Source organism: Halichoerus grypus, chromosome 1, assembly GCF_964656455.1.
Source record: "Halichoerus grypus chromosome 1, mHalGry1.hap1.1, whole genome shotgun sequence".
In the NCBI taxonomy this organism is placed as follows: domain Eukaryota; kingdom Metazoa; phylum Chordata; class Mammalia; order Carnivora; family Phocidae; genus Halichoerus; species Halichoerus grypus.
Window position 1 is genome coordinate 111,977,990 of NC_135712.1, and position 144,179 is coordinate 112,122,168.

The window sequence follows — 144,179 nt, forward strand, 5'->3', positions numbered from 1 at the left end:
ATGATATTAAAGGTGCTGACTGCACTTCATTTTAGGAGAGAAGCCTAATGTATTAGCTTGGCTGCCATAACAAAATCTCATAGACTGGGTGGCTTAAACAACAGAAATTTATTTCTCACAAGTTGTGGAGGCTAGGAGCCTCAGATTAGAGTGCCGGCATGCTTGGGTTCCGGTGAGAGCTCTCTGTCTGGCTTGCCGCTTTCTCACCGTGCCCTCATGTGACAGGCAGAGAGAAGGAACCAGCTCTCTAGTGCCTTCTTATAAGAGCACATTATGGCATGGGGTCCACTCTGCCTGTCAGCGGGTAGGCAGGTAAGGGGCAATGGCAGACGTGAGGTTTACTTTGAGTTGTGGGCATTCTTTATATAGAATCACTTGCTTTGGTGCTGCCAGCAGCTGAGGTCATCATCAGACGTTTTCTGTGATTCCTTAAACCTTCTGATCTCTGAAAGCCAGTGGTGGTTTTCCCTTACCTTGGCTCCCCCAGAGCTTCCCATAATTTTGTAAGCACTTGTCATATTTTATTGAATTTAAGATGCCATCAATTGTGTCACTGAGAAAGGAAAAAGAGCTACTAATTAGATTAAAATTTTTTTATCCCTAAGATTTTTGTTCCATACTTTTAGAAAAGGCTATTTTAGACTTAATTAGATAGGTTTTAAAACACCTGCACATACAATTGTACATACATAAAAATGTAAATATGAGCACAATAAATCCACTGTTATTCCTGAAATCACTTCATATTCAGAATTTTGCTCTTCTGAATCATTTTTTCCACTTAAGAGTTCTCAGTGTGAGTTTCTCCACTCATCAGGAGGCATTGGGAGCATTGGTAATGGGTCATTTCTTAAAAGAGTACTCCATCATTACCTACTGTCTTTTCTTCCAAGCTGCTAACAAACATTCTGCCAGTTTGGCTCGAGTTGTCTTAATTTTATGTCAATTCCTATTCAATTCACAAAGAGTACTTAAATAGTTTGTGGATTCAGTGTGTAAGGATTTACTGTGGTTGAGTCGTGCCAGTGGGAATGACCATGAGGTTCTGCACTTCTCTATGAGCTTATTCTTTATTCTTCTTGATACACATTTCTGTGATGCATCCAGAATTGATCAGTGGGTTGTGTTAGGGCTCCTAGGTATCTATTCTGAAGACTTTTAGCTGGCTCAGTGGGTATCTATCTGTTTTCTGAGTACATACTATGATATTTTGGGGGGAAGATCTCATTTTTGTATACCATTTTGCAATTTAAAATTAAATCTAAACCCCATGGAATGTACAACAGCAAGAGTGAAAGTTAATGTGTATATGGACTTTGAGTGATAGAGATGTGTCAGTGTTGATTCATTGATTGCAATAAATATACCACCATGGTGTGAGATATTGGTGGGGGAGGCTGTGCATGTGTGGGGCAAGGGGTATGTGGGCACTCTCTTTTCTGCTCAGTTTTGCTGTGAACCTAAAATCATTCTAAAAAATCTAAAAAAGTCTATTAAAATATTAAATATAAAAATAATCTTGTTATTGGTAATTATTCATAGCTTTACAGAGTTAGGCTACTTTTTATCACCTGTGTCATGATGGTGTTATCTTTAGCATCTTTAGCAGTGACAGTATTGGCACTGGAGTTTCTTTAGCATTTTCTATTTGACCAAACAAATGGTTTTATTAATTTACTCAATTGAGTCACAGGTTACTGGCAATTAAGTAACTTCTATTCATAGTCAGCAAAAAGTTTCTGACAAATTGATACTTAGGGCCTTAAGGATAATCTTGGATGGTACATAAATTATTCATAAAAACCTCTTTTTCAGCTCTTCTGGATGACTTGGCAATTTCTCCTGTCTTGATTGCCCTCTTAGTTTGGTTTCCTCTAAAAGCAGAGCCTGAGATAAGGATGTGGGTACATGCATATTTAAAAAGTGCTCTCTGGGGGAGCCTAGGTGGCTCAGTCGGTTAAGTGTCCAACTCTTAATTTTGACTTAGGTCATGATCTCAGGGTCATGATCTCAGGGTCATGAGATCAAGTCCCACTTCGGGCTCTGAGCTCAGCGGGGAGTTTGCTGGAGATTCTCTCTCTCCCTCTCCCTCTGCCCCTCCCCCTGTTTGCTCTCTCTCTAAAATAAATAAATAAATCTTAAAAAAAAAGGGGTGCCTGGGTGGCTTAGTCAGTTAAGCATCTGACTCTTGGTTTCAGCTCAGGTCATGATCTCAGGGTTGTGAGATCGAGCCCTGCATCTTGGGCTCAGCGCGGAGTCTGCTTGAGCTTCTCTCTCTTTCTCCCTCTCTCTTTGCCCCTCCCCATTCTCATGTGTGCACTTTCTCTCGCTCTCAAATAAAATAAATAAATAAAATCTTAAAAAAAAGGGAAGTGCTCTCTGAAAGCACTTGACCCTCTAGGGCCATTAACTTCACCCTTGGGCCATTTACTGCCCCCACACCCCAATTGCCAGGCTTCTCTGAGATAGAAGAGCAGAGACACCTTACTGTTTTGAGTAAAGGGAAAGAGCAGTGATGAAAACTGAGAGTTGGCTACTGGGAAGCATATGCTAGTTTTGTTTTTTCCGTATTACTTGCTAGTTCAAAATGCATAAAGTTGAGACATAGCGTGATCTTATGACATTTATTCTCCCAGCCTGTTTGCATTTCTGCCTCTTTAACAGCTGCTTGGGATGGATGCTGTGTACCCCAAGTGTATCTACTGTGCTTTCTCTGTTTCCTTCCAAACCCCTATCAGCCCACGGTAGATGAATATGTTGGCAATCTTATTTGGAAGTCAGACCCTAGTGTATCTGTTGACATGTGTTCATTTAACAGAGCTTGTTTACTCCTCATCACATTTCTGTACATCAGATTCTGCACTGTGGTCACTCCACCTAGGCGTTGCCATCCCAGGGGGCCCTGCTGAAGCAGCCTGCCAGGACTGGTTTTATCCTTTACTATGTCATAGATGTGTTAGGTGCTGTGGGGAATAAATAAGAAGTCCATGCAATAGTGGCTGATTCTGGGGAGTATAGATGCATGCTCAGAATCGCCCTCCACAGGGGGAAGTTTACCAAGGTGGTAACTCAGACTCGAAGGAGTTGAGACAGAGAAGAGCTTGTGTGGACTGCAACCTTTTGGAAAGGCCCCACGAGGGGGCCAGGTCTGAGTAATAAATTTGAATTGGGGGGGCAATTTTGATAAGGGCTCTTAGGACATGTTCTTTTTGGAGGCTGGACTCCCCAAGCAAATGTCATTTTATTTTTTTATTTTTTATTTTTTTTAAATGTTTTTATTATGTTAATCCCCATGCATTACATCATTAGTTTTAGATGTAGTGTTCCATGATTCATTGTTTGTGCATAACACCCAGTGCTCCATGCAGAACGTGCCCTCCTCAATACCCATCACCAGGCTAACCCATCCTCCAACCCCCTCCCCTCTAGAACCCTCAGTTTGTTTTTCAGAGTCCATCGTCTCTCATGGTTCATCTACCCCTCCGATTTCCCCCCTTCATTCTTCCCCTCCCGCTATCTTCTTTTTTTTTTTTCTTAACATATATTGCATTATTTGTTTCAGAGGTACAGATCTGAGATTCAACAGTCTTGCACAATTCACAGCGCTTACCAGAGCACATATCCTCCCCAGTGTCTATCACCCAGTCACCCCATCCCTCCCACCCCACCCCCCACTCCAGCAACCCTCAGTTTGTTTCCTGAGATTAAGAATTCCTCATATCAGTGAGGTCATATGATACATGTCTTTCTCTGTTTGACTTATTTCGCTCAGCATAATACCCTCCAGTTCCATCCACGTCGTTGCAAATGGCAAGATCTTATTCCTTCTGATGGCTGCATAATATTCCATTGTATATATATACACCACATCTTCTTTATCCATTCATCTGTCGATGGACATCTTGGCTCTTTCCACAGTTTGGCTATTGTGGACATTGCTGCTATAAACATCGGGGTGCATGTACCCTTTCGGGTCCCTACTTTTGTATCTTTGGGGTAAATACCCAGTAGTGCAATTGCTGGATCGTATGGTAGCTCTATTTTCAACTTTTTGAGGAACCTCCATACTGTTTTCCAGAGTGGCTGCACCAGCTTGCATTCCCACCAACAGTGTAGGAGGGTTCCCCTTTCTCCACATCCCCGCCAACATCTGTCATTTCCTGACTTGTTAATTTTAGCCATTCTGACTGGTGTGAGGTGGTATCTCATTGAGGTTTTGATTTGGATTTCCCTGATGCCAAGCGATGTTGAGCACTTTTTCATGTGTCTGTTGGCCATTTGGATGTCTTCTTTGGAAAAATGTCTGTTCATGTCTTCTGCCCATTTCTTGATTGGATTCTTTGTTCTTTGGGTGTTGAGTTTGATAAGTTCTTTATAGATTTTGGATACTAGCCCTTTATCTGATATGTCATTTGCAAGTATCTTCTCCCATTCTGTCGGTTGTCTTTTGGTTTTGTTGACTGTTTCCTTTGCTTTGCAAAAGCTTTTTATCTTGATGAAGTCCCAATAGTTCATTTTTGCCCTTGCTTCCCTTGCCTTTGGCAATGTTTCTAGGAAGAAGTTGCTGCAGCTGAGGTCGAAGAGGTTGCTGCCTGTGTTCTTCTTTAGGATTTTGATGGACTGCTGTCTCACATTTAGGTCTTTCAACCATTTGGAGTCTATTTTTGTGTGTGGTGTAAGGAGATGGTCCAGTTTCATTCTTCTGCATGTGGCTGTCCAATTTTCCCAACACCATTTATTGAAGAGACTGTCTTTTTTCCATTGGACATTCTTTCCCGCTTTGTCGAAGATTAGTTGACCATAGAGTTGAGGGTCCATTTCTGGGCTCTCTATTCTGTTCCATTGATCTATGTGTCTGTTTTTGTGCCAGTTCCATACTGTCTTGATGATGACAGCTTTGTAATAGAGCTGGAAGTCCGGAATTGTGATGCCACCAGCTTTGCTTTTCTTTTTCAACATTCCTCTGGCTATTCAGGGTCTTTTCTGGTTCCATACAAATTTTAGGATTATTTGTTCCATTTCTTCAAAAAAAGTTGATGGTATTTTGATAGGGATTGCTCTGAGTGTGTATATTGCTCTAGGTAGCATTGACATCTTCACAATACTTGTTCTTCCAATCCATGAGCATGGAATGTTTTTCCATTTCTTTGTGACTTCCTCAATTTCTTTCATGAGTATTTTATAGTTTTCTGAGTACAGATCCTTTGCCTCTGTGGTTAGATTTATTCCTAGGTATCTTATGGTTTTGGGTGCAATTGTAAATGGGATCGACTCCTTAATTTCTCTTTCTTCTGTCTTGTTGTTGGTGTATAGGAATGCCACTGACTTCTGTGCATTGATTTTATATCCTGCCACTTTACTGAATTTCTGTATGAGTTCTAGCAGTTTTGGGGTGGAGTCTTTTGGGTTTTCCACATAAAGTATCATATCATCTGCAAAGAGTGAGAGTTTGACTTCTTCTTTGCCGATTTGGATGCCTTTGATTTCTTTTTTTTGTCTGATTGCTGTGGCTAGGACTTCTAATACTATGTTGAATAGCAGTGGTGATAGTGGACATCCCTGCCGCGTTCCTGACCTTAGGGGGAAAGCTCTCAGTTTTTCCCCATTGAGAATGATATTTGCTGTAGGTTTTTCATAGATGGCTTTTATGATATTGAGGTATGTACCCTCTATGCCTATACTCTGAAGAGTTTTTTTTTTTTAATTTTTTTATTGTTATGTTAATCCCCATACATTACATCATTAGTTTTTGATGTAGTGTTCCATGATTCATTGTTTGTGCATAACACCCAGTGCTCCATGCAGAACGTGCCCTCCTCAATACCCATCACCAGGCTAACCCATCCTCCCACCCCCCTCCCCTCTAGAACCCTCAGTTTGTTTTTCAGCATCCATCGTCTCTCATGGTTCTTCTCCCCCTCCGATTTCCCCCCCTTCATTCTTCCCCTCCTGCTACATTCTTCTTCTTCTTTTTTTCTTTCTTAACATATATTGCATTATTTGTTTCAGAGGTACAGATCTGAGATTCAAGTCTTGCACAATTCACAGCGCTTACCAGAACACATACCCTCCCCAGTGTCCATCACCCAGTCACCCCATCCTTCCCACCCCACCCCCCACTCCAGCAACCCTCAGTTTGTTTCCTGAGATTAAGAATTCCTCATATCAGTGAGGTCATATGATACATGTCTTTCTCTGTTTGACTTATTTCGCTCAGCATAATACCCTCCAGTTCCATCCACGTCGTTGCAAATGGCAAGATCTCATTCCTTTTGATGGCTGCATAATATTCCATTGTATATATATACCACATCTTCTTTATCCATTCATCTGTTGATGGACATCTTGGCTCTTTCCACAGTTTGGCTATTGTGGACATTGCTGCTATAAACATCGGGGTGCACGTACCCTTTCGGGTCCCTGCTTTTGTATCTTTGGGGTAAATACCCAGGAGTGCAATTGCTGGATCATATGGTAGCTCTATTTTCAACTTTTTGAGGAACCTCCATACTGTTTTCCAGAGTGGCTGCACCAGCTTGCATTCCCACCAACAGTGTAGGAGGGTTCCCCTTTCTCCACATCCCCGCCAACATCTGTCATTTCCTGACTTGTTAATTTTAGCCATTCTAACTGGTGTGAGGTGGTATCTCATTGAGGTTTTGATTTGGATTTCCCTGATGCCGAGCGATATTGAACACTTTTTCATGTGTCTGTTGGCCGTTTGGATGTCTTCTTTGGAAAAATGTCTGTTCATGTCTTCTGCCCGTTTCTTGATTGGATTCTTTGTTCTTTTGGTGTTGAGTTTGATGAGTTCTTTATAGATTTTGGATACTAGCCCTTTATCTGATATGTCATTTGCAAATATCTTCTCCCATTCTGTCGGTTGTCTTTTGGTTTTGTTGACTGTTTCCTTTGCTTTGCAAAAGCTTTTTATCTTGATGAAGTCCCACTAGTTCATTTTTGCCCTTGCTTCCCTTGCCTTTGGCGATGTTTCTAGGAAGAAGTTGCTGCGGCTGAGGTCGAAGAGGTTGCTGCCTGTGTTCTCCTTTAGGATTTTGATGGACTCCTGTCTCACATTGAGGTCTTTCAACCATTTGGAGTCTATTTTTGTGTGTGGTGTAAGGAAATGGTCCAGTTTCATTCTTCTGCATGTGGCTGTCCAATTTTCCCAACACCATTTGTTGAAGAGACTGTCTTTTTTCCACTGGACATTCTTTCCTGCTTTGTCAAAGATTAGTTGACCATAGAGTTGAGGGTCCATTTCTGGGCTCTCTATTCTGTTCCATTGATCTATGTGTCTGTTTTTGTGCCAGTACCATACTGTCTTGATGATGACAGCTTTGTAGTAGAGCTGGAAGTCCGGAATTGTGATGCTGCCAGCTTTGCTTTTCTTTTTCAACATTCCTCTGGCTATGCGGGGTCTTTCCTGGTTCCATACAGATTTTAGGATTATTTGTTCCATTTCTTTGAAGAAAGTGGATGGTATTTTGATGGGGATTGCATTGAATGTGTAGATTGCTCTAGGTAGGATTGACATCTTCACAATCTTTGTTCTTCCAATCCATGAGCATGGAACGTTTTTCCATTTCTTTGTGTCTTCCTCAATTTCTTTCATGAGTATTTTATAGTTTTCTGAGTACAGATCCTTTGCCTCTTTGGTTAGATTTATTCCTAGGTATCTTATGGTTTTGGGTGCAATTGTAAATGGGATCGACTCCTTAATTTCTCTTTCTTCTGACTTGTTGTTGGTATATAGGAATGCCACTGACTTCTGTGCATTGATTTTATATCCTGCCACTTTACTGAATTTCTGTATGAGTTCTAGCAGTTTTGGGGTGGAGTCTTTGGGATTTTCCACATAAAGTATCATATCATCTGCAAAGAGTGAGAGTTTGACTTCTTCTTTGCCGATTTGGATGCCTTTGATTTCTTTTTGTTGTCTGATTGCTGTGGCTAGGACTTCCAATACTATGTTGAATAGCAGTGGTGATAGTGGACATCCCTGCCGCGTTCCTGACCTTAGGGGGAAAGCTCTCAGTTTTTCCCCATTGAGAATGATATTCGCTGTAGGTTTTTCATAGATGGCTTTTATGATATTGAGGTATGTACCCTCTATCCCTATACTCTGAAGAGTTTTGATCAAGAAAGGATGCTGTACTTTGTCAAATGCTTTTTCTGCATCTATTGAGAGGATCCTATGATTCTTGTTCTTTCTTTTGTTAATGTATTGTATCACGTTGATTGATTTGCGGATGTTGAACCAACCTTGCAGCCCAGGGATAAATCCCACTTGGTCGTGGTGAATGATCCTTTTAATGTACTGTTGGATCCTATTGGCTAGTATTTTGGTGAGAATTTTTGCATCCATGTTCATCAGGGATATCGGTCTGTAATTCTCATTTTTGATGGGGTCTTTGTCTGGTTTTGGGATCAAGGTAATGGTGGCCTCATAAAATGAGTTTGGAAGTTTTCCTTCCATTTCTATTTTTTGGAACAGTTTCAGAAGAATAGGTATTAATTCTTCTTTAAATGTTTGGTAGAATTCCCCTGGGAAGCCATCTGGCCCTGGGCTTTTGTTTTTTGGGAGATTTTTGATGACTGCTTCAATTTCCTTAGTGGTTATAGGTCTTTTCAGGTTTTCTATTTCTTCCTGGTTCAGTTTTGGTAGTTGATACATCTCTAGGAATGCATCCATTTCTTCCAGGTTATCTAATTTGCTGGCATAGAGTTGCTCATAATATGTTCTTATAATTGTTTGTATTTCTTTGGTGTTGGTTGTGATCTCTCCTCTTTCATTCATGATTTTGTTGATTTGGGTCCTTTCTCTTTTCTTTTTGATGAGTCTGGCCAGGGGTTTATCAATCTTGTTAATTCTTTCAAAGAACCAGCTCCTAGTTTTGTTGATCTGTTCTACTGTTCTTTTAGTTTCTATTTCATTGATTTCTGCTCTGATCTTTATTATTTCTGTTCTCCTGCTGGGTTTAGGCTTTCTTTGCTGTTCTTTCTCCAGCTCCTTTAGCTACGTGTAGGGTTAGGTTGTGTACTTGAGACCTTTCTTGTTTCTTGAGAAAGGCTTGTATTGCTATATACTTTCCTCTTAGGACTGCCTTTGCTGCATCCCAAAGATTTTGAACAGTTGTGTTTTCATTTTCATTGGTTTCCATGAATTTTTTAAATTCTTCTTTAATTTCCTGGTTGACCCATTCATTCTTTAGTAGGATGCTCTTTAGCCTCCATGTATTTGAGTTCTTTCCGACTTTCCTCTTGTGATTGAGTTCTAGTTTCAAAGCATTGTGGTCTGAAAATAGGCAGGGAATGATCCCAATCTTTTGGTACTGGTTGAGACCTGATTTATGACCTAGCATGTGATCGATTCTGGAGAATGTTCCATGGGCACTAGAGAAGAATGTGTATTCTTTTGCTTTGGGATGGAATGTTCTGAATATGTCTGTGAAGTCCATTTGGTCCAGTGTGTCATTTAAAGTCTTTATTTCCTTGTTGATCTTTTGCTTAGACGATCTGTCCATTTCAGTGAGGGGGTTGTTAAAGTCCCCCACTATTATTGTATTGTTGTCGATGTGTTTCTTTGCTTTTGTTATTAATTGCCTTATATAATTGGCTGCTCCCATGTTAGGGGCATAGATATTTACAATTGTTAGTTCTTCTTGTTGGATAGACCCTTTAAGTAGGATATAGTGTCCTTCCTCATCTCTTATTACAGTCTTTGGTTTAAAATCTAATTTGTCTGATATAAGGATTGCTACCCCAGCTTTCTTTTGGTGTCCATTAGCATGGTAAATGGTTTTCCACCCCCTCACTTTCAATCTGGGGGTGTCTTTGGGTCTAAAATGAGTCTCTTGCAGACAGCATATCGATGGGTCTTGTTTTTTAATCCAATCTGATAGCCTGTGTCTTTTGATTGGGGCATTTAGCCCATTTACATTCAGGGTAACTATTGAAAGATATGAATTTAGTGCCATTGTATTGCCTGTAAAGTGACTGTTACTGTCTATTGTCTGTGTTCCTTTCTGGTCTATGTTGCTTTTAGGGTCTCTCTTTGCTTAGAGGACCTCTTTCAAGATTTCTTGTAGGGCTGGTTTCGTGTTTGCAAATTCCTTTAGTTTTAGTTTGTCCTGGAAGCTCTTTATCTCTCCTTCTATTTTCATTGACAGCCTAGCTGGATATAGTATTCTTGGCTGCATATTTTTCTCGTTTAGTGCTCTGAATATATCATGCCAGTCCTTTCTGGCCTGCCAGGTCTCTGTGGATAGGTCTGTTGTCAATCTAATGTTTCTACTGTTGTAGGTTACATATCTCTTCTCCCGAGCTGCTTTCAGGATTTTCTCTTTGTCTCTGAGACTCGTAAGTTTTACTATTAGATGTCGGGCTGTTGACCTATTTTTATTGATTTTGAGAGGGGTTCTCTGTGCTTCCTGGATTTTGATGCCTGTTTCCTTTCCCAAATTAGGGAAGTTCTCTGCTATAATTTGCTCCATTATACCTTCTGCCCCTCTCTCTATTTCTTCTTCTTCTGGGATCCCAATTATTCTAATGTTGTTTCGTCTTATGGTATTGCTTATCTCTCGAATTCTGCCCTCATGATCCAGTAGTTGTTTATCTCTCTTTTTCTCAGCGTCTTTATTTTCCATCATTTGGTCTTCTATATCACCGATTCTCTCTTCTGCCTCATTTATCCTAGCAGTTAGCGCCCCCATTTTTGATTGCACCTCATTAATAGCCTTTTTGATTTCGACTTGGTTAGATTTTAGTTCTTTTATTTCTCCAGAAAGGGTTTCTCTAATAACTTCCATGCTTTTTTCAAGCCCATCTAGTATCTTTAAAGTGATGATTCTGAACTCTAGATCTGACATCATACTAATGTCTGTATTGAGTAGGTCCCTGGCAGTCGGTACTACCTCTTGTTCTTTTTGTTGAGGTGATTTTTTCCGTCTTGTCATTTTGTCCAGAGGAGAATAGATTAGTGAGAGAACAAAATGCTAACAGGGTAACAACGTCCCCAGAAAATATACTCTAAACAAATCAGAAAAGACCTGAAGCAGTGGGAAAAGAAAGGGAAAGAGAGGAAAAGAAAAAGAAAAAAAAAAAAGAAAAAGGAAAAGATAAAAGCAAACAAAAACAGAAGAAAACAAAAAAAAAAACGGAATATGATCAAATATGCTCAGGCTGGTATATAGATCAGTGCCACACACTAGATTTTGGGTGTATTTTGGTCTGTTAGAAGAAAGTGCCTCCCAAAATTTTAAAGAAAGAAAAACTTATATATGTACAAAAATAAGGGTTGATATGATGAAGGGATGGAATATGACTGTAAAGATGGAAATTATAAAAAATTTTATAAAAGGAATTGATAAGAAGTTGTTTGAAAAAAGAAAGAAGAGGATTTAAAAAAAAAGAAAAAAAAAAGGGAGAGAATGTGATCAGGCAGGGGAGTAGAAAAAAACCATACACTAGAGATTTAGGGTATATTTTGATCTGTTAGAAGAAACTATCTCAAAATTTTAAAGAGAGAACAACTTATATATATATGCCAAAAATATGGGTAACTACTATGAAGGGATAGAATATGAATCTAAAAATGAAAAATAAAAATGTTTTTTTAAAAAAGGGATTGATAAGATGTTGGTTGAAAAAGGGAAAAAGAAAAATTCAAAAAAAAAAGTTAAAAAAATTAACTTTGAAAGACTACAGAATCATGGTAAAAAAGCCATGGATTCTATGTGCAGTATTCCCCTAGCGCTGGAGTTCTGCCATTCTCATTGATCGGTAAACTTGGTCTTGGCTGGCTGTTCTCGCTGATCTTCTAGGGGAGGGGCCTGTTGCCGTGGTTCCCAAATGTCTTTGCCGGAGGTGGAATTGCTCTGCCCTTGCCGGTCCGGGCTAAGTAATCTGCTCGGGTTTGCTCTCGGGAGCTTTTGTTCCCTGCAAGCTTTCTGTACAGCTTTGGAGGCCGAGAGTGAAAATGGCGGCCTCCCAATCTCCGCCCCGTAGAAGCCGAGAACTCGGGGCCCACTCCTCAGTGAGCCCCCAGAGAAAAGCAGTCACTCACTCCCGTCTCCCCGGTCTCCGGCCACACTCCGTGCTCACTCGGCCTGTGACTGGGCATTTCTATCTCTGACACCCGAACCCGTCTGGAGTCTCCAAACCCAGCAGATCCCTGCGGTGCGCTCCCATGCTGCTCCTCCTGGGGGAAGAAGGTGAGTCTCCCGGGATCTGCCGCTTGTTGGGTCCCTGCTGGAGGAGCAGTGGCCTGACTGTGCCGCAGATCACGGTTTATGACAACCCCGAGCTGAGAGCCCATGCCTGGGCTCCGTCTCTGCAGCCGGCTTCCCAGCTCCGATCCCTGGGAGCTCTGCCGCACTCAGGCACCCCCGGTCTTTCTGTGACCCCAAGGGTCCTGAGACCACACTGTCCCGCGAGGGTTCCACCCCCCCGCTTAGCCACCGGAGCGACGTCCCACAGCGGAGCAGACTTTTAAAAGTTCTGATTTTGTGCTCCACGGCTCTATCACTTGCCAGAAGTGGCCGACGGGGGCTCCTCCCCCGCCGTCTATCCTCCCGAATATCGCCTCGGATTCACTTCTCCACACGTCCTACCTTCCAGAAAGTGGTCGCTTTTCTGTTCAGAGAGTTGTTGCTATTCTTTTCTTCGATCTCCTGTTGAGTTCGTAGGTGTTCAGAATGGTTTGATCCTTATCCAGCTGAATTCCTGAGACCAGACGAAATCCAGGTCTCCTACTCCTCCACCATCTTGCTCCGCCCCCCCGCAAATGTCATTTTAAAATGTGATCTTATTCCTCTTTGATCACCAAATGTCTGAGAAGTTGGTTGAAATCTATGAACCTTAAAAGAGGCAACTTGATTGTGGGATTGAGGTTGAATGTAGGTTCAAATGCTATGTTTGCCAAAGAGGTGGGTGACTGACATTTAGCAGTGTCCTTGAAGAGGCTTGCTGGCTTACTTGTGTATGGAAAGGACAGTTTCTGAAATGCCTAGCACCTCTGCATAAGAGCCACAGATGCAGTGGAATCCATAAAGAGGAAAACCTCATGGCTTGCTCTTTGGGGCATCCAGACATACTTAGGTCCATGCACTTGGGTCCAAGCCATTGTATCATCTGTGCTGGGGAATTGCTGGGGGGAGATTGCTATCCCTGGCTTGTTGGATGATGCTGGCCGACTCCTAGGAGGACTTGCACTTTGAAGAACCATTGCACACCTCCCCTAACACCTTTCATCACTAGGGAAGACTTGTGCCATTTACTTTGGTTACATTTTACCATGGGCTATGGTGGCTTGGAGATAGGGGTCTAAGGTGGCTGTGTGGAATATTAAATCTTCCTTGTTTTTTCATTCCTTGTGAGTCTATGCTGTCCCTAAACTGTCACGTGTTAGATAGGAAACAGTTTACTTTCAGCTCTAGAGGGCTTGGATGATGTACCACCAGGACTTATGGTGGCCTTTGGGAGGCATTGTGCTTGAGTCTCAGACCTGGGTTCAAATCCTGATGCAGCCCCTCTGGTGAAAACCATGGGTGATTCTCTTAGATTCTTTGAGTCTTGGTTTCCTCCTTTATATGGTGGTTAATTATACTTGTTGCATAGCATCATTGGGAGATTAAATAAAATAATGATGAAAGTTCCTGGCATGGAGCTTTAGAAATGTAGTTTCCTTCTAATATAGCCTAATATGTCAGTTGTGATACCTGAAGCTAAAGCCTTAAGGAATTAATTTAAATTTAATGAAAAAATAATATATGCATTTTTTTAAAAAAAGTGAGAAAAATCTTTAGATTTAAACTGAGGGATTTTGAAGGTAGAATTATGGTCTTATTTCCTAAATGCATTTGTTTCCAGTGACTATTTTATTCACTTTATATGGAAAAAATTATTTCATATAGAAGAGATAGCCTTGGTATAAAGGCATCTGATGAAATGCAGCTAATTAAACACATAATTTGGTACAGACTGTGTACCCAACATATTTTGGCACATAAAATATTTACTCTGATAGACTGAAGCTGTTATTTTGAACTGGGTCTCAGTTGTTATTGAGACTGAGTGTTTTTAATCTAGCAAATGATAATGACTTCATCACTTCTGACTTTGTGTGTCTGGTTTCAGCCAGGAATGAGATTTTATTGCTGTGCTTTTAGCTTTCGGTAAGAGTGCTTGATAGACTATCACTGCTAAGATCTTGTTTTTGAAAAGAACATTAAATACTTGTTAATTTATATTTATATTCAAAACTCTAAATCTGTGCTAAACATAAGTAAGTCTTCTAATTATGAATTTCCCTCCTATTTTCAGTTTTATGTGAAATCCAGGAACTTGAACAGCACAAAAAGTAGATCAGCTCAAAGTTTCTTTCAAAATGCTTTGATATTTTGGTTTCTGCCCTTCCTGCTTTGTGATGCATTTGTATTAGAAAAAAGGGATAGTCTTGGTCGTGTTCTAAGCTGGTAAATTTTGAAGAAAACCCCCTAAACCTGTGCTTTAAGAAAGCACTGTTTGAGTTTCAGTTTCAAATTTACTTAGTGTGTTTAAATTTACTTCTAGAGATGCAAGTTCTACTTTAGTTCAACTTTAGTTTCCTTCACTAAGTGTCAGGTGATGCTGAGGTTGCTGGTCTGAGTACCACACTGAGTAGAAAGAGCTGTGTGCACATTTGAAAATCTGACTGCTTGGGTTTGAATGCCTGCTCTACTCTTTATTACCCCTATGACCTTGTTGTGTAGGACCTTTAGCTGCTCTGTGTCTCTGTTTTGGCGTCTGTCAACATGGGAATGATTAAAATGGTATTTGGCTCTAAGAGTTCATTTAAAGAAAAACTGATATAACCCACATGAAGTATTTAACACCTAACAGCAAAGTGATAACTACTAATAAATTTTAATATATATTTTATCTGGTGATAATGGCTTTCAGAAAATTGGAAGGGGAGAGGGGGAGTCCTAATATTCATTTATTTTTGCTTGAGAAACATTTTAGTGCAACTCAGTGACCAATTGTCCCAGTTTTCCCAGGACTGGGTTTTTCAGTGGTTTTAGTCCTGAAAGTCTCTTGTCCTGGGAAACCCCTCATTTCTGAGCAAACCAGAAGAGTTGGTCACCCTTATATTTAAGGACTTAGGGTCTTTTTAAGTCTTCACAGTAATCTTATGACATGGGTATCATTAACTGAATTTCCCAGATAGGCCATGGCTAGTAAGTGGTGAAGCCTCTATTCAACTCTGCCTTTGAGTGGCTTCATAGTCCTTGGATGCTCCATTACATCTGTTGTACAATCAAATGTTATTGCTGTATTCTTATGTAGTCTTTCAAAATGCATATCAGAAGCATATTTGGTTTAGATTAAGATAAAATAATACAAGATATTCAACCCCCATAAAGTTCATAAAAAATAGGTAAATAGGAATATACTGGACATGCAAGAATCATGAGGCTGCCCTGGTCTAAGGTCTGAGGAAAGGTGACTCATCTAGAAGACTTGCTGTCTCATCTCAGAGTCTGCTTTTTGTAGACTAAATGAAGTGGACAGATTAAGATGAAGCTTAGTGGCAGAATATTTATATAATTCTAGTAGAGGATGAGAGTTTGTGGAAGGGGCTAGGGAAAATCTGATTTTATTACTTTTTTCTTCTCGACCCTTTTCTTTCTAGTCTTCTGCCAGAACAACCAGACAGGTGTTCCTTACCTTTCTTCATTTCTCTGCCTTTGTAAAAAATTAGTTGGTGTGGACACAAGTGAACTTTGTCAAGTGGCAACATCAAGGGATGCCTGAACATAAGAAAGTCCTCATATTATCCCATTACCCTGTCTAAGCTTTTTATGTGACAGCCAGAGAACCATATCAGCTGGAATCCTTCCTTTAGTCTTCATGAAACAAATGCTCTTAGCTCCAAAAATACTTCTACAAATACTTCTCACAGAATTTGCTCAGCTCAGTTTTACTATTAAGAAAGCTACTGCTTATTGCCAAAGGAATACTTAACAGTGGTTTCCAAACCAGAGTTTCCTTAGTTGGATGTAGCCCTAGTGAACCTGGGCCTCAGGGGAAGTCACATTTTTTTTTTGTTGTTGTTCTAAAAATGGACTTGGATATGACATTTAACATAAAAACTGAAAACATTTAAAAATTCAATACATTGATATAAAATATAAATATAAATAATACAAAATAAATCAATGCTAGTTATCTTAAAATCTGTAGAATCAACAAAATTTTAAAGTAGGGACCCTTTATTATACTTATTTATTTATGTATATATTGTAAAACTGCATTTTAATGTGTAATGGATTTGAAATGTGTAAGTGTATTCAAATGCTTGATTTTGCTATTTACAAACATTTTTATAGAAGATAAGAATTGAAATGGAAATATCCCAATTTCATCAGTTTGGTTTGCCTACAATTTTATTTATTTATTTATTTATTAATTAAAATTTTATTTTATTATGTTATGTTAGTCACCATTCATTACATCATTAGTTTTTGATTTAGTGTTCCATGATTCATTGTTTGCATATATCACCCAGTGCTCCATTTAATACGTGCCCTCCTTAATACCCATCACCGGGCTAACCCATCCCCCCACCCCCCTGATTTGCCTACAATTTTAATTGAAGATAAAACCCATGAGTAAATTACTTTTGCAAATAAACTGCACAGTTCAATAAAGATCACTAAAATTATTGAAAAAAATCTCAATCATTGAAAAATAGAAGGAAAATTTAGAATTATTCTTTATCAGTTTCTCAAAGTGTGGCTTCTGGACCAGCAATATCAGCATTACTTGAGAACTTGCTAAAAATGAAAATTGTTCTCTTCCACTCCAAACCTATTGTTTCAGAAACTCTGGTGGAGGGGCCCAGCAGTCTATACTTTAATCTTCCTTAGGTGATTCCTGTGCACGTTCAAGTGTGAGAATCTCTGGTCCAGACCATCCAGAAGAGTGTCCAGTGGGTCATTAGGATGATATACCTTTAGCAGAGTTTGAGAATTAGAACCTAAATTGATGACTCAGAAATTAGATAACCTCTTTTTCTCTTTGCCTTTGAGAGAAGTGATGACCATTGGACAGTGTGGTGTAATGAAAAGAATTTGAATTTTGAAGTGTGAAGATCTGGTTTCAGTTTGCAACTTTATATATGCAAATCACTTAAGTACTTTGAGCCATGGTTTCTAATATATAAAATGGGGATAATGATAGCCTCAGTCTCATAGAGTTGCTGTGATCGAATGCAGACATGCTTGTGAGGGCAATTTTTAAATTATCCAGTGCTGTGCAAATGTTACTTTTCATACGATCATTACTGCCCGTATGATTGCAGTTCTCAGAACTTACCCTTCTCACTTCCCCTGTCTTTGCCCCATTACAATTTAATTGCCTCTTGAAATTTAAGTTTTGCAAAGCAGAGATTTAAAAAAAAAGAAATTGGAGACTTTTTAAACAAGAAAGAAAACCAGAGTTCTTGCAATTTCTTTTATATATGAAATGATACATATGGATTTTTTCCTTTGTTTCACGAATAGTCTTTTAAGCTTTTAATCCACAATGTAAAATGAATCAATAGCACATTTCAGTGATACCACAGCAATAATAATGCATTTGGAACATTAAGTGTCAAATTTCCCTCACATATTTCAAAAATTGTTTTACATTTTTTTCTGGTTTAACCTCTCTTGACACCAGTGAACTTAAGGCTTGTAATTGAAGGATCAGTGAGCAAAAAAGCAGTTCAAGTGATAATATATCCATTTCAATTCCTATTTTCTGGACGGAGACCTTTTATGCTAAGTTCATGTGAGAATAAATTTTTATGACAAAATTATAACCCTCAGATCGATGTTACTCAGGCAGGCTGAGATCTGTCCTGATATAATGGATTTTGTGACAATGAAATGCAAGAGAGTCTCCCAAAAGCTTTGCCTAAGGAATTTCTGACAGTAGCCTATATACTACCAAAATTTTCAAGATGCTATTATGACTCATTTCTACTCATTACAGAAAAATGGCTTGGTATTTTAATCATGAAAATGCAGTTGTGTCGAAGAGGAGAAAGAAGTGTAAAGACATAATCTTTGAAATATTGCCATGTATTCATATTAGCTGCACCATTTAGTAAATGTTGTTGCTTTTATTGTGGTTTTTATTTTTAAAAAAGATTTATTTATTTGAGAGAGAGAGAGAGAGAGAAGGAATGAACAGAGGAAGGGGCAGAAGAAGAGGGAGAGAGTGTTTTAAGCATACTCCATGCAGATTGTGGAGCCCAATGTGGGGCTCAATCTCATGACCCTGAGATCGCGACCTGAGTCATAACCAAGAGTGGGATGCTTAACCGACTGCACCACCCAAGTCCCCTTGCTGTGGTTTTTAATTTGGAAGGTTGCATATATTTGTTACGCCTAATTTGACTTCTAATCATAATTTTCTGCATGTCGCTAGTTGAATGAAAAGAGGTGTCTTCTGTAATTAGAGGTAATCTGAACTTCATATAATTTCCTGTAAGTTCTTTCCTCCCTAAGCGATATTGCTTCTTCTCCCATTTCAGTGGGTTCATTTTTTTCAGGGAGAATATGTAAAGATGCCTCAAAATATTGTAACACTGCAGTTGAAAATATCACAGCATCTATAAGGGCCTCATAGTTTTTTTCTTTTTTTCCCCCTCAGTTTTATTCAGTTGTAATAACATAAACATTGTGTAAGTTTAAGGCGTACACCCTGCTGATTTGATACATGTATATATTGTGAAATGATTACAATAGAGTTAGTTAACACCTCTATCACCTCACCTAATTACCTTTTTTTTTTTTGGTGGTGAGAACATTTAAGATTTACTCTCTTAGCAACTTTCAAGTATATGAAACAGTGTTGTTAACTACTGTCATCATGTTCTATATTAGATCCCCAGAATTTATTCATCTTTCAGCTGGAAGTTTGTACCTTTTGACCAACATCTCCCCATCTCCCCCACCCTGAGCCTGGCAGCAACTATTCTGCTGTTTCTGTGAGTTTGGCTTTTTTAGATTCCACATGTAAGTAATATCGTACAGTGTTTGTCTCTCTCTGTCTGACTTATTTCACTTAGCGTAATGCCCTCAAGGTCACCTGTGTTGTCACAAATAGTGATTGCCTTTTTTCTCAAGGCTGAATGATATCCCAGTGTATATGTATGTTTGTATGTACGTATGTATGTGAATATCATTCCAATGATGTTCATGTGTTACATGCATATATACACATACCTATATACATGTATGTTACACACACATATGTATATTATACACACACCCACATTATATGTATCTCACGTCTTCTTTATCTGTTCATCCATAGATGGACACTTAGGTTGTATCCATGTCTTAGCTATTGTGAATAATGCTGCAGTGAACATGGGACTACAGATATTTCTTTGAGATCTTGGTTTCATTTCCTTTGGATATATACCAAGAAGTGGGATTACTGGATTATGTGGTAGCTCTATTTTATTTTTTTGAGGCCTCTATACTATTCTCCATAGTGGCTGCACCAATTTCCATGAGTAGTGCCCAAGGATTCCCCGTTTTCCATATCCTTGCCAACCCTTGTTATCTTTTGTCTTTTTGATAGTAGACATTGTAATAGGTGTAATAGGTGTGAACTAATATGTCACTGTGGTTTCAGTTTGCATTTCCCTGATGATTGGTGATCCTGAACATCTTTTCATTTAGTAGTTAGCCATTTGTATGTCTTTGGAAAATGTCTATTCAGGTTCTCAGTCTAATTGGATTGCTTTCTTCCTCTCTTGCTGTTTTCCTGTGCAAATTCATGATTTTCCATAGTGGTGTGCCTTGATTCTCTTTATCTCTCGTGTATACTGAAGGATTTTGCTTTGTGGTTACCAGGAAGATTACATAAAATATCTTATAAATATAACAGTCTCTTTTACAGTGATAATAATGTAAATTCAATAGCATACAAAAGCTCTACTTCCTTTCTCCATCTTATATGTTTTTGATGTCACAATTTGCCTTTTTATATTGTATATTCATTAACAAATAACTGTAGCTGTAATTGTTTTTAATACTTTTGTCTTTAACCTTTTTTATTTTTTATTTAAAAAAATTTTTTTTTTTTAAGATTTTATTCATTTATTTGACAGAGAGAGACACAGCGAGAGAGAGAGCACAAGCAAGGGGAGTGGGAGAGGGAGAAGCAGGCTTCCTGCTGAGCAGGGAGCCCGATGTGGGGCTCGATCCCAAGACTCTGGGATCATGACCTGAGCCGAAGGCAGACGCTTAACGACTGAGCCACCCAGGCGCCCCTTTAACCTTTTTTTAAAAACCAGAGTTAAGTGGTTAATATAACACCATATTAGAGTATTATGAATTTGATTATATACTTACTTTTACCAGTCTGTTGTATATTTTTTTATGTTTTCATATTACTGATAGAGTCCTTTCATGTCACCTTCAAGAATCCTTTCAGCATTTCTTATAAGGCAGATCTAGTGGTGATGAATTCCCTCAGCTTTTGTTTTTCTGGGGAAATTTTTATCTCTTCTTCATTTCTGAAGGAAAACTTAATTGGATAAATTTGGTTGGCAGTTTTTTCTTTCAGCATTTTGAATATATCATCCTATTCTCTCCTGGCCTGTAAGTTTTCTGTAGATAAATCTGCTGATAGACTTAGGGGGATTCCCTTATAAATGATAAGCTTCTTTCCTCTTGCTACTTTTTAGATTCCATGTTTGTCTTTGATTTCTGCCAGTTTTATTATAATGTGTCTTGGAGAAGATCTTTAGAGTTGAATTTATTTGGGGACCTATGAGCTGACCATGAACTTGGATGGGTAAATCTCTCCCCAGATTTGGGATGTTCTGAGGCATTATTTCTTTAAATAAGCTTTCTGCCTCTTTCTCCATTTCTTCTTCTGTGACTCCAGTAATTTGCAAATTGCTTCTCTTGATGGTATCCCGTAATTCACATTGGCTTTCTTCACTCTTTTCATTCATTAAAAAATCTTTTTCCTCTGCCTAGATAATTTCAAAGTTCTTGTCTTTTATTTTATGGATTTTTCCTTCTGCTTGATCCATTCTATTGATGCTGTCTATTGCATTTTTCATTTCATTCATTGTTTTCTTCAGCTCCAGAATTTCTGTTAGGTTCTGTTTTTATGATTTCTATCTCTTTGTTAAACTTCTCATTTTGTTCATGTAGTGTTTTCCTGTTTTTTTTTTAAATTTTTTTTGGTGGGGGGAAATTATCTTCCTGCATTTCCTAATAGCTCATTGAGCTTCCTTAAAATAGCTATTTTGAATTATCGAGTAAATTGCAGGTCTCCATGTCTTTGGGATCAGCTACTGGAAAATTATTGTTACCCTTTGGTAATGTCATGTTTGTTTGATTTTTCATGTTTCTTGAAGTCTTATGTTTCTGTCTTCACATCTGAAGTAGCAATCACTTCCTCCAGTCTCTATTGACTGACTTTGGGGAAGAAATACCTTCTTTCAGTCCTGCTGGAGATTCTGAGGTTTTCAGACCTTCTGTGGATATGCTTGTTCCACACTTCTTGCTCCCTCTTGTGGCAGAATTCTTAAGCTTGTATGCCTTGTGTTGATCTTGCAATGCACCAGGCTGGGTGCTGTTAGCCTCCCTTTTACTTTTCCAAGGGCAGAGCTAAATGTTCAAGTTTGTGGTTTCTCCTTGGCCAGCAGATTCAGGCCAGCTTTTGGCACATGTTCACTATCTGTCTGCCAAAGCTTGTTCTCACTGCTTTTGGGAGCACACACGGGGAGCCGGCCATGGGGTGTGGGTGTTTGTGTGTGATGAGCATTTAGCACTGTGGTGCTTGTGGCTAGATAGGAGATATGCGGGTGAGGTGTCTCAATGACTCATCGGTGGGCCTTATGATGGAGTTCCTGATAAGGTTAGTAGCATCCATGTCCCTTAGATATGTTCCAAACCCTGGCCGCTATCCTCCCAACTGCTGATTGCTTTCCAGTCATGCAGCTTATGACTCAGTACTCTGGAGGCAAGAGATAAATTGGCCTCTTCGGCAGCATCCCACACAGCTGTGGAAGTCAGGTGCTCATACACAATCTCTCCCTTTCCTCTGTGGGAAAGAATTACAGGCCAAGAGAGCCCTGTTGGGTTGAGCTGTGCCACCTTGCAGGAGAGGTGATGTGGGTAAAGTAAAATTGTTCCTCTTACCCTCTCCAATGTGTCCAGACTCAAATATTTTTGCTCCAGTGGTGTTCTGGAACTTCTCCACTAGACTCCTGGACTTCCCCATAACAAATAAACTGGCAAGCTTTAATAATTTTGTTAAATTTTAGCATATTTAATTTTCTTGGTTTTGGTAATTAGAAATGTAATAGATATTTTATATATTTTTTCTGAATATTGCTAAGCAAACAGAAAAAAAATCCATAGTAACAAACAACAACAAAAAGAAGCAAATTACTACACAAACTCTGACTTCCCTGAGTTGGAGTTAATACTTACTTTGATGTATGCAAGTATTTTTGCAAATTATGTTGGATTTTGTTTTCTATTGTTCTTAAACATTTGAGGATCAGTGACCCTTAGACTGTAAAAATTTGTTGAAAGCTTTGCATACAGGAAAATGCACATATGCACAGGCGCATGTCACTTTGCTTCCCATCATAGCAGAGCCTTGGGGAAGAACCATGCTCGAGAGCAGCAGTTGTGCCATTGTTTTTGTGCCACCCAACGCCTACCTCAATTAGAAACCACCTGACCCAGTTCTCTTTAAGATAAGTGTGCTTTGTCCCAAAAAGAAACAAAATGGAAATTAGTGGCTTACCTTGGTGAGCATTTATTATTTCAGATACTAACAAAAATCTAGAAGATAAGCAGGTCAGACAAGGGTGATTGTGTCTTACTGGATATCAGTTGGTGGTAGATTCAGGATTCTAACCCAAACTCTTTCTGATTTCTAGTCCTGTAATTTTATATAACACATTACTCTCCAAGGATTTCCACCCAGGACACATCTGGAACTGCTATGCTAATAGTCATGAGCATAGGCTTCTACTATCATATTTTTTTCCTTCAGTTCTTGAGAGCATTTTATGGTTCAAGATGATTGCTTAGCATCAGTTATCACAATTCTATTTCAGTCTGAAAGAAAGAGGGATGGAGAAGAAGGACCAAAGTGAATATGCCACAGGTCTTTGAAGTTAGCTGCCTAGACTTTGCCGCATGATGTTTGTTCTTCCAACTCACTGGCCAGAACAGTTCAAGAGCCACCTTGTTTTGAAAGGGAAGTTTTGAATTTGAGACTTTGAATGGCCATGTACCAGTTCAGAATTAGGAGACCTATTACTAGGGAAGGAGGAAGAATAGATTTTAGAGGACAACTAGAAGTTTTTAAAGTCAGGCACAGTTTCTGAACCCCATTGTTTCTTATAGATGCTCAAATAAATGAGTGTTCAACTAAGATTGCTTACTGCTACTGCTTTGTATTATTTGTATCTTGGGAAACCAACATCAGTTTAATACTACCACGTTTCATTGCAGATTTTTGGAACCAATACATATTCTTTTTTAGAAAAACTCCCATTTACCTTTTCTATATTAATGGTAAAAGATTAGTTTATAGTACCGAGAGAACCATGTGGTGGAATCAAGAAGAGTTCTCTGTCCATGATCTTTTCCCATGTCCAGGAAATCCCAACATTTTTTTTTATAAGAGGCAATGTAATCTCATAACCACTGTTTTGCCTTTTACTTTCTTGACTCTGTCACCTTCCCCCCCATACCTGTAAAGCAATTTTGTTAGTTTATATTGGTTTCCTCTAGACAATTTTGCATGGGAAACTTTTACCTACCTCATAACTATCAGAAATACTCATCACCTTGTAGATTTGATGGCATTCTTTCTTTTATGGACCCCTAAAGGATTAATGAGGAATGTCCCAGATTATTTGTTTTCCTGGTTTCTCAGGATCTTTGAGGATCTTCAAAAATTTTGTCCAGTGTTATGAGAAGTCAGTTTATAGGAAGTCAAGGAACTCTTTACTTGTCCCTCAAATTCTGGTCAGGCATCTGTGTTCTGGATTTCTAGAATGTAGGCACTCCTGTAGTCACATGATGAGGCATTGAAAAATCATGGTGCTGGGGGCAGGGTGAGGGGACATATTTTGTAACTCTATCTTAAGCAATAGGATTATAAGCAGTATAAAAGTTTAAGTTACTCTGTCCTTGGTCAACATGACTTTCTCTCTTACACTTGTACTACATTTCCAGACTTTTTCCCCCATCTATTATGAAGGCAGGGCTCACATCTGACCAGACTGTCTTGGCTGTGTCAGTAACTACCAAGAGATGTTTTGACAGGTAGTTTCCTTGGGTTATGGCATGTTAAATTAAACTATTTTGAATTTAATGTATGTTATGTTGATGAGAACTAGATTGATTGTTTGAAGCACTGAGATTCATCTCTGTATGAACCACTTTATTTCCTGCTAGGACATCCTTTTGCTATTGTGAAGATATAAACAATGTCTGCTTCTATTAAAAATAAATATATATGCAGGCAAAATATGTTTTTGAATTGAAGATATTATTTCTTATTAACCGACTGCATGAGACACATTAATGCTTGATTATTAACGCTAATAGAGAAATGTAGAGAGTATAGTTTATAAAAAAACAGAAGATGCATTTTAGAATACAATTTATTTTATTATATTATTACATGAAATGCTGAAGCCACATGGAAAATCTGATTCTGGAGAAGGTTCTCATTTCTTTTCTGTGACCCACTGTATATCATGTTTCAGAATACTCCAAATATACTTTTTGCTGGATTCGAACTTTATTTGGAGCAAAGAAAGATAGTTGAAAGCTTTCACTTAAAGCTATTTGTTAAGGTGCTATTAAGAGTAAATAAAAGCAAAAAGAATTAACGTAGGACTTAAGTGAGCAGGAGAGGGACCTATTCAAGTAATGTGGAAGTTATATCTCGGGATAATTGAAGATTGACTTTCTGGTAAAAGGCACAAAGAAGGATTAATTGGCTTATTCCAAACTGAGGCCACTTCTTTAGGAAGTATGCTTGAGGATATACTTGGCAATAAACTTAACAGCTAGCAAGGTCTCTTTACAGGTTGGCTTTATCAGAGATTCTGGAAGGAGAAAACCAAATTTGCCTTTATCTCGGAGTTCAAAGGCAAATGTGTGTTTGATGCCCAGGTTGTAAGCCCAGTCTAAAGAAGAACCTGATGTTGGGTCTGTAAAACACAAACAATAAATATTTAATTAGAAACAAATGCTAATGTTTTTCTTGAAATGGAAATTCACTGGTGTAAAATTAGCAGTAAAACATAATTATGTGTACAGTTAATTGCAGTAATTAATGGCAGTAGTGGTCTACATAGTATAGAGTGTAGAGTACAACATAATCATGGTTTTGGGATCCACCACATATTTTAAATATGTGCTGCATTTTCAAAATTACATTTTGCTTGGGTCAGTACTCTAAATTGATTTTGTTTCCTGGGCACACAGTGTTGCAGATGGAGGTGGTCTGGGCAAGTGCAAGCAGCTGTGGAAACCAACTGAGGAGGGGCCTCTGGTCACTGAAAACTCGACAAAAAAATCATGCATACAGGCTAGGCAAAAGTACGTTCTTTCTAATAGTTCGAGTCTCTTTCTATTCACATTGCTTGGTTAAACGATTTTTATAGTTAAAAGACCAAGAAAGCTTAAATAAGTTATTTTAAGGATGTATTTAGACCTTTAATCCAACTTTTCAATGTCAATTTTTATGAGATTTTACTAAGAATGTTTTTTGAAAATCTAAACAGAATCTATAAATTATGTACATATAAGGTTTATACAAGTACATATATATATATACTATAAATGCATTTATGTATATTCTGCTTTGCATAATAAGAAACCTACTTTCTTGTACATAGAATCATTTATGTTCTAGGACAGGTAATGAGTTTAACTAATATTAATGTTTTAGGTTTGAATGATGAAAATTCAAAGCTGTGATGAAGAAAGAGGGAAGAAATATTTTGGTAGAAGGAGGGTTGGCTTTTAAACTATTCAACAAACTATAGAAATGATCCCTGAAAGTATAGTCTACAAATATTTATTAAAGCTTTTATATGCACAGTGCACTTTACTTGGCACTGTGGAGGGTGGCTGTGCAGGGTACAAAGATAAAGATGATATTGGTGTCTTTGGGAACTTACTGTTTAGGGGAGAGAATTCAAAGACACAAATCAATAGAGACAGGGTAGAATATGTAAGCACCATAAGAAAGGTACATTCTCTTATGAAGATTTAAAAAAAACATTATGTATGTCTGGTGAGGATGATGACATTTCATGCTCAATGCCTACTAAATACCACCTTCATGATGTAGAGCCTTGAAAGGTATTTTTCCAGATGGACATGGAAGAAGGGCATTCTGGTCAGTGAGCTACAAAGATGGAAAAGCATGGAGGCCTTTTTAGGGACCAGTGAGATCCAGCTAGACTGGAACAAATGGAGCAGTGAGAGTTTGTGGGCAAAGCTCAGAAAACCTGATAAATCAGGACAGGTATTTTGTTTGGGAGGCAATAATAATTATTTTAGTGTTGCACTTAGGACAGTTAACCTGAACTGGAATGAGTAGAGACCAGTGAGGAGGTATTGTGAGATGAAAGCCTGAACTTGTGTAGGGTCACCACACTGGGAATATCTTTGGGGGCTTTATGTCAAAAACACTGGAATGGAAGAGTCACAAAATCTGATAAAAATGATTGAGATTTCAGTCTGGGTAGCTGAAAACAATCCACACATTATTAACAGAAACAGGGACTCAGAGAGGATAGTGATGGTGAAAAGAAGGGCTAAAGGAGGGAAGACAAAAGGATGTTTAGCATCAGCCACATTTAGGAAGGAGCTTGTGAAAATGAATTTTGAAGGTATTGGCAGAAATATTATAGGCGAAATTGGCTTGCGCACATTCAGGATCATTATATTTTCTTGGTGGATTGATCCTTTTATCTTTATTAATGTCCCTCTTTGTTTCTAGCAAATTTCTTTGGTCTGAAATTTACTTTATCTGATATTTAATATGACCACTTCTCCTTGATTAACATTTGCATGGTATATCTCTTTCAGGCCTTTCCATTTCAACCCGTCTTATATTTAAAATGAGTTTATTGCAGACAGTGTATTATTCAGTTGTATTTTTTAAAATCCACTCTGCCAATCTGTCTTTATTTAATATCTTTAGGTAAATTATTGATATGACTTAAATCTGCCATCTTATTGTTTGATTTTTATTTGTTCCATCTGTTTTTCATTCTTCTATTTCTCTTTTATTTACTTTTTCTGGTTAAATGAACGTTTTAAGGATTCCATTTTGATGTATTGATTTATTTTTATTTTATTTTATTTTTTAAAAGATTTTATTTATTTATTTGACAGAGAGAGAGCACAAGCAGGGGGAGCTGCAGAGGGAGAGGGAGAAGCAGGCTCCCCACTGAGCAGGGAGCTGGACATGGGGCTTGATCCCAGGACCCTGGGATCATGACTTGAGCCAAAGGCAGATGCTTAACCGACTGAGCCACCCAGGTGCCCCAGTTTTGATGTATTTATAAGAACATTTTTGAGTCTATCACTTTGTGTAGTTTTCTTAGTGGTTGCTCCAGATATTACAATATACATATATAATTTACCATCACCTGCTGATATCAGTGTTTTACCATGTCAAGTGACATATAGAAATCTTACTTGCATTTAGGTTCTTTTTATCTTCCTACTTTTTAAATGTAATTGTCTTGAGTACTTCTGTACGTGCATTGAGGATCACATCAAATGGAGTTATATTTTGTAACTCCACCATCTTGAAGAGATAGTTGTTTATTCACTCACTCATTCATTCATTCATTACCTAATCCATTGTTCTTGCTTCCTTTCTACAGTTTTAAGGCTTCTCCTGTTATATTTCTTTCTTATTTGGAGAGCCTCCTTTAGCCATTTTTAAAGGGTAGATCTTTGGGTGATGAATTCTCTTAAAGTTTTCCATTGTCTGAGAAGGTCTTCATTTCCTCTTCACTTCTGAAGGATATTTTTGCTGAATATAGAATTTAGGGTTGATAGTTGTTTTCTTTTAGCACTTGAAAAATATTCTCATTTCCTTTTGGTTTTCCATGGTTTCAATAAGAAATCTGTCCTTTGAATTGTTTTTCCCCTCTAGATTGTTTCTCTCTGGTTGCTTTCAAGAGTTTTTTCTTTGTCTTTAGTTTTCAGAATTTTAATTATGAGGTACTCGATGTGAATTTCTTTGAGTTTATCCTGTTTGGCATTCACTTAGCTCTTTGGTATGTGGGTTTATGTTTTTAGGAAATTTTATAAATTTCAGTCTTTATTTTTTCATATATTTTTTCCATTCTCACTCTCCTTCTCCTCTTCTGAGACTTTGATGATATGAATGTTGGATCTTTTGTTACTACACCTCAGGTCCCTGAAGCTTTGCTTATCTTTTTTTCAATTTGTTTTCTCTCTTCAGATTGACTGAATTCTTATTCTGTCTTTAAGTTAATTGATTCTTCTCTCCATCATATTCATTCTGCTATTGAGCCCTTCCAGTGAGTTTTTAAGAATTCAAGTTATTGTATTTTCTAGTTCTGTGATTTCCATTTGGTTCCTTTTATATCTTGCATTTTTTTGGTGAAATTTTCTGTGTTTTCATTTGTTTCAAGGCTATCTAATTACTTGTTGAAGCATTTTTTATGATGGTGACTTCAAAATTCTTATCAGATAATTCCAACATGTAAATCATCTCAGTGTTGGTATCTGTTGATTGTCTTTTCTCATTCATGCTGTGATTTTCCTCATTTTTGTTGTGACAAGGGCTTTTCCTTTTATCCTGGACATTTTGTCCATTATGTTAAATTTTAAATCTTAACTGAAATCTACTTTAGCAGTCATTCATCCTGTTTAGATTTAGCATGCAGGCCCTGATCTTCTTTTGTGACTTATGGTTCCAGTGACAATATGGTTTTCAAAATCTTTGCATGGCTGTTTTGGTCTGGTTGGTTCCCCTAGTGCGGCTGGTTTCCCATTGATTGCTGCAGGTAACTATTGCGTGGGTGGAAGGTGATCCCCCTAGCTTGGCCACCTGGTGCCCCTAGGTGGCAAATGAGGGCTCTAGCCTGCAGGATAGGGAGTGCTTCCCTGATGAGGAAGAAGCAGAAAGAGGAGGAGGGAACTGAAGAGAGAACTCTGTGTGGTATGTGTGTAGTGTACCTGTGTTTTTTGAAAATGTCTACTTTTAGAGGCAGTCAGCAGAGACAGAGTAGAAAAGAAGAAGGAGGTGGCAATCCAAGAGTTCATTGTTAAGGAAGGCAAAGGAATGGCAAGAAGAAGGGATATCAACAGGGTCCAGTGTTGTAGGGAGTTTGTGGAGCCTGTGAGCTGAGGTAAGTGTATTGGCTTTAGTGATCAAGAAGGCTGTCATTTTTAGTTAGAGTTGGGTTTAAGTTCATTAGAAAAAGGCACATAAAGTAAGAGTTTGGTAGCAATAGAGGTAGGGTAAGTAGGAATTATGTCTTATATGGTGATTTAGAGTGTACTAGGCATTTTAATAAACTTGGCCAATTTCTAGCTGTACTAGCTCCCCATTTGCAGTTAAGTAAACTATTGTGATTTAAAAGAGTTAAAGAGTGTGGCTATTTCACTTTGACAAATTTGCTTTATGTGAAATTTCTCATTAAGATTAATAGTGGTTATTGAGAATATATACAATTTGTGGTTCTTCATAATTGTGTGATGTTATTGAGTGTAATACATTTTCTTTCTTTTTTTTTTTTTAAAGATTTTATTTATTTATTTATTTGACAGAGAGAGAGACACAGCAAGAGAGGGAACACAAGCAGGGGGAGTGGGAGAGGGAGAAGTAGGTTTCCCCCTGAGCAAGGAGCCAGATGCGGGACTCGATCCCAGGACCCCGGGATCATGACCTGAGCTGAAGGCAGATGCTTAACCATCTGAGCCACCCAGGTGCCCCTACATTTTCTTTTTTGATACCACTTTTTGTATCTTCAAAACCTTAACTTTGCAAACAAAAACTATATAAGGCATAAAATAAATGCAACGCTGAAAGCTTTTTACTTGTAAGAATACATGTTTATAGAACTTAATATTTTGAACATGATACTTAGCCTTCTATTTATCTACATCTAAACCTACTAAAATATGTGTATATATTTATAAAATATAACCACTTGCTAAATACCAGGTACCCTTTTAAGTGCTTCATGTATGTTAACTCATTTCATAAATTCCTATCACGACCTTAGGATTTAAGCACCAATTGCTGTTTTACAGAAGAGGAAATTTAGGCCCAGAGGGATTGAACAGTTTGCTCAAAGACACTAGCTAGTACATGGTTGAGTCAGGCATCAAACCCAAGCTGCATGTCTTTAGAGTTTGTGTTATTAACCATTGTACTATACTACCTACTGTATGTCAATCTATAGTCCTCCCAGTGAAAAGTCTTCTTTGAGTTCTACAAGATAATTTTTTGTTGTCGACAACATTTTCTTAATATATTGTCATTAAAAAAAATTCTACACCTTTCAAGGCACATTAGGTGCAAGGAACTTACTGTAATACAATCAAAACAAGTCAAAATAAAACTGAACCAAACTGGGAATCTGGTTTCAGCCCACAGGAATCTACATAACATAATGCTGGTGGCTTAACGTGTTTTTCTTTTTTTTTTTTTTTTTTAAAGATTTTATTTATTTATTTGAGAGAGAGAGAATGAGAGACAGAGAGCATGAGAGGGAGGAGGGTCAGAGGGAGAAGCAGACTCCCTGCCGAGCAGGGAGCCCGATGCGGGACTCGATCCCGGGACTCCAGGATCATGACCTGAGCCGAAGGCAGTTGCTTAACCAACTGAGCCACCCAGGCGCCCTTAACGTGTTTTTCAAAAAAAGCATTATTGACGTGCATTAAACATAATGATCGGCACTTTTATGTCAATACTAAGTGAAAGTTTTATTTGAAGCAAGAGCTAAGCTAGAGGTGTGTGGGCATAAATTGAAATATTTTCTCTGTATTTTTGTTGCGCCTTAATATAATCTCAGCTCGAATGTCTTAGTAGATAGAGATTGAGTGTCGTGAGCTACAAATGTGAGGTCTTGATTTTCTGTTTTTCAAAATGCAGAAGTGGTACAGAGTGTGGAAAAGAGTACTGGGTTGAGATACAGGAGCAGATCTAGCAATTTGGTGTGTGGGGAAGGCAACAAGAAAGGCACTTTGAAAGTAACTTTTCCCCCCCCTTCATTTTTCCCTTCCTGCTATCTTTTTTTTTTTTTTTTTTTAACATATAATGTATTATTTGTTTCAGAGGGAGTAATTGTAGGGGGAGACGAACCATGAGAGACGATGGACTCTGAGGAACAAACTGAGGGTTCTAGAGGGGAGGGGGTGGGGGGATGGGTTAGCCTGGTGATGGGTATTAAAGAGGGCACGTACTGCACGGAGCACTGGGTGTTATACGCAAACAATGAATCATGGAACACTACATCAAAAACTAATGATGTAGTGTATGGTGATTAACATAACATAATAAAAAAAATAAATAAAAAAAGCAAAAAAAAGTAGCTTTTTAATTTATGATGTGACTCACAGAGGGATGATATTAATGATGGAAGCAATCTGTTCCTATCAATTCAGTGAAGTGTTCTTACTAACTAGATACTATATTCAGTTATTTCTAAGATGATAAGGATTGGATAGGTCATCAATATACAAATGTAAACATTTCACAATCTTTTACATCAGTTTCTGTGCCATCTAAATATTGCTGCTTTGTGACAAAGTAGTTGGTGTACCATTTGATTCTGGTCTGGAACGCTGATCTTTGTTCCTGTTTTTCTCCAAATTGATAAAATCTTTCTGTATCTTATTTTTGTAGTCTATAAATGAGGGATTAAGCTTAGACCAGTGGTTCTCAAACCTAGTTTCATCTTTGAATTACTTTGGGTACTTTAAAAAAATGCAAGTGACTGACCCCCACCACAAACTAATGAAATCAGAATTTCTGTGGGTGGGGCTTAATCATCCACATATTTTAAAAGCTCAGATGATTCTGATGGGAAGTCAGGCTTGAGCACCATGAATTAGATCATCTCCTAGATTTCCTCCTGGTTTCAAATTTTATGATTTTTATTTATTTGCTATATTTGCTTCTTAGGTTCAAATTGCATACTTGTTTTTTCTGGAGGTCAGAGCTCTCTCCATAATTTGGGTTTAAAAATGTTCCCTCAGCCTTTTCTTTGGTCTCCATCAAATCAAAGGGAGAAAACCACTAGCAAATGCTATAGATGCTTTCCCTGCGTCCTGGGACTTGTTAAGTGACAACCAGGGTGTTGGAATGACTAAACTTTAATTGTGGGGTGCCCTTACTTTCTGTTCTTACCAAGTCAGCAACACTTTGTTACCCCCTGCTTCTCATGAGTGTTTGATTCAATCAGATGTTTTATTAAAGCAGTCACTCCTAAAAATTTTAAACATCTATCAAGCTGCCGCAACCCTTTCTGGAAGAGGCAATTCTTTCTAAATCTGCATTTCTTTAAAAAAATCTTTTAATATAATTTAAGAAATTTAAGATACTGCTACAAAGTTGTACAGAATAGTAATTCCTCTTCACCCTATCCTCCCACTTTGAAAGTGATACATGATGGCTTCCAGCCATGGTATTTTTGGCTATCTCTTTCTCCCAGTTAGAATGTAACTTCTTGAGAGCAGTTATTATGTCTTAATTCTTCTAACCTACCTCTCAAAACTCCAAAGTTCTGGGCTATGATGGAGGCATTCCATAAATTCTTGCTCATTAAATTGACTGTGATACAATGCCAGGCATAGCTTTAGTGTGCTCATAATTTGCATATATATGTAAATATACATTGCATATATATGTGTGGAAAGTGTGAGAACAATAATCCTTTGATGTTCTAGTTGCCATTTGCAAAGTGTGTTCCTGTTTGGAACCCTTTGTTCTTTGCTGCCAAGAATATCTAGCTTGTCTGGTCCTGCAATTTCTCAATATCCACTAAGTAGGCTGCCATTTTAAACTGCTGTTCTAGTCTGTCCTCTCGTTCTTTGCTCACTTTTGGTCCACTTACATAGTTGAGTATATCATCTTTTTAGAAAGCTCATTTTCATCCACTTTGTGTAATGAATCTCTAGCATGGCTATGTTGCAGCAAGAGATCTGTTTGGATACACGATTGTGTCACTATACTTTCTCTTCAGCCTTTTAACAAAGACTGGTTGATAGGTGATTGCTGATGAATGTTCTCTGGGAATGGGACTTGTCTGGTTTTTTGGTCATTTTTCTAATTCCACCAAAGGAGCTTCCAATAAGTTGGCTCTGGAAGTTGTATGTGATGATTTTGGCATTTTTGAATTCCATAGCAATTAGCAATTATTGAGGGTATAGACTTTAGTTCCAAGTTTATACTTTTAGCTTGGGTTGAGGAAGTAGTTTATAAGGTGTGGCCAGGTAGAATTATTGCAAGGAATCCGTGGATTCACACATACATATTTCTTTTTTTCAATCCACAAATTTAAAAAGCATAATGGAAATAAGTATATGTGTTTGGTGGTGGTGGGTTGTTCATCAGAAGTTTAAAGGTTAGGGGCGCCTGGGTGGCTCGGTCAGTTAAGTGTCTGCCTTTGGCTCAGGTCATGATCCTAGAGTCCTGGGATTGAGCCCCACATCAGGCTCCCTGCTCAGCAGGGAGTCTGCTTCTCCCCCTGTCCCTCACCCCACTCGTGCTCTCTCTCTCTCACTCTCTATCTCAAATAAATAAATAAAATCTTTAAACAAATGTTTAAAAATATTGGATGTCATGGCTCTAGAGAGTGATGCAGGCTAGGTCAAGTCTAGTCTTGTGTTTTCAATCCATATTCACTGTTTTTGGATCAGTCACGGTGCTATTTTAATTGAGCACGTTTATGGGAATTAATTCTGCTGTTGTTCCATGCCCTGCACTGGGCTATATATTTTGTGGTCTGAGAAGAGATCTGAAGTGTAATCCATGCTTTTGAGGAATTAAGTTTTGTTAGAAGTTAAAGTTTTGTAAGCAGTTCATTGGGAATTTTCCATTCTTCAATTCTAGGAATTGAAGCAATTTGGAGAAAAGGCAATTTTTAGTGAAGTATTTCTAAACTATCATCAGTGGGATCTTGCTATAAGGGAAAAAATGATTTCACTTCCCAAGATCTGAATTAATGGTCTTTGGTGAAAAATCAAATGAATTTCTTTTCATTGCTTAAAAATAGAAAAGCCTGGTTATTTTAGCTACAGAAACCAAATGAGAAAGCATTATGTACAGTGGTCAAGATCATGGGTTTTGGTTTTGTTGAACTAAATCCCAGGTTAGCCAGTTACAAGTACAGCCTACCTCATAGGATGTTGTGATGATTAATTGAGATTGTGAAATCAAGGGCCAAGCACAGTGCCTGACTTGTCAGAAATCTGTCAGTAATTAAAAAAATGCACAAAAAGTCTAAAAATAGTGAAGAGTAAGAAGTGGTATTTAGACACTAAAACAAAAGCAACAGAACTAGAACCTTTACATCCTCTTTCTTAATCTGCCACACACATTTTAGTTTAACACAATAGGAAGGGGCTGGTGAGAAGGACATGAAACTGGTTTTACATGACCTAAGTGGCTGAAACTTTTGGCCTGCCCATTTTCCTACCAGGAGCTAGGGAAAACTGTCCAATTCAACACCACCACCACCACCAACAAAAACTGTTGAGTTTGCTCCAACTAATTCTTGTTAGTTCCCGTGAGGATAAATGTTGGTGGGGAACAGGAAGGTGGATGAATTAAACCAAAACTTCATCTTGATTCAACAATTTCTACTGACCTTGTAACCTTGTATAATTTGTTTCTAGAAAAATCTTATCCCCTAAAAGGGCAAAATGTATCCCCTAGATTCACATGTAATTCAGAATCATCCATTAAAACTGAAGTTTAAGTTAGCAATTCTACATGTTCTAATCCTAATTTACAAATCCTGAAATTTCTTTAATACTTATAAAAAGAATTAGGGAAAATAACACATTAAATACTAGGAAAAACTTACAGATTGTTGATGCTATTGGGCCATAGATGTAGCGGGTTTCATATCGAGTTGCTAGAACATCAGTGCCGATCTTTGCAACTTTGGCCTGGAAAAAAAGGGAAATTAGAGTTGGAATGATATGAAACTGTGTAAATGTTATTAATTTGTTGGGAATCAAAAAAAGGAAATTTTACTGGTTATTTGACAACTGAAGATCAAAATAAAATCAGTGGTTAAATGAGAAATTTATTTTTGGTAAGATATATTGTCATTGTGAAGAATTCTAAATGTGAAATCAGTTATAAATAGTAATGCCATATCTCGTTTTGGATTCTATTCTTTCTTTTCTCTCTCTTCTTTCTTCCTCCCTCATTTTTCTCCCCGCCCCACCCACTTCCCTGCTTTCTTCCTTTTGTCCTTCCTTCTAAAAAACATATTCTTTCTACTTCCTCTCATATACTTTTTGGCTGCAGATACTTGTCTCTTCCAAAATCAGTTTCTTCCATGTTCCTGCTTCCTTTGTTTTATGGGCGCCATATTGCCAAAGAACTTTTTCCACATTGGATTTTAGCATGCTGAGGGAAGAAATGTGGTTGACTCTTCTTTAAAATAGTTGTTAAATTAGAGTTTATCTTCCAGGGTGAATGCATTTCATGACCTTTAATACACATTAGTGTTTCATGCTATGAGAATGATTATTGGAATGAATTTTAATGGAATATAGTCACTAACATATTTGTTCCCTCGATGAAGATTTTTAGTTTGTACGTGTAATGTATATAACAAAAAGATAACTTTTTTCTTAATTAATTTAGTTGCTGTGTAAGAACTCTTTACTCAGAATGGTTTGTTGTGTGTATTTGTATTTTTAATCCGTAATACCATTTTCCTAAGGGCAGACTGAAATTGCATTGCTGTAGCTTTTCATGAACTAATCAAACTCATGGGTTCAGAGTCTTAGCTATATTGGCTAAATAAATGACTGTGGGCCACATATTGCTTGTATATTTTCTTTGTTGTATATATACAGATTTTTTTTTTTTAAAGATTTTATTTATTTATTTGACAGAGAGATAGAGAGAGAACAAGTAAGCAGAGGCCGAGCAGGGAGCCCAATGTGGGGCTCGATCCCAGGACCCTGGGATCATGACCTGAGCCAAAGGCAGCTGCTTAACCAACTGAGCCACCCAGGCGCCCCTACAGATGGTTTTAATGACTGGTTCACATCTCTGCTGCAACTGAAATTAAATGCTGTCATGCTGAATACAATGGATGGAAATCAAAATGACAATTGTGACTTCTTTTTAAAAAATTATTTTTAAAAATAAGAGGCAGTACTGGGACCATAGCTTTTACTGAATGTGTTGTATTTATCAGCCCCTCATGGGATCTGGGACACTGAACTTTATCTGCTTTATTTCTTGTGTTTTACAACAATTAAAAATATCCCTTTTTAATGGATATTCACACTGCGGGTTCTTGTGATGCACTGGAACCCATATGCAGAGGTTTTGTTTGTTTATTTTAATCCAACATGATCAAATTAGTTTTCATACAAAGGAAAAAGGATGCATAGTGGATCTTAGTTCTTGAAAGACAGTGTGTTCTCAGTGAGGAAGCTTCATAAACATTCATAATGTTCTTTCTTTGGATAGTAACAGAATTAGTATTACTTCCAAATTGATGAGGAGGATAAAAATACTGTGGATCTTCCTAAAAATGGTGTTTTAGGGACAGAAATAGATATCTTTGCTGTTCTATTAGACTTTTGCTGCATGTGGTTTTACAGGTATGTCTATGGTAAATGTTGATATAACAATCTGTGTAGTAATGGAATTTTAGTCTGGATGGCCTAGATACTGTTTCCTACTGGCTTTATCTTAGAATCACATTGAAAGATTTTATCTCTTTTTATCACATGAAAAATTAATCTAGGAATTATGACTTTTAGCTCTAAGATAAACTTTAAGGTAAACTTTATTAGTTCTTTCCTTTGGTATTAAAATGTGAAATTCTTTGAACATTATGCAGCTGTTCATAAAGAACAGTTGTTCGTGAAAGTCAATGGCGCAGTCAGTGCATAACTGTAGGTTTTTTTCTACATACCAGGTTCTCATGGTTCCGTGGCAGTTTTGATGTATATCCATAGGGAAACAGTAGCATCTGGGAATAGGAGTGGAAGGTGATATAGGCCTTGATTGATTTCAGGTGGCTTCTAATGAAGTCAGTGACAGCTTTGGTCTCTTTCTCGGACTCTGGTTCTGGGCCCTGATAGGTATCTGCACATGGATTCTTGGTGTTTGGAAAAGCTGCAGTGGACATGGATGGATGAGATCATAGTCTGCTCCGCATCAGAAAAGCTCCTGCCTCTTCTGACATGGACTCACAAAATGTTTTAAACATTTTCATCTCCCAGGTTTACAGTGCTGCCTCAGTGTTTCTGGTGTCAAAGTCATTGCAGACCAACTTTGTACACACAACTCAGAATGTGACAGACCCAGCCCACTAGAATATTCTTAGCTTTGTTTATTTTGCCTCTTTCCCAGGATTACAGGAATAATACACCAGAAGCAGCCCAGGGCCTGGAGCCAGATAGACCCCAGTTCTAGTTCAGCTCCACTCCAACTTGTTGGGGACTGGTGTGAATTACCCTTTTTGAGTTTGAGTTTCTTCAACCCATTTCATCAGGCAGCTCTCACTTAGGAGTAGCTGATATTATCATAATTACTATGGTAGAATAAAATTAAAAGCTGAGGTGGTATTTTCAACCAAGTTAAGTAAAGAAAAAATTTATGAATTGGGATAGTGGTAATTTCTCCTTGAATGTATGTAATGATGAAGTCAAATTTGTGTAGCAACTACAGTGTCATCTGATGTAGCAGGCCTCTGCCTATCATTGCATTTCCATTAAACCTTTTCACTTTCTTTGCCCCAGCTGTTTCTTTTCACTAAACATCTGAGGAACTATCTGTATGCTGGTTTTAACCACTGGTATTTCTCAGCTTTTATCAGACCAGGAAGAGGAGGGACCTGAGACCTCTCTTCAGATTATCTGAATTTTTGTACATCTGGATTATGCCTGAGTTTTAGCAAGCTAGATATATTAAGTAAGAGATGGTTTGATAAACAACCCCACTTCCTCCCATATAACAAAACATTCATAATATTTCTAAGTAGGGATGATTATCTTTTATTTTTTAGATTAGAAAATTAACACTCAGGAGATACATATTTTTACTGAAATAAGTCAGTGGTTTAATCTGAACACTCTTTTATAGCTATTTTCCTTGAGATCAAGTGTACTACTCACAGTTCCACGAGACATTAAAATTCCTGTTGAGGTCAGTGCCGATGCATTTGGAGTTTTGGTTCTTGGAACGATTTTTTCTCCACATGCGGTTCTGCAGGATTGAATGATGGAAGTGTTTACACCAGATCAGTTTGCATTTTTCAATTTGATCATTTCAGACCCTCTCTGCAGTGTCTACAGCTTTATTTGAAATCTACCTAGTTAACCTGAGGCTCCTTTTTATAAAGAAAAATATATTGTTTTCCTAGAACTTGTAATATTTTCAGAAATATTGTTTTTTACATTAATAGTCTAAGGCCTTGATAAAATAATTTAGTTAGCTTTAAAAACTGTTGATTAGTTCTCGGTACTGGAAAATGATCAATAATGTTCTGAAATTACCTATAATTTAAATTATAACTTCATTACATCCTTCACCATTTATAGATTTCAGATATAAAACAGGCCAAATTGTGACTGTTGGAGCATAATTTTCAGAAAAGAACTGAATGTGATAGTATCTGTCTGAAAGTTCAGTATTAATCTTATTTAGCAACAATGGGTCAGTAATGCATCCAGTTAAAGGACAGATAGACAGGTAACTGTCACTCTTTTATTTATTTATTTTTTGATACATTTATTCCACATCAAATTCTATTACAGATAGATTGGAATATAGTGCCTTTTGCTTTGACATCAGTATTCAGAATGTCTTTAATTGACTTTTATTTTTGGTAGAATGTGTTTTTGCCATACTATATAACATACATTTCTTTTATAATTATTGCTCTATTTCATTTTTTTCATTACTAGCTTCAGCAGCAGAAATTTCATATTATTTCAAGGACACCTGCGCAACCAGGAAATCATGCTTGCCTTAGTTTGAAATTGAGATTCTTAAAATTACATTTTTCTGAATTAGAATTAACTGGTTACTCAAACCTTAAACTTAATGCATAACAATCAATGTGCATTAAAGTCAGTAAATACTGTATTGTCCAAATGCAAACAAGAGACTATGGTCTCTTACCCGTGTCCATGACCAAATATATCCATCAACATTGAATACAGGAAGAACATAAAAATTCATTCGGTCCAGGAGTTTGGTCATAATTTTATTTTTTCCATAAGTTTTGGCTGCCTGTAGGAGTAGGAAAAAATTAAGCTATTGGTGTAAAGTTCATCACCATGTGGCAAGCTGTGGCTATAATGGTAATAACTACCATTCCTTTGGTCATTTGCCCAAGATCACATGATTTCAAAATATTTCCCCTAAATAGCATAAAAATAAGTGACCCATATAAAAGTCACTTTTTCAGACTAGTGAAATTTATTGAACTGACCATTCTTTAAAGGATCATTTAATTGTCAAGACTGTAGCATTCCACATATAGCATGCAAGATATGTTTTATAGGAAGAATGGAGGCCAAGTGAAAAATTAGCAGTACACGTTGCTTTAAATGGGTTCGTTCCCTCACATCCTTTAGGTAAATATAGATAGGAATATGTAAATATTGGAGAGGATTCATAAATTAATTATAAATAAGATTAAAGAAAAATGCTCTATTATTAAAAAACTCAAGCATTAGATTGACCAATCAACTCCTTTTCTCCCATCAGATTGAATTTTCTGTAATTATCTATACTTCCTATGGCTACCTAAAATCTCTCTCATTCTTGGAAAATCTCTTCCAGGTACATCTGTTCCAGAGCCAAGGGATTTCTTGTAGCCCTGTCACATGTATTCCTTTATAGGTTGAGTAAGGGGAGCTCTTGGCCCTCAGCTGGAAGAGCTAAAACAATTGCAGGGATAAATCAGTTCTACTGGCAGATTCATTCCTAGTTAAAGCATCCATGACCAGAAAGGCATTGTCATGCATATTACATCAGCATGTTGTATGCAAAAGCTGCCAGAAAAGAGAAAGTTAAAAGATGGTAGGAGTCAGAATAGGATAGAATGAGAGGAACAACAACTTATAAGCTGGATTTACCTTTAAAAAAACTGAGTTATTTTTCCCTTGGAAAAGAAATGAAGTATGAAAATCCAAGTGCATCATCGGCCAATTAAAGATCTAAACAGGAACTCAAGGTCTGTGCTTTGGGCTCACTGAAGAAAGGCCAAGATTATAGGTTGTAATATGAAGATAGTTTCAGATTGTCCATACTTCACTATAGGAGAAACCATATCATAGCCCCCAAAAATTCTTTTAGTTTTATAAACTGTCAGCTGGAATTCAAGAAGTTTGAAGGAAGGTATCAATTTTATAAAAACCCCAATGATGAGTAAAATCCAGAGCATTTATTTCCTGACAGCACCAAATGTGGGCCCTTCTAGTTAAGTGGAACTGCACTCATTTGGAAAGGGGTGTTGCCACTCAGTTAAGTGCTGGAGATTTGACAATCAAAGGAGAATTGTATGAGTGTTCCGATTCACTTACCTGATAGACAAACCACTGGCAGAATGCTGGGGAGATCCATTCTCGTGCATGAATGCCACAATCCATAAAAATAGCCTTTCTTCTTTCATCCCTTTTCCCAATCTATTTAAAAATAAACTTGAGATATTATTTTGCATGAGCTCACACATTGATCCTTTGTTGTCCAATAACTCATTCCTATGCTAAAGGCAATACTTACCCTGTCCTCTGTTGAATAACTGCATATGCACATATTGTTCTCAGGGAGGACCATGGTACATATCCTTAAATGTCTATACATAATTCATAATCTATTACATAGTCTATTTTTAAAAAAAATTTTCCTAGTGTCAGAGTTGCTTTTAGGGTTTTTTTAAAAAAATCACAATATATTGTTTTTCTTTTTTTTTTTTTTTAAAGATTTTATTTATTTATTTGACAGAGAGAGACATAGCGAGAGAGGGAACACAAGCAGGGGGAGTGGGAGAGGGAGAAGCAGGCTCCCCGCAGAGCAGGGAGCCCGATGTGGGACTCGATCCCAGGACCCTGGGATCATGACCTGAGCCGAAGGCAGTCGCTTAACCAACTGAGCCACCCAGGCGCCCTATATTGTTTTTCTTATTTTATTGTTAACATCCTTTGGTCTGAGAAATAGATTATATGTTGTTTCTGTTTCTGCCATTTCCTTCTGTTTTTCTGGCTTCATATATGGTATGTTTAGCTTCAGGTGGAAAAGATTTTGTAGTTGTGTTTGCAGTGGGGAGGAGGAACAGTGGCTGGATATTTGAAGGGCTGTCATTTTGAAGAGAATTTAGATTTGTTTTGGGTAGTTGGAGAGAATGAATGGATGGGAATTCAGGGTAAGGAAGGACTTCCCAGTTATTAAGGGCATGCTTTAGGGAACAATGTATTTGGATGTAGAAAAATCCAGCAGCAGCTGAACGGTAATTGTCAGGTCCATTATAGAAGGGAATTCCCCATCAACATAGGGTTGAAATGCTTCATGTACTGTTCCAGGATCCTATGATTCTGTGATACTTAAACTTCTCTTTTCTTCATGACATTTAGTCACCAGCTTCCCTGAATTTTAATGGGTGGAAAACTGTTTTATACACCAGGGACTTCATAAACTCTTCAAATAAAGATATGGGATAAGATATTTGTCTGAGTTTGTCCACTGTGTCCCACAAACGGTTAGTTCAGGGACTTTCTTGGTTCCACCTAAAACCACCTGTCACTTCTATTTTTGAACGGACATTTGGAGCTTATATGTTCTTCAAAAAAATTATAAGATTTTTATTGTCTCAAAATTCACTAGTTGTGTCACAAAGTAACTTTTAAATTCATATTTTTCCAAAATAATAACAATTAGTAGTTCTTGAATTATTATTACCTTGAGAACATATAGTGGATTATCTTCAACAGTGGTTCCAATTTTAATACGAGAGACCATTTTGGGATGCTTATGCACCATTTTTTCAGTCCAAGCAACAATCTTAAGAACAAAACCAATTTTGAGGAATTAGAATAAAAGAAACTAAATGAGAACAAATGTTAAGGGTTATAGTTTTTTTTTTGAAGTACAGGCACTTCATACTGTACCTTGTCCCAGTTGTTGTATTTTGCATAGCTGTGCCTGCCTGGGATATCTTCTTTAACATCAAACTGTTTCTCAATCTCTTCTTGTAGATCATGAATCAAGATTCTATTTGACAGGGGAATGATAAAATACACATTTACTGGAGGAAAAAACCCCACAGTTGTCTTTCATTTACAGAAATTTTCTTTTCTTCTCTATCTTAGATCAAGTTTGCCCTGTATCATCGTTATTCTCCAACCATCTCTTTTAGAAATGTCATGTGTCTGGCTTCAAATCTTCCCATTTATCTAGAGCTGTGCTGTTCAGTATGGTAGTCCAGCCACACATGGCTATAGAGCATTTAAAATAGGGGCTGTCCAAAAAAGAGGTTGCTGTTAAGTATACACTACATTATGAAGACTTTGTATAAAAAATTATGTAGAACATCTCACTAATGAGTTTTATATTGACTACATGTTGAAATAATATTTTGAAGTCATAGTATTGGGTTAAATAAAATATATTGCTAAAATTAATTTGCCTGTTGCTTTTTAACTTTTTTAATGTGGCTACTAGAATTTTTAAAATTTCGCATGGGGCTTGCTGTTATACTACTGTTGGTAGTATTACATTATACTACTGTTGGTCAACATTGATCTATAGTCATTCTCTAACTTTCTTCAAACACACACACATTCACATACACACAACACAGGCAATAGTGGATATTCTTACGCACAAATTTACTGACCATCCCATATCACTTCATACTTTGAGAGCTGGGAGAAACTTGAATAACAGTAATAGTAAGCACTTACTTAGTACTCACCATGTCCTGGTCATTGATCTAAACCACCTTATGTACATTAACTCATTTAATCTTCACATGAAATTATTATCCTCATTTTATAGATGAGAAAACTGAGACACAAAGTGTTTAAATAACTTGTCTGTAGTTACAGAGCTAGAAAATGCTTAGGCTGATTTGGAGAGGGTGAAATAACAGGCAGGAAGAATTGTTAGGAGGCTAATTGGGGACCCAGAGCTCTTACGCCTCTACCCTCTTCTCTATTCTCATCTCTATTCCTGAGTTACCACATCTCATCTCATTGAATTCCATGGCTCTAATGGTTGCCCACATTTGTATTTCCAGTTCTGTACTCTCCCCTGAACTTCCCACGGCCCTAGCTCTTCCCTTACTTCTCCCATGGCTTGTTCATCCAGCTGCCTACCTGACATTGTCACTTGAACATCCATTTGTTTCATGTGGGCCAGGTCCTGCTTTACATACCTTTTTATTTTTATCTTGTTAATATTATCACCATTTTACAGATGGGGACATTGTTGCTTAGAAAGCTTGAATAGCCATAATTAGTGTGTGTTGGGGTTGGGAGTTGGAATGCAACCTTGCTTGACTTTAATTAAGATTTATGTTTCGGAAATGCCATTGTCATCTTATACGTACTCAAATATTTTTGTATATTTTGTCTGTTTGGGGATTTTCTGTTGTGCTCCACTGATCTGTTTTCCTACTCTTGTGTAAGAAGCAAACCGTATTTAATTATAGTTTTAATATTTAATGTACTGTCTCCTTATTCTTGCTTCCAAATTTTTGAGTAATTTTACCTGTTCTTAATAAATGTTTGGTCAGAATCATTTTTAGAAATTATGAGAATTATTAAAAAAATATAGGCTTTTCATTAGAATTGTACTAAATTAGGAAAAATTTGAGAAGAACCTTATTAATAATGGACCATAATAAAGCTTTTTGATTCTTCAGTAAAATTTTGTGTATTTTGTTTATTCATATATTTTTATTAGTATTGTGAGTGGCTTTTTTTCTCACTGGACATTTGAACTGGTTATTCATATATTAAGAAAATTTATTGCTTTGGTTACACTTATCTATTAGCCATCTTATTAGTTAAAAAATGATCTTTTCACATCTAAGAATTTTTTAGTTATGCCTTTAGGGTTTTTTTTTTTTCAGGTTTTAGGGTAGTTATTTCTTCTGTAAAAAATTATACTTTCTACTTTTTTTCCAATAACTATTTTTTTCCCCTTGCTTTATTGCATTGGTTAAACTCTCTGAACAATGGAAAATAATAGTGTTGAAAGAGGGCATTCTATTTTTTTTCTGCTTTTAATAAGAAAACCTGTCTTTCACCACTACATATAATGTTGATTGTCATTTGAGATTAATATGGTGGTATCTATCGATATGATCAAATTATTATTGTCCATTGGTGTCTAGTTGCATTGAATTTTATTTATAGATTCCTTAATATGTTAAATATAATGTTGCAGCCATCGGAGATTAACAAACACCCTCACAAAAAGCTTCATTCATCATAAGGAATACATTGGACATAGGTAAAATGACTTGTAAAAAAGCAAGCATGCTATCAGTAGGTGGTAGCTAACAGCAAAAAAAAAGGAAAATAAACTACATTGACAGAAGGATTTAGCAAACACAGGGGTCATGTGACCCAGCATATTTTAATAATGTGAATAGCCCTGAAGGATATCATTCTTTTATAGCACAGTGTGAAAATTCGTGTTGGTAATGGTAATTCCTCAACCAAATTAAACTATAGTACTCATTATACTTTATTTTTCAGGATAGAGATCAATGGCTTATAATAGAAATATTTCAGTGAAATATTTAAAATCAAGAATTGTTTGAAGTTGTATTTGAATAGTTTCCTTATTCGGATTATCATAGTTCCAACTGACTTCTTATTAAAAAAGGCATTACTATCATTGATTAAATGCATATGTATTTTCCTTCTGTTAGCAGTAAGTCCTATGTAGGAAGATGCTGTCTATTTTTTATCATGCATTCTAATCATTTAGGACAGTATCATGCACTCTTTCACCTCCATGAACCCAATCATAAAAGGAAGTAGTGACCTGGTGGGAAGAGACTCTGTGGCCATTCTTGGATTCCAACCCCATTTTGTCTTAATACTTTATGTGATCTTGGATGGGTTAACTGTCTCTCTGAGCCTCAGTTTACTCACTTTTACAGTGGAACCAAACATGTCAGCCAGGATTTTGGTGAGGATGAAATGAATTGAAATGTGGGAAGTGATTGGCAAGCCATAGGTACCCAGTGAAGCTCAGTATGACAGTGAAGTTGAGTCATAAAATTGACAACCACTTCACAGACTTAACATATCTTTAACCCAGGCTGGGGAGGTATGTAGTTGTTTGATTCTGATATCTTCAATTTCTTACGATAATGAACTGTGACACTGTAGCACCCACTCTACTTGTCGGTTTTTTCTTGCTGATTGACTGACTGATCTGAGTTTGGAGACAGAAGATAAATGAGGTATACTTCTAATTAGAGTTTATTTAGCACATGACACCAAGCACTACTCATGAATATTGATTCCCATTAACATTACTGACAAACACATTATTATGCACATTATATCTAATTCACTGTATGCTTGGCTTTTTGATTTATAATGAATCTGTGATTTCTCAGAAGAAAAGTTATGACACCAGATTTGGAATCAGGTGTGGCATGTTGCACTAAAACTCACGAAGCCTGAAAGGATTAGAAATTATATTTTGGGTGGTCACTATAGACATAATGAATTGCTTTAATTAATTGTTTTAAGTTCTAAAGAGGGTATGAAGCTTTTGCTCTACGTGCATTTATAGAAGAACCAAGCAAAAAAGAAATTTTATGGTCCCGGAGGTTGATTTGTAAAATAAGGCAGTAGTAATTAGTCACAGGAAGCTCGAATCTAAGAATATTTTTAGACTTACACATATCAATTTAGCTCTTGTGATAACAGCAGCAAAAGAAAATTGTGTGAGCTAAAATACAACCTTTCCATAAAGCAGCTGCATGAGGACATCAGAATGGTGCCAGATTGTTGCTGATAGGGACTAGAAATTAAGCCTAAGGCTGGAAATTAAGAACTAGGGCCAGATGTTATTTTCATGAGCCCTTCCACTAACCAGCAGCCAGGCTTAAGCAGATGAAACCAAATTACTTTCTTCCAAATATTATTTTAGCACTCCAAGATTTGCTTAATTTGTTAAAGAAATTCCTAAGTGTAGATGAAAGGTTAAATAATTATCATTGAAGATTTAATGATATAAATGGCTAATGTTTATTGAACCTTTCTTATGTACCAGACATTCAGCTCAGCATGGTATTTACATTTTATCACTTAATCTTCACATCATCACTATTAATTGGGTACCGTTATCACCCCCAAAGGTTAGGTAGAGGTTGCCAAAGTTGACACAACTGTAAAAATGCAGAAGGTGGGATTTGAACCTAGAGGTGTCTGACTTCAGTTTTCCAGCTGTGAGCCATTATACAACAGTGCTTCCAGTGACAAGGAGTGAAATCCATGGGTATTGCCCTCAGACCCGTCGTCTTCTTAGTCTACTGAGTATTGTGCAAAGTTCGCCCAGCTGACCAGCTCTTCTAGAAGGCTGTGTCCCAAGGTCAGGAAGTAGATAAGAAGTTCAGAGAAGAGACAAGATGAATCCTTTTCTGACAATTTCAGGGCTCCCTCCATCTGTTGCTTTTAAAGAGTAACAATTGGAGAATGGAGGCCAATGTATGTGACTGCCATAGGCTCTGGGATGTGTGTGTGTGTGTGTGTGTGTGTGTGTGTGTGTGTGAGAGAGAGAGAGAGAGAGAAAGAGAGAGAGAGAGAGAGAGAGATGGGGAAGCATATCCCAGGGATGCAGAGTCATTGTTATGGTGTCTTATAAACTAGAGGTCTGGATTGCCTCCCCTCTTCTATGCCCACATTCCAGCAGGATAGGGGCTACCCAAAAAGCATGATTTCAAGTTTCCACAAGATCCCATTTGTCTCCAGTAACTCCCTAATTGGGTTACTGTGTATGCAACTTGGCATTTACTGACATGGATTTCCCAACATTTGAGGCACACCTCTGTGTTGGATAATAAACTTTAAGACACTAATTTATTCACTAAGAGGGGAAGGGAGTGATAGCCCCTAGTTATCCTCTGTTGTAGAGTGTGTATGTGTTCATATGTGTGTGTGCACTCATGTAAACACACGTATAAGTGGTCTTTCCCTCACTTGCATTAGTAGAAGTAAAGGAACCAGGCAAAGGGCGATTTTATGGTCCCAGTCAATCTTCATGAAACCTCTATGAAACACCCTTTAGAGATGAAGAAAATGAGGTGAAGAGAAGTTAAGTAAATTGTCAATGTAAAATGTCAATGTTACAACCTAACATGTAGTTTAAATGGGACTGGACCCAGACAGCCTCACTGAGAATCCACATTCTTATTTACCACACTTGTCTGCTTTCCACCATGACCAACATCTCTTTGCAGTTTGTAGCAGGTATCAGCATCCCTGTTCTACTCTTGGGCAAGTAATATATAAAAATGTAGAGCAAAAGGAAAAATGAATGGGACAAGACATTAGAATGATTTATTTGATTGGAATACTTATCTGATAGGACTGTGTGTACACTTGGAATATGAATTTGTGTCTGATCATTATTAGGTAATTAGACATTAATATGAAGTGTCGAGGAGTTGGTTTGGTATAGATTGGTCAGTTTGATATAGATTTCTTTTGTACTTCCCATATAATCTTATGTGCATCTTACTAAGATTTCACTTAATTGTATCATTTGTTTTGCTTTATTAGTGTTATACCATATATATTAGTAGTTGTTTTCTGAATTACCTTTCATTAATAATTCTTTATTTTCTGATTTTAACTTTTGATCAAAGAAAAGATAATCTAAAATGTATCTGAAATACAAATATCTAAAATGTAAAAAATTTAGTAAAAACACTAGGGTTTTTAACTACTGAATCTAAATATGGTGTCTGCTCCTATAGACTCAGTCCAATAGGTGTGCTTTTCTTTCTTTCTTTCTTTCTTTCTTTCTTTCTTTCTTTCTTTCTTTCTTTCTTTCTTTCTCTTTCTTTCTTCCTTTCTTTCTTTCAGATTTTATTTATTTATTTGACAAGGAGAGCGAGTGAGCACAAGCAGGGGGAGCGGCAGGGAGAGGGATAGGGAGAAGCAGGCTCCCCAGAGAGCAGGGGGAGCCTGATGCGGGGCTCAATGTCAGGACCCCGGGATCATGACCAGAGTGAAGGCAGTCACCTAACCAACTGAGCCACCCAGGCGTCCCTTGGGTGTGCTTTTCTTTAGACATTTATTCATCAGTCTGTTCAGGTTTGTTGGTATGTAGGTGTTGTTTTTCAGACTTGGTCTTTTATGATTTTGTAAAAAGGTAAATAAAAATGAAGCAAACATGCTACTTTAAAATCAAATCTGTCTTAGTAATTTAATTTTCTAAAAATTAAAAAAAAGTCACACACAGATACTTTAAATAGTGGTTTATATATACTGTCTAATGAAGGGTGTCTAAGTAAATCATTGTGTCAAACCAGCCTCTTAATGTGGTTTTGTTCAGACTGGTGCCTGGGTCCACCAGATGTTTCTGTTCTTAGAACACTCTTCTACTACTGACTGACACCAAGTAACACATATAATTAATATGCAAATAAAATTATCTATATAATTAGTACTTGGAGACAAGATTTAAATAGTCCTTGTCTGCACAGATCACTTTACATATTTATATTTCTGAGGAAGGTAACTATCTAATTATGTGGCTTTCCCACAACGTGGCTAATTTGGACCAATTTCTAGAAATCATGTCCTAATTAGATAAAACTAATTTTTATTTGTGTTTTAACACTTTGGTTCTTGATGTAGGTAACAAGGAAGAATTTTGGCATAAGACAAAGTGAAAAACACACTGTATTTGTGAAGTTCTGGATTTACACCTCTGTTTGAGTCAGAATTGTTTCAGCCTAAGAGAGACCTAGAGGTCCAAAGAGGAGAGAGAGGTGCCACCTGCCTAGATATCTTCTGTCACAGTGATTAATTCCATTGTTCCACACTCATGTCAAGCAACTAGCTTTTTGTCTACATTACCAGGATATTAAGGAAAACCTAATACTTTATTTTTCTGTTGCTGTTCAGATCAAATTAAACAAAATTGACCAGCTAGAATTTATTTTAGCTTGGGCTGGATACTTTGTAAGAATTAGTTGATCACAGGAATTTGGGTCAGGTCTATACTAATGACGTAAAATAAAGAGTATAATACTTGAGGCACACATTTAAGAAGACTGGCTGTGAAGTGAATCAAGAGACACAGGCACCAGAGGATATATAGGGGGAGGAGTGAGTTCTTTTAGATGAAAGAATCAAGACCATCTGAACCTTAGTGTAAGTAGAGAGTCTCTAATGCACTCTAGTTTCTGAGATCTTGGAGGTCCATTTATAAAGTGTCTTTCTAATTTTAATAATACAATTTGTAAGAACATAGAAAAGCACATATTGATATATTAATTAGAAAGGGTTAAATCTTGATAGAAATTAATTTTGAATATGTGCTCCTCAATTATTAATTTCTACATTTGTTTCACAACCCTCTTGAAATGACAGCAAAAACAAAGACAATCATTAACAACAATCACAAGTAATAGCCTGCTACTTTTTAAGCCATTAAGTCACGAATAAGAATTTTTTTACTTCTCTTATATTTGTCTTTCCTTAATTTCAATAGAGTTTATATTTATTAAGGATATTGTAGCAATAAGAACACAATCAAGTCGTGATAAGCAGCAGTAAATCCTGCTCTGCAGTATGACATGATATGTTTCAGGCAGAATACGAAGGCTTTTTTAGTTGTAGCTCTATGTTGGGTAGCAGAGGCATGAAATAGCAAGTCAGAAAGAAAGAACTAGTGCTTAGCAGTGTTTTGAATGGTGAAGGTCTCAGTAAAGGGTATTGCTGGAATGACAAGGGCTGGTAGAGTTAAAACAGGATCCCTCAGTACATCAAACACATTTTGTTTACTATGTTATGTGTGGATTTGTGATATTCATCACTGGGCTCCCTTGTTCACTGCCCCAGGGCCCAGACTGTGCATGGCCCATGGTTGGTGCTCAGTGAGTTCTAATTTTCCCTTATTTCTCTGTGGGACCACAATGACTCATTTCTCCATCTTTGGCCATTTGAGAATTCTCTCCTGTTGGATTTAAGTCTTACTCTATTGCATTGCTTTTGCTTTCTCTGAGGAAGAATTTCTTTCATAAAGAATTATTTATTATATATCTTATATTCCCACATCTCTGACTTAAGATGAGCACAGTTATTTGGGTCTCCTTTTATGCAGCAGGAGAATTCAAATTCTCGAGAATTTGGTGCTAGTAGCCACCAGTAGTTCTTGAGCTCTGTGGTGATTATCTGTCAGAGGTGATGAGTGTGGCTAAATTATCCATGCCTGCACAAGTGCACGATGTCCTTCTAGGAGCTGATTTTTGGAGAGGGCAGCATGGGTGATTGCCCTTCTTGCAGATCAGAACAAAAAGAGATGGAAGTTGAGTAGCTCAGTTTGATCTCATCACCCCTGTAAGCAGGCCTCAATAGCCTATTCGAAAGTAACTGTAAATGTTTATCTGCTAGAGCTTTCATTTTTTTGGCCCAATTAAAGAATAGTACTTCCCTCTCAATTTCAAGATACTCCAAACTTAGAGTGTCTAACACATTTGAATATTTCATAGGACTTACTCATAGTGCATTTTATTTTGATCCAAGGTAGACTGGATGAACTGGGATTCCTTTTCACTAACTCGGAAATCTATTGTCACATTAGCAGCTACGTGGTGGGTGGCATCTGGATACCAGAAGTCAAGCTGCGGAGATGAGTTCAATGTTAGTCACAGTTATTTGTTCACCCAACACATATTTCTTAAGAAACACATGTGTCATACACTACAAAAGGAATTTGGGGTTCAATGTAGTTAAGGTATGGACCCTTCTCTCAATAAGCTTATGAGAGTGTGCAAATATACTGTTGAATATTAGGGAGTGGGAGAGATCATTTGTACTGATCACTCTTTCAGGACATAGATAGTATCTATAAATGCAAAAAAAAAAAGTAGTTTTTAGTTAATCTGTTTGCTTCTACCATCTTGGGGTTGATTGGGGCTGCTTCACAATTCATTTAGCCATAGACTCTGTCTCTAATTGGGAATATAGATTAAAAATATGGTTCCCCTCACCCTGCCCCTGAGTCAGGCCTCAAAACCAGTTTCCCCTGTAAACTCTGGAATTCCTGGAAGGTTTGTGTCCAACAGAAGGCATAATAATCTCCAGCCCTATTATTTTTCTAGTAGTATGTCCTTGGGCGATACTAAAACTCCTTGAGTTTAGTCCTTTTCCCTAAGGTATAGGGTTAAGAGGACTCCATTTGGAGTGTTGTAAAGAATGTGAAATGGATATGAACTCTGGGACCTGCAGGCATTTAAAGCTGCTGATTCCCTTCTCTTTTTCTTCCTCTAGCTGAGAATTTCAGAAATTTGGTGAATGGGTCTAGAAGGATAGCATTCAGGTTAAAATAACTTTTAGAAGATTCCAATTCTTGTTGTTCTTCAAAATCATACTCCATCGTGAAATCAAATGAAGTACAGTTCCCCAACCTGGGAAATGTGAAGGAAATGCTCAATTCCTACCTACCATTCCAAGCTTGTAGACATGTCTAAGTCCACCTGGGTATTTTGTAGTTGAATCCCACTCTACCTCTGGGTCGGTCCGTTATGTGCTTATATGAGGCTGCTGTGAGCCAACCAATATTTATTGGTTTATTTTGATCAGAAAGCTATAGCATAAATTGGACATATGAGAGATGTAGTGTGATTTAAAGACGTTTTGGTGCTCATGGAGCTTGAACGGTGAGAGAGAGTTTTGGACGAGTGGGAGACAGTAGAGATTGGCAGCTCGGCAGATCATGAAGGACTTCAGATGTCACTCCAATACCAATAGAAGACACTTCTACAGTGCTTCTTACGGCCAGGCCTCCTTCTGAGCGTCACCCAATTACTAGCTTACTTAGTCTTTATAACAACCTTAGGAAGTAGGTATGATTATTATCCTCACTTTACAGAGGAGGAAACAGATCCAGAGAGGTTACGTAACTTGCCTAAGGCCACAGAGCTAGTTAGAGCTAGTATTTGAAACTTTGAAGACCATGCTCTTTCCATACCAGGCTGCCTCTCACTAAAAACCTTCACATGGAGGAATATGATCATCAAGCTTTAGAGCAGCCAGGCTGTAGTGCAGACCTGGCTTTGTGGGAGGCAGGACTAGAACCTGAACCCTGGATAAGGGGCTACTGAAATAGTCCTGGTACAAGGTAGGGCAGACATAATTTTGGCAGTGGCACAGGAATGAAGAGGAAAGCATGGATTTGAAAAACATTTGGGAAATTAGAAGAGCAGAGCTTTCAATTAGTTTGATGTGATGCGGGGGTGCGTGACTAGAATAAATCTCAGATTCAGTTCTGGATTTAAGTCTGCTGTGTCATCTTGGTCATTTAATTTACTGTCTTGGAACTTTGATTCTTTTGTTTTAAGTGGGTTTAATTATGCCACTCACACTGAAAATCTGTTGGAGAGTTTGATATGATACCTATAAGGTGGCTGACACAGTGTGCCTTGTGTATGGGAGCAGCTGAATAAATGATAAAATGATTACATTAGCTCACTGGGTTTTAAAAGAGTGATCAAACTTCAAGAGTTTCCTTTTAAAATGGACCTACTCTTGGGAAGGGTCACATCTTGGTATTATAAACCATTACTTTGATGTTACTGGTTAACCAATACCTTGATGTTATTGTAATTTTAAGAGAAACTATGCCACTGGTGGAGATCTGGGTGGGAGAGAGGAGAATGGAGCAGGCAAGGCACTAGCAGGGAGGATAAAGAGGCCCCCAGAAAGGTGTCAAGAAAGCCCACTTCCTTATTTCACAATTTCCCATAGAAAAAGCTGTTGTTTGCAAAGCTTTTGGGAGGGAAAACAGGAGTGGTAATTTGGGGGAAAAATAATAAACAAAAACAAGGGAAGCCCTATAGTGGCGATTGGCTGATTTACCCAAGTAGCTTCTGCCACTTGCCCCTTCTTTGTCTTTGGAAGCTCTGCGTTCATTAAAAGTAAAATTCATAAGAGGCAGCTTTTAGAGAACAGAAAGAAAAGATAAAATAACCGTCTAAGTGCTTTACCTGGTTGGTTTTGGCCAAGTCCTTTATGATGTTTGCTTGTTTTTCATCCTGGGGCTTCACGCGGAGCACCTTCTCCCTTTAAGAATGTAAAAAGATGAAACATGTGAACTGTAAAGAAGCATGCCTTCATCCTCTTTCTGTACAGAGACTGGAACGCAGGGTGGTGAGGTTTACCTGTCAAAGCGGACAGGAGCCACTGCAAGGGTGGTAGCGATCAAACCCAAAGGCAGGATGAACCACATGGTTCTTCTCTGCCTGCCCCAAGACCCTCTGCCAGCTTTATGCCTCAGCTCTTATCTGGAGGAGCAGCTGATTTCCTCTTAGGGTTCTGGTGGACGAAATGTTTTTCTAGTTGGGGAGGGAGGAGTAGGATGGCAACACTAACACTGAATGCCCATTCTGTGGCAGATCCAACCTCACGCTACCCTTTTGCAATTGGGAATACCCATTTTACAGATGCCAGGCAAACTCATTTTTTAGGAAATAACTTGCCCAAGGTAGCAGAGCTAGTATGTTCACAGAGTTGAGATCTGAGCCCAGTTCTTTGTCCTAAAATGCAGCTTTGGGCACCTGGGTGGCTCAGTTGTTAAGCATCTGCCTTCGGCTCAGGTCATGATCCCAGGGTCCTGGGATCGAGTCCCACATTGGGCTCCCTGCTCGGCAGGAAGCCCGCTTCTCCCTCTCCCACTCCGCCTGCTTGTGTTCCTGCTCTCGCTATCTCTCTGTCAAATAAATAAATAAAAAGTCTTTAAAAAAAAAAATAAAACGCAGCTTTTCCATATGTTTGAATTGAATGATGGAAGAAATCACTTTAAATTTGCGCTTGGAACCAGAGATGAATTTGGGTATCTGACTACAGAACCTTGATGGGTGGTCCTTAATAATGTAAAATATGTTTTTGAAGCTACATTGTAACTTAGTAAATTACAAAATATTTTGAATATGCTAAAAATACTGTAATCTCAAAAATATTGATGTATTTACTACCTAGATTTTATACTTTTGCCATATTTTCTCTGTACCTCTCTGTAAAGAAGTTACAGAATGTTACAGAAAGAGCTAAAGCAATCACATCCCCGCTCCTTTCTCCTTCTCCTGCCTCTGTTCTCGGAGATAACCCCTATTTCTAAAGCAAGTTGAGGACTCCTAGAAGGCACAATTTTATGGTTGCTCAAGTGTTTATTCATTGGCTGTTCTCTTTAGGGTCTGGGTGCAGGGTTCAGTAAATGCTTTCAGAAAGTTGAATTAATGAATGTCATTTATAGAGCATTCTAAATAGTCTCTTGAGGGGTCTTTAATTTTGAACATGGATCATTTGGGAGAAGGCATCACCTCTACTCAGAATTAAGGTAATCTAACAGAGTGAGTAAGTTTAGCTAATCAGATAACTTACTAGAATTTCCTTTTAAAAACTACTTCTTCACATTGACAAATGTATATAGATCGTCCTATAGGAAACTTCTCAGAGTCATGGTTATATATTTTTATTATCAAAATAATAGCGTTGGGGAGATGCCCATGTTACATGTACAGCAGCAATAGCTTCATTCCTCTCTCTGTGTTAGGTGTGCACTAGAACATATCCCCAGGGGCTCCCCTTGCCCCAACCCTGCAGGTAAGGGAGAGGAGGGTTTTACAAATGCCTTCATGTTCTTGACATTGGATAAGCTCATCAGCACTAGAAACTCCCTAAGCAAATGTTTGCTCCACTCCTTCTGAGGATGAATTTGGTAGAGGTACAGAGGAAAAGGAAGAGCTTGACGTTGCAGTTAGAAACATGTAACCTTAGAGTGGCTCCTTCACCCTGAGCAGGCTGCTTAGTCATTCTGGGCCTTGGTTTCCTCATCTGAAAAATGGAGATGCAAATTGGACTCTGGCAAGTGCTGTGAGGGCTAAATGAGATAGCATATGTGAAGGACTTGGTGGATGGTAGGTGCTAAAATATATGCTCATGCCCTCTAAGCACTTGATAAAATTGCCAGGTTCTGTAAACAGACTTATAGTTGACCACTGTCAACTGGAGTATCAGCATGTATCATGTGGTAGATTAAAGCAGTGGCTGTGGGGGCGCCTAGGTAGCTCAGTCGGTTAAGTGTCTGCCTTCGGCTCGGGTCATGATCCCAGAGTCCTGGGATTGAGTCCCGCATCAGGCTGCCTGCTCAGCGGGGAGTCTGCTTCTCCCTCTGCCTCTGCCCCACCCCCTTCATGTGACTGCTCATTCTCTCTGTCTTTCTCTGACAAATAAATAAATAAAGTGGTGGCTGTATCCTTTAGGGGTGAAATATCTTTCTGTATTTGTTTTAATATGGACTACTTCAGGAAAAATTTTTTGTGTTACAGCTTTTCTTTTTGGAGTTTTATTTCCTGATTCTTCAAGTAATAAATGCCTACTGGAAATAATTTAGCAAAAACAAAATTTGAAAGAAGAAAATAGAAATCACCTTTAATTCTAACATTCTTATATGTTTTCTTAAAGCCTTTTTCTGTGTGACTAGTTTTAAAACTGTGGAGAAGTCTTGTATGTCTATTTTTCAGGTCAAGTATGAAGGACACTTCTGTTTTATTTGGGGATCTAGGTAAATGTGTGAGATCCTGGTATCTCTCAGGGATAAGACTCTGATTATAAATAATCTTGGACTTCTTAATATCTGTTACATATTTCAGTTCCCTGTTTCTAGAATGAGATATCGACATGTGATGCTCTTAAGACTTCCTACTCCTCCCCAATTTATTTAGCCTCTGAAGAACAGATGCAATAGATGGATTTCAAGAGTATTCTGAAGCTTTTTCTCAGAACAAATGGTTTCTTGGCAGGCATAGTTCTGAGCAATCTTATATTATTGCATCAAAATTTATAAAAGATCTTGGCATATTTATAGAATAGGATGAATGGCTATTGAACAACATATCATTTTAGGATTGACTTTGTAAGGTGGTGTGATATTTCATAGGTCAAATTAATCTCTTTAAAAAGAAATTTAAAGTTGAATGCCTCACACAACAATAATTTTCCATCCTTCTGGATCTTTGTACTCCTAGGAGTTTTGTAATAGTATATGTCTAGCCACAGTTTAAAATATTGCTTTAGGGGTATCTGGGTGGCTCAGTTAGTTGGGCATCTGCCTTGGGCTCAGGTCATGATCTCAGGGTCCTGGGATTGAGTCCCTCATTGGGCTCCCTGCTCAATGTGGAGTCTGCTTCTCTCTCTCACTCTGCCCCTTCCCCATGTTCATGCTCTCTCTCTCAAATAAATAAATAAAATCTTTAGAAAAATAAAATATTGCCTTATTTTTAAACTATATTTTTATGCATATTTTCAAACATTATCACTATAAAAGAGATACCTTAGAAAATGAAAGTGAAAGTTCTCTTGTGATTTTACTAGGCTCTTTCAAATACTTCTCCATCTTCAACTCAAATCCAATAAGCTTCTGGAATACCCTTAGATATCTCATAAAGGGTATGTTGAAAGAAAAATTTGTTGCCTTTAGCTGTGGATATTGGATTCTTATCATTGAAATGAAGCTGCCCTGCAAAATGCTGCAGGAAAGTTGTCTTCATTATTTGAAGAAAGGTGGCATTTCTGGACAAAGATGTGGGTGTGTGGTTCAGGCAGTGTCAGACCTGGCTAGAGGGGGAGTGACTACCTGCTCAAATGAGAAGACCTAAGAGGATCATCAAGACCCCATTTGGCCCCCAAATAACCTCATTAGCTGTCATGGTTCCTTCTGTTTTTCTTCTGTGCCTGAAATTTTCTTTGAGCAGTTCATATAAGTTAGTTGGCAAAAGCAGGTGAATACATGGGATGTTATTCTAGATATGAAGAACTCCCTTATTCCAGACTGGAAAACCAGTCTTGCTATGTTGTAGCAACACCGTTTTGAGATAGGAAAAATTCAGGGAGCCATTTCTGTGCTGTTGGTTAATTACTGTTTGGGGAATGAGAGCTTGGGACTGAGGAAGGGCTCAGAGCCTGTCCTGGGATCTCAGTGAGGGAGTAATTTAAAGGAGGGAGGAAGAGAGAGGTGCCCTTACAGTCAGAGGCTCCTGGGTGGGCAAGGCTGGGCAGGAAACCTTGGCAGTCCCTGGTCTGCCTGGCAGGAGGTCATATGGTATTATTGCACTGGGAAGGACTAAAGCAGACATCTCTCTTTGTTTTAGCTCAGTTCAGCTCAGGCAAGTGGCACTCCTAGCCAGCTAGCTGTTGACTTTGAGTTGACCAGAGATATATCAAAAATGTTTCTGGTGCAAGAATTCTTGGATACAAGGGATTTTAAATGAGAATATTTACATACTTACTATCCTGGTCCTTCTCTTTTTTGAAAAAATTCCTTGGAATTTGTGAACATTTCTAATTTCTAATTTAAAGCACTCAATTTAGAGACATAGTTCTTTATGGTTTACACACATGACTTTTGAACTTTGGGTCACACATAGCATTTCTTAGAAGTCAATGTTATCTGCTAGAGGTGGAGTATGGGAGTCTTGTGGAACTATCTATGGATTGAATGATACACGTCCAGCAAGATAACTTCACTCAGGTAACTTTGGTTGAGTTAGCTCTCCAATTCCCAACATGGGTATAATTTAAATAAAACGGGGAAAGATAATTTAGCTAAATTACATCTATTTTTTTATCATCACCAATACTGCTTGAGAATTCATGGGAATTTCTTTTTTTGCTCTTAAGTGTCTATTTAAATGATGTATTACTAAATTATTTTGAAGATGATTGCTTGACAAATTGTAGCAGCTGCACTGCTACCATCTAGTGGACAATTAATGCAATTAATCATTCTTTGGCTTGACAACTTCCAAACCACTGTGACTTCAAAGGATTCTTCTTTTGAATAGAACACTGTCATAGATATTTTAACATGTTTTGCTAGATATGGAATCCTATTTTCCTTGGATCCACATAGAAAACAATGAGCTCATATTTTAAAGTAAATAGAATAGTAAAGTAGATTTTAAATTAAGAGATGTTCCCAAATTGTAACTAAATACCTATTATTATATTTTAAAATTTGAACTTTGCATAATAGTCTCTGACATTAGCATGTTCAGTTATAATTCTGGGAAACTTCAAGTCATGGAGTAATTTTTGCCTCTTTTGTTTAAGGCCTAACACCCTTTTGTTTTACCTCCAATCTGCTTTGTATCACCCTCCTGTAACAGGTCCCCTTGTTAACACCCTTCTGACACCCTCTTGTTTGACCTCAGTCTGCTTTCCATCTTAGCTGGTTGATGTTTTAAAAACTCTGATTAGGTCATTTGCAACTGAATGTTTTCCGTGGCTTCCCATTGTTCTTAGACCCATGTTCCAAAACCTTAAGCTCTAAGCTCTGCTTAATAGTCCCTCCCACCTTCCTCAGTCCCTATACATGCTTTCTTCCCTCAACTGTCTAGGTTCCTTCCTCTCTGGCTTTCTTCCTACGGGTTCTGCATCAGGGCTTGGAAGGGGCACTCCCTTTATCCAGATAATTGTGACTTATTCTTCAGGTTCCAGCATTCCCTGAGAGAGCCTTCTCCCCCACATCAGGGAGGTAGACCTGGTGTATGTTCCTTTCATGTAATTTGTCTAGCACTTACTTGCTTAATGTAAATTAAATCATGACTTATTAAATAATTAGTGAAATAGCTAATTATTTATTTCATGTCTGTCTTCCCAAATGCCCTTTGAAGGCAGAACTGTCTTTCTTTTTCATTGCTCTGTCCCTAATTGCTTAGCAAAGTGTTTGGCATGTAGTAGACAGTTCATAAAATAAATGAGCTGAGATGAAAGCTAAAGCAAGATGGGGTCTTTTCACCTATACTACCATTTGCTAAATTTCCCCTTATATGTCTTCTTCCTCATAAGCCCCCATTAGAACCTGTACATCTCTGCACTCTGCCAGTGTTGGCAAATACCCTGAGGACTTTAACTCCTATATCGTTGATCCACATCATTACCTGTGGATGGCTTGCTTAGTCACTGATTCACATCATTTTCTTCCCCAAAGAAGTAGACAATCTGTCAGGTTTCTAATTATAATGATTCATTTTTATTATGATCAGTATTAAAAGATCCAAGTAGTTTAATAGACTAGTGGCTTAAAAGAAAGATTGGATCTAGAAAATATCCAGGCAGACAAAAATAAGAATTTAGGATAGAAAAGAAACTTTGACATAAGGCTGTCAGGATTCTCTACTAGTACAGATGTTTCAGGACGTATCTGGCGAGGTACTTGATGGCCAGCATTGTCTCCTCACAGGTGGGCTGAATCTGGGATTCAGGAAGGGCAAAGCCGTATCTGCCTTTGTCCCGGAGTTCAAAGGTAAAGGAATATTTGATTCCTTGGTCATAAGCCCAGTCATCAGAGCCCCCAGCAGCAGGATCTGAAATGTGCAAAGAGCAGAAAAAAAATGAACGAACCCCCAAAACACTAAATCCAGGAAGGAAATTAAAAAAAAGAAAAAAGCCAGCTTTCTTTTATAATTACAACTGTTGCATTGGGCAAAATATTATAGGTAGGCCAATTTTCTCTCTCTCTTTTTTTTAAAGATTTTATTTATTTATTTGACAGAGAGAGAGATACAGAGAGCAGGAACACAAGCAGGGGGAGTGGGAGAAGCAGGCTTCCTGCCGAGCAGGGAGCCTGATGTGGGGCTCGACCCCAGGACCCTGGGATCATGACCTGAGCCGAAGGCAGACGCTTAACGACTGAGCCACCCAGGCACCCAGTAGGCCAATTTTCTAGAAAACTGGATTATAAAAGGTATGGAGGGCAGTTTTAAAAAATCAGTCCAATCTTACCTCTAAGCCTAATTAGTGGCAATGATGTGTTTAATACCCCAGGAAGTATGTAATTTATAACATAACCTTCTCACTGTGCTTGTATGCTATGGTAAACTATATCATATGTAATTTGTTTACAAAATATAGATAATTTCTGGGGAAGGCTGCATGATGACTGGTGATAGGAGCGAACTCCAAACCCCAAGGAAACAGTGCTGATGAAATCAGAGCACCTTGAGGGCAGGGCTGGGCCTTTGTGTTTCCTCAGGGCCTAGCAGATGGTCTGGCGGAGGTTAGGCATTTGTTCAGTTCTTCAATCAGTAACAGTTACTATGTCCCTGCCTTGTAGATTTTCTATCTGTTAAGTCACTAGGTCATTTTTTCGTTCATTCATTCATTCATTCTTTCATCTATTTATTCAGTCAACGGTTGTACAGCCCTCACTGAGCAGTGGGCTGTGGGCTCTCCTCTGGAGATGCCGGAATAAAGGAAAGACGTGACTTCTGTCCTCCAAGGGTTTACAGTATAATGAAAAAAGAACCCTCACTGAACTAGTCTGCATAAAACATATAAGAACTTCACAGTATATGAATAGGTGGGCTACTTCTGCTAGAACCCCCTTAGGAAAACACTGTACCCCATATGATTCAGAGCAGGTTAAAAAAGGACAAGAGTATAGAAAACCATATTCTACATAAAACTTAAAAACAAAACCCAGGATTGGAGCCTCTCCAACTGCGTGGGAGGCCCTGTGATAACAGGACTGGGCCTTTTCCCTTGTATTTCTAGTCCTTTCAGATCCGGGGCAAAAAGAAATCATACAAAGGCAAAGGAAAATATAAGTAGAAATTTAAAATGGGGCCTGCATAATGTGCCTTCCCAGTGAAATTTAAACTCTGCAGCATCTGAGTGAAATCTGGGGCCTAGCCCCTACCTAACTCTCTTGCTGTGTGTCTCTTGCCACTTGGCTCGAGCACAGCGAGTGACTGGTCAGAGGGGCTGACATCTACCCTGGAAAGTGGCTTGAGCCTGAATTAGCCCTCGCACCTGCAGTCTGTTTAGTCAGGAAGACACTCCTTCTTACACTTTTCTTCAGCAATTGTCTTTCCAGGTAAAGCTTCTGGGTCATTATCCTGGGCAGTCATCGCCGATGCTGTGGGATGGGCTGGTTGGTGCTGGAGTGTGCTCTTTCCTTGTGCATCCTCTGTCATAACATCTAGCACCCCTATATTTAGTTTTCCTGCTGCCTTTCTGTGGATTCTTCGAAGACTGTGCTGGTTCCCCAACTTCCCTTTCTCCTTTTCTCTTGCCTTCTCTCCATCCGCCCTTCCTTTCTTTCCTAGTACCTAGTGAGGACCTGGCACATAGTGGTGGCTGCTCAATGGATGTTTACCGAGTGCAAGTGTTTTCTTGGGTTGGAGGGGATACTTTTTCTGAACAGAAAACTGATGACATGTCATATAAAAAATCCACTGTCAGGCAAAAGCCACATGCTTTAAATGATCTGAAAGGAAAGGCTCTGGGAACCATTTGTCGCCTTTTTAGGCGTGTGGTCTCGTTGCACAGTTCTGAAGCCAAGACTCACAGATTGTTGTAGCTCCTGGGCCATATGTGTACTTGGTGCCATGCAGGGTGGCAAGTTCTTTTACGGTAGCTTTCGCCAGGGCATTCTGCAAAAGAACCAGCAGTTCGTGAGTAAATAAGTAAAAGCACACACTGACAAACAAACATCTGTACCTTATTTTTAAGACATTGAAGAGGCGTAAGACACAGTTTGGGTTAGTTTTATTCCTGCTCAGTGCCCATCCAATTTTTCTCTCTAACCTGGTCATAGGATCCAAGCGATTCTTATGAAAATATGTCTTCCCTAAATGCCCTCTGCAAGCACTCACTCTGAGCTTCCCTCTGAATGTGTCATACTGTGGCAGCACCGTTTGCTGGCCTCTGAGTTCTCAGTGACTTTTTCTGTCTTTTATCTCCATGTCGTCAGGGTCCAGGCCAAGGCTTACCACTTAGTGGTTGTCCAGGAACTATTTGTTGGAACTCTGAAGATAATTAGCATCTTACCCTCTTATTTGAGAATTAGGTCTTTACATTCATTTTAAATAATTGTTGCAGTAAAGTATGGGTCCTAGCAATAACTTCTATTTTAGTCAGAGGACAATCTTTTACTTTCTCTTCTTTTTTATTTACATAGAACTTAGCGTGTCTTTTTTTCCCAGGTATTCTTCCTTAGGCTTGTCAAACATTTGTTATTTTAAATTTTAAAATCAAACATTTTGTTTTTTTACATTTTCTACTATTCTATGATTTGCTTAGTTTAGGCTAGAGAAACGAGGCTACAGCAAGCTGTAACTGTCCCAGATATCACATTCATTGACTTAGTAAAATGTCACTGTGTATTAGGAATTAGGTTATGTGTAAGGATTAGTTTGGCAAATCTATATTGTCTCTGGAGCTTGTAAGAGAAAAGCAGGAGACAAGGAGGTCTTTGTGGTTGAGGTTTTCTACCTAATACAGGTAAACAAAAATCAAATACATACAAAATAACCCCCAACAAAACAAAACAAAAACTACCTGGAAATGTGGCAGGTTATAAGTCAGGATAAGATAGAATTATATAAGCTGGGGCAGGAGTATTAAAAACTACACATATGAATGATTGGATACTCAATACAGTGTTTTGCCAACATAGAAATACTAAGGAATTGGCAGTTTCAGGGATGAGGGTGGTTCCAGCTTGGAAGATTTTTAGACTGAAGAATTAGACAACATCTACTCTATTTCAAAATGAAGAACATTTGAATTCCAGAATTTCAAAAAAGCGGCAAGTATTAGCTTATGTGTATTTTTTTCTTTAAGAAGCAGCTTCATTATCTCAAAAGACCCATTGCTTTTCTGCCTCCCTGACCCCCAACTCTTCAAGGGCAAGGGCTCTGTACCCCCAGCCCCCCTGTGCTGTAAACTTCCCAACATCCACTGACATACTGCATATTTAAATGAATTACTTGAAAAGTAAGGCCTGACTTGGCTGTCTTGGGAATACAGATTTGAAAATCTGATTGTTTACCACAGGAGAATTAGCCATAATTCATTCTGGTTATGAAATTAGCTATATTTCATACTTTGGCATCATAATTATGTCTTGTACATATGCTTGGAAAGCGATGAGGTTGGTGATGGAATCAAAATACTCCTAGTTTTACAAAGTAGCAACTTCCCTTAGTCCTTGTTCTAATATCAAAACCAGTTTAGTAGCGTCTTACGTTAAATTGACAAGGGCATGTCTACAAAACTTCAAAGTTCCAGTTCCCAAATTGTTAATGCTTCACTAACCAAGTGGTAAATTAGAAAATTTAAAAAATAATTATAAAATATAAGTCATGATATTGTGGTCCACTGAAAGGGTGTAATCAGTTTCTTTGAACTAATTTATTGTTCTCAGAGTTTTGGAACAGTAACTTGAAAATTTTAGGGTTTTACTTCCCTTTTTTTTTTCTCGTCTGGTAAACTAATATATGCTTTCTCTTACTGCATGGAATCTTTACTGTTGTGATCTAAATGTATAGTTCCTGTTGTTTAATCTTATTCTAACCAACCCACTAGAGCTAAGTCTTCTCTCTACCCTTTAATATAAGGCCTATTGCAGATGGAAATGAGAAAAATCAATTAACAATTGCATAGTGTGCAGAATAGATTTAAAACCATCTTGTGGAGATGTGAAACATGGTGAGGTGCTAATTTTTTTGGTAAGTAAATAGTACATTTTCTACTATTCTATAATTTGCTTAACTTGCCATTCATCTGAGGACATCTGTAGTTATTTTTCTGTAAGGCAGAACCTCCGATTCTAAAGAACTCTTGTTCCTTCCCTAGTTACCATTCAGAGGCTTTTCATCTGTTCTGGTTTCCCCACCTCCCCCTTTAAGCCTTGAATTATTACTTCTAGTTAGAAATACAATTCTAATAAGTTCTGGAGATCTAAGGTACAGCATCATGACTATGATTAGCAGTACTATACTATATACTTAAAGGTTGCTTTGAGAGTAGAGCTTTAATGTTCTCACAATAACAGAACAACAAAACAGCAATAACAACAAAATGATACTTATGTGAGGTAAAGGATGTGTTAACTAATGTGTTGAACATTTCCCTATATATATGTGCATCAAATCATCACATTGTACCCCTTAACCTCACACAGTGTTATATGTCAATTATATCTCAATAAAGCTGGGGAAAAAAAGATGATTCTGCAATATTAGTTCCAAACATGAGCAGTTACGAAGACTAGAAAAGATTTAAGACAAGAAGATCATTGAAGTTTTCTATTAAACTCCTGTGTCTGTTGACCTTCAAGTCTCTTAATGTGTTTATTGGTGTGACATAATATATGAGTTATCTGACAAAACTGAAGGGGCCTGCTTGTGATCTGTTATCTCTTTTGACTTATCAACTTACCATTTTAGTCTTAACTACCGTTAGGGCCACACAAAAATGTTCAGTTTGCCTTTCCTCAAAGTGATACCCAAGCGCTTTCTAAGACTTCCTAGGCATCTTCTGGCAGCAACTGTTCTGCCTTTGGTGCTGACCGCAATATTTAAGATTAATGTTAGTTTAAAAAGGATGTTAATATGTTGCTGTCACTGGTGCACATTGCAGGAACATTTAGTTTGTGTCAGTTTTTACTCTTCTTGTCCTCAGTTGCTCTATCCTCTTGATGTCTACCTCATCACTCATCTTCTGAGTGTCACCTCATCACCACATCTTTCAGTGCTTTCTCACCTTCTCTTGAAGTCCACTTCCTTTCTTGGCCTAAGGGTGTGAGCTAGCCCCTCCCTTCTCTTTCAGTCTGCATCACTTGCTGTGCATTCTGTGTTCCTTCTGAGCTAGGTTTCCCTGAACTTCTTCCCTATACACCTGTTCCTGCCTCTCCTTACCTCCCTCACTTTGGGTATCCTTCTCCCTTTGTTGGAATCCTCTTCTCGTCTTTGTTCACTTGGAGATTTACTGTTGTTCTTCCAGATTCAGGTTTCGTGTCACCTTCTTTGTGAAGCTGCCCCTAAATCTCTTGGGGAGCATCGATGTCCCCTCCTTTGTGAAGGCTAACACCACTCTCAGAGTTCCTGTCACTCTGTTCTGTAATCCATTGTTTTTGCATCTATTTGCCTCCCAGGTGAGCTCCTTGTGGGAAGGGATTCTTGGCTATTTATTTTGTATTCTCAACAGATTGTATAGCATCTAGCACATGGTTGGTTGATAGAGTCTTATCCTAGGACTGGGGCATTATAGATGGGCCTGATTTGGGTGGGTGTGCAGGATGCTGAGCTCTGCAAAGGCTGTGACATATGTGAGTGGCGATAGGGGATGTTTGTGGGGAAGGTGGTGGTGGTTGATGGGTTGCCACATTTACACAATGACTTCTGCTGTGCATTTTACTTATTTCCATTAATTTTTTAAAAATGAAGTCTGTGGCCCCTTTCTCTCTGCCCCTCTGAGGCCAAGAGACAAAAAAATCAGAATAGACATTAATTGACCAAAATATCATATTTTAAATTCCAATGATCTTAACAAAAATCCCTGGAATCAGTGTGGGTCTTTTCTTTTGAAGAGTTCAAATACTTTCACAAATGTTACTCATTTATCTTTCCAGCACTATCTGTCCACATTTCATCGGCATAGAATTTTCTCGCAGAATGGAATGCCACGTGGGGCAGCATGCTCAGTGGGAATGTTCCAACCAAACTGGGTGACTGACCCCAGCCAGGAATGGTAAAAGAGAGATAATTCCTGCATTTGCTAAAATGTTAGAGTGGTAACTCCTTTCCCTTGTACATTTCTGTAAAAAGGGACTAAGACAGCTGACGAAAGACCCGCAGAAGCAATAGCACATCAGAAAGCATGATCCACATCTTGAAACTCCAATTACAGACACTTTCTTTACAACCTGTCATTTGAGGGACATCTTACATCCTTGCTCAACGGGTTCAAAATAAGAACTAACATTTACATAAAACCTTAGACTTTACAAAGAGCTCTTGATAAGAGCTAGATATTTTTATCCCCATTTTACGGATAAAAGAACTGAAACTCAGAGAGGATAAAAGAACTTTCCCAAGGGCATGCAGCCCCATAAGTGGCTGACTTGAGCTAGGTTCTTCTTGCTTTAAATCCTGTGCTCTTTTTCACTTCTCCTTGTGGCCTTCGAATACTTCAAAAGAAGTGTTGCTGGAGCTGGTTTTACCAATTGTAAAGAACAGAAGGAAGCTAAATATAAATCAGCCTCAGAGAAAACTTTGCTTTCAGTCAAGGCCAAACATGGCCAGCCTTTATTAATCCTTAGATATGAGTTTCCTACCATGTCTTATGCATGTTCTCTTTTGTCACCTGTTTTCTTAAAAAGAGGCCTTGGTCATAGAGCAAAAGACAGAGAGAGTCTAAAATGTCACATCTAACTCAAAGCCCAAGAGACAAAAGACCAACTAGTGTAATGTTTCCCAGGCTCTGAGCTCCAGGGGGCTGGTAAGATGAATAAGGCGAGGGTGTTCTTTCCACTGACCTGCCTTCCCAGGTAACATGTGATCAGGAAGCCCCTGTCTCATGGCTGTGCTCATGGTCCTCATTGCAAGCCAGCGTCATAGGAGGTGGGGGGCTGCCTCTTCTAATCTTCCACTGGTCCATTATTACAGTACAAGAAAACAAAAATTCCAAACTGACTATGTGGTATAAGCCAGTTCGAAGAAATTTTCTCCAGAACTTTGTTTCTAACTTGAAGTTCTGAGTTTAATTATTCCTCTGGGTGAATACATGTGATAATGGAAGCATCAAAATGATCTTTAACTGCGGTTTCCTTCCTTCTGTTCTGTGATAATGGGTAACTTACACCAAGGGACCAATGAGGAATTTAACTTTTATAATTTTGATGCGAGAGGAGAAGCCTGCAAGGCCTACAAGCAGGCACTGAGGAGAAAGCCTTTGGGATTTGAAAAAACAAATATGTTTCTGAGAAAAACAGGAGGGTAAACAAGCATAGGCTCTGGTTGCAAAGCCTGAGATTAGAGAAAGGCAAGGAGTTAGGGAAAGGCTTGGCTTGGGAGAGCAGGGCCTGCCCATCTTGGCAGAGCCCATGGGGAGTGTGGGAATGCTTTCACGGATGTAAAGCAATTTTTTTCTTTGGCTGATCTGCATGCATATTTTTAGGCTCTTTAAAATTCAAGGAGAATGTGAAACGTGAGTCAGCTGAAGTTGCAAAGTCTAGAGCATTTTTATGTGTGCGTGTGTGTGGAGGTGGTACTTCTTCCAAATAAATATTAAAAATATTAAAAATAAATGCTATATAATGGGAATGTACTGGATCTCTTGCATGTCAGATTTGTAGAACATTGTAAACTATTTGTGAGGAGGGTGAAAGCCAGGGGCCTTTAGCCAGGAATGTGACTCTGCTCTTATCTTAGCTTAAAGCAGGGTTTCTCAACCTTGGCACTCTTGACATGTGGGCTGGAGAATTCTTTGTCGTGGGGGCTGTCCTGTGCATTGTAGAATGTTTATCAGCATCCTCTGGCCTCTACCCACTAACTAGATGCCTATAGTACTCCCACAGTTACAACAACCAAAAATGTCTCTCTAACATTGCCAAATGTCTCCTAGGTGTAGGGGAGAGGGCAAAATGAGTTTGAAAGAAATGAGGTAAAAGACATAATTAGGGTAAACATGAGTGTATTTTGGAGAAAGAATTAAAAAGGAAGACAACTCATTTCGAAGGTGCTCTGAATGCCTATCTTCTTTGCTGATGATAGTGCAAGTGTCTCTTAAACACTGCTGTTAGGTCAATGCTGCTAAAATACCCTCTACTAGCAGGGTTGCCAGACTTCGCCAAAAATACAGCATACCTAGTTAAATGTAAATTTCAGATAAACAGTGAATACTTTTTCAGTATAAGTCTGCAATATTTGGAAAATAGTTACACTAAATATTATTTATTGTTTATCTGAAATTCACATCTAACTGGGAGTCCTATATTTGCAATCCCATTTACCAGGTTTCTGGCTCCAGGGCCTGCTATGACACAGGACTCATTGTGACATTTAAGTCTCTCGGTAATCTCATTACCTCACTTCCACTCTTTCTTCACAAGGAACACTGGAAACAGGCTATTTTTCAATCCTATTGTTGGACATTTGTTGGCTCTTTTCTCTGCCTAAAATGCACTCTTCTGTCCTCTGTTGCCCAAATCCTGCCCATCCTTCAAGGCCCAGAATAAATGAGGTTTCTTCTTTCTATAACCTTCACTGACTAGCCTCGTTACATATTACCATTTTCCTGCCCTAAATTCCTACCACTGTGCTTAGTTTGAAACTCTAAATTCTGTACTTCTCTTCTATGGTTTCTGATATCTGAGTCTTATCATTTCAAGAAGATCCTATCTTAATAGCAAAAACCATGGTTTATGCTGAGCACTTAATAGGTACTCAGTGAAATTTCTGGTAATTGTCTGATGAGCTGTGTTCTGACCAGGCCTCTGTAGGAGAATTTTAACAGGCCAAGAAGTCTCTTAAAATGTATAGTGATAAATCAACAACCAGTTTCTCTAATTAAATAAATTCTGCAGTTGCCATCTGATTTTTTTTAATATTATAAGTGAAATTTAAAAATTCGGAGAAAATACCTGTCGTGGCTATTTTGTGCCTCAGGTCCTATCTACCTTAGCTGCTGGTAGCCTGCTTGACAGCGGGCCTATGGCCTTGTTATTCTTGTTATTAGGCAGGGACATGGGGACAGCTGTGATTGGGTGTGCACATGGCCCTGCAATTATCCACCTTCTAATCACAACGTTTCTTCCCTCTGATTTTTATGTTTCTCTCTAATCATGGTCTTGCTTTATGCTCACATGCTTGGGTGGAGCAGTGGATTTCTATCTTGGTGGCTCATTAACTCAAATTTTAATTAAGAGGTAGGGAGGTGCCACTGGACTGGAAGGTGTTAGGTTTTAGAAATGGATTCTTATCTTTTGGTCAAGTTTAAAAATTTTTCAGAAAGACTGTCATCTTTCTCCTGGTTAGTGAATATATGGCCATGAAAGCATAGGGCCAGAATCATGAAGACTGGCTACTACCTGAGAAGTTAGGCATCTCAGCTGACCAGAGCAAATCCTTAGCAATGTCCAGGGACAGAGGTAGTAAGGTATCTGTGGGATGAAAGACTATTTGATGAATGTTCTGCAAAACGGCTACATGGGGTACCAGCATAGAACATGGCCACACAAATATGTGTGGGTGTCTTTGGAAATTGGGGCAGTCTAGGAAATTCTTCAGGATCCAATAGGTCTGGGCCCAAGGCTGCCTGTATTACTGTGTTGGCTTAGCCAAGCCTTCATTGTTTCAGCTGGAAAATGAGAAAGGAGAACCAGAGAAATTCCAAGATTTCCAGCTGTAAAGTTCTGTGCTTCTAATGTAGAAATGTGGTGTGAGTGGAATGCATATCAGCTTCCAATTTGGTCAGTCTGGGGAATGGGTCAAGATACTTAGTTGACCAGTTATTATTCTGCATTCTTGCTTTTGGACTTAGAAATGGTATTATGATAATAATAATAATTATTATTATTAACAGTGCCACATAGGCCTTTTTTGGGGCAAGGCAGACCAAAGATTTGGACCTTCTTCCATGCTCAATAAATGTGAAGATATGGATAGGTTTGGGAACCTTTTCAATTAAGTTGCCTTAATAAGAGGAGACTTACTCTGACCATCAAGAGGTCATATAATTCAATATTTCATTATCCCTCAGAATTTTGAAAATGTAAAGTATATTCTTTTTGTGGGCCTTAAAACTTCCTGTGAAGATAGTGATAGCTTCATACTGAAGAAGTCAACACTGAGGAACTAGAAGGCGTATGAAGCCTTGGAAACTCACAGCATACTTTGTATTCTTTCTTTAAATAATACAGTATGTGTAAAAGCAGTTAGCAAACTGAAAAGCATTATTTTTGTAAGGTATTTTTATGATCTTTCATACTTTTTACTGATCTGCTGTAGATATATTTTTTGGTAGCTTTCTTTATAATCCATGCTATTACTTCTTCTGTTCTTTAACTTCATTGGTCTTTTGCATTCTCATCTCTGCCTTTCTTCCCACTAAAGGTTGTCTCATGATATGAATAATTTCAGGCAATCTACATGTAAGATCTTTCAGAAATGAAGCCACATATATTTTTATCATGACTCAGATATCAAAGATTGCTATGTATGTCCTAAATTTGGTCTGAGAATGCTAATAGAAGTACAGAATCATTTCCTTCAGTTTAGAGTCTTAGTCTCCTTGAAGCATTTTTTTTTTTTTTTTGCTGCAAATATAATCTTACAAGTTTTGTAAGTGTAAAGATAAATAAGAATCATATCTACATCTATGCACTGAATTCTGGGTAAGACAAAGCCCACTTAGCATTACTTTAAGAAATTCTGAGTTATCCATAATGTGGTATGCCAAGAATGCATCTTATAAATCTTTTCTTACCTTTAGTTTTCTACAGCAGGGTCACATTTTTCTAGTTGAAAATTCATGTAGAAGCATTAGATTTGGATGGAACATTTATCATGCCTAGATCAAGACTTTTACTTTTTTTTCTTAATATTCTCATTACAAATAAAAACCATGAAAAGCCAATATTTTTCTTTATGAGAGACTCAAATTCTCTTTTGGATATATATATATATGTATATATATGCTCATTAACACTACAGTTATGAATTGTTCCAGCAAAATGTGCTTAGGAAGTAAGTGAATTGGAATTATGCAAAATAAAAAGATTGAAAGGATCTCTAGTTATTCAAAAGATTTAAGTTGCTTTGGGGTGCTGAACTAAATTCAGATTCCCAATGAATCGACTAATCAAATTAATATTCACCTTAGATTTCACTAGTGGGATTTAAATATTTCTTTTAAGATGTTAAGCAAAAGCTTAATCATAGGAAAAAATTATTGGAAATTAAAGTAACTTTAAATCAATTAATGTGATATAAGTGCAATTAAATTTTGCAGTTTAGCCACCTATCTTATCATGCTTGGAAAGGATAAGAAGTAGCAGGTACTTCTTGAATTTATTAGTTTTGTGAATACAAAATTAAACATCCAAGATAAGATTATTTTATGGTTTGTGCTTTTGTTGAGAATAGATTATGAATATTTTATTGTGATATAATTCTCTTTATTCCACTTCTTTGTTAATTAGAATTAACTTATTCCCCAAATAGGAAAAGGTATTGAAACTTTGTGAAGCAGCTCATTTCCAGAGAACACTTTGTTTTTCTGTTAGCTTTTGTCTTTTAGAATTTGTGTTTTAAACTAGTTATATTAAGCAAACTGTATATATTATTGTTACACTTAATATGGTTTATAATCTTAGTTTTAATATTTTACTTATTAACTCATTAGTGCTTAGTTATTATGGCTTTGTCTTTTTCTTTTCTGATGTGGTACAATTTAAACACATTCACATGAATAAAGCAAACAACATAGCTCCACCTTCTCTCCTCTGGGACTGAAATCTGGGATTGAAATGAGGAGCTGACCACACCCATCTCTGGGATGGCTGGACTGTGAGCACCCACTGGGAACATTTAACAGATGGAGCATAATTGGAAAACTGAAATAGTTAAAGGTTCCAACTAATGATGTTTTCCTTTGTTTTTTTGGCTCTGGATAAGGAAAATGGGAAGCAATAGCATTTTTTTTTTTTTTTTAAATGAGAAGGACCTGGCTAACTATTAGATATCAATTTTCTAAGAGGCTGAGTTATTTTTCTGTTTTGCTCTTCACAAAATATTTATAGCATTACACATTTTATTTGGTCTCTGAAAGACTGAAAGTATAAAACAACAATTTCCAGTTGTTAAAGTTATTGGGTCTTCAAATTTATGCATTTAGGTAAGCCAAATATCTATGTCATTGTCTAAGTGGGACACCTTTTTTTTTTTTTTTTTTTTTTTGGCATAACTCAAATGCTTTAAATCTTACACTTGTTCTTTTAGATCACTGATCCCAACTTCTGGCAGCCAGATGTATCATAAGTTAGGAAAAAAAAATATTGTTTGAAGGGTTCAAACCTACTGATTTAAAAAAATTATGATTGATATGTAGTATTTGTTAATTTGAATGTCATAAAACTCTTATTTTATTTAACTTTTCATGTGATTATATCATGATTCTCTAATAAGATTGGTAGTATTTTTAGTCATGGATACTTAAATTTTTTTGCATTGTATCTAGTAAGGACCCATTCATATAATTTGTTCATTGATTGCTTTATTTCTGTGTCTCACCTAATCAAATAGTGAAATAAGCAATTTTAGGATCTTATCACTTAACCCAGTATCAACCAAATGGGCCAAATTCCTAATGACATCTGCCATGCTTCTGCCTATGTCAAATCCAGCTCAAAGCAACTTGACAAAAATGACTTTCTAATTGTGTGTGAGATGAAGCTACTTTGTTGATTATCCCAGATGCATCTGAAATCATCATGTGAGTTAGTATTGTGGTGAAGCAGGAATAAGTGTACCTATTGTCATTTTGAAGATTAGTGACTAAACCAGTTTAACATGTTGGGAACGGTTTCTTGTGTCAAAATCCTATCTCTTTTAAAAAGCTAATTTATCTAGCCAATTCCAGATTCCTTGTAAGTCTGTAGTAAGTTTTTTTTTGCTTCTACTATCAAAAATTAATAATGGAATCTTTAGAAATTGTTCTTATAATTTTTTCTCAGAAATAGGATTTAAAAATTCTCACCAGTGAAATACCATATTTACTACCATGACTACTTACCAACTCAGCATTGTTCTTTGTGAGTTTATAATCATAGGAGTAAGGGTAGAGCATCATTTGGGAGTATGAGTGGATTGTCAGATATGCTTTGATGGAAGAGAGGTTGCTGCGGATGAAATTAGCCAGAGCCTTTGTCTCTCTTTCGGATTCTGCAGCAGGTCCACAGTAAGTTTCATCACAGGGGTTTTGAGAAGCTCCCATTTCTAGAAAAACAGGTTGTTAATGGAATGGTCACCTACTGAAGTTATCACAAGGCATGTTTCAAACTTTCAAATTAGAAAGTGAAAAATAAGCTGTTTTCACAGAAGTCCTTATGATAATGTATGTATATATTATAAAGCATGCATGCATTTAGTCACAAGATTAGGGTGGTATGTTTTTAAGCTAATGGGATAAAAGTCATCAGTGTGTCCCTGTGTAGTAATATACAATGAGATCAATATAGTGTAAAAACGATTAATAAGTAGGGGACAAACTAATATCCGTGAGAAATTTCCTTATTATTGTAATCATTTTCTGAGAGTTGAATCACAAAATTAGAATTATATCACCATTTCATTTAAATAATTGTTTAATGACTGTGTCCTCTGGATTATACATTTTGAAGTAGGAGGATTATGTCTGGATCGCTCAGTCTTGTGTGTCTAGCATCTAACACAGCTGAGAGCACAATAGAGCACACAATACATTTTTTTGAGTGAATAAATAAACTGTTTATGGTCTGTGCTTTCAGAAAGTTAGAATTCTAAAATATAAAACTTTACATTTTTTCTTGTTTTGGACACTGTTGTGTTTTCCTGTGTTATTTTTCCTCCTGTGCTTTTCAACAGATGCTTGCAAAATGGTCAGCCAGATACTTACTGCACCAACCAGCATCAAAATTTCTATTGGGGTCTGTGCCAGTGCAGGTAGTTCCAGCCTGGGTGGAGCGGGTCTTTCTCCACATTCGGTTCTGAAAGTGGATTATGTGGTTAGGCCAAGTATAAAAGAAAGTGGGTTGGTTTTAATTTCATCAACCTCTCTCAATATTGGTTCATATACCTTGGTCCAGGTGTAGATGTAGCCATCGATATTGAGCACAGGCAAGACATAAAAGTCTAACTTGTTGAGAAGTTCTGTCATGTGGATCTCATGTCCATAGGTGCGAATAGCCTATGTATGAATTAGGAAGAGAATGTCATGGAAAAATAGAATGCGTGATGCTACTTAAATTTACATAAACTGGTTGAATATTGACTTTGGTAATGAAAGCCATGTCCCCTATTGAGGTAGACATTATTAATATTTAAAAGGCAGTTAGCAAAATATTACCCATAGTTTTGGTTAAAATAGTTGTTTTTAATTCTTCTCTGTTTCCAGGATATTCTATTATATCCATATATAACTCACATAATTATTTATTTAACTTTTTACTTTAAAGATGAACAAAGATTTAATAAAATTATAGACGTTTAAGAAACATACATATATTCACTTATTTTGCAATAGTACTGCAATAATTGTTTTCCAAAGTGAGTAGGATATGAGGGTAAGACCTATTCTTAGTAAGTAAGGTATATCTATGGATGGCTGTGCATGTTTCTAATATCATCTAGAAATTTATTTAAGTTTTGTGAAGCCGCCTATAGATGGTCTCACTAGAGAGACTGTCCAATAAGGAAGAAGAATGAGAAAGCCTCCCATTATGAAGTGAGCTCACACTGATGGATTTTGGGTGGCTCTCACCAAGGCTCCAGGCTGCATAATGTGAAGGTATCTTTCTTACTCCTCTGTATTGAGTAGGGAACCCTGTTAAGAGACTAGTTCTCCCTACTAAGTATTGTGGACATTTCTCTATGAATGAAGGACTTCATGCTCATTTATTATGTTCTCTTAGTCATAGTTCCTCAGCCCCAGGATCATATTAAACGTAAATTCAATTCTTTCCTAGGCTTTCTTGAATAGATTTTAAAATATTTAAGTCTTCTATGTATTAATAGTTTTTATATACTTTTTGTGACTCTATACATGTATATTTATTACAATAATACATGATAAAATAAGTGATTTTTAGGCTGGAGGAGCTATAGAACCATTAGACCATGGTCTAATCTTGGAGATAACCAAAGTAGTGATAAAAGTTTTTTCCTGGGGTGCCTGGGTGGCTCAGTCGTTAAACGTCTGCCTTCGGCTCAGGTCATGATCCCAGGGTCCTGGGATCGAGCCCCACATCGGGCTCCCTGCCTGGCGGGAAGCCTGCTTCTCCCTCTCCCACTCCCCCTGCTTGTGTTCCTGCTCTCACTATCTCTCTCTCTGTCAAATAAATAAATAAAATCTTAAAAAAAAGTTTTTTCCTTCTAGAGGGCAGATGGTGAGATATCCATTGAAGTTAAATGGTTATAATTGGATACATAACGTGTCTAGAAACCAAGACCATGACAAAGAGATACAGAAGTGTTTCACACAAAATACAGTATATTGTATATAATAATGTGCTTATATTTTAAAAGTACCTCAATATTTTAAACTTCTAATTTTGAAGTAATTTTAGACTTAGAGAAGAGTTGCAATTACAAGGAGTTCCTATATATTCTTCACTTAGCTTCCCCTAATGTTATCATCTTACTTAGCCATGGTACAGTGATCAAAGTGAAGGAATTAACACTGGTACAATAATATAAGTTAAACTATAGGTTTTATTTAGAGTTCACCAGTTTTCCACTATTATCCTTTTTCTGTTCTAGGATTCAGTACACAACCCCACATTGCACTGGTTGTCATGTCTCCTTAGTCTCCTCTTATCTATGAGAGTTCCTCAGTCTTTCCTTGTCTCTTATGACTTTGACACAGTTGAAGAATACTGGTCTGGTTACTTTGCAGAAGGTCCCTCAATTTGGGTTTGTCTCAATATTTTTTTTTATGATTAGAGGAAGGTTATGAATTTTGAGGAAAAATACCATACAGACGGTGTGTCTTTTTAGTACATAATATCAGGGGGTACATGATACTGATTATGTCTTAATGCTGGTGATGTTACCGGTGATGTTAATCTTGATCACTTGGTTAAGTAGTTTCTGCTAAGTTTCTCCGCTGTAAACTTTGCCTTTGTTAAGTAATACATATTTTTTTTTGGGGGGGATACTTTGAGACTGCAAATATTCGATTTGTCTAAACTTTTACTCAATAATATTTGCATACATACATAGGTTTTCGTGAAATGATTATTACTGTGGTGTTCTGATAATTTTCTAGTTTGTTCATTCTTTATACATCCATTAGTTGTAATTCTTCTTTAAGAAAGAGTTGTTCCTTCTCATTTTTTAATTTATTAATTGAATAATTTATCTATATCAATATGGGCTCATGGATATTTAAAAACTTCAGCTAAAGGGCTTTCACATTTATCTTATCATTAGAATTATAAGGAATGAAAAACAGTATCATTTACAGTAGGGACTGCTATGTATTGTTTTTTTTCTGAAGTATACAATGATTATTTTTTAGGAGATAATGATCAAGCTAGTGGCTTATCCACAATCTTTAACTTTTAAATGATCTATCATTTATACTGCTGGTTAGCCTCTCCACCGAAGGTGGGTGATAAAGTTCAGATGAGTCAAATATAAATAAATACAATTTGGTAACTGTTTTAAAATCTTACCTCATAAAGGTCTCTTGGGGAAAGTTGAAGCTAATACCCAAAAATGGGAACTTGGGGAATTACGAGGTTTTTCTGTGTTGTTATTCTCTTTTATTATAGCTAGATTATAAGAAATTGATTTAAATAAAATACTTTCTGCTTCCCTTGGCCAAAAATGATTCTACATACTGACCTCTCTCACAAACCATTGGCAAAATGCAGGGGAAATCCATTCTCTGGCATGGAAACCACAATCCATGAAAATGGCAGGCTTATTTGGTCCAGCTTTGCCAACCTATTGCAAACAAAAGGAAAAGGGAAATTGTGATTCATCACAGTCAGGGGTTAACATTCACTACCCGTCTGGGCGTTGGATTCAACAGGTGAAACTTGACAGCAGCAAGAGATATATCCCATGATTAAATTAAAACATAATACTAGCACAGTATGTTCTTGCCTCTAGACACAATGTTTGAGATGAAGGCTTACATGGCTGTTTATTATTTTTATTAAGCTTGACAAGCTCATATTTTCAGAAGATGCTGATTACCCTGCTTAATTGTACTCACGTGGAGGTTATTTTCAGCTGCTATTATTAGGTGACATGACCAAGACAACTGGATGAGTAATTAGAAGTAATCATGATTGTTGCTAATCTTGTAAGAATTTTTCCTTCTCTCCCACTTACTCCTTGTCTTTTTATTTTCTTCATTAGAATTACACGACAAAAATGGCATTAGAGGATGACAGAAACAAATCGTTGATACGCTCTGTAATGTTGTCTGATAGACGTGAAGTTTATGAACCTCTTTAGGAAATGGATTTGCAAACAACATCTGGGAGAGAAGAATTTCATCAAGGTAGGTGATCATTTACATTGCTTACAGGAATGTGGTTAAATTTATAGGACTTCTCTTATTTTACTGCATTTTCCTTTTGAATAAATCAAAATAATGATTCAAAAATCCACGTATGATAAAAGAAGCTGGGGAATCTGTTTGATTCCCTGGGGCATATAGGCAGGGAAAGAGTTATAACAATGTTTGGGATGAGCATGTCTGTGAAACAGATGTTAATGTGTTAGAATTCATTGATTTAAAGCCCTCAGACATGGCAAGGTCATGGGTAAAAAGGATTACCTTGAGGAGGTACATAGTGCGTCCTTCAAATGTGGTTCCGATGGCACTGCGAGAGATGAGGCCTGGATTCTCACTGGTGACTTGTTGAGTCCACGCCTCTATCTACCAATGCAACCATTTGTGGATTAATGTGCCGTTCTTAGTTCAGTTCCCACAGCAATGTCTGTCTAAGTCATGTGCACATCATACCGTTTCCCAGTTGTTGTACTTCTTGTAACTGTGTCCAGTTGCACGGACCTGGCTGTCAAACTGACCTTCCAGCACAGATCTCAGGTTGCTTATCAATACCCTGTAATAAACCAAAGGAAGTGCTCCTGTGAACGTAAGAGTATTTCCCAGTGAACATACGCAAAAAACCAGAGTCACTGCTTCAGTAAATCCTGCAATACATTCTCCATGGAGTCACATGTGTCCTCTGAGTGTTCCTGATGCCCTTCAACCTGAGCTGCTCATCACAAAGAGTGAATATATCACTGGAGAGTGCAAGCAAGGCAGGCCCTTTCTCAGCCTAAACTTGACATATTTAAGTGTCCTTGGACCCTAAATTCAGAAAATGGTTTCCTCTGGTACCTGGGGCATTCTGGAACAGGGCCTTGGGCCTTGGGCTACCACACAAAAGTATGCACTTGAGCCCTATCTGTGGACTTACTTCCTCAGGACTTTCCTGGTTTTAGCACTAAATGTCCCATGACATGTCTCATGTCCCAGGAACCAGTCAGTCCCAGGTAAACTGGGACAGTTGGTCATTTGAGGGCCTTTATCTAGGTTTTGAGAAAAATATCTTGAAAGGTGGAAATTCAGAAATATTAATAAACTAAACATTCATTAGGCAAAAAATGCTGGGTTTAAAGAACTAGTTTCTGCTTGCTTGTCTTTTGGCTGGTTTAAAGTAATCAAAGAATGGTTCTGAAGCAAGGCAGTATGAAAATTGGTGACAGACCTTTGAGGCCTGCTTATTTCTATAAATGATTGTTCAGGTGAAAGTTTCTATTATAAAAGGCAGGCCAGAAGGTGTGGACACGTGTGACTTCATTTGTCTTTGCTACTGTTGAATGGAAAGTATGTTCTGAAAGGATAAAATTTTATGAACATTAATGTCCTTGATCACAGCATTGTGAATATTATGGGCAGAAGCTAGTTTTCAGAAACTTCTATTATCCACAGTCAAGCCTTGAAATGTTTTTATCTGCACACAGAGAGTTGCAGCCACACATCAAAAAGTCTACTTCTCCTGTGGCTGCCCCAAGGGCATTCTGATGAAGTATGTCAGGGACATCCTCTGAACCTCCCTCCTGGTCTCTCCTTCATTTGGTTAACTTGGGAACGAACTTGTGTCTGTTTATGGAAAAGGCAATAAATTAATACTAAATGATATTTTCTTCCTAGCAAGAGGCAAATACTATCTTAAGGTCTTAACTGACTTAAGGTGGTATTAAAAATAAAGGGAAAAGGAGCAGATTAAAAAATTTAGCTTGTGGAAAGAAAATTTCTCCTTGAGCAGCCATTAGTACTTTGTTGGTGTATTAGTTGCTATGGCTGCTGTAAATTACCACAAATGTGGTGGTGTAAAACAACATGAATTTATTATTTTACAATTCTGTAGGTTAGAAGTCCAACACGGGTCTCAGTGGGCTAAAATCAGGGTGTCAACAGGGATGTGTTTCTTTCTAGAAGCTCTAGGGGAGAATCTGATTCCCTGCCCTTTCCTGCTCCTAGAGGCTTCCCACATTCCTTGGCTCTTTGCCTGTCTCTTTTAACTTTAAAGCCGGCAACAGCAGCTTAAGTCCTTTGCATGTCACATCACTCTGACCCTATCTTCTGCCTCCCTCTACCACTTGTAAGGACCCTGTGGTCATGTTGGACCTACGGACAATCTAGGATAATCTACCTATTTTAAGTTCAGCTGCTTAGCAACCTTAATTCCATCTTCAAACCTAACTCCTCTTTGCCATGCAATGTGCCATATTCAGGTATTCTGGGGATTGGGATGTAGACATTTTGGGCAGGACCACCATTCTGCCTGCTTCAGTTAGCATTGTTACTGTAACAATGATTATAGTAAGTGCTATAATTATATTCAACACCCTAATTGGATTGTTAGGGGATAGGACAGAAGAAGAAATCCAGAATTAGGAATCAAAAGGTCAGGGGTCATAGTTTTGCCTAACTTGTAAATTGGCTTCAGAAAAATCATTTAATCTCTGGGCCTTACTTTTGTAATTTTTAGAATGGAGTATTTGATTAGCTGGTATTAAATGTCCTTTTCAGTTCTAAAATGCAGTGACTTGACTCAAATCTGTAGGCCTTGGTTATAGTTGTCTTTCAAGGTTTATGAAAAAAATTTAAACTGAAATTTCTGGTTACCATAAACTTCATAAACTCCAGGAAACACCTAAAATAGATAGTTTAGAAAAATGATTTTCAAATATAACATTCATAAAAACTAAAAACAAAAAAAACTAAAGCAAAATAAGCAAAACAAAAACCTAAAAACAAAAAAAATTGACGGGCCAAAATCTTTTTTTTTTTTTAATTTTATTATGTTATGTTAATCACCATACATTACATCATTAGTTTTTGATGTAGTGTTCCATGATTCATTGTTTGCGTATAACACTCAGTGCTCCATTCAATACGTGCCCTCTTTAATACCCATCACCAGGCTAACCCATCCCCCCACCCCCCTCCCCTCTAGAACCCTCAGTTTGTTTCTCAGAGTCCATAGTCTCTCATGGTTTGTCTCCCCCTCCGATTTCTCCCCCTTCATTTTACCCTTCCTACTATCTTCTTCTTTTTTTTTTTAACATATAATGTATTATTTGTTTCAGAGGTACAGGTCTGTGATTCAACAGTCTTACACAATTCACAGTGCTCACCATAGCACATACCCTCCCCAATGTCTGTCACCCAGCCACCCCATCCCTCCCACCCCCAACCACTCCAGCAACCCTCAGTTTGTTTCCTGAGGTTAAGAATTCCTCATATCAGTGAGATCATATGATACATGTCTTTCTCTGATTGACTTATTTCGCTCAGCATAATACCCTCCTGTTCCATCCACGTCGTTGTAAATTCGACTGGCCAAAATCTTAAACAAAACAGCTATATTCCAAAATCATCAGTTTGAAAGAACAAATGCTGTGTAACAAGGATGAACTTTTCTGGCTGAACTTTTCTTGAACTAGAACTCCAAGAGAAAATGGTAAATGATATCAACTTTCTCTTTAATAAGATTTTTCATTGTCAGTGAGCAAGTACAATATCACCTAGGTCACATGGCTTGTTAGTGGGTCCCCAGAGAAAAGAAATCATCACTTAAATGCTCCCAGGCATTCCACAGCTTCAAGACCTTCGATAGACAACTGGATCTAAGACCATAACCATGGGAAGCTCTGATCTATCAGGAACAGGCTCTGAGTAGAGGGGGCAATAGACCATCCACAGAATATTGCTATCCTTTCTCTGCACCTAATACTCAAATTCACATAATTTAGGAGAATCAGTGACTATGTACGGATTAGTGTTTTGTTTGGTAGTTAGATGAGACATTCTGTTAAAGAGTTATTACTATGTTAACTATTAAACCTTTACATCAATAATTAGGACAAAGAAGCATAAAAAAAACCTGTTAAATTTAAGATGACACCCAGGAGTAAAAGTACCCTCTAGTAAGTTGCAAAAGAGCATCAGAATGAGGTTGAATGGAGCACTGGGTGTTATACACAAACAATGAATCATGGAACACTACATCAAAAACTAATGATGTCATGTATGGTGATTAACATAACATAATAAAAAACTAATGAGGTCATGTATGGTGATTAACATAACATAATAAGATAAAATTAAAAAAAAAAAGAATGTGGTTGAAATGTGGTGCTGACTTTTGCCTGAAGGCGGGGGATTGACCTCAAATGATCCTTTCTAGCCTTGTGATTATTTGATTTTATTAGATTTAGGACAAAGCACTACTTTAGCTATATTACAAATATTATTACTAAATAATGAGCTTCTATTCTAGGAGATTAAAACAATGCCTCTTAATGTAATAGGGACTGCATTACAGCTCGAAAATACAGAAGCGTGTACACTATTTTATACTTTTATATGTTCCTTTTAATAGTGCTCCCCAACTTCTTTTTTATAAACATGCAAGCGAATTAGATAACAGGGACTCCCAACAAAACAACAAAGAGAATGTCTGAGAAGGAGAGGCATGACTCACTTTTTCCCCCCTTATAGATTGTTGAAAAAGGAGTATTTGGTTAGTTCCTCTACTACATGACCATTGCTAGTGAAGAAGACTGTTATGTACCCATTGCTATCCAAGGACACGTTCCTGTCTTAATCTGAAATACACAGAAAAATAATGTTATAGGAAGTTATATTAGTAATAATCAGTCTCTCCCTGGATAGCATATGGCAAAGACAACCTTCCTGCAATTTGTAGGAAGGTATTCTGTGAAAGCCTGTCTACCAAGAGGTCTGTTAACGGCTTCAGAACAGTAAGTTGGAGATTTGCACCATCCAGTTCCTAGTCTTTCTGTATCTAAGGGTGCAGCATAAGCATAAAAATACAGTTATTTTTCTTGGTGCACACATTCTGAATTTTTTCCCATGGTAACTCAGAAACTGGTTAAAGCTGCCAAAGTGATACAAGTCTTGGTGAAGAGGGATGGAACCATGGAAAAATCTGCAAAGCTATTTTGGTGGAACTTGTGCAGTAGATGGTTCCTGTTGGATATAAACACTACTACAAATTCTTGCCGGCAGGAAACTGTCTAAATACAAATTAGTTACCATATGAGGTAATAGTGGGATGCACAAGGACTGCTTACAGCCCCAGCAAGGATATTGCTAGTGTGCTTCTCCAGGATTTCTAGGGACTTATTATTATTTAATATTTAGAAAATTGTAGGCTACATGTGTGCTGAGCAGTGAACAGAGAAGCAAAAATTAGCAAGAGCTTAGCTCTCAGGGAATATCCCATGTTCTAGATGAGACTACATTCATACCCAATTCCCAAAAAGTTTATCCACTAAAAAAGGATGTGAATTTTCCACCTGATAAAGGGAGATTGATATGCGATTAGAAGCCAGTTTACTGCTTTACGATATAGGTAGAATTAGGACATCATTTAAGTAGCTAGGGTTAGCTTATGGTCTCTGATCACCCTTTTATTTTTCTCAAAGAATTATAAAGAAACTGTCATTAAAAAAATATTACTGAAGGCTCTTAAAGGCTAGGATTTTAGAAATTCTTCCTAGTGTAAAAAGAAGAGCAAAAAGTCACAGACATGAATCTTAATCAAATTTTGAAACTTAACTGTGTTATATCTTTGCTTTAAAAAGACAGTCAATTCTTAAGATCACATTTTGACACTTCCTCAGGCAGAAGCAGATAGCTAAGCTATATGAAGCATGATAATGGGGTTAAAAAAATAATTGCTGTTGACCTTTAAGAAATGTATCATTTCCCTCTTTGTACAATAGTAGACCATAGCAATAGTAATATCAGTTGCAATTTATTTACGTATTGTTTTAGTTCATCTTCACAGTCCTTTGAGAGAGGCATTATATATTCATATTATGGCTAAGGAAACTGAGGTTCAGAAAAATTAAGCAAATTATCTAAGGTCACACATTTAGGAAGTTGCAGAGCCAGGATTTGAATCTGGCCCGTCTTTTTCCCAGAGCATTTACTTGTGTTATGTTGTACCACTTCGCCTGATGAGGTACAGACTTTCTAGGTAACAATTCTGACATCTTCACTAGCATAAATACTATTTGTTATTTTTAAGATGTGAAAAACAAGAGAAAATCTCTTAAAAATTTTTCAGTTACATTTACTCAAAATATAATGAAGACTTGAGCTTGTGGTGGGGTGTTGTTGGATAAACATTTGAATGTTCAGCACTGGAGCTTGACCCTGCCTCTTTGCTTCTTACTGATCCACTCCCTGGAGGAAGAACTCTGTTTTGAAAGAAAAACCTCATTTCTTTCTTACCTCTAGTGCAAATGCCTCCAGGTTAGCATGGTCTCTCCTAGTTCTAAGCTTACCATATAGTCTGTTCTCTGCCTAGAGTATGATTTTTTTCTTTTCTTTGGCTAACGCTGGCTCATCTTTAAGTTCTCAGCTGAAGCCTCATTTCCTCCGGTGGCCTTCCCTGATTGCCTAGAGCTGGTCAATTCCCCTGTATCTCTAGCTCTTTACTCTTCTTGACATCTGTTACACAGTTTTGCAATTCTTTGTTTAAAGTCTGTTTTCCTCTGAAGGGATTGGGGCCATATCTATCTTTTTTGGTGCTTGGTATATGTAGGCACTTATTATCTATTTGTTGGATCAACAATGGACAACTGCTTCTACTTAGGAAGACACTCTCATCTGAAAAGGCTTACATGGACCAGTGTGGTATTTGGGGAGAGGAGACATGGGGTGATCAGCTTAGCCAATTCTGTTCTAGGCCTTTGGGGAATCACTTTCCTTTCTTTTAGTCCTTCTTTCCATGACTTCTACCATTAGAAATAGTGGTGGGGTTGTGGGGGGTAAAAGGACAGAAGAACCATTCAGTCTGACCCTAATCTTGTCCTTAATCTAAAGGAGTATGAGGAAGAAAAACAAAACTGGAAGTATCACAATTCCAGATTTCAAGTTATATTAAAACAGTATGGTACTGGCATAAAAATAGACACATAGATCAATGGATTATAACAGAAAACCTAGAAATAAACCCACAATTATATGGTCAATTAGTCTTTGACAAAAGAAGAATGGATATACAATGGGAAAAAACAGTCTCTTCAACAAATGGTATTGGGAAAACTGGACAGCTAATGCAAAAGAATGAAACTAGATCACTTTCTTTCACCATACACAAGAATAAACTCAAAATGGATTAAAGATCTAGTGTGAGACCCAAAAGCATAGAAATCCTGGAGGAGAGCTTAGGCAGTAATCTCTCTGACATCAGCTGTAGCAACATTTCTCTAGCTATGTCTCCTGAGGCAAGGGAAATAAAAACAAAAATAAACTATTGGGACTATATCAAAATCAAAAGTTTCTGCACAGTGAAGGAAATAACAAAACTAAAAGGCAGCCTATGGAATGGGAGAAGATATTTGCAAATGACATATCCGATAAAGGGCTAGTATCCAAAGTATATAAAGAACTCTGATACAACTGAATACTGAAAAAGCAAATAATCCAATTAAAAGATGGGCAGAAGACGTGAACAGACATTTCTCCAAAGAAGATATCTAGATGGACAACAGACACATGAAAAAATGCTCAACATCACTCATCATCAGGGAAATGCAATCAAAACTACAATGAGATATCACTTAACATCTATCAGAATGGCTAAAATCAAAAACATAAGAAACAATAAGTATTGGCGAGGATGTGGAGAAAAAGGAACCTGCTTGCCCTGTTGGTGGGAATGCAAATTGGTGCAGCCATTGTGGAAAACAGTATGGAGGTTCCTCAAAAAATTAAAAATAGAACTACTCTATGATTCAGGAATTACACTACTGGGTATTTACCCCCAAAATACAAAAACACTAGTTCAAAGGGATACATGTACCTCTACATTTATTGCAGCGTTATTTAAAATAGCCAGATTATGGAAACAGCCGAAGTGTCCATCCATAGATGAATGGATATAGAAGATGTGGCATATATATACAATGGAATATTACTCAGCCATAAAAAAGAATAAAATTTTGCCATTTGCAACAACATGGATAGAGTATGAGAGTATAATGCTAAGCAAAATAAGTCAGTCAGAGAAAGACAAGTACCATATGTGGAATTTAAGAAACAAAACAAACAAACAAAGGAAAAAGAGAGAGAGAGAGACAACCCAAAAAACAGACTCTTAACTGTAGAGAACAAACTGATGATTACCAGAGGGAAGATAGGTGGGGGAGTGGAGGAAATAAGGGATGGAGATTTAAGAGTGCACTTATCATGATGAAAAAAAATCAAATGATAAGAAAATATATGAATAATTGGTTAAGTTGAAATAAATACTGATTGAGTCTGGTGTGCACACACAAAAAATTAGGAGCATGAGGAGTCCTTATAGCTCATAATAGGTCTGGCTGCTCACTTGGAAAGAAGACTTGATATTATTTGGGACTAAAACTGTGTCTAGCTGATAACAGAGTGTTCATTGGTTTGGCCTATAGTCTATATATCATTTGTAAACCAGTAGCAGGTCAGATATCTTGCTGAATTGGGGTTCAAGAACGAGTCAAAACCAATTTTTTATTGGAATAAGAACTAAACAAAATACCTACCAGGCTTAAAGTCTTAAGATTTGGAATCTAGGGCCAGTTTTGCCATGACCTATTTGTGGGGCTTTAGGGAAGCCATGGTCTTGGTCTTACTTTTACTTTCCCAGGGTTATTCAGAGGCTCAGATGAGAGCATATATGGGAGAGAATTTTAATAACTATAAAACATAAACTTACTCATATTGTAGTTCATTCCGCTCCAGAAAATCTTCCACAGTGAAAATATCTTCTGCTTTTACACGAAAGTCAACTGTACTGTGAGGTTTGATTTGTGTGACAGAATCTGGTTTCCAGAAGTCAATCTGAATAAGGAGTAAGATATATTGTATTTGACACCTATAATTCAGTGGGTAAATTATCATCAGCAAGCACACTATTACTCTACTCCATTGAGTTATTTTCAAACTCAAATTATCCATGAAATCTCTTAAAAATGTCTCCTTTGAGTGAACAAGAGTTGGGACCAAGCAGTTAGATGTCAGTAAAAGTGTTTACACATACATACATGGCCTTAATTGATTATCATCAAGCATGAAGAACATATAATTATTTCCCATAATGCTAGTTAATTGCAGTATTCTATAATGGTTCTTTTTCTATTTATTGATTTTCTGGAGCAATTGCTTATTGTGATAGCAGTGTTTGTGGTAATGGATAAATGTGCTGAATGAATGATGATGAATTAACTAGAGCCACAAAATTTAATAGAAAGAAACTGAGCTTTCCTTTTTACCTTTTAGTTGATTTGTTTTATTAATTTGTACTTGGAACTCAGCACTCACAGTAATGTGAAGAACCAGGATCTACATTTCTGACCTGTGGAAGATATATTGGAAAGGAAGATGCATCTTTCCCCAGTGGTCATCTTGGCATCATGGCCAGAAACAAAATGCTCTCAAAGATCCAGACATTTTCACTTGTTCAGTTATTCATCAGCTGTTATTAAGGACCTACTATGTGCTAGGCTTTATGCCTGAGACTAGGAATACACTAGTGAGCGAATCAAACATAGCTTCTGTCCTTATGGGGGAGATTTTGGAGAAAATTATGCACAAAAATAACAGAATAACATATTTGATAATTCTAATGTTTTTCTTTGTGGATGTGTGATTTCAAATCTCCTTTTTCCATGGAAAAACATTAACCAAGGGTGTGTTGCCTCTCTCAGGTTTCTGATTTCTTGTTTCTTCCTTGAGCAGAGGAAAGTCCTACAAGCTTGAGGTGAGCCTGACAGTGTGTCTTTCTCTGCTCCTGTGTCTCACCCATTCCCCGTGTAGGTGTTTATGAGCTAGTCTCAGGCTGGAGGTGTGACAGGTGATATTTCGGACCATTGCTTGGAAACTTAGAAGGGAGTTTAGGCAAGATTTAGAGGTCATTTAATAGAAACTAGTTAGATAAGATATTAAGATGACTCAATTTCAGATGCACTTGCCTGTGGAGAATCCAATAACCTGTATCTTGTCCTGGTAATCCTCAGACCACTGTAGATGTCTGGTGGGTGCTGAGTCATGAGTCAGGACCATAGGGAATGTCAGGGCAGTAGGATGCAGGGACATTGGGACAATATCAGAAGGAATTCCAGAAGAAAAATGTGAGCTTGGTTGTCGCTAAGGTGTTGAAAGGAGATAGTATTGATGATTTAATAAGGATTGGCTACACATTGTGATCTAGTGAATCATAGATGAGCGGATAAAGATGAAAGGTTAAAAGTTAGTGGGGGAGGGCGCCTGGGTGGCTCAGTTGGTTAAGCGACTGCCTTCGGCTCAGGTCATGATCCTGGAGTCCCTGGATCGAGTCCCGCATCGGGCTCCCTGCTCGGCAGGGAGTCTGCTTCTCCCTCTGACCCTCCCCCCTCTCATGTACTCGCTCTCTCTCATTCTCTCTCTCTCAAATAAATAAAATCTTTAAAAAAAAAAAAAAAAAAAGTTAGTGGGGGAAATGTAAAGACATGTCATGATAAGAACAGAGAAGGTGAGGGGCTGGTGATGAGTTCTAGTTAGCCAACACTGTAAAGAGAAGGACACTGAAGACAAGCACGTTATGGGAGAAAGCATATTTTTAAAAGTTAACTCTGAATTTGTGTATCTAATAAATACTTATCATTCCAAGGTGGGATGGGACAGGGATGTGTATCTTTATTATAGAGACAGAGGTTTAGAGTTGGTAAAGCACATAAAGTCCTCCAAGCATCTGTAGGCAACTTGACAGTGACCCACCCATACATAATGCTGGGACCTTCAGTGTACTCAGGGGACTCCCCACTGCCAAGATCTGCATCTCTGTGTTTGAAAGCTCTTTCCCCTAGAACTGTAAAAAGCCAAGCTAACAGCTTGCAGCAGGCAGGAGGTGGCAAAGAAAACTCTTTCCAGAGAAGTGCTCAACCAGTGAGCCTGGAAAGTGGATGTCTAAATACTCCAATTCCCTCATTTCTCAGGTGGGATAATTCTAAGGTGTGTGATTTGCCCCTTTCCTAGAGTTCTCTATAGGATTAAGCTCTGTCATACTCTGTGGTAGCTGTCTTAATAGTGTCCCCTTTGTTGGCTGCCTTTCCTTCTCTACATCACTCCTCACTTCTCTGCCAGTGTTCCCTGTACTTCCCAAACAGAATCTTTGCCCTCAAATCTTTGTCTAAGATTCTGCTTTGAAGAAGCTATATTAAGATGCTAGCTTTTCACTTAGAGCAGCATATACCTGTGTAATGTCTTGGTGATGGTTCTAATACAATCTTGGGTACATCTAGTACCACTTCAGAATAGCCTAATTGCTTTATGAATGGGCTTTCTTTGCTATATTAAGTTGAAAGTTGCCTTTTCTAACCTCTTATTTATTTTTATTTTTTTAATTATGTTATGTTAGTCACCATACAGTACATCATTAGTGTTTTTTTAATTTTTTAAATTAACATAAAATGTATTATTTGTTTCAGGGGTACAGGTCTGTGATTCATCAGTGTTACACAATTCCTAACTTCTTATTTCTTGCTTATTGGGCTCGGCTCTCCTAAATATTGGGAGATCGATTTCTTTCTTTCTCTGTATTTATCTGCATATCTACATACATATCTACATATACATCTCTCTATATATATACGTAGATATATACTGAATATATATATGCATATATATAGAGAGAGGGAGAGGGAGAGACAGAGAGAGAGACTGAGAGAGAGGGACACACACAGAGAGAGACTTTTAAGATTCTGCAGTGAGAATGATGGATTCTTTAAAAAGGGGTAGAGTCTCATAGCTGTGAATAAAAAATGTTCCTAGTTAAAAAAAAAATGGGGTAGAGAAATCTCATGAAAATGTTTGACAGAAAACTTGTAGACCTAACCTGAAGTACCTTAAGATTTCAGTTTGACATGGAGAAGATTGGTCAGCAAATATACCAACATCCAACACTATGAAGTTTTACAAGTGTGATGCAGACTTACTATATTGTGGAGTTAGTTCCCAGTGCTTCTTATGAGAAATGGAGCCAAAAAGCAGGCACAACTCTATAGCCTCATAGGTGTTTACCAGTGCATCAAGTATGGATACAAATAATAAACTCAAAATATGATCACAAGGAGATAAATATACATTTCAGTAATTACCAAGACCTTGTGAATGAGATCTATATCTGAAATATGGAAATAGAGCAAAACATGATATGAGATATGGGGAATTGAATTATATGTTAATACACTATAAAACTGAGGTTATAAAATTGTAATTCCAGGAAGCTGAGTTACAAAAAATCATAAAGAATATTTGTTGGAAGATAAAGGAATATCTTTATGTAATAGCACTGTGGGAATGTCAACTTAATCAGCCAGCTGGCTAAAAACTAAAGAGTCTTTCTTAAAATATATTAAGAAACCAGCACAAAAGCAAGATAAAATAGTGTATCCACTATACATTCTTTTGGGCTTATAAGAGAATAAATATTCGTATTGGGGATCTTTGGTTCTTTACAAATTTACACAAATTTGTTTCTTCACATTGCATTTGACTATAAGTTGAACATCTGACAGACTCTTCATTTATCTAATGGAATTTTCTTTTCCTCTTGGAAGAAGAAGTGACTTCTAATTGAGGATTAGTTCCAGACAGCAGGGAGGAACTTAGTAGTAAAGTATAGTGGGAGTGATGGGAACACTGGAAGACTGTAACCATGTTACTCTGGGCATAGCTGAACATGCACTTTACCATAGAGAAACAGAGTTCAAGAAAGTACAGAGAAAAGAGAATAGGTTTTATGGTTAATGTCTCCAATAAAGGAACAAGTGCAACTCTGATTGCAAGGAGACGAAATAAAACCCTTACTATATAATTACAGATGAAAAGGGGAGGCTGCCAGAGTCCCATGTGGTCACAGCTCTCCAGTACATTCAGCTTGTAAAAGGATATGTTCAAAAGCTGGGAGGAAGGACACATGGCCAAGGATGAATACAAAGACTAGATGCCCTTGTAATGATCTTATCAGGAAGGCTACAGTCCAGAATATGCTGCACTTGCAAGATTGCTAAGGAGAATAAAAATCCTTTCATTCATGTTGGAAATAAAATGAATAAAGAAGAAACATGCAGTCCCATTGCTTGGAGCTAAAGCATGATGTTTGTAGCTGGAAGAGAGAAAGTCACTCTATTTAACTGTTGTTTGACGTTTGTCTTTTCTGAGGGGGTACACTATCTCTTGTTTCTTCTCCTTCTATTGAGAGGTGAAATTACCATAAGTAAAACATTTTTCACATGTTAGGATTTTTAGCAGAAATACCTTCTTTGGAAAGAGAACATTGAGGCCTAAGATAGAAGAGGAGAGAAGGGATTATACTGGCTATGTAAATTGCATTCAAAATTCCAGTTCTAAAGATGGTAATAATAACAAATACTTATATAGGTCTCATTACATAAGTTCTTTCTAAGTGATTTACCTATATTAAGTTTTTTAAAATCTCACAACAATCCTATAAGGTAAATACTATTCTTCTCATTGGACAAATGAGAAAGTTGAGACCCAGAGAGGTGTCCAAGGTCCAGCTAGCAAGTGGTACAGCCAGGAATTGAATCCAGCAGTCTGAGTCCAGATTCTCTGCTCTATTGTAAAATGCTGAATTTAGGTATCTAAAAAAATAACTGCACATGTGATTGCAGAACTCTCTCAGCACTCTTGGAGGAATCAGAGCTTGAAGGAATCACTAAGGAGTGGAGGGGTAAACCTTGGATTTCATAAATAGGAAAACAGGTGAATTCCAGAAGCAGGAGCTCCTGGGGCCTGGCATGGATTCTGGCAAAGCTGCAGAGTAAACTGGAAGCAGATGGATTGTGAATGCTCAGAAAAGGAAGCTGTGATCCCTGGGAGCCAGCATGGTTTAACGCAAGAGTAAGTCAGGCCTAATTAACTTCATCTTATTATTGAAAGACACCACTAGCCTGATAGAATGCTGAATCTGAATCTTAGCAAAACATTTGACCAAGTCTCTGCATTTGTATTCTTCTTTATAAGCTGGAAAGCACAGTGTTAACTACAGCTAACAGTAATGTGGATACTTGAGCAAACTTATCTGAGGATAGTTGGTTAATGCATCACTTTCAGTACTTAACACACTGGAAGCTCATGATAAATGTGTATTGAATGAATGAACCATGAAGGAGGCCTCTAATTCTGTGGTGACCCCCGATTAACTTAATATTTTTATCAGTGACAAAGATAAAAGTGGGGAAAGCATGCTTGTCAAACTTGCTGGTGATACAAAGTTAGGGGGATGAATTATTTCCCTGGATGACTGAATTCATTTTTAGAATGATCTCAACATGCTGAAAACAGGCTATAAAGATACATTTTAACAGGGTAGATCTAAAATCCTGCATTTAGGTTAAAAAAATAAATTAGGCAAGAAGAAATAATACCTTGTTTGAGGGTGATTCATGTGAAAAAAGAATAACCTAATGGTTTCGATTGGCCAATATGTTTGTTATAACCTAAGATTATTCTATAACTGTTCAAGATGTTGCAAAGACTCTCAGGCCCCATTAATAAATGTCTGCTTTACAGATGAAGACAGGCAATGGTCCTGTAGTATCTATTAATCAGAGCAAACCTAGAGGTCCATTGTCATTTCAGAAAGCTACATTTTAAAAAAGAAATATAGACAGAAAAATTGAGCTATATCCAGAGGTGACCAGAATGATCAGGTGTCTATAAACCCGTGCAAAATTATAGAAGGCCTGGAAGAAATAAATCTTAGAGGTGAGACAGTATTTGGCTCAGCTAGGTCCAGTGGACTAAAGTTAGAGAAAGTAGCTTTTAGCTTCACGTAACAATTGGAATGACTTGTAAGGCAAATGGACTACTCTGAAAAGCAGTATTCCTGCCATCCCTGGAGGTACTCAAACAGGTTTGATTAGGGCTAGCAACCAGGGATGGTGTTTCTATGGAGGAAATTCCAGATTTGAGTGGAAGGCTGGAATCAATGACTTTTTATTTTCTTTCAATTCTAGACTTTCGAATCTGTTTCAGATTATGATACTGTATCTTCTTTTTTCCCCCCATACCTTAAAAACTAAAAGAAAAAAACCTATAAAAAGATAGATAGATAGATAGATAGATAGATAGATAGATAGATAGATAGATATAGACAGATGGATATTTGGGGGCTAGAAAATTATTTTGGTTTATATTTCATGAAGAAACAGGTTTGGCCCAAGTGAACGATTTGTGGTCAGCAATAGCTTCCTGCTATGTACATATATAATTAAAATTATCAGTTCTCATCCCATATACAGTGGATTTTTTTAAGTAGCATAGAGATTTTGGTTTCTTGAAAGTAAAAAGAATATGGAAATCATTCATGGCTTTTTACCTCCTTTGCCCCCCACCCCTTCATGTCATGTCATATCATTAAGAGGGCCTGAATCAAGGTCATGAAAACTCAAGCTGTTTGATTTGGAATGAAAGAAAATCAAAGGGAACAGATGATACATGGGATGTGGAAATGAATTTCAAGTTGGACAGAAGCCCAGTTTTTCAGTAATATCCAAGTTGATCATTTTTTACTTTTGCCTTAGAAGGGAAGTGACTATACATTAGATGTTCTGTGACCTTTGTGACAGTTCTATCTCATCCAGTTGTCATGTCCTGTCAGCTCCTTGAAAAGTTATCATGGATTTATGATACTATAGGGCTATGGCAGTCTAATTTAGGCAGAAAAAGAAGGTATTGTGGCATTAAATGTTTTTCAAGTTACTTCTTGCTATGGTTAAAATTTTAGTCATTCTTCCTTTGATGGAATCACAGTGCATTCTACGATTTTAAAGTAAGTGTAAAGCAAGCCTATATTATGGGATCATTATTTACCTGGGTGGTGCTGGCCAACTTATGGAGTAAGTTGATGTGATTTTCATCTTCAACATTGACACGGAACACCTTCTCACTGAATGGTGAGATAGCAGAAAAAGAAGAGAAAATTTAAAATTGAGTAATGCATTCAAATTTGGGGGATAGCAAGGAAGAGGACTTACTCATTTAAGGAGTTGCTTACTTACCCTTCAAAGTGCTCACCAGAATGGTGAGCAGATGCTAGGGCCAAAGTCACAAGAAGCAAGAACACCAACATTGTGACTGACTAGGTCCTTTGGGTGTGTTTCACCTGCTTTTATAGTCCAAGGTGTTCTTTATTTTCTTCTTCTGATTGCAGATAGGCACTATCAAATTTTGATTAATGGTTTTCCTAGTGTTGTTGCCTTGGTAGCTGTGTAAAATCTGAGAGGATATCTCTCTCAACACCTGTGGATACAGAGCAAATAATCTCAATTTGGATATCAGACCTTGAATAGTTTGGAGCTAAATGAGTTTTAAATAAAATCCATTTTGTAGTCTTTTTTTGGTAGTATTTTTTTTCATTTTGAATTGAGAATTACATACAATGAATTATATATAGATTTAAGTGTAACAGTTGATGAGTTTTGACAAATGCATACACTCATGTAACAAAGATCCCAGTCAAGGTATAGAACATTTTCATCCCCCTAAGAAGTTCTTTGAGTACCTTTCCAGTCTCTTTCTGTATTTCTCATAGGCAATCACTATTTGGATCTCTAGCTTCATGTATTAATTTTGCCTGTACTTCAGGCAAAACTTCATGTAAATAAGGTCATACCATAAATATCCCTTTATGTTTGGCTTCTTTCATTCAAGATGATGTTTTTGAGATATATTAGTATTTTTGTTTGCATTATTAGCTTGTTCCTCTCTAATATTAAGTAATGTTTCATTGTATGAATATACCACAATTTGTTTATCCATTTTCCTGTTGATGGATATTTGTGTTGTTTCCAATTTTGTGTTATTATGAATAAAACTGCAGTAAACATTTTTGTACAGAACTTTTTGTTGACATATGTTTTCACTTTGGGGGAGGTAAATATCTAAGAGTGGAATTGTTAAATATCAATGTAGGTGAGGGTTTAACATTGTAAGATTCTGCCAAACATTTTCCCACAGTAGTTGTTCCTTTTTAAGCTTCTACCAGTATCCAGTAGCTCTCCATTTTCTCCAACACTTTGGTATTATTAGTCTTTAATTTTGACAATCCTAGTGAGTATGCAGTGGTATCTGTGCTTTTAATTTGTATTTCCCTGATAATAATGATGTTGAATATCTTTTCAGGTATTTATTGACCATTTGTAAATCCTTTTTTGTGAAGGATCTATTGCAGTCCCTTGCCTTTTTAAAGAAATTGGTTATTTGGCTTTATTATTGCTTTGTAGCAGTTCTTTATATATTCTGATTACAAGTCCTTTATTAGAAATCTATATCACAAATATTTCTTCTCAGTATGTGGGTTTCATTTTCATTTTCTCAATTTTATCTTTTGATGAACAGAAGTTTTAAATTTTGATGGAGTTTCAGTTTATCCATGTTTTTCTTTTATAGTTCATGCCTTTTACATTCTTTTCAAGAAATCTTTGCCTATCCCAGGGTCTCAAACATATTTGCCTACATTTTCTTATAAGAGCTTTGTCATTTGGGTCTTATGTATGGTGTAAGGTAGGGTTCAATAAAACTTTTAAAATATGGATATCTGGTAGATCCAGTACTATATATAGAGAAGTCTTCTTTACCCATTTAATTACTTTGGTTTCTCTGTCAAAATTTATTTGGCCATATATGTGTGGTGTACTTTTGGGCTTTCTATTAAGTCCCATTGATCTATTTGTCTAGTTTTATACAACTATTATAATGTCTTGATTATTATACTTTATAGTAAGTCTTAAGGTCAAATAATATGTAAATCCCCCAACTTCATTCTTTTCCAAGTTTGATTCCAAATACTTTACATTTCCATTTATATTTTAGTATTAACTTACCAATTTCTATGAAAAATCTTGCTGGAATTTTGATTGGGATCGCACTGAATCTACAGATCAATTTGGGGAGAACTGGTAGAATTACAATATTTAGTCTTTCAAGTCATACACATGCTATCTCTATATATTTATCTGGGTGTTTGTCAAAAAATGGAAGGGTCTGAGATTTTATCCTACCTAGAAGATACAAAGTTATCCTTCCACAGTTTCATAGATGCTGGCAGAAGACATGAAACTTCTGGGTCAGAATCAAAGGGCTTTATTATGCATGACGTAGCAGGCAACATAGACTTTATGTTTGTGTCAGTCCTTTAATTTCCCCGTCCCATGGGGGATGATATGAAGTTGTCCCAGCTGGATACTGGGTACAGAGGTTTGTGTCAGTTGAGGTATACCGAGTTTAGGAAACTCTCAGTCTCATGACGGGGCTGCTAACAAATCTGCTCATTGCCTTAGGGGAGACATTAGCTTTATTGTCCTGGAGGGCAAACAGAACTTTCCTTTGCTCCAAAGGGAGATGTCATTTCTATCTTCCAAGATGTTTGCTATATAAACGTTTTTGGAAAGTCAAGAATAAAAGCTGTCACAGGATGTGCAGAAACAGAGGGATCCATGGAGAATTCTCTCAACAATACCTACCCTTTTCTATATGCTCTTGACTTCTGGTGAATTTTCTTATGAGTATGCTACTCTTTTGGTCACTCTGATTAATCTTACTGACAGGGGCTAGGACCAAACTCATTCAATTTATCTAGTGTGCTATTTAATTAAGGTTAGTATCAATAGGGCTCTAAGCAGCACGATGCAACCAATCTGTAACACTGACCTCAGCCATTCCTCTCCAGGGTACCAGACTCAACCAGCTGAACAGATTCCATACACTATCAGTGTCTGCTTTAGAAAGCCAGGTAGCTTTCTTCTTCAATTTCAGTATTGACTGTTTCACTTTCTCTGAGGCAATAATACAGTTACAGCAGGATCTATTAGCTACTGCACAAACTCTACCATGGCCTGCAAGGAGAGAGTCTATGGCAATTCTATCATGCATAACAACCCTGGTCTAAACTAGCTGAATGAAAGAGAAAACTCATTATTCATGCAGCTGAAGTGCTCAGCAATGGTGCTGGCTTCACAAGTTCAGTTGATGATATTTATATTTTTACATATATACACATACATATACATATATATACACATACATTTTTATATATGTACATACATTTATGTATATATACACATATTTATATATATGCATACATATATATACATATACATATACATACATATATATGTGTGTGTGTGTCTATATATATCTATTGGAAAGATAGCTTCTTCTCAAAAATTTAACTCAGATCTTCAAATTAAATCCTAGTGGACTGACTTGGCACATGCACCTCTCTATCCTTGAGGCAATTCTATAGTCAGGATGATGGGATGTACTGATTGGCCAAGCCTAAGTCATTTGACCACCCCCTAGAACCTTAGCATATACCCCATGCAAAATATCTAATTAGCTATTACTGCTGCTATTGTCACCCTTCCCAGGTTGAATCTTGAGCAGTCCTCACTTGTATATGTCACTAGCTCCCAAGTCAAGGTCAAGATCTTAGGTCAGTGCCCTAGCTTCTAGAGAGGCCGGGAAAGTGGGATTTCAAATTTTAACTTTCAAAGTGGGAGTCTTATATTGCTCTTTAGCTAGAACATTCCCCAAACTTAGAGAAGGGGTTCAGATTTGGTCGGTTAAAAAGAAAGACAAATATACACTAAAGGGGGACATCATTATTTATGGATGATGTGTGGTCTTGTACCTGGAACTTTAAACATAGTAAACAGTTTATTTTAGTTGATGCTTTGTGACTGCAAGAGGAAGGCAATTAGGATTTTCAGTTAGTAATTAAAATTTGTTTTTGTTAATTGTAATACCTTTTCCATAGATATTGAAATTTCTGCTTCCCATCTCATGTTTATATATTTAAATTCTTCTTTTTTATCTACAACTTGGTGATTAATAAGCCCAGAGGCACCTTTGTGTCTGTGTTTCATGTAACAGCGTGAGATTTTGGGGAGTCTGTAAACTGCCCCATGGTGTTATAATTCATCCTATATGATGTCTCAGTTTCTGGAAGTACATTTCTCCAAACACCTTCCATGGTGTTAAAAAAGAAGGGGTTCTGAGGTCAAATGTGTTTGCTTTACACTAAAACAAACTCCTTTAGTGTAGGGCTTTTTAGAGTCTTTAATAGGTATGATAAATCATCAAAAAGGGACTCTGACAGCATTTCCCAAATGTATTTCACAGTAGAGTGCCAGGTTGGTTAAGTCTAGGTAAAATTAGAAGATGGAAGACTTAGGACCATTGCTACATTCCAATATGTTTTGCTGTGAAACATATTTCTTCAACAGCATCAATTAGGACCAGTGATTTTAGGAACACACTTTGGGAAACTCTAGACTGAGTTCACAAATGGAATAACATTAACTTAAAAGTTTGGTTCTGTGGATTCTTGGTCTGTTTTGTTCAAGGCCAAAGAGTTTATTGTGACTTCAATGTTAAGGTCACTGGGTTAAGTGCTGTGGAGTACCCAGAGGTGAAAAGGACTTGGTTTTTGCTCTTCAAGCCCTGCTGTGCCAGGCATGCAAGTGGTTAGGTATAAATATTAAAGGAATAGTTTTCTTGACATCTTCCTTCTTTGTTTTAAAGTGTGGGTTTAACAATTGGGTCAATTGATGATTCTGGGTAAACCAGTCTCTCAACTTGTGAGCTATATAGAACCAGTGGATGAGGGCTCTTCTTCACCGTTAAAGGACTGAATGATATATGGGAAGAGAGATAAATTAGGGAATGTGTAATTTCTGTTAAGTCAGAGAAAACAATTTGAATGACTTGGAGGAGTTTGAGTACTTTGTACATGTATTTGTGTCTGTTGATATTAAATAGGAGAAATTTTATATAAAAATTATTTTTTCAGAAATCTTGTATCATCATCATCATCATCACTGTCATCATTATCATCATATTCTGTCATCATTGCTAGACCATTTACTATGAAAGGAGAACTTTGGTGCCTCAATTCTGATATTACAAGCACAATAGGATTTTAGGTGATAGAGGGAAAGCTTTTGTTTTTGTTTGCATCTAATTAAGACAACTGATTAGTTCAGTCAATTCAGGGAAAATTCTGCTCAAATTCTTATCTTAACTGAACTGTCCGGTTGTTTGTGAGGCAGCCAGAATTTCCCTGTAACTTGATGGGTATAACTGATTGATGACCCGATCTGTTGGTATTGCTCCAAGGAGGGCAAAAACAACCAGAAAATGTTATCCAGGTGCACCAATGGCCTGTTAGCTTTGTGTAATTATATTTAATATTCCAATAAACTTCTTTTTTATGGATAGGAAGAGGAAGGCTAGTAAACATTTTCTTGGCAGGCTTTTCTCTCTGGCATCTACGATGCTGATATATATTTATATATATGTTTTTAAACATGATCATCATCATTAATGGGTATAGTCTGCATATCTCTGGGGGGAATGTTGTTTGTTACTGAATTGCAGACCAGTATTTTTTGAAAACTGGAAGATAAACAGGACTACTTCATCCCATAAATCTCACCACCTGACTCATCAGTTTGAGGTTCCTATTGAAACAAGGAAAACATCTTTAATCAAGCAAATATTTGGAAACTGCAAACAAACTCTATTTGGAATTTGGGAGATAATTAAAATGGACAGGTTATGATTGATTAACTCTTGAAGAATGGGTTGGTTCAAAGGCAGTTGGTTTTCTTTCTATCCTTATATCAACACTCTATCAACAGGAATTAAGGGAACAGCATAACTAGGCTCCAGCTTCTTGCTGAGGGCAATTAATCAGGACAGAAGAGTGGGGAGGTAAATTGGAATGGTGCCAAATAAATCAACCTGTTTTTGTACCTACATTTATCTTTGTTAATTCTTATAGACCATCTTAATATTTTGATATTTGTGTATTAGATTATATATTTTAGGAAGAAATTCCAAGGTATTTCCAATTATTACATGAATAAATTAAATGTTATATTTCCATATTAACGTCTTTACTTTATTGGAGACAAACTTGTAGGAAGATGTACATTTCTACCTTTAATTCAAATACAAGAAATGTTTGTTTCATGCTATTTGTAAGGTAGTGGGGAATTATCTTTATTCTTATAATGCTGTGAGTTCCTTAAAACCCTTTGAGGAAAGGACAGGGTTTTAATAAATAAAATGTTAATAATATAAAATGCTGTATGGGTAGAGAAATAAAAGCATAAGATCAATTCAAAAAAGAAAACGTCGATATTTTCTGACAGCCTGTTTAATATTTATCTGATATGAATCTTCGAAAAGGTCTGTGTTCTACTTTGCATGGCTCCAGTTCAATTTCAATTTATTCTTAAAATTAGTTTGGAAGGGCAACCTCCAGGCACACAGATAATGTAGCCGATGCTGTCATTTGGCGGTCTGGTTCTAACTACCAGATTGTTTTTTCTGTTCCCAGATTCTAACTCATTGAGACTCTTGTGTTTCTATTATTTTACTATGAAGTCATTTGATAGGCTAACCCTATGACAACAAGTCTGGTTGACATTTGAGGGTAACAGGTTGACAACAGATTCTCCTGGAGTCATTAGAAAAAAATTGACATTTAAGTGCTTAGGAAGATAATCAGTACAATGGATATTCGCACTTGGATTTTCACGCTTTAGGAGGGATATGTTTTAATGTTGGAATGTTCTACCGTCCCTTTGAAGAACTAGATATCTTATCACCATGCTTTAAAGTAATAAAATCCTTCCAAAGAATTTTGAGAATTAAATACCTAAATTGATACCTTGATTGAGATTTAAAAAAAATGATTCAGAATCTTTAATTGTTCAGTTTCCTTTTACCTCAGAAGTTTTGGTCTCCAAATGCAAGGAGGGTTGAGGTTGCTTCACAATTAATGACCTAATTTTGCAGCACTGCATGCTGTTCCCCAACACTGATCTGACTTGGAGGCAGGTCTGTTAAACATGATGTCAGCAGGAATTATTTTGACAGCTGCCAGAAGCAGTAACATAAGGCTCAAGAAGTTTTCATTTTAGAATGTGGTAGCCTAGAATATTGATCTGTATATATATTAATGGGCAATCAAAGATGGTAGCACAGTATTCAAGAGAAGAACCCACAAGGAAAAGTGATCACATTAATCAAACAAAACACCAGTTTTCTCGGGAAACATTGGAAGGTAAGGTTGAAACACAAGAAATATCCCCGCTAATTTCAAATTAGACCAGCAGAATCAAAAACACATTCTTTCTTTTGTTGGTGTCTGATACTGCTATACTGCCACGAGGAGTGATTCCAAACTGCATGAAATGGCATCCCTGATACATGGAATATTGGCTGTTGACAGGTCTCCCTTAATCTGAGGAGAGTGCCTCTGTGGATGGGCTACAGTTTTCATTTTCAGGATTGATGATCCAGCATCAGATTATATGATAAACTTCCTCAAAGCATGGTCTTGTGTTTTCTAACACTGTTAGAAAACATTCAGTGTCTGCATTTCAGAATGGTAACACAAGGATAAATCAAATAGCAAATTAAATTTAGGTATGCCATCTGCTGCCTTTGTTTTATGAATTCCAGCCCATAGGACATTGACTGGGCATGAATGTGTAAGCCATTGTCTTTTATTGTTGGACTTACTACAAATATTGGACAAATGTTCATCCATGCTGTCAGTCTTCTTGGAAAGAGTAAAATTCAGCAAAAGTGAATTTTTTTTTTTTTAGTTGTTGTGAGTTTTTTGTTTTAATAAAAATGAACCACAACAGAAGAAAAAACAGCATGTATTCGTTTCTCCGAGTGCAACATCTCAGCAGGCTTTAGGAACTCATCCACAAGGGGTAAATTGTCTAATGCGTAATTGTAAGCAGAACTGTAAAAAGCCATATTAGGCTTCCATGATTTTATTCTCTTCTTCTGGTAAAAGGTCATTACTTCTCCCTGGGCCCCTAATGGTTAAGACTTTTACAACTTTTTCATTTCCAAGAAAGTTCTTGATTTCTTCTGATGGTGACTCTTATGCCATGTCTTTAACTTCATAGTGGTTTCTGTAAGACATTATGTCTTTCCAATGTTTCTGAGGAAATTTTCTTAATATTCCTTTAAAACTTAATTTTAAAAAGTCTCCACTTTTGGAGGCCCAGTAGATAGATTTTCCTTGAGCAGTTTAATGTAAAGTATGAATTTATAGACATGAAATTACATTTTGGTGCTATCATTTAGAAGCATTTTAAACTTTTGATATCTATTGCTAGTCTGGTTCTTTAGCAGCATTTGCTGAGATGCAGTGGTTACCAGGACCAGTAAGAGCTGCTTTTCAAGGACTTTCGTAGATTTTTAGCTAACACCATAAAATGAGTTCTCTATTTCTGAGGCTAATAAAAGTCTTAATGATATGTGCATCCAACAGATGGGACAGAGGGCTATTTTGGCAGTGGGCAGTTGAAATCTGCCCTCAGTTGTTTGTATAAGGCTCTCACTAAAGTCAATAAAAGGTAATTTTCACACACAATTTAATTCAGAGTATAAAATGTGGGGAAGAGTAGCTGGTTTAAGTCCAATGGGCATAAGGGTAGCATTTGGTGAAAGTTTTGTTTGATGGCAAATTTTAACTGACAGACAAGTTGATCAAGAGAAATATAGGATCAGGTCACCAATTGTGGACAATGGTAGGGCTTCAGAGTCAGAGCAAGGACACAGCTGAAATAATCCCCAACATCTCTGGTATAAGCCTTGATGATTAACACACACACACACACACACACACAACCTCTTTCTCTCTCTTTTTGTTCCCAGTTTTCTTCCTTTTTCACTCTCTCACTTATACATGTTTTTTTAAACCATATATCTGCTCATGTTTCTCCTTAGCATGTTATCCAACAAACAAAATGTTCACATAAATCAGTACCACAGCGAGGGAGCATCATGATGGGCATTAGGCAGATCCAGAATATATACTCCAGCCATGTAAGGTCAGGCGTGTGGCTCAGATCTCCTGATATGAGAGACTCCGTGTATTCTTCTTGGTTATGGTGAGGGGATATCATGTTTAATGCTGATAAAGCTTAAATGGGGCCAACAAACAATCTGGAGACAGATTCATAAATGAAAGTTATGCATAGAAACCATTAGTAACTCCTTTTTCATGCACTTATTAAATGATTTGTTAATGATTTATTCATCTTAATAGCTTACATGTATTTTGGGAATAATATTAAAAAAGTCAACAATGTTTTTAACATGCATTATTTTATCTGATGGCTGGTGATCTCTGAACATGGTTTAAATGTATGCATGGCAGGTATGCAGAACAGGTTTGTATTCTGGCTCATTTATTGTTTAATCTTTGAAGGCAGGTACTGTAACTCTATACACCAAGAATACATGTCAAATGGGAATGACTTTATAGTCATGGAATTAGTAACATTTTGTTAGACTACTGCAGGTTTTCTCAATCTTATCACTGCTGACATTTTGGGCTGGATAATTCTCTGTTTGCAGGCTGTCCTGTGCATTGTAGGATGTTCAGTACTATTTCCTGAGAGTACCGATTAGATGCCAGCAGTGATCTCCCTTACTCCCTCTAAGTTGTGGCAACCAAAAATGTCTTTAGACATTGCCTAATGTCTCCTCAGGGCTAAGTTTCTCCTGTTGAGAACCACTGGCCCACTGATAGGATTAGCTTGCTTCCAAGTCCTGCTAAGGCTTCCTTGAAATTTAGTAAGATTGTAGACATAGGTGGAGAGACAAATCAGGAAACAGTTATATGTGTAGTATGTTTAGATTAGACATTGGTCGTGGCTATTTGATGGCTCCATTAGCATAATAAAAACCTATTAAAGCATTAAATCACAAGACAGTATCAGCAACAGTGAGGTACTTACATGCTAGCAGGAAAATTATGCTTGCTCCAATATATTATTCTTTGGAACTGTGCAGAACAGAGCGAGAGAGAGAGGTAGGCAGCCTCGTAGGTGGCTGTGGTTTTGTGAGATGAAATGGAACAACCCAGGGCAAAAGAAATCCTTAAGCATGGCTTGAAGAGTGGAAGCTCAGATGTGACAAGTTGCCTACAAAGAAGGCAGCAGTTACTGAGTGGGAGGCTTTTCTTGAATAGAGTTTTTTGATTTCTTTAACGTTCCATGCATTCATTCCTTCTGAAGATCTCCAAGTGCTTCCAGTCCCTCAGGGAAATTGAGTTCCTTGCACAGTCCCGCTGAGCCTAGAGGCTGTGACCATAGTAAATAGATTGGATACTTCTTACTATTCATTATCTTTCTTGGGCTGGATTCCTTCTACCCTTTCTAGGTGAAGACGAGCTGGGACAGGAGCAACTAGGACCTGTGTACTTATGTCTACTTCCTTTCTTTTGTTTAGTTGTGATACTATCTCCCAAAAGTGAAGTGAAGAAGATGGACCCATTTCTTGCTAATTCTTGTCACTTTATGATCCAAGTAAATGATTTTTGTTGTCCTTTCCCATTGATTGTAGAACATTCTGGACTTTGGCCTGCTTAATACTGTTAGTTAAAATCTGTGTAAGCACTAGACATTCTTCCTTGTTTATGTGCTTTTTTTTGTTTCATTCTTAACACATATTTTTAAAAGAAAACTATTTAGAATTTTAAAAAACTAATGTAATTTGCTTATTTCTGAGTTAACAGAATTCTTAAAAATGTGTAACTGCTCACTAGGTGATTTTAAAAGAGGGTAGTTTCAAGACTGAAGTGAATGGTACATTTTCATTTGAAATGTGACTGTGCTTTAGTGAGTGTTTGAATGTGGATGCTGACGTACATTTCAGAGGTAGGAGATTATGGATAGTTGTTGAAAGCCTGCTTAAGTGTTTAGATCTTTTTGATAATAGATCTGTTTCAAGTTGCCTTTGGTCATTCCAGATGCCATAGTCGTCCAAACAGACACAGCATTTTCAAACATCCGTGCCTCTGTTCATGCTCTGGCAGCTGCTTGAAATACTTTGACCTCCTTACTGGAAGTCACTGAACTCAGAGCACAGTGTTCCCTGCAAACCCCTTCCCCCCCTGCCCCCCCCAGTTTTAATATGTCTCAATTAGCTGTGGTTCTTACAATGAATACCATGTCATAATTGAGTTGGTGACTTTTTTCTCAATGTATATAAAATAATGATTTATTTTATAAATGATGGTGATTTTGATTTGATGAAATACAGTATATGAATGTAAACTGCCAGTGTGTTATCCAAATGGAAATGTGCAGTAAGCAGTTGGAAGTGATGGGGTCTTTGGAGAGGTGAAGGTGCAAAATACATTCACCCATCTCAACATCCCCGCAAATCTCAATGCATTATAGCATCAACCCTAAGGCCCAAACTACTGAGAGGTCATGTAAACTAAGAATTGATGAAGAAGTAAATTTACAAAGTTGGGTAGCTATCACCAAAATTCAATTTTAGAACCTTTCTATTACCCTAGATAGATCTCTCAGGCCCCTTTGAAGGCAATCCCTGCTCTCACCCTCAAGTTCCAGGTAATCACTGATCCACTTTCTATCTCTTAGGTTTTTATTTTCTGGGTATTTCAAATAAGTGGAATAATAGAAAATGGGTCTTTTGTCCCTGGCTTCTTTCATCTAGCATAATGTTTTTGAGGTTCATCTATATTGTAGCATCTATCAGTAGTTCATAACTTTTTTTTTGCTGAATAATATTTCATTGTCTGGATGGGCCACATTTTGTTTATCCATTCACTAGTTCATGGGCAGTTGGATTGCTTCTACTTTTTGGTTATTATTATGAGCAATGCTACTAAGAACATGCACATTTAAATGTTTGTGTGATATTTGTTTTCATTTCTCTTGGGTAGAGACAGAATTATTTCTTGATCAAACAATGGATTTTTGTCTCAAGAGCAAGATGTTGTTCTATAGACATCTTTGAAAATTTCTTTTTACATGGGGTTGTTTTGAGACTTTGAGTTATACACCTAAAAATTAAAATACTAATGAGTATGTGAATATGAGAAGTGCAGCTAAAAGGCTGTTAAAATATACTTGGCATCTGGTACAATTTACTGTCATTCACTGGTAACTACCTCCAGTCTTCCTGTCTGGAATAAAAATGACATATACATTATATTTACTACTCTGCTAATACCATCAAAAAGCCTAGCAATTGTCATTTCCAGACTGTCTGCTGTGAGGTGATGTAGCAATCTAATTCTTTAAAACTGTGTCCTTGAGTGTATCATTTCATTCCCTCCCTTTTTGTCCTTTTATGGTTGAAGGGCATTTCACATTTGAAAACTGGGATTTAGATTGATTCTTAAAGGGACCAAGAGGAAAAAAGTAATTTGTTTTAAAACCTTTCTAAATCCAGAAAAACATGCAGGATAGTTTATTAATTTACCAGGGAAGTAAAGAGATTGGAAAGTTTTCCCCATCTTGATTTGCTCTGTTTCCTGACCTCTTACACTGCAGAGCAATGTAGAGCCTAATTCTACATTTGCACATTTTTGACAGCATGAATAGGGAAAATGTTATGATGACGAATGTTAAAATAACATTAACAACAACACTTCTCAGGACATTTCTGCTATAAATTGCTAGCAATTGATTAAAATTCAGATTATGGTATTCACTCATCCATTACTAAACTAGCCTTTTATTACTTCCAAAGATATTTATGTAGCATCTTCCATGTGCAAGGCACCAAACTAGGTACCTAGATGACAAATGTGAACAAAGAAAGAAGCTGTTTGGCAGATGATTTTCCCAACTAATTTAAAGAAACTTAATTTGCCTTAGGAGAAGAAATTTGTAACTTTTGGTTACTTGATTTAAAGATCTTTGGGGCTTCCCTTTGCCTCTTTGGTGGAATAACTTGGTGGGCATTTTTCCTGAATAACCTGTGGCTTTGGTATTTAGCAGCTTCTAAGACCAGGAAAAACATGACTGAGAATAAGAAGAATCGTTCTCTAGGGTGAAAGTTCCAACACCTCCAAGATGAGCTCTTTTGAACTCTACATCTCTTATTGAAACCTAAGGAGAAACATATAAATATTGCTCAAAAATAAAAATAGGTTAATTACAAACACTTCATACAGAATAAAAAATATTGTGCTGTGTCCTACATATTTAAAATTCTTGCACATTTTCTCACACTATTGATACTGTACAAGATGTTTAGTGTTTGCTTCAGTTGAATGTGACACAATAGATCTTGAGTTAAAAATGGCTACTCACTTGGGTACCAGATTCCCAGATGAAGCATAATTTAATTTTTAAATTCAGACTTTGCTGAATCACAACAAGCACTCATCAGGTGACAACTATGGAGTGAAATTTCTTATAAATTAGAAAAAATGCTAGTCTAAGTGTTGAGAAGAAAGCCTAGAAACTAATGATGCTATTATCTAAGAGAAAAGCCATTTTCAACATAGGTATATATCAAGTTACACTTCAGACTTACCAAATTCTAATTTAAAGGGGTATGGAGTTGTCCAGTCACCTTACAAAGACAAATCTTACCATAGTACAATATCTATATTTTCCAAAGTGTGGACATACATAATCCTGGTGGAGCCACACCAAGATCACTCCTGTTTTTTCCTAGACTTTTCTTATATAATATTAACAAACATTGATCCATATTGTAATTCTGTGATTTATAATAAGAAATATATATTTGATCTTTGTCCCTGTTCCTGGCACAGAACTCCTAAACCCTTGGAATTTGCTAAATGATAAGAGTGATAAAGATGTCTTGATACTCAAAACAAGCCCCTTTCAACCACATCTGAGTTACCCTTGGAATTTCCTAGTGATGAGAGTGATAAAGATGTCTTGATACCCAAAACAAGCCCCTTTCAACCACATCTGAGTTTTGGCTAATGAGGTGACTTTTGGAATGCACCTAAGGATGGGGATGGGTTGCCAGGGCCTTGACTAGGGGGTTGGAACTTTCAGTCCCACCTCCCTGACCTCCTTGGAGGGGGTAGGGGGTAGAGGTTGAATCAATGTCCAGTGGCCAATGATTTAATCAGTCATGCCTATGTAGTGAAACCTTCATAAAACCCCAAAAGGTTACGGTTTGGAGAACTTCTGGGTTGATGTATGTGTGGAGATTCAGGGAGAATGGCATGCTCAGAGAGCACGGAAGCTCTGACCCCCTTCCCACTTACGTGGCCCTATGCATCTCTTCCTTCTGGCTGTTCTTGAGTTACATCCTTTTATAACAAACCAGTAATTGAATATGTATAATGTTTCTCTGAGTTCTGTGAGCCACTCTAGCAAATTAATGGAACCCAAGGAGGGGGGCTATGGGAACTCTGGTCTATAGCCAGTTGGCCAGAAGTGCAAGTGACAACGTGGACTTAGAATTGGTGTGGGGCAGTCTTGTGGGACTGACCCCTTAACCTAGCCATTAGCCCTAGAACCATATTGGGATCTGATGCTATCTCCAGGTAGTGTCAGAATTGAGTTAAATTGTAGGACACCCAGCTGGTGTCACAGAAAATTGCTTGGGTGGTGTTAACAACACTCACCACCCACCCCCGCGCGCACACACACACACACACACACACACACACACACATCAGAAATAGCAACCAATGCCAAATTAGTAAGTGCATTTTAAAGATTTCATTATTTGTCAGTTTAGCTTTTAAATAGAAAAAACTGCATTTGGTACTGAAATATTAGAATGAAAATACAGCTATGTTCATCATCTGTCGGGATTAGGATCAGAGAGATCTGAGTTCCATAAATACACCTCCACAACTGCAGGCCCACTGGAGGAAGTGGGGGTTTTGAATACCAAAGGAAACAGGCCCTAAGGAACACTCAGCCTCCTGTTTTCTCCTGGTGCTATGCATATGCTGATGGTGGCCAGGTGGAGGATTTGGCTAGCCCAACTAATTGCTTCTATCTAGAGGAATAAGCAAATAGTGCAGTAATAGTGCACTACCCCTAGATACAAATTAAACAGCACTAAAGTGCACTTAGAAGAAATTAACAAAGCTCCAGAATGGAAAGTGACTTTAAAAAATTCATTCTCTTTTTATTTCAATTTTACGATTAATGGGAAATGAATAAATGAAAAGACCAAGGAGAGAGAGGAAATAGTAAGGGATTATTACCACAACACAAAGCCTTTATAGATATTATGTTTGAATGGGCTGAATAAAGGAGATGGAATTTTAATCATTTTCCTAGTTTTAAAGATTACTATTACTTTAAAAAATTATTAGTTTGGAAATCCTCAGGCTAAGCCAATATACTTTGTATTTCAAATACAGAAATCACAAAATTTAATTTATTCTTTTTTTATTATGTTATGTTAATCACCATACATTACATCATTAGTTTTTGATGTAGTGTTCCATGATTCATTGTTTGCGTATAACACCCAGTGCTCCATTCAGTACGTGCCCTCTTTACAAAATCTAATTTATTCTAACAGAAACAATGGTATAGCTGTTCTCTCTCCAGGTGGATGTGATTTTTTTTTTTAAAGATTTTATTTATTCATTCAAGAGAGAGAGAGACAGAGCACAAGCAGGGGGAGAGGCAGAGGGAGAGGGAGAAGCAGACTCCCCGCTGAGTTGGGAGCCCGATGCGGGGCTCGATCCCAGGACCTGGAGATCATGACCTGAGCCGAAGGCAGACACTTAACCATCTGAGCCACCCAGGCGCCCCGATGTGATTTTTTTTATGTTGTATCAAGGCAGGTGATACAGTCCTAGGCACAATAAGAGGTGCTTACACTTGAAGTTAAAATCATACTTCTACCAACTTTGATGTGTGAAAAATGGCACACGATTGGCACACCATTGGTATATATTTCACCAAATATAAGGGGAACAGAATAGATTTCTATACAGGTAAAAGGCATGCCACATTAAACCAAATTCAGTTCTGCTTCCTTTTCATAGTTTGAAAATATTATCTGCTCAGTTGAGTGGGTCAGCTAAAGACTATCACTGTATTATTTATTGAGAACTTACTCTGTACCAGGTGCAGAACTAACAACTTAATGTGGACTGTTTATATTGATTTTCATAATTGCCCCTTGAATTACTCCTATATCATATTTGAAGAAACTGGCACTTAGGAAAAAGTAACTGCTTAAGGTCACACAACTGGTCAGGAGCCAAGATTTGAATCAGAGACACCATGTTTATTTGTACTTGAAACAACAAGCAGGGAGACTTACGTAGTCTGGAAAGGGATGAGTCATATGAGACAGAAGTGTGCAGATTTAGGTGTGACTTTGACACAGATGCTTCTACCTCCCTACTGATTGGCTCTTCTTCATGAGAAATTACAAACAAAATAATGCAAAAAGCTTCATGTCAGAGCATTGAAGTAATTGGAATAGTTCTCATTTTCTTTGGCTAAACGGCATGGTATTAAGTGCTGTTCCCCAATTGGCATTCTTATAAATTATTGTTATTTTTTTCAGTTTCCTACCCAGGTGGCTGAGTTTTTTTGTTGCAAGATTAGTTCAGATGCTCTTACACAAAATTACATGAAATGTTGTTACACATGCTTTATTGAAATGAAATATTTCACATTTAATGAATTCCCTTGCCTCATTGGTAAGTCTAATCTATTCAGTACAATTTAAAAATAAATTTCATTCATGAGCCTCTTGTTTTCCTATTGTTTCCATATTTATTCGGTATTTTTTTTAACTACTTATTGGGGGACTTAATGGTTTTCTGGATTACTCAGCAGTGGTCCAGAACACCAACCAGAAAATTCAGTGGCCTCTAAGAGAATAAGCATATAAGATGCTTCTAGAATATTATTTGAGGAGGAGGGTGGTAATTGTGTGTGTGAAGTATGATTACATTTCTGAGTGCCAGTAATATGGTTGTGTATTTGAGGTATGTGGATAATAATTTTAAGTGTTTGAAGTTCCTGAGAGTCTTTTTGACTGTCCAGAAATATTTTTATTTTTGCTAGTATTAATTTTATTATGATATGGGATTAACTAATGAAACCTTAATTTCTATAGGAAGAATTTGATATTTAAAATTATACCTGTAATTATTCTACTTCAGAGTTTGGATAACTTTACTGATTATATATTGACTAAAATGAGCAAATAATTGCCCATTTTCTTTCTGAGCCGTGGAAGCTGCTTCCTTTCTTTTGCTTATGATGAAGAGGCCTGGCCTGGAGCAAGCTACATCCATCTCATACTTTGGCTACATGTCAGGGTGTATTTCCCTTTTTGCCCAAACTTCATCTGTTTGCCATGAACAGACCAATTCAAGGGCCTGCTCCTGATGATCATGTGCTGAGTGTACTGAGAAGTAGATTATGGAAAATGAGAAAAGAAAATGAAGTGAAGGAAGAGAATGGGAGGAGGAAGTAAGGAAAGACAAATACAGAGAAGAAATAGAAACTGCAGGAAAAGGGGAGAGAGAAGGGGAATAAGAGATTCAGGACAAGTCTGGGGAAAGGGAGGAATAGACAGAAACAGAGAAGACTCTTCTGTAGCTTTCTTCTTCTAAGGCAGGATTCTCAACCTGGGATCCACGGAGAAAATTCAAGGGGTCCATGAGTTGGGATTTGAAAAAATTACATCCTCATTTTCTCTCACTTCTAAAAGAAATTTGGCATTTCCCTCAACTGTGAATATAAGCCACAAATCACTGTAGTATTAGCAACATCGATGGCTTTGTCTTTAATAGAAATAACAAATATTTTCATATCACAATGGAATTATTATAGATACCTTGAAATATTACTTACACTCTTAACTACTTTGAAATTATGGTCATTACTAGACTTGCCCCTAGATCTTCTTTTTTAATGCTTTAATAAAAAAGCACATATACTATATCATACTTTTGGTTTTAAATATTTTATAACTGTATTTCAATATAATCAATTTCCTTTTCAATCCTATGAATTTTATTTTATGTATTTAAAAAATATTATTCTGAGAAAGTTTCTATAGGCAGCACTAGATGCTAAAGGGGTCTGTGGCACAAAAAAGTTTAAGAACCTCTGCTGGACAGCAGAGCTTCCCACATGAATAGTTTGCAGTATGCCTGAGATATTTATTCTCTCAGTCTCCAGCATGGCAGGGCCTCAAACAGCCTTGCCTGTGCAAACATTAACTTTATGTATACTAGGATATGAGAAAGGTTGGGGAGCACTGATTTAAGTCACTAGGGATTTCACTCTTAATGCTCTGGTCCTCCAAAGACATCTCACTTGTTCAAATTATATCATACATGGTGCTGGTGTGGGTGACTGTTGAGCACAGACGGCCAATTATCAATGTAATCTGTGTATCTCATAGAGCATAATGCTAACAGTGTCTTTAAACAGGAAGCTATAAAAGGGGGTAATTTCTTATCATTGCTCAAAACTTTTTGTGAGAGGTTTGACTGGTGACTTTCTCTTCATGTAGTTCTTTTCCCTCTTTTTATGTAATATGTAAGGTCAAATTTTAAGAACTCCATAGTGACACTTCAGATGTCATTTGGTTGTCTCTAGTCTATAATATGTTTGCAGACAGTGCCCCCTCAATTTTTGAATAATGAAATTGTAGTTGATAATGAATTATAGTTGATTGGATTGTTGGTTTTTTTATGGGCTCCTGAATTTTTCTCTGTGTCACTTGGTGTCCAAGTCCCCAACTTTGCAGTAAAAAGCTTCAGAGAAAATGGACTCTTTTCTCTTTAACCAACAATGATAGTCCAAGGACTGTACTGAAAGTGTCACACTCAGATGAGCAGTACTGAAGTATAGAACGAGATCACTAACTGGCCATCGATGACATATCTTGTTTCTTGGTATCTAGGAGACTGAAAATCATTTGGTTTTCTTTATCTAGGCCACAGCTGTCTTGGGCCTGATTCCAATCATTTTGATCTGGTGAGGATTCTTGTTGGCAACATAAATGCAGTTGAAGAGGGGCTGTAATGACATGGTAGTGACAGCTGAAATGCATTTCCTCATTTTGATCTACGTGAATGTTCTCAGTAGTATTGCTGGAGACCATATGCTTATTCCTCTCATACATCTAGGAGAAGATTTTCTTTTAAAGGAACCAAAAGGTATTTGGTATTTTTTTTCTTCATTAAACTCTGGACAAAGAGCAATTGTGAGCCAGTGTTGGCTAATTCATCATATCATAAAGTATGAAAATCGGTAACTAGAAAAATACAAAATACCCCTCTCTGCCTCCCCTCCCCCATCTCCAAGGAATTCATTCATCAGGAGAGGGAGCATCAAAGCAGATTTGTTAGCCTAATTATGATGTATTTTCTTTTAACCAGTTTGTATGCAATGATTGATCAAAAGTCTTCATAACAGGCTTCCCAGAGCAATTCATTAGTTCAGTAAAACAATGTGAAAAATAGTTGGAACACACTTGCTTCATAATCATTTTGTTAGGAAGAAAAAAAAACACAACACAGCAGCTGTAGTTCAGTGTAGATGGCCATCAGAAACAGTTGATTTATCAAAATGAATTGATCTTGGCAGTTTCCATCCTGGGGCTTAGATAGAGCAACACAATTAGAGTTCAGTGCTGCTCACATAGCCAGAACAAAGTAATGTTGGCTCATTTTCCACTAACATTATGGGTTACACCATAGATTGAAAATTCAGAATTTACCCAGCTGTACAGATTAAGCCACAGAACTAAGTGATCAATAAATGGAGTAAAAGCATTTCCTGCTCCCCCTCCATAGGAAAATGGCAGGTCAATACCTTTTTCTAAACCTGGACCTGCTATCTTATCCCAAAGCACAGAGCATCAATAGTAATATAACACATTCCGGCATACCAGGAAAACAATGGGCCTAGAGAGTTAAAGCTGAACTTGCATAATTACTCCCCACAACATTCCTCCCCACCCCCACCCAGAAATAGATTATTGCTCTGACCCTCCTTAGGATAGGGTTGCATTTTGGGAAACCCTCAATCAATTAGTCCATATAATCCTGATTTTTAACCATAGATTATAGCCCTATACAGTTGCATGCATCTATAACTTCTGTCCTTTTCCAATCCACATTCTCTCTCTCTTCTTAAAAACTATGGCTTGATTCGTTTGGTTTAGCAGCTGCCTCCTTACAGCACTTGCCTCCCAGATACACAGATTACATTGATAACCGGCCATCTGTGCTCGACAGTCACCCACACCAGCTCCAAATCTTTTTGGCTTCTCTTTCCAAGCTGTCAGTGGGATACTTGACCCTCAGGTACTGGGAAGCAGTCAGAGATGCAAAGAGCTTTGGATTACACACAAGGGATGCAGAGCTGAATGACTCCATGAAAGTGCCCTATTTGGGAGTGTGAACCCCCTCCCCCGCTCTTATTAAATGCAGATAGATTCAGCAAATACATAAAACTTATTTTCATATTACCTACCTTGTCTTGCCTGAGAGGAAGCGGGTTTTCCAGGCCAGTGCTCATTTTTTGTTGCCACTAAGTTTTACGATCCAAATCAGGCTCTCGTTCACACTGCAAGGAAGAATGCTCAGCTGAATATATTATCTGCTTCCAACATTTCCTTATTCTGGAGACTTTGTGGTCTGCCTGTGTTGCCTTGGGTGCCAAGTCTGTTCTGTGGGGACCAATTGGGGAACTTAGCAGAGAGACAGTGAACTTGTTCACATGCTAAGAAAGTCATGGTCAGAGGGCTAAGGGAAAACAAACCAAACTCCCAAATCCCACTGTGAAAAGTCTGTGGCTTGCTGCTGAAGGCAGGAGTGAAAGGGCCATGCTTGGACTATACTTAGAGGACGGTGTCACTGAAAGGAATTTCTTGAAGGTCCAAGTCTGTTCAGTAGCCCTAGGCCCTGCCTTGACATCCGTTCTACTCTAGGTTAAGCAGCATTAACTCCTAAGAGCTGCTAAGTTCTTATGATCAAATGTATTCATGAACCACAGTGCAATGGAAAGAAGTTAGTGTCTGGGATAAACAGAGTAAAGACTAGAGATTTGATTTGTATGCTTTTACTTTGTTTTCTGTAAGAACTAGCCATTAGGGGTGCCTGGGTGGCTCAGTAAGCTTCCAAGCACATATATCAGGTCTATATTAGTGTTTGTAAATATAAACAACACACGTTAGCACCAACATGGTATAAATAGAAAATAAGTAGTATATCTTGGCACACACTTAAAAAGGTCAGTTTACTTCCTTTCATCCCCTCTCCCATTCTATTTCAGTTTATAGTTTTGCTGTTCCTCAGGAATCTTGAGGATGTTATTTAATATTATCAAGAATGGGACATAACTGGCCATTTTATGGTATAGTTGTCTTTAGCGGTTTATGAGAAGGGATGTCCCCAGCGATGTGCTTCTGGTGTTGCATTCTCGTGGGTGCAGGGCTTCTCCTCACCTCGTCTGTTGCCTTCTTCCCAGAGCCTGATGTCAGAGGCACTGCATGCTTAAGTAGGCTCTGTCAGGAAATCTTGTGGTGACCCTGGAAATGCTATTTAACCTTTCCATGGATCAGCATCCAAATTGCAAAGCAAAAATGACAGAAGCTGCCTCTTTCACAAGTTTAGGAGGTATGACTAAGAAAAGGGATTGTAAAACACCCTGAAAATCCAAAGTGCTACACTCACGTCTGGTAATGTTAATAATTCATCGGCTCATGCCTGGCAGCCATCACCAGACCCTTAAAGCCAGTTGCTTTGCGGAAGTTCAGGTCATTTCCAACTGGAAATGGCAAAAATATGAATGACAAAAGCTTTCCCTAGTATTAGCTGATTGTTAACAGGAAAACTGTGGACATTCTGAAGTTCCTGTGAGGTGTATCAGTGCTATAAGAAAGTGTTTCTCCTTGGTTTATGGTGAGGTCACAAAGACTGTTAGTGTGGCTTTTTTCACCTGCACTAATTTCACAAAAGTCCCTTTATAACAAGGTGTTTTTTTTAAGGAGAAGAAAACATATTTTGCATAAGTTATATGGCAGCCACAATGAGGCTTTCTTATGTATGAAAGACATTGACAATCAGTCCCACAGGGTTTATGTAATTTGAGAATATAGTTTTAAAAATCATATTACAGATGGCAGTACTCAAGATTAATACAGAGGTCATTTACCTTTTTATTACATGTTTTATTAGCACTTAGCAAATGGATTTATGAAAGAAAAAAGTTAAATATAGTGTGTCAAAAGAGAGGGACTTTGCTGTAAAAATTAACATAAGAAGGTAACACTACACTCCTCAGTTTTAGGAGAGAAAGTTGTGGAAAGTTTTCTGCAGAGTGTAGCTGACCATCTGGGAGGTGATCTTCCAGAAGAGGCTACCTAAAGAAGAATTAAGAGAGGACTCCTCTGGGAAGGTGGTGATTGTGGGAAGGCCGAAAGGAGCATGTTTATATTGGGGTGTGGGGAAAAGTGGGACACCAGTGTAGACAGAGGGAACAGCATATGCAAAGGCCTTAGACAAGAAAGAGGTTGGCATGTTGTGGGAGCTGGTCAAATAGTGTGGCTGGGGCATCATCAATAGGGTGGAGCATGGTAAAGTGGAGTTTAAGAGATATGCAGTTAAAAATTAAAAAAAAACAATTTGTAAAGTAAAACCTTAGTTTACTTGTTCATGAATCAAAAGTTATTATGTCTATAATGAAATTGTCTACATAAATTTTAGCAGTTATGGGCGCCTGGGTGGCTCAGTTGGTTAAGCAACTGCCTTCGGCTCAGGTCATGATCCTGGAGTCCCTGGATCGAGTCCCGCATCGGGCTCCCTGCTCGGCAGGGAGCCTGCTTCTCCCTCTGACCCTCCCCCCTCTCATGTGCTCTCTCTCTCTCTCTCTCATTCTGTCTCAAATAAATAAATAAAATCTTTAAAAAAAAAAAAAATTTTAGCAGTTATTCCATTTCTAAGGATTTAAGGACATGATTTTATATACATACATACACACACACATGTATAGTATTTTATATCTAAGGATGTTTATGATGGTGTTGCTAACTTTTATTTTTTAAATAAAAAATAAAACTTATTCAGTTTTTATGGCTTTATTCTTTATCCAGCTTTCTATAAGATTGATCATGTTTTTGTTACTCTTCACTTTTTCCTCTACTAATTTGAAAGTTTTTCATTCTTTTTCTACTTTGTTACCTTTCAATATTTATGTGCCTTTTAAAATTCTAAACAACACATCCATCCTCCTCTGAGCCAATATCAAATCCTTAACTCTGAAATCTCCCCCCCCATTTTCTTTGTTTTATCCTATATTTTAGTCCCCTTGTTTTAAAATAATTTCTGTTCTAGGTTCCAAATGATTAATTCACTATTAGTTGTGCCTGTTCTACTGTTTAGCATTTCATTTTTAAAAAAATTTTTTTATTGTTATGTTAATCCCCATACATTACATCATTAGTTTTAGATGTAGTGTTCCATGCATGATTCATTGTTTGTGCATAACACCCAGTGCTCCATACAGAACGTGCCCTCTTTAATACCCATCACCAGGCTAACCCATCCTCCCACCCCCCTCCCCTCTAGAACCCTCAGTTTGTTTTTCAGAGTCCATAGTCTCTCATGGTTCGTCTATCCCTCCGATTTTCCCCCCTTTATTCTTCCCCTCCTGCTATCAAACTCAACACCCAAAGAACAAAGAATCCAATCAAGAAATGGGCAGAAGACATGAACAGACATTTTTCCAAAGAAGACATCCAAATGGCCAACAGACACATGAAAAAGTGCCCAACATCGCTCGGCATCAGGGAAATCCAAATCAAAACCTCAATGAGATACCACCTCACACCAGTCAGAATGGCTAAAATTAACAAGTCAGGAAACGAGAGATGTTGGCGGGGATGCGGAGAAAGGGGAACCCTCCTACACTGTTGGTGGGAATGCAAGCTGGTGCAGCCACTCTGGAAAACAGTATGGAGGTTCCTCAAAAAGTTGAAAATAGAGCTACCATACGATCCAGCAATTGCACTACTGGGTATTTACCCCAAAGATACAAAAGTAGGGATCCGAAAGGGTATGTGCATCCCGATGTTTATAGCAGCAATGTCCACAATAGCCAAACTGTGGAAGGAGCCAAGATGTCCATCAACAGATGAATGGATAAAGAAGATGTGGTATATATATACAATGCAATATTATGCAGCCATCAAAAGGAATGAGCTCTTGCCATTTGCAACGACGTGGATGGAACTGGAGGGTATTATGCTGAGCAAAATAAGTCAATCAGAGAAAGACATGTATCATATAACCTGACTGATATGAGGAATTCTTAATCTCAGGAAACAAACTGAGGGTTGCTGGAGTGGGGAGTGGGGTGGGAGGGATGGGGTGACTGGGTGATAGACACTCGGGAGGGTATGTGCTCTGGTAAGCACTGTGAATTGTGCAAGACTGTTGAATCTCAGATCTGTACCTATGAAACAAATAATGCAATATATGTTAACATTTCATTTTTTAAAAAAGGTTTATTTATTTGAGAGAGAGAGCAAGTGTGGGAGGGAGGAGCAGAGGGAGGGGAAGAGAGAATCCCAAGTGGACTCCACGCTGAGTGGGGAACCTGATGTAGGGCTTGATCTCAGGACCCTGAGATCACGACATGAGCCGAAACCAAGAGTCAGATGCTTAACTGACTGTGCCACCCAGGTGCCCCTAACATTTCAATTTTTTTAAATAAGAAATAATTTCAACCTAGAGAAAACTTGTAAGAATAAGATAAAGAACTTTTTTTGTGTGACACATTTAAGAGTAAGTGATGCCCTATCACTTATGATTATTTTAGTGTGTAATTCTTGCAAACAAAGAAATTCTACTCCATAACCACAAGCAACCATCAAAATCAGGAAATTAACATAGATACATAACTACCATCTAATCAGACTCCATTCCAGTTTTTCCAGTTATCTCAGTAATGCCCTTTGTAGCAAAGAGTGGAGCATGGAATCATGCACTGCATATGGTTTTCAGATCTCTTTTTCTTGAGTCTGGAACAGTTCCTCAGTCTTCCTTGACTTTCATGTTGAAACTTTTGAAGATTATAGCCCAGCTATTTTGTGTAATGTCCTTCAGTTTTTATCATGGCTAGACTCACATTATATATTTTGATAGGGATATCACAGAAGTCATACCATATTCTTCTCATTGCATTCTATCAGGTGGCACATGCTTTTGATTTGTCCCATTATTGATGATCATGATCATGATTAAGGTGGTATCTATCAGGATTTTCCACTGTAAAGGTACCCTTTATCTCTTTGTAATTAATAAGGATTTTGTGGAGAAATACTTTGAAGCTATATAAATATACCATTGTTCATTAAACTTTTACCAAGTAGCTTTATCCATTGATGTTTCTTGGCTGAATTATTTTATTTTATTTTAAAGATTTATTTATTTATTTATTTGACAGAGAGAGAGAACACAAGTAGGCAGAGCAGCAGGCAGAGGGAGAGGGAGAAGCAGGCCCCCTGCTGAGCAGGGAGCCCAACGCAGGACTCTATCCCAGGACCCTGGGATCATGACCTGAGCCAAAGGCAGACGCTTAACCGACTGAGCCACACAGGCGCCCTCTTAGCTGAATTAATTATTACTCTGATGGTTGTGAAACTATGATTTGCTGATTTATTTTATCTCCATTTATTAATTGGAAGTCTGTAGGGAAAAGTTTTCTTTTTTTTCACATTTAGATATTCTCTTATTTATATCAGCATGGACTCATGAATTCTTTTATGCAATGGATTATAATCCCCTGCAATAATTACTTATTTTGATGCTCAAATTGTCCAAAATTTGGCTAGGAGTTTCTTTACACTGGTGTTTGTATCTTCGATATTTCTCCATGACTCTTTGAGCATTTTCTTACTTTCTGTCCTAGAGATGTTCTAGGCTCACCTTATACTTTCTTTGCCCCACTCTGGAAGCAGCCATTTTTCTAAGGAACACTGGTTCCTTTCAGTGGAGAATGGTTATGTAGAAACTAAGATCTGAGCGTTAAGTGTAATCATTGCCATTATTCCCAAGTTCTCTCACATTCTCTCTCCCTCTGTCCCTCTCTCTATCTCCATATACATAAATATAAATACATACTTCTATATTTACTTCCCAAACTGTCTATATTGACATTATGAGTTTCACTGGTACCTTCATTTCCAATACATTTTATTTTTTTCTCATTGCAGCTGTACACCCCACTCAGTGACCTTACACAGACACCCATCTTACTCAGCAGCACTTAATGACTTTTGAACTGAAACATTAAAGTTTTTTTTTAAAAATTACATTGATAATATATTTTTATTCCTAGAATCTTTTTTAAGTCTCTTAAAAAATTGTGTGTGTGTGCGTGCACGTATACCCATGTGCGTGTGTGTGCAGATAGTTTATTTTGAAGAAGTGATTCTTAGGAAAGGGTGTGGGGGCACTGAGAGACCAATAGGCAAGGCAGACAGGCCAATCAGAATGCACGATCTTCTGTTCTTGACAGAGTTTCTATTGTTTTCTCTGTTTCTTTGATCATTTGAAACTTACTTTCGTATTTATTTGTAAGTTTCTTTTGGACTGCTCTATTATCTTCCATGCTTAGAGTTCAAATGATCCCGTTAGTTGCATCTACCCACTCTGCTTCAGTGTAGCTCATTTCTGTGTAGGGCTTATAATTTTTACTGTCCGCGGATCTTCAGTAGGGGTTGTTTACACAGAAGTCCTAGTGTCCTGGGTTGTGGAATTGTGCCTGTGGGGTCAGTCCTCTGGAATGATTTTCTATTTGTCTCTTCTAAGAATTTATGAGTTTTACAGGTTTGGACAAACTAGTCTAATTATTTCTCATGTTGAGATTTCCATACCCAGAGACTATGACCCTCATCCCCTTGAGTGGCACATCTTTGGTGTTCTGCTTTCCTGAACGTGACTCTTTTTCAACTTTAATCTACATGCACAGCCAGCTTCCTTGTAGCTTTCTGAGGCTGGCAAACAGAACTTGTAGTATAGAAAGTACAGCCTTTTAGGGCTCCTGGTTTTATGCACAGTTTAGTTCTGACTCTTGTGGGTATGACTTCTCTTTTCCTATCTCCTGACATGTTAAAATTCCAGCCTCTAGCCCCTGTGGCCTATATCTGATTCTCATACCCCAGTGAGTGGTTTTGTCCTCTTTGTCCTTATGGCTTTTAGTTTTCTCTTTGATTCTGGCACCTAGGAATTTCCCTATCTTATACACTTGGTTATATATTAAAATAGTTTTTCGTTTTGATTTTTTTGTTACATATTAGTGCACATTTTAATATTTTGACCAGGGAAGTCTGTATTGTTTCTAGTAATGAAAAATTATAAATGGCTAAAGTGTTTAACAGTAGTGGAATGCTGAAATAAATTATAATGTAAGATGGAATAAGATGTAACTATTACAAATAATGTAGTTGAAATATAATTAAGTAGATAGGAAATGCTTATAATATTAGGTTAGGAAACATGATATGAAATTATAGGATGCTAATTATGTAAAACAATAAAAATGACATGTAAGAAAAATATCTATAAGAACATACTAGAATGTTAAGAGTAAACCTCTGGTTTGTAGGATTATTATTGAATTAACTTCATTTTCTGTAGAGGTAACAGAAAAGTAACTGACAAATATTCCTAAAAATTCCATAGAATTCCTCAAATATTAATAATGACAATACCATGAGAGACGATGGACTCTGAAAAACAAACTGAGGGGTCTAGAGGGAAGGGGGCGGGAGGATGGGTTAGCCTGGTGATGGGTATTGAGGAGGGCACGTTCTGCATGGAGCACTGGGTGTTATGCACAAACAATGAATCATGGAACACTATATCTAAAACTAATGATGTAATGTATGGGGATTAACATAACAATAAAAAATTAAAAAAAATAATAACAATACCAGTGGTACTTTATAACTCCAATATTAGCTAATTATCTGGTTATTGGTTGAAATAAAATACTTTGATGTTGAGGACTAGGGAAAACTAAGCAATTAAAATTGTGATTTGAGAACTAACTGATACTATTCTTTCAGTTTTGATATTACTTTAAAAATAAATAATGAAAGAAATGCAAAGAGTATTCAAAGGCTATGAAGACTTTATGTCTTGACTCACTATACCTTAAAAATAAAAATAGTTTTTAGGAGGTTTAATTGTATGGTTTTCCCTACATCTGGGATTGAATAAAGAGTTTTGAAAATGAGGAAAGTACTTTGGTTTCAAACCATTGTAAACATTCTCAAAGGTATTTTACCAGAAGAAATAACCTTCATATGATTAACTAAATTAAGTTTAAATAAAATTCTGTAACTTAGCCAATCTTTTGTTTTCCTTAGTGCCCCAAGTACTAAAATTTGAATTTTATACTTACTAAAATAAGAAATGCTACTACTTACCAGTTCATGGAATAGCATATATATTTATTTGTATTCAAATAGATTTTTATAGTTACTAATAAAAATAATGCATTTTAAAATCTGGCTGTACCTATAATTAAAGGTTGAGTAACTGTGTCCAGTTGGTGATTTCATCTTAGAGTACACTGAAATAAATGCAGTTTTGAGTTGTACAGCTTTAAGAAAAATAGCCAAACTGAACCAAACCAAAATATGGTTCTACATGTATCCCAGATACAGACTTTATAATAAAATCGTTGTTTCAGACTTTACCATTATTAGAGTGTTTAATGTATTTATTTGCTTGTTGAACTTTTTACCCTATTATTTTGCCTAGAAATGCTCACAACTGTAAGTCATATTTCTAATTGTTGTGTTCTTTTGAATTGACTACATCTCCATAATCATTTGAAACTGGTTTTCCAATGATTTTTTTTTCTTCTGTTCCAAATAATTCTCAACGGCATTTCTTCCATCTTCACTGTTGTTGTTTCATAGTCTCTTTTGGTACTTTCCCATCCTTTTTCATACGTGGAAAATGATAGTATTTTTCCACACTGGGGTAAATGAGCAAGGCCATTTGATCCAGTAGCCTTGAGGCTGAGGGGCCACTATCTCAGGTCACCTGCCCCCCGCTGGTACACCTGTACCCTTGGAAGTGGCATGCCAGTTGGGAAGCCTTGCATGATTCCATCTTGTGTCTATTTCACTAGGATTTCACCTATGGGGTCTGAAACTCTCATATGCTTCAGCCATTTTTGCACTTATTAAAACTTTAAAACTTTTGAGTGAGTGAACCAACACTTAAAATGTATAAAGTTATTTGAATAAGTACTGAAATCCTCAAATGCATATAGCTCTTAAGAATGGTCACCACCTATATGTCACTAGTCCTCATCAACATTTATAGGTGAATGGGTGTGGCTTTCTTAGAGTCGCTGGATGCTTGTGGGTGAGTTATCTCAAGTGTTTCGGGGAAAAAGTATTGTCAACTGCATCTTGAGATCTTGAAGAAATTTACTTACAATTTTATAAACATGCACACATATTAGATGCTAGTTTTATATGATTGCATCCTATCTTCCTCTCTTTTCCTCTCCTCCCTTTCCTCCTCTTCCCTTCCTTTCCTCTTTCTCTTCTTAAATCTAGTCTTTTGAGCAGTTTAAGGCTATGAAGAATTTATCTCTCATATTTTGAATTTTATCTTACAGTATAAGGAGTTAATTTATTTATTTTAAGGAAAGAACTGTGTCCAGGAACAATTCCCTGGAGAAAATAGTCTCAAAACCATATTATTTGAGAAGGGGATGCTACTTTCTAATCTCCAATTTGTGTGAAATAAAGAAAAAAGGCTCTTTTAAGGGGGAGGCAGGAAGAAGTAAACGTTTACTGAGCAACCCACTTTATGCTAGGCACTACCTTAGCCTTTCTTACATATATAAGCTGTTCACATTATTACATAATATAAATTGTTATATGCAAATAACACTTTCTGTTTTTGTCTTTGCTGCCAAAATGGAACTGATATCCAAGTACAATTATGATCTTTCTTTAGTTTCCTGATGCAATGATCTCTTCCCTTCCTCTATATGATTCTTATTTATCTTTTATCTTTAAATGCTCTAGTTCACTTATCTTTTTTATATGTTCCATCAGGTCTTTTTTTCTGAATAAACAAGCATGGACAAATAAAATGAGTATTGGAATAGATGATTGTGAAGGTATCTTTGGACCAGGAATATTACATTTTAGTGAGAGTGTAAAAAATTACCAGATACTGAAAATTTTCTCTTTCATCTTTCAAATTGAGAGTGATTTCTCCAGTTCCTTATATCTTAATCACAATACCTACCGAATTTCCACTCCTGTGAGGTAATTTTACTTCACTTAGAGAGCATCTAATTTAAGGTTTTGACATTTCATGAGCATTTCACAAATTCCGAGATCTGTGGGGACATTTTCCTCTGAGGGAAAAATATGGTAATTTATAAGAAATAATACTAGATACAATTTGATGAAGAAAAAAAAATCTTAGAGAAGATCTTTGTTCCTTGGAATATTTCATCTTAAAAACACCTGGGCAAACTCTGTGAAATAAGATCTTGGGGAAAAAAGTCTTTCTTTTTGGGTAAAAGCAATAAATTATAAATAGTGGAGAGAACAGTAGACTGAGTGAGGCTCAAAGGAATAATCTGAGATCTTTGGAAAGGGCATGGATTTGGAGATAAAAAGAGATGTGTTCAAATCACAAATTCCCAGTTTACTGGCTACCTGGATTCATGTAATTTCCATAACTATTGACTCCATTTTTCTTCTCTATGAAAAGAAGAAAATAATACTAATTAGATTGGGTCATTCTGAGACATCAAGCACCTAGTTCCATGCCTGGCATCTGGTAGGCTCCCCATAAATAGTAGTTGTTATTATTAATATCAACAAAGTCCTGGTTTAAATTCTGGTCTTGGTACTATATGATCTTGGGCAAATCATTTTGTTTCTCTAATGAAGTTCATAATTCTTGGCCATATCTCCCTGGGGAAAATGTTATATATAATATATGTATATATATAGCATAATTCTTGGCCATATCTCCCTGGAGAACATATAAATGTTGAGAATCATGGTTCTATCTGGTACATCCATCTTGAGTACTGGTTAAGAACACCTCCGTTGGGGGCGCCTGGGTGGTTCAGTCAGTTAAACATCTGCCTTTGTCTCAGATCATGATCCCAGGGTCCTGGGATAGAGCCCTGCATCAGGCTCCCTGCTCAGCGGGGAGTCTGCTTCTCCCTCTGCCTCTCCCTTGGCTTGTGCATGCTCTCTCTCTCAAGTAAATAAATAAAATCTTAAAAAAAAAAAAAAAGGAACACCTTGGATGAACCTTGGCTGTCTGGATTTGAATCTGAGCCTCAATGCTCACCAGTCATTTGACCTTGGGCATATTGCTGGTTTACTTCTTGGGTCTCAATTTTCACATTTGTATTATGAGGATAACAATAACTTCATCTATCCCATAAGATTGTTATAGGAATTATATAAGTTAATGTATGAAAGTAGTTGGCACATAATACTTAGTAAATATTAGGTATCAGTGATACTTGGGTCACTTTCAGAAGAATATTAATGCTGGTATTGAAATACATCACAAAACAGTGTGGTATAGAGGAGAGGGCATGAGCTTTGGCATGAGACTGAGTAAAGGTCAAGTTTTTACTGTTTCCTAGCCTTTCAGAGTTTCAGTCTTTTAAATGGAAATACTATTATTCACCTCTTATGTCAGTTGTGAGGGTTAAGTAACCTCTTGATTTCTTATCACAGTGGTGAGAGACTTAGTAGGGGGTAATTCCATTTTCTTGGTACTGGAAAAGTGCAACAGGGATAGTAAATCAACTAGGAACTCATAGTGACAGAGGCTGTTTATAACCCAGGATTCATCTTTAAGCTCCTTAAGACCACCCAGGGGTGGACATTTTATTCTTCCATTTTCTCAAGTTGAGGAAACAGGAAGATGCTCTCTTTCATATCTCCACTCTGGCATTCTTGCTTGAAACAGACAGCTGTCATTGATATTACTAACATTTACTGAGGGCTTGATACCTACCAAGTTCTTTACCACACATTAATTTGCTGTACCTTTCCAATAACTCTGAGGTTGAGCCAGTATTTCTATTTGACAGATGATTAAATTGAAGCTCAGAGAGATGAAGTGACTTGCTTTAAGAGTACATGACTCATGCGCGATTGAACAAAGACTTAAATAGCCCATTCCACTGCACTCAGAGTCCTCCCGGTGAACCAAACATGATCCTCCCACTGTACCTGCAGGAAGACTATGTCCATCAGTTGAGTCTGCCAGCATAGAAGAATGGAACTCTTGCAATCTACTCTAGCTTGAAGTAGACAAATATGCCCTTTAAGCTTGGAATCAAGACAGCAGCTTCGCAGAGGCAGACCCTTGATCTGATAACATTTTTTACCTTGACCTACTGAAATTTGTTCCCATATGGTTCTGGAATAGACAGAACCAATGGCAAAATTGATCTCCATGGGGGCTACATGCCTGCATGGTAACCAATGGTTGATGAGATAGTGGAAGTAGAGGTTATAATTTCCTGGTTTATATGGTCAGATGCCTAGGGTTTCCCTCCAGGACAATTCTGTTAAATTCGAACACAGTATATTTTTGATACTGTTTTCACAAGCAAAACTTGCATTTTGTGCATGCGTATTGGGTAATTGGGTGTTCAGCTGCTCAATTTGCATACTGACATTTTTATGTGTAATAGACATGACTGTCATACTCAAGAAGACTGGTGCAATTTTAGAATATGGATTTATGATAATAACACAAATGGTAGACCCTTTGGCTATGTGCAGGGTTTTGCAAATAGTGGAAAGGAAGAAGTGTGACTTTCAATGGCTTGTTATTGGTTGAGACATCTTCCACAGAAATATTAGAATAGAATAATTGGAGGTTTATCTTATGTTTTATGATCTGTAGGTTCTTGAATGCAGATTTGTGATATTATTTCTTAATAAGACTATAAGGTACAGTCACATGTACTAAGACAGGCTTAGTGAAGAACACATTTATGATACGGTTAACCTGTGTCCCATTACTGGATTCATTGAAGGATACTCTAAATTCGTGTGTTCATAGTTTATGTCATTATTTTGTGAGAAATGCAATTACTGCATTTCCTTGTTTTTATAAAGATTCATTTGCAAAATATAAAGCTTTAAAATATACCACAACACCAAAACTTCTGTTTTGGGACTTTTTTATTTCTTAATGTATTGGAGCTTCAAAAATAGAAGTGTTCTGGAGCCCTCTTGGCCTTTATAGACTTTGGCTCTCCATTGTTTTGCACTGCTTATATATACCATCTCCCCAAAAATAAGGTATATGTTCCTAGAAAACTGGAGCTATATTTTTACTTATTTCTGCTCTTTACTACTTCCTGCCTTATATTTCCTTTGGGTTTATTTACTCTTCTTTTTCTACATTTTTGAAGTGGGAGCTTAGATTATTGATTTGATAGTTTTCCTTTTTACTAATATATGCATTTAGTACAATAAATTTACCTCTTGACACTGCCTGTATCTTGCAGATGTTGATATGTTTGCACTGTTAGTTCAGTGAAATTTTTGCCTTCCTTTGAGACTTCCTCTTTGACCCATGGTTTATTTAGAAGTATCTTGTTTATTTTTCAAGTTTTTGGAGATTTATTTGCTTGTTATCTTTCTGTTACTGATTTCTAGTATGATTCCACTGTGGTCAGAGAACACACCATATTAGTTTGCTGACAGTGCCATAACAAAATACCACAGGCTGGGTGGCTTAAACAACAGAAATATATTCTGGAGGCTGCAGGTGCAACATCAAGGTATTGGTAGGTTTAGAGGCATCTGTCCTTGGCTTGCAGATGGTCACCTTCTCACTGTGTCCTCACATGGCCTTTCTTCTCTGTACCACATCCCTGGCATCTCTTCTTCTTATAAGGGCACCAGTCATATTGGATTAGAGTCCCACTCTTATAACCTCATTTAACTTTAATTACCTCTTTATTCTTTTTTAAAGATTTTTATTTATTTATTTGAGAGCGAGTGAGCAAGAGAGCACAAGCAGGGGGAGAGGCAGAGGGAGAAGCAGGCTCCCTGCTGAGCAGGGAGCCTAATGAGGGTCTCAGTCCCCAGACTCTGGGATCATGACCCTAGCCAAAGGCAGATGCTTAACGGACTGAGCCACCCAGGTGCCCCTAATTACATCTTTAAAGGCCCTGTCTCCAGATAACATCACATTGGGGGTTAGAGAGACATAATTCAGTTCATAACGCATACTATGTATGATTTCAATTCTTTTAAATTTGTTGAGGTTTATTTTCTGGCCTAGGATATGGTCTATTTTGATATATGTTCCATGGGTACTTGAAAATAATGTGTGCTTTCTGCTCTCATTGGATGGGGTATTCTATAAATATCAGATTCTTTCCTTACTGGTGTTGTTGAGTTCTATATCCTTACTGATTTTCTGCCTATTTTTCTCTATCAGTGGTTGAGAAAGAGGTGATGGAGTCTCCAATTATAATTATGAACTTGTCTATTCCTCTTTTCAGCTCTGTCAGTTTTTGCTTCGCATATTTTGCAGCTTTGTTGTTTGGTGTATACACATTTAGGATTGTTATGTCTTCTAGGTAGATTGATCCTTTTCTTAGTATATAATGTCCTTCTCGATCTCTGGTAATTTTCTTTTTCTTTCTTCCTTTCTTCCTTTCTTCCTCCCTTCCTTTCCTTCCTTCCTTCCTTCCTTCCTTCCTTCCTTCCTTCCTTCCTTCCTTCCTTCCTTCCTTCCTTCCTTCCTTCCTTCTTTTCTTTTTTGAGGGAGAAGAGGGGCAGAGGAGAGGGAGAGAGATATCTTAAGTAGGCTCCATGCTCAGTGCACGGAGCCCAATGAGGGGCTGGATCTCACAGCCCTGAGATCATGACCTGAGCTGAAATCAAGAGTTGGTCACTTAACTGACTGAGCCACCCAGGTGCCCCTGTCTCTGGTAATTTTCTATGCTCTGAAGTCTACTTTATTTTATATTAACATAGCCACCCTTGCTTTCTTTTGATTTAATGTTCGGATGATATATCTTTTCTATCCTTTTATTTTCAACTTGCCTATATCATTATATTTGAAGTAAGTTTCTTGTAGACAGCATATAATTAGGTCATATTTTGAAAAACCACTCGGCTACTGTCTTTTAATTGATATATTTAGATCATTTACATTTGTATTAGGCAGAAAATGTTTCCGGAACCTATCACCTTACATGACAAATATATTACCTTACATAGCGAAGGGGAATTAAGGTATCAAATAGAATTAAGGTTGTTAATAAGCTGCCATTGACATGGAGATACCTGGATTATCAGGGTAGGCACAATGTAAACATAGAGGTTCTTACAAGTGGGAGAGGAAGGCAGAAGAGGAGGGCAGAGTGATGCGGTGTGAGAAAGACACCTGTCTTTGCTGGCCTTGAAGATGGAGGAGGGAGCTACAAGCCAGGGAATGCAGACACCCTCTAGAAGCTGGAAAAGGCAAGGAAACAGATCCTATACAGCTTTTATAGAAGAAGGCAGACTTGCTGACTCCTAGCTTTTAATTTTAGCCCGGGGAGGCCTGTGTCAGACTTCTGACCTACAGAGCCATAGCATAATAAACTTTTGTTGTTAGAGCCACCAAGTTTGTGGTAATTTGTTACAGCAGCAGCAGAAAACCAATATAGCTTTTAAGGTCATTATTGTTAGGTTAGGGCTTGTTTTATTTATTTTTTTGTCTTCTGTTTGTTCTCTCTGTTTTTCATTTTTTCTGTTTTCCCTGACTTCTGTGGGTCATTTGAACAGTTTTTAAGAGTTGTATTTTATTTATGTATAGTGTTTTTGAGTGTATCATATTGTTTAGCTTTTTTTTTAGTATTTGCTCTAGGTATTATGTGTACCTAACTGCTCACAGTCTACTGCTATTGTCATTTTACCCTCCTCCATTTATAGTTGTCTTAATATTTTCTCTACATACATTTAGGGCCACATCAGATACTGTTATACTTTTTCCTTAACAGTCAGACATAATTTAGACAAGGGAAAGAGAAATTATTGTATTTACCATATTTTTTCTTACTGTGTTTTTTCTTCTTTCATGAGGTTCCAGGTTTGTTCCTTTCATCATTTGTTTTCTATTTAGAGAATCTCCTGTAGCCATTCTTTTAGGATAGTTTTGCTGGTGTCTGTAAGTTTATCACTCTTGCCAAAATACAGAAAGTGTTAAGCCATCTTTTCTTTGACTACTTTTTTTCCAGCCCTGACCTCTTTCTCTTCTCTTTGTGGGGCTCTCGTGACACGACTGTGAAATTTTTTGTAATAGTCTTCCAGGCCCCTGAGGCTCTGTTTATTTATTTATTTTTTACCATCTGTTTTCTCACTTTTTCATCTTGGGCAAGTTCCATTGTTCTTTCATTTCTATGATTCTTTTCTATGTCCCCTCCATTTTGCTGTTGAGATTATCCATTGAGATTTTTATTTTGGTTATTTCCCACTTCTAAAATTTCCGTTTGGTTCTTCTTTATATCTTCTGTTCATTTGCTGAGTCTTTCTTCCTTTGTTGAGGCTTTTAATTTTTTTAAAATTTGTTTTGAGAGTGTTCATAATTGCTCATTGAAACATTTCTATGCAGGCTGCTTTAAAATCATTGTCAGATAATTCTAACATCTTTGTCATCTCAGTATTGGCAACTACTGATTTTCTTTTTCATTCAGTTTCAAATTTCCTGGTTCTTGGTGTGATGAGTGATTTTTTGTTGGAGCCTGGACATGATATTGTGAGACTGCAGATCTTATTTAAGCCTTCTGATTCATCTGGCTCTCTCTGATGCTACTATGTCAGGGGAAGGCACAGTGCTACCTCATTGCTGCCAGAGGGAGTTACAAGTTCAGGTTTCCCACTTAGCCTCTTCTGACACTTGAGGTGGGGGCTCTATCCTTACTGCAGCGAGGGGTGGGAGTTCTGGTTTACCGTGTGGTGTCTACTGAGCGGAGAGGGTAGAATTCCAAGCTTCCCAGTGGTCTTTACTGACATTATGGGAGGACCTTTTTTCTGGCCAGAGGAGATGAAAGTCCCAGCTCACTTCTGGACTGAGTGCACCCTGGCAGCGCTGTTGAGGCACCTCATTACAGCCTCATGCAGGTGGAAGTCTAGGCTCTGTATTTGGCCTTTGCCTGGTGTGGGTGGGAGTGAGGCCACAGTTTTTTCTGTGGGATTTATCTGGAGTAGAGCATTTATTATCTAAAAGTGTCCTGTTTTTCTAGGCTGCCCTTTTCCTAGTCCTCTGGTTAGAGAGAGCAAGTTTTTGTTGGGGCTAATTTTTGTTTGTGCCCATTGATGTTTCTGCGTTGTCATATTATTCAACTTCAGAAAGAAAACCCAGGAACTCAGTATCATGTTTTTCCTAGGGTCCTGAAGTCCCTATCCAGTCTGCTGGCTTCTCTCCATCTTTCAGAGTCTTCTTGGTTTTATCTTATATATAATGTTCACGGTTTTAGTTGTACTTAGTGGGAGGAATAAGGAAAAGCACCTCTACTCCATCTTCCCAGAAGTGCAGATCCCCAGGGGCTATATTTTTATTATTCCTTTGGTACTTCCAAATCTTCCAAATGCATATGCAAAGTGTTTCTTAAAAACAATTTTTAAGAAATAATATTTGATCTCTTGTGAAGCACTTATCTATGTTCATTTATTGATTTGACAAATATTTTTCTAGGTGTAGAGGACACCACAGCAGCTTCCTAACTGGCCTCTCTGTGTGCACCTGTGCCCTCCCTAATGTTTATTCTCCACAGAGTTGCCAGAGTGAGCCTTTACAAAAGTAAAGCCGATCATGAACTCTTCTCCCTAAAATGCTCCAGTGATTTCCCACCATAATTCTGAATGAATCCAGAGCTTTACTATGATTAATTCAAGTAAGAAAAAATTCCAGGGTGAGGAGCACTGGAGTTCTGACCTTGGCTCTGCCACCCAGATAAGGGTGTGACCTTGAGAAACCATTTGATCCCTCTGGGCCTCTCTTTCTCTGACTTACAAACCAGGGAGTTTGGTGACCCATCCCAAACTTGCCACTATTCTTTAATATTCTATGAGGATAACAGACAAGTATACTTATGTACTTATGTATATAGGGCTTTTCATATTTGTGTAGAAGTATATCTCTCCTTGTTCAGAAGGAATCCGGAAAAATTCTATTGTAATGTTACTTAGAATAAAAACCTTGTAATAACCCACATAATCACTGCAAAATTTGCACATGCTCCCCACTTTGCATTTGCCATTCTTTCTGCCTGGAATGCCCTTCTCCTGGATATTACCCTGGTTGACTTCTCATTACCTTTGTTCAAGGTCACACAATGAGGTCTTCCCTGATACTACCCTATTTGCAACAGAATCCCTGCCCCACCCCTAACCCTGGCAATCACTATCTTTTTGCCCACTTTATTTTTTTCCATAGTACTTACCACTCATCTGTTCTATATATTTTATTTACTTATATTCTACTTATTTTACTTGTTGATCCCATTCATTATCTTCTTATTTCTTCTAGAATGCAATTTCTGTGATAGCAGAGGTTGTTTCTTGTTTTTTTTTTTTTTTTTAATGTTTAAGTACTTTATATCCAACAATTTAGGAATGCTAGGTACTCAAAAATATTTGTTGAATGAATGTTAAATTCATATCTGGTTGTGTAGTTTAACTTTACTTTATCATTAAGAATGACAAAGAGAGAGAAAGAGTTGACACTCTCAGATCCTTCTTTACATCAGCCTTCAGCTTTGCTTGCATTTATCAGTTGTCCAGCACATTGAACCAGGCTCCTGAAGGTACATTATCAAATTATCACAAGGAATCAGATTCCAGCAGCATTTGGAACATGTGAGAACAATATTTAGGCCAACAAAATGCACAACATACTAGTATTGTCTACTGAACCTACCAAGATTTTGTATGTTGGAGTATGATCTCACACAAATAAAAGCACTGACTGATACGGTGCATAGTATTGTTACCAAGACTGACTTGTCTATGTGACTATTTCAGCTCTTGATTACTTTGCTAAATGCAGATGCTGAGCCATGGCTCAGGTTGTAGGGTGAGCTTGTAGACTCTTTCTCCGCATGGGCACACCTGCATTTTTGTGGACCTGGACACCTTAGGTGGTGTCCTATCTGCCCTTTTGCATCTCCCCTTAGAAATGGATTTCTGATCTGTGAACCAAGAATGGCTCAAAGGAAAAGCTGGGACTATTATCTTCTTAATTTGCTTGGAGGTGAGATTAACCTTACTGTTACTAATTCTAAAATGCCAAATAGAAATTTTATTTAAAAAAAACTGAACACTGAAGACATAAATGTTCGAGTTTTCAGTCTGGCCACCAACTTTGAGTCTGGTGAACATCTAGCTTAAGACTGTAAGGAAAAAAACTGCTTTAAAAATAAGAAGTCTTGATGTTTTTATGCCAATATTTTTTTTTTATGGGATCAACATTCTTACTTAGCAGTGACTAGCCAAATCCTGGGTCTTACTATGGAGATTTGTAGAAATGTGTAGAAAAAATAAACTGAAGCCTGAAGGAGAATTTTCAGTTTGTTTGGTGCCTGCACCTTTGGCCTTCTTCCAATTATTCTGGGTCTGTGTAGGTTTCTGCTGAGTTTTCAGTAACAAGTGGGGCCTGGCATTTCCTTAGCTTATCCATGAGGTCAGCTTTATTTCTTAGGCAGACTATTTATCTTGTTCATTACATTAACCACTGGGGTGAGAAACAAACTGGCCAGGGCAGAAGCAACTTTCTTAATTTATGTTTGTATATGAGACAACGTTGCAACATCGCCACTCTGTAGGAGAAAAACCAAAAACCAAAACAAAAAAGCCCCAACCAACCAACCAAACAACCAAGAAAACAAAAAGTCCTCTCCTATGGATTTTGCAGAATCTCGGAGTTGTTTTCTGCTCTTCCTCACTCAGAATAATGTTGCTTGTTATGCATTGTAGGTGGTGAAGCTGTTGGTAGGATTTACCTTCTTGTTCTTTTATTGAGAACCAGGGCCTGCACAAAATGCCATACATCATTTGAAAGAAGATAGATTGGAAATGGAAGCCATCACTAAGTCCTGCAACATGAAATCCTGAGCCTGAATGGTGGCTTAAAAATTCATCCCCTCATATGTGTTCTGGTAAGCGCTGTGAATTGTGCAAGACTGTTGAATCTCAGATCTGTACCTCTGAAACAAATAATGCAATATATGTTAAGAAAGAAAAAAAGAAGAAGAAGAGTGTAGCAGGAGGGGAAGAATGAAGGGGGGGAAATCGGAGGGGGAGAAGAACCATGGGAGACGATGGACTCTGAAAAACAAACTGAGGGTTCTAGAGGGGAGGGGGTTGGGAGGATGGGTTAGCCTGGTGATGGGTATTGAGGAGGGCACGTTCTGCATGGAGCACTGGGTGTTATGCACAAACAATGAATCATGGAACACTATATCTAAAACTAATGATGTAATGTATGGGGATTAACATAACAATAAAAAAATTTAAATTAAAAAAAAAAAAAATTCATCCCCTCCTAGATAACCTGACTTGATAGAGCTAGATTGGTGAGTTTGGTGTGTACGATATGTACGATATGGTGTGTTTATAAAGTTACAGGTCATTTCCTTTACTTTCCTAAACATGTTTTTCAAATTGGTTTCACGTTGATCCAGCTGCCTCTAGCAGAGTATCTCAAAAGCAGAACTGCCCTAAATATGACAGATAGCTAGCAGCTGTTGTTGCAAAACTGAGGCGGCATTGGAACTGCCTCAACAGTGAAGCTGTGCTTTGCAGCAACCACACGCTCTGAAATATTTGTCTTTGTGATAAGCTTTTGCGTGGAGTCTGTCCTGATGGTGACACTGAGTAGGTGCATCCTGCTATCTTCGGATTTTGTTATAAATCATTCCTACAGACCAAACTAAACCGAGAGATGTTATGTACATTTATCAATTCAGATTCAACATTTTCTACACGGATTTCACAGGTATTTTAGTTTCCTGTACCATATATCACAACTTGGACTCTCTATCCATTAGCCATTCACTATGTACATTTGGATTTACTTTATGATTTGGGCCGTGATGAATGCATTATTTCCGTGTAGGTAGAGAATGTGGCAATATACAATGTTAAGTGGGTCTTTGGGAAGAAGATGGAATTTATAAAAATCATCTAATCCATGTGGATATTTTCCAGCTCATCTTGGTGCTCTTTTAATTCAGGCTTTTTCTTAAATACTGTATTTGCAATTTAAGCACTGCCGCATACTGCCACCGCCATTACAAAGATACATTAGATTGATAGAATGATGCTGCATTCTTTATGACTGGAGAAAATAATGACTTCCTCTGTTCTCTCCAATCATGTTTTTATGGTTTGTTTTCCAAAATACTGCATACTTGACCTTAAAAGGGGAAAAAGACTGCACATTTCATTTAACGAGTAATAAAAAGTTGGGTTCTCATTTTGCATTTAAACCTATGGGGAATACATTTTACTATAAGATATTTTCATCATGATCCCTAGGTCTCAGACAATTCTGGCTGACTCTAGCTGCTTGAGGACTGTATGTCTCAATAATTGAAAATAGATGCAGTGGACTTTGACCTGTTTTACTTTCTGTGTCTCGAGTTGAAAACTACTTTTCAGTCTTCCATGAGATTTTAGGAAGCCACTATTTTTAGTAAAAGGAAAGAACAAAACAAAACTCATACTTTATCCTCTCCCCTTCATTATGTTACCTTTTAATGGTACTCCCATTACAAATTCTAAAATAAAGGGTGATAATGATACTCTCTGTCGCACCTTATTTAAAAGGTAGAGCACTTTTAATGTGCTCCTTGGAGAGAAGTACATTATTTGAATGCTTTTCTGATTAAAGTATACATTTAAGAAACCTGGCCTTCTTCAAATTTTCAGATCTCTCTCTCTCTTTTTTAAAAGATTTTATTTATTTGTCAGAGAGAGAGAGAGCACAAGCAGGGGGAGCGACAGAGGGAGAGGGAGAAGCAGGCTCCCTGCTGACAAGGAGCTGGATACAGGACTTGATCCCAGGACTCTGGGATCATGACCTGAGCCAAAGGCAGACGCTTAACTGATGGAGCCACCCAGGTGTCCCAAAAGCTTCAGATCTCTTACATCAGGCAATTTGTGTGTCCAGCATCATTCATATAAATGGAAAGAGCCCCAAAAGAACACTAAGGAGAGTTAAAACAAAACTGTTTCAAACACAATAAAAAGCATCACTACTGCATTCCTTGGGAAATGAAATAACATTGTAGATAAGACAAAAAATTAATTTGGAACTTTCCCTTTAGTTGGTTAAGAGAACCTAAACTCCCCCAATTTTGGTTACATAGACTTTACTCCTCTAAGTTATGAGGTTAGGAATAGAGTAGGTCCTTTTGGCAGATTCACAAATTTTCCACCTGTCAATTTGGGCCAGAGACATGAAACCAACTGAGCCACCCAGGCGCCCCGTACCTAAGTATTTTATTTTTAACGATTTTATTTATTTGACAGAGAGAGACAGCGAGAGAGGGAACACAAGCAGGGGGAGAGGGAGAAGCAGGCTTCCCTCTGAGCAGGGAGCCCGATGCGGGGCTCGATCCCAGGACCCTGGAATCATGACCTGAGCTGAAGGCAGGGGCTTAACGACTGAGCCACCCAGGCGCCCCAGGTTCTGTTATTCTAATTATGCTTCTCTTAGCTTCAGTAGCGTATTGAATCCATGTTCTATAGCCTCCTTTCAGAATGAATTACTAGTTTCAATGAAACATAACATATTCATAATCCATCTAATTGATTCACTGATAATTCAAAAATTTGGTGTTTCTTTTACTTTATAACACAGTGTAGAAAACATGTTTCACTTATCGTTAGGATTTATTTGATGAATGTCAACTTATTTTCAAAATAAGTGAATCGGTGTTAAAATTTAATCAGAAATTAGTGACTAAATCGTCACTCAGTCTGTACATAATCCAGACAATGTACTGCCACTTGCTAAGTAAGTTTTTCAGATTTGTTATTTTCAGTCTTTATAATTCACATTGATAATCACAGGCGCTCACTCCATAAAGGAGGGCAAACAGCAAAATTTGTTTGGAGGTTTGTGTGTATATAAGAGGGGCAACGGTGGGAGGTGAGTTTTGCTAAGTGTCCACCTTGCACTGAGCACACTAGGTAATTACACAGGTCTCATTTTTGTAATGTGCAGTTGTATGTTTGGAAAGCGAATCACACCTTGACCGTTGTGGCTTATGTATAATTTTAGTTTCTCAGCTCTGCCTGCTGGTTTCTTTGTTGTTGCTTGTAGTAAAATCCGAGACTGGGAAGCCTTAGGGACTTTCTTAGATCAGTGGAAGGATTTACCTATGGGATCTTAGAGCTGTTAGAAACTTTAGAGCTCATCTAATCTGATCCCCCAATTTTATGGAGGAGGAAACTGGAATTTGGGGAGGTTAAACAACTTTCTCAAGGTCCCACAGTCACTAAATTGTGGGCTTATTGTACTTGGGGACCATTTCCATGTATTTCAAGTCTGTGGTGTGTGAATGGGCTTTCTTAGGCCTGAAATCTCTGGATTAGATGGATTCCCTTATCTGGTTTTATTTTATTGTTTGTTTTATTGTATATTTATTTTATTTCATTGTCTACCTTTGCTTTCAGTGCCATCTTGTTCCATCTCTTTTGGTGGCATCTGGATCTTTGCAAGTATCTCACTGTTGCTGTGTTGGGCTTGGGGACTCTGAGAAATCAAACCAGAAGTTTGACATTATGAGGCTTGAGTCAAAGTGAAGCTCAGTCACAAAGTTGATGAAAAGACTAAGCCTGAACATACAACTCTTTCCATGTGTTACATGATGCATTCTTTGGTGACTGCATTACCTGTTGAAGTTTTATAAGTTTTTTTTTTTTTTTTAAAGATTTTATTTATTTGTCAGAGAGAGAGAGAGAAAGAGCACAAGCAGGAGAAGTGGCAGGCAGAGGGAGAAGCAGACTCCCCACTGAGCAAGGAGCCCGAAGCAGGACTCCATCCCAGGACCCTGGGATCATGACCTGAGCCAAAGGCTGATGCTTAACCAACTGAGCCACCCAGGCATCTCTATAAGTGATTTTTTTTTGTTGTTGTTCAAGCCGGTGTTAGAAGAATGAAAAGTTTGTGAAAGGATCAAGGCATTTATTCCTCAATTTCCTTGAGCTATAGTATGAATCCCTTGACATTGGTGAATCTATTCATAGAAACATGTGTTTGTCAGAGAAAAAGAAGTCACTCAGTATCTAGTCAGTGAAATACTCATTCATTGTGTGTATGCATATGTGTATGTGAGTGTGTATCAGGGTATGATAAATTATTATTTCCAAAAAACCCATATTTTATTTGGGCTGGTGAGGGGCTCTTACTCAGCAGGCTGCTTTGTGAATTCATTGTGAAAATAATAATTTTCCCTGAACTCTCTAACAACTTTGTTTTGTCATTTTTACTTCACTAACTATAAATGTTGAAGATATCTTAAGATAGCCCGTGAAGATACTTGTTACGATAATTGAAAATAACCTTCCTGGCTTCCAGCTTTCATCTTCATGAAGTTCTTTTCTCAATGCTAGTCTCTGTCATGTTGGCACCATTGTGAGAAGGGCTGTCCTCTAAAGTGTGTATTGGTATATTTAGAGCTGGTTTTGGTTGACCCAAATTAATTAGAATTGTAAATTATTACATAACTCTTCCATTCTTCATTGGGAGCTGTAGTTAAAATGCTGGCACTGACTAATTAACAGGCTGGATTCTGCCTTGTCAGTGAGGCTAGTCCATAAAGAATTTGATGCTTTCTTTCCTGAAACAAACAAAAACAGCTTTGGAGCTGTCAGGAAATAACAGCCACTCTTGAAGGCTAATCATTACCAGCTTTTGTCATGTGGTTGTAATTGTTGCATGAATTCTGCTTCAATCAGGGAAAAATATGCTTAAGTGCCAGTAAAAGTTTTTATGCTGCTATGAAATTTTGCAATTTATGGCTTTGTACAGATCAGCCTGTGTTACTAGGCAACACCGTATGTGTCGTTCACTCAAATTATTCCTTAATCCCCGGCATTGCTACAAACTCCAGCTAAAAAAACAAAAACCATGATAAACTATACAATAGGGTTAAATCTGATGACAGAATTGAAATGGAAGTTATGATGCTGAAAAAGAAGCAGCATTTTTAAAAAATACACTGGAGGGAAAACAATAAGAATATTTAGAGCTTAACCGTATTCACCTCAGGAAAAAAAAAAAAAGTAGTTCAAATGGATTTAATGATTATGTAGTTCTCTGATTGGCCATTAAACCGGCCAGGTTTTTGGCACTTAAGCAATCATATTTGTGATGCTGGTTTTAATTAAGAAGTACACTACAGGATATTCAATGACCAGGGAAGTATGGTATTTCTGCTTGCTTGCTGTGCATCCATATGCATTTGAGAGAAGATAAAACCCTGAAAAAGATATAATGGCTCTTTCTCTCCATCTTTAAATAGACAGTTTGCCTGAGACATTGCTGCACAGACTGAGTCTTAGAATTTACATGAAGTCTAAGCATCGTCATTGTAACAGGCAAGAAATTTCAACTTGTTCCTCAAAGCAATACCACATTACATGACAAGGACAGAGTCGTAGACACTGCAGAGATGTTCAGTCACTAGGAATGAGATTAGAGAAACCCTAGAATCAGTGTGGGAGCAGCTGTACTAACCTTGGTTTGTGGTTTGAAGTGTTTTCTGGTGTGAATGGGTTTAGTGTTTTGAGCTGCTGCTATCATAATTCTCAAGCAGCCTAAATGATACTTCATAGATAGTTACTATGTCGAAAGTAACGAAAGTCAAGTTTTGAGCAGAAGTTCCCCAAGATTCATTTTAGTACAACTCTCTCATATAGGAAATTCTTCCTAGGTGACAGCAAGTGGCTTACATACTTAGGAAATAGGAGATTTGAGCTCAAACTCTGGCTGAACTCTGACCTCCTGTAGTGACTGGATCCTCATCTTCCAGTTGGAGAAGATAACACTTATAAACCAGGGTTGGATTTCTCCCTGCCACAGGTCCTTTGCTTTGTAGGTTCACTGTCTCAGGAACTGGGAATCCTGACCCCTGGGACATGTGGAAGTTGTCACGATGAATAAATAATGACGAGCTGCTACTAAGCTGGGTTTGGCTTATATGAGCAGCTTCCTCATGAAACTAGGCTTTTCCTTCCTAATTACCTGCAAACCTAACTTCCCTTTTTCCCCTTCCCCAGATCCCCTGGGGGGGGGGGGTGATTTGTCACTTCCTCTAATTGCCTTTTCCTATTATCAGGGTTGACCTATGATGTGATTTTAGGAGTCCTAGAAACATCTGCTCCAAAGTTCCCCTCTGTCTGATATTTAAGAGTTGGAATCCCATTTTCAAAAATCCCATTTTTTTTGTAAGGCATTGTCCTCTGTTAAAGCAGAAAGCCTCCAGGAGGGCTAGGTTTTTAGGGCTGCAGTGTCATTGCCCTTGAAATGAGGGGGTTGCAGAAGATCATATCCAACAATATGATCCTTTCCTAAAGTTGATAACATGTGAAACTTTATTAGAGCCTTTTTGATGGAACTGAACCTTCCTTGAGAAGGGACGGAGAAGAAAAATTTATAAAAGTGTAAGGTATTTGGTAAGTAAGAGATTAGCCCTGAAAGTTATGAAAAGAACATATAGTTCAAGGGAACGAAAATTAATCTTTAACTTCAATAAAATTAATCACCTGCCACTAGTATTTTTTAAAATGTGAGGTTGTCTTAACATTGATAATTTTTATGCCCACATATGGTGAATGGAGAATATGATTACTTAGAATGTGTACATTTAGGCATTAGCTACATAATGATTTATATTTTAAAATAAAGATGATGTTGCTTTAAATGTTTCACATAACTGTGGAATATGAGAACTTCTTAGAAACTGAGCCCAGGGATATGTTAAATGGATATAAGGGGAAAAAAGTTGAGAAGCTGGTTCCAGCTAAACATCCATTGGATGAATCCCATGAGTGTGCCTTCATGAGTAGATGTACACACAGATCATGAAGGTACTTCCATACACAAAGAAGTAGATAGGCCCTGGCAAGTAGGAATAGCAGGAAGTGACATATCAGATTGGCAGAAAAATATGAAGATTGATGGAGCATGAATCCTGAATAAATAAAATTATGAGACCCCTCTATTCCATGAGGAGTTTTTCTGCTTTCCGCCATTTAGGACTAGTACTAATATTGAGCACCATTAGACTCCTCTGATGGTAGGTAGACAGGATTGAACAAATCTCTGTCTTAATTGTGTGCTAGGTAGACAGGATTGAACAAATCTCTGTCTTAATTGTGTGCTAGAATTTCTCTAAGGAAATATTTTGACAGTCTCCTTGGGGAAGAAACTGAGTCTCTGCTTCAGGTATGGTTGATATTCAGCAGTGGAGAGCTAGTGAGATGAAATGGTTAGGTTGCTTTATGTGAGAAAATAAGAAAAACTGGGTTTGCTTTCTTAAGGGAGGTGCTAATATTAGAGGAAAGTGCAGAGAAAGAAAGGGATGATGTGTGAGATAGGGTGGAGGTGGAGATTGCATGGGGTCTAGGGAGAAATGTCCAGAAGGATGGAGGACATTTTGAATCAAAGGTATCCTTTAATGCCTGTGAGTGTGTGTGTGTGTGTTATTGGAGCTGTTTCACGTCTGTATCACATGAATGGGGGCGTCCTATAGCCTGTATGGAATAGTGAAATGACCTCTAAACTGAACTGGGGGAAGCAGATGGCTCAAATGAGACCATGGAAATGTAAACTTCTCAGACTTCTGTAGAAAATTTTGGAGATCTTGGGCTTTCTCAGGGAGTCTGAGTCAATCTTACCTAAGATTTCAATGGACCCAGAGGTCCCCACTGACATCACAAATCCATCACTACTCCTGTCAAGCACAACATTGGATGGCTCTCATACCACAGTACTGGGTACCCTCACATCACCACCTTCATTGGGTTGGTGGTGTCATGCTCTTGGTCTTTATAGAAACATAAAAAATAACCATATGAAAATCAGGCCTAAATGAAAAATGATCCATCATATGACTATCTCCATCCACAATCCTATATGAGAAATTCTGTTACGGAATCCAGTGTCAAGAAGACTGCTCCTTGGGAACCTGGTCTGCTGTTGCTTTGATAAAAAGAGCTGAAGGTGTTGTAATGTCCTTCTTTTCATCCAACCTGCAAGAAGTTCAGAACCCAGCATTTTGTTTTCAGTCAAACTACTCTGTTAGCCTGCATCATCAGTCATTTTGCTTTTTCCTTTCTGTGGTTCTTATTTCTGATTTCTATAATATTACCCTGTTTTAATGTGCTCTTTATTGGAAGCTGCTAAAATCCTCTGTGGAAATATTTAGAGTAAAAATAAAATATACCTCTGATTTTGTTCAATAAAAATTCTCATTAGAATCACATCAAATGCTAGAAATACTGTAGAGTGTCCTGGTAGAGCTGCTGGCTGCACCATCATGCCCACGTAGTGTCTTCTCTGAGGATTAGCTGCTCAGTGGGGCCCACACCTTCATTTTGTCTCCCATGGAAGTGGAGGTGTAACCACTGGCTTTATGACATGTTACCAGCTGCCTTTGTTCCCAACATTCATGAGTGAATTTAAAATATAAGGTTTGCACAAGCCTAATAGATTTGCCTACTTCGCCCCAGAAATGACACTGCATTTTTAAAAAATATTTATTTATTTATTTTAGAGAGAGAGTGAGTAAGGGGTGCAGAGGGAGAGAAAGAATCTCAAGCAGACTCCTCACTGAGCGGGGAACCTGACTCGGGGCTCAATCCTATGACATTGAGATCATGACCTAAGCTGAAACCAAGAGTCAGACGCTCGATTGGCTGAGCCATCAAGGCACCCTGACATGGCACTTTTTATTAGTTTTTCCATGAAATAGGTTATTGGGATGAAGTTCACATGCAGTGCAATTTGAGAAGGTGAGTGGAAGCACATAAAAGAGAGAGGGGGAAGAGTGGGGAGGAGCATGTCATAAAAATTGGAGACCAAATACTTTGTCATTTACCACCATGCATGGCTGCTAATACATGCTTCCTGAATGGTGCTCTCCCCTTCCTTCTTGATCCCAAGGGTTCTCAGCTTTGACTCTAATGACATTTTGGACTAGATAATTCTTTATTTGTGGGACTGTCCTGTGCATTATAGGACAATTAGCAGCATCCCTGTCCTCTACCCACTGGGTGCCCGCCAGTAGCACTTTCTTTACTCAAGTTGTGATAACCAAAAATGTTTCCACACATTGCCAAATATGCCCCAGAGCACAAACTCATCCCCATTTGAGAATCACTGATCTACCTCTAGGCCCACTTTCCTATCATGATAGATTTCATCACTTTCTGATTCATCTTGGCTGCTGGAAATTTCATCATGTCATGGTCATTCTCTCAGCTTGTGGCTGAATTGCCTTGTTTTTTAATATTTCATATGTAACCTCTGCTTTCTATGTGTCCTGCAGCTAGCTAGAAGCAAAAGGTGAGGTGGTGAGCATGCTTTCCCTGATCAGTTGCAGCTCTTTTCTTATTTCTCACTGTTTTGACTACCATCCATTTTGAGGTGATTTTCTGTGATGCTCCCAGAACTGTCTTCAGGACTCACGGCTGTGATCTTTCATCTTTTTCCTCCCATTTTCTGGGCACAGTTGAAATAAATCACACTTTTGTTTTCGTTATCCCAGGTATATTCTTCATCTAAATTTATTGCCAAATCTAAACTATATACCTTAAAAGGAAATCTATCTCAGAATGTAATATAGTTTCTCCACAATGTTTTTCCAAAAGAACATCATTCCATTAGGTTTTAAGAAGGTAAAATTTGACATGAAAATTATTTTAGGAATTTCCTTCCCCCTTCTATTTAGTAAATGCTATCTAAAATCTTGGATGTAGAAAGGACCAGAGAGCACTGAACTAATTACTGTGATGGTTAGCAGTCATAGCCTGTTTATTTGCTAGACCCAGTATAAGCTCATCCAAAATCAAATTACAATAAATGTAAAATCCAGTGTTATGTCGTATAAGGTCAATTAGTACTTTCCATTAATGAGCCCAACTTTCAAGGATGAAGACTATTGAAATTCTAGCTTGAAACCCAGAAAGTATGAGTTTAAGACAAAGTAAAACATTACTTACACTGATTTCGAATAAGCAGATGTGGACAATATTTTGGAAGGTACCTATGTGATTCATATTTTGTGATGCCTCCTCCCCCCTTTTTTTGGAGGGAGGCAACATAGGTTAGTAAATAAGAGCACAGATTCTGAAGTCAAAATGCTTAGGTTCAAATTTCAGCTCTAGCAGTTGCCAGTCATGTTATCTTGCAATGATTGTACAAAATCTCTAAGCCTCTTTTTGTCTCATTGGATAATAATAGAACTGATAAGACTGGTTGTTGTGAGGATTAAATAATATAATGCATATAAGCAGAGAACTCTGTGACTGTCCAATGTAAGAATTTGATAAATGGCAGCTATAATTTAGATTTTGCTGAAGATTGGACTTTGGTGGGTAATTGTTGACAGGAAACCCATTGTTAACTGGCTTAAGAGAAAAGAG

At 37.5% G+C, this 144,179-nt stretch overlaps 2 protein-coding genes across 2 annotated transcripts; both read right to left on the bottom strand.

Moving 5' to 3' along the window:
* Nucleotides 1–24,720: 24,720 nt before the first annotated feature.
* On the bottom strand, nucleotides 24,721–53,759 carry CPA3 (carboxypeptidase A3). The gene is made up of 11 exons (XM_036115629.2): nucleotides 53,684–53,759; nucleotides 53,510–53,585; nucleotides 51,021–51,145; nucleotides 42,429–42,531; nucleotides 42,220–42,321; nucleotides 40,848–40,949; nucleotides 39,439–39,549; nucleotides 38,430–38,520; nucleotides 37,226–37,428; nucleotides 35,141–35,225; nucleotides 24,721–25,255 (listed from the first exon to the last, which is right to left on the bottom strand). Exons 1-11 carry the CDS (start codon nucleotides 53,749–53,751, stop codon nucleotides 25,068–25,070), a joined length of 1,254 nt encoding a protein of 417 aa, XP_035971522.2. The 5' UTR covers nucleotides 53,752–53,759; the 3' UTR covers nucleotides 24,721–25,067.
* Nucleotides 53,760–59,699: 5,940 nt separating this feature from the next.
* Nucleotides 59,700–93,753, bottom strand: CPB1 (carboxypeptidase B1). Its single transcript, XM_036115631.2, has 11 exons — nucleotides 93,683–93,753; nucleotides 93,495–93,570; nucleotides 86,335–86,459; nucleotides 78,051–78,150; nucleotides 77,862–77,963; nucleotides 76,916–77,017; nucleotides 74,145–74,255; nucleotides 73,965–74,055; nucleotides 73,104–73,306; nucleotides 61,873–61,957; nucleotides 59,700–59,887 (listed from the first exon to the last, which is right to left on the bottom strand). The coding sequence occupies exons 1-11, from the start codon at nucleotides 93,751–93,753 to the stop codon at nucleotides 59,700–59,702; spliced, it is 1,254 nt and encodes a 417-aa protein (XP_035971524.1).
* Between the last annotated feature and the right edge of the window lie 50,426 nt (nucleotides 93,754–144,179).

Bases quoted from the DNA above. Each gene is read 5' to 3' on its own strand.
- CPA3 (XM_036115629.2), bottom strand. From the start codon at position 53,751: ATGTGGTTCATCCTGCCTTTGGGTTTGATCGCTACCACCCTTGCAGTG. The intron at 53,586-53,683 runs GTAAACCTCACC...ACATTCTTAAAG, and splicing joins GCTCCTGTCCGCTTTGACAG to GGAGAAGGTGCTCCGCGTGA. The intron at 40,950-42,219 runs GTAATAATAATT...ATTTTTAAATAG, and splicing joins ATCCACTATATGTTCTCAAG to ATTGGGAAAAGGGATGAAAG.
- CPB1 (XM_036115631.2), bottom strand. From the start codon at position 93,753: ATGTTGGTGTTCTTGCTTCTTGTGACTTTGGCCCTAGCATCTGCTCAC. The intron at 74,256-76,915 runs GTCAGTATGTAG...ATTCATACATAG, and splicing joins GCCAATGGTTTGTGAGAGAG to GCTATTCGCACCTATGGACA. The intron at 73,307-73,964 runs GTAAGTATCTGG...CTGTTTTTCTAG, and splicing joins TTTTGATGCTGGTTGGTGCA to AAATGGGAGCTTCTCAAAAC.